Source organism: Mchenga conophoros, linkage group LG18 (genome assembly GCF_057382185.1).
Source record: "Mchenga conophoros isolate Kocher_MC1m ecotype Shallow Benthic linkage group LG18, M_conophoros_male_GT1.1, whole genome shotgun sequence".
NCBI lineage: Eukaryota > Metazoa > Chordata > Actinopteri > Cichliformes > Cichlidae > Mchenga > Mchenga conophoros.
In genome coordinates this window covers 22,634,820-22,778,998 of record NC_140543.1, presented here as the reverse complement: position 1 = coordinate 22,778,998, position 144,179 = coordinate 22,634,820, and the positions used below count along the sequence as shown (strand labels likewise).

Below are 144,179 nucleotides of genomic sequence, written 5' to 3'. Positions count from 1 at the left end.
AACACAGCGAGACTGACAACCATTCACACTGAGATTCACACCTATGAGCAATTTAGAATTACCAGTCAATGTGACCTCACTAACTGCATGTCTTTGGACTCTGTGGACTCAGAGAGAACCCACACAAACACAGGAAGCACATGTTAGCTCAACACAGACGGACAAAGTGCACAAATAAAAAAAAAGGCAAAAAACTATACAAGAGTTATTTCTACCATTCACAAATTGTCTCTATATAGAGTAAATACACCCACAGAGAATTTTTCATATTTGGAAAAGGTGTAGTGGGAGTGATAATACACACAAGTACATTTTTGCAGGTATCTATTGTATGTGTGGATTATACAGTCTGACTGCTGTCAGGATGAAAGACAACATTCTTTGTTTCCTTTTTTAAAATCAAAATATCTTGAAAACGTAAATTGGCATTCATGGTCCCCCGAGGATGTTCTATAAAAGTTTTTTTTTTTTTCTTTTTTGTGTGTCCCGTTTGGATCTTTAGCCATCAGAATTGTTGTCTTAAGGCCAAGAAAGATGCCAAGCGGATTTATTTTACCAAGTGGATCATCATGGCCTTGCCATATTGGTCCATTTGATTGACCTTTATTATAATTATGAATTTATTTTATTTTCAGTTGCTACAAACGGGACAGACATGACTGGGGGATAGGACAGGGAGAAAGAATGAAAGAAAGAGAGGGAGAGAAAGAAAACCAAAGGGGAGAAGGTTTATAAAAGGTTACACAGAACATAGTTCAGTACTTGTGATTTAATGCTCATTTAAAAAATGTTAAGATTTTGGCACGTTATTGTTAAGATGTTGAACATTTGCCTGTAAAAAAAACCTTTTGAGTTAAAATTCTGACACATCTAGCGAAGATGTGCCCTGAGAGCGTGTTTGGGGCTACTGTGGGCAGACACACGAGCCCCAGTACCAACGTGAAATATAGGTCACATCTGGGCTCTGCACTATGGGGCCCAGACAGGTCCCAGTGGGATATCCAACAGTGTGGGTTGCCCACACTAAGCAAAGAGAGGCCCACAATGGGGCATATTATAGGGAGCGTACCCACAACTGCCCTACTGGGGCCCCACCTAGACCCCACAGTGGAGAGCTAATGCCATGGTATATTAGCGATACCAACTGGTGTGGAGTGTGGACCAGAATGTATTTTAAAACAGAAAAGAAAACAACTATCAGCTGCTCATTTAAAAAAAACGGGGTCACCACAACAGGTATATCTGCATGGTTCATTTAGCAGAGTTTTACACCCGATGCCCTTTAGATGCAGCCCCCTGCAGATTTGTGCTTTCTCCCATGGGATTTATTGCTTATTAGGCAAGTATGTAAACTACTACACTATAGATCATCTCACTAAAAACCAACCAACCAACCAGCCCTCCACTCAAATCCTCTGCATAACATGTTAGTATGTTTAAGAAATTTGAATATTCTCTGATACCAGAATTTACTGATGTTTTGAATCAGCTGTCTTATCTCAGCCTCATAATTCTGACACTATTTCTCCACAGTTGTCACATTTCCCTGTCTTGTGTTTCCTAACATACAGACCCCACATGGGATATCCTATATAGGCCCTATATGTGTTTTCTATAGACAGCCTATAGTGGGCTACCCACAGAATTCCCTCTTGAGAGCAGAAAGGGCAAAAATACGAACATAGAGTTTGGGTTTGGACAGGGTTTGCACACAAAAAAACACAGAGCACCCCATAGGGCAAAACTGCTGTGAGCCCATTTTGATCCCATGTGGAATAGATGCAGGTTGCCCACACAGCCTCACAGCTACCCACTGTGGGCCTGCATGGGCATGGTTGCTGGGCAGACATTCAGCTCTACACACAGCTGTTCCAATACATAGCCCGCTGCACGACTATAAACTCTTCACTCAGTGTATCCAGTGTCTCCATGTGTGTGTTAGTGTACATCTTGCCCAGCTCTTTGGCATTGTGATGGATGCAGCCTGTCTCCGCACCCCCATGAGAGTCATCCTACGGGTCAGTGGCAGAGTCACAGTATGAATCACTGAGCTTACATCGTCAAGGCAGACAAGGTCCTTACTGCTTGACTCAAGGACAGACTTGGATTCCTTAACACACACACTCTCTATCAGACACATGGGCCCAGTGCTCTACGCATCATCTCATGAGCAGGTGATAAATACACACCTTGACTCTGACTCCCAGGCCACATACTGAAAGAACATTTTTATATGTTGTTGCTTTAGTTGCTTTCTTTTAGATTAGCAGCCTGTCCCTCAAAGTTTAAAAGCTCAGTCTTACATCTTATCCTGCACCTGGACAGTGGACCTGCACGGAAGTCACAACAGGAGTCCCTAAAGCTGCCATACAACCTGCAAATGATCATCTTCCAGATGTTATGGTAACAACAGGGGCAAATCCCACAGTTGTAGCCAGCGAGGAAGATAGAGTCACAGGCCAGCTGTCCAAGGAGAAAAAAAAGAAGAATGGAAGGAGAAACAGCCCAGAAGCTAAAAATAACTAAAATTTGATGGCTGACCTAATGAGCAGATGTTTTGGAGCAACATTCTTTCTCAGCCACTGCACAGGCAAGACACTGATGACCACAGCCAGATGTTTCAGACACCGGTTGTTTCACCTGCTTTATACAGTCAGGTTAGTCTGATTATAAACACCACACACTCTTCCCAGGGCTGGACTGGGACAAAAAAATCGGCCTAGAGACCGGCCCCCCAGGTATTATAGGAAAAGCCATTTTTAAGGAGCCATTGGAAACTCTACTAACTAACCTTATGAATAAAATAAAGTTCACTATCAGTAACATCACAGCACCCACCCAGCTGTATAGAAACTCCGTCATGCTAGCTAGTAGCAGTAGGAGTTATTGTAACTGACTGTAAAAAGTCAGCACAACGAAAATAAACTGCACCTAAACTTGGTTTATATCTGACCCAGATAGACTGCAGGTCATAACTTCTTACCTGAAGAGCAGTTCACCTGGCACTCGGACCGGCGGCCGCCTCGGGTCTCTCCTCCTCCTGCCTCCCCTTTCTCTCATCCACCTGCTGGCCTCCACCACTTGCTAATGTTACTGAATCTGTGGAAGCTCCGCGATGCCACCACCAAACAACTGAGTTATTTTTACACGTCTCCCAGCATCTGGCCAATCCACCACCTTTCATTGTTTATACCGTTACCAAAAAAAAAAATAAATAAATCATTGGCCCATAAAAACGAACAATCACCATCGGCCCACCGGTCAAATGCCCGTATGCCCAATGGCCAGTCCAGCTATGACTCTTCCCAAATAACTGCAGGGAAAATAACATCATTGTGGTTTGGTGTGCATTTGTATTTGTGTGGCAGTGTGCCTGACCGTAAATAGGTCATGCATGTTGACTGGTAGCCTTTACAAGCCTTTATATTTGGCCGGCAGAGCGTAGAGCTCCTCTCCCCAATATCCCTTCTTTAGTGTCCCTTCTTCCTCAGCTTTCTCGCTCTCCTTCACTCTCTCTCTCTCTCTCTCTCTCTCTCTCTCACACACACACACACACACACACACACACACACACACACACACACACACACACACACACACACACACATAATAAAGACCTCTCAAAAATAAAATCACACTTTAGCTTTCGTGATGGAGGTGCAGTCAAGCAGTCAGCATGTTATTAGAGAAAGCTTTTACATTTTATTCCTGCAAACAAACAGAGTCGCTAACTTGACAAGTTTTTATATATCAGAGGAAAGCTGACAGTTTGTACTTTCCATTGCTAAGTAGCTATAAGTCCAATATTAAATCTGTGCTTAGTCACTCCATTTTAAGCCCAAGTCAAGTGTGGAATAGAGTTTAGCAGGTCTTGTGGGGTTGCACCCAGTGCCAAAGAAGAAAGGAAAGTAAGGGGGCATTTTAATGAAGATGAGAGTCAGACAAATCTCTGTTTTGCCACATTATTGTGATCTACAGTGAATATTAACTAATGCAAGTCAATATAAGTAAGCCTAAAACGTCAAATTAAGTGTTTTTGTGCTGCTCGTCATCAAAGTTAGAGCTCCTGAAGGATCAACAACTCCCTGACTGCATTGCAGAAAGAGAAAAAACAAAAACAACACCCAAACTTAAATCCTAAATGACCACAAAGGAAAACTGAAATCAAAATATAATTAGGGCGGGTAAAGAAAAAAACAAAGAGGAAAAGCCAGAGGAAGAGGCTCACAGTACAGGATCCCCACAGTGATGAGAGGAACAAAGCTGCAGTGGGAATGCACACATATAAAATATGAAGCGGAAGAAAAGTAAAACAGAGGAAGTACACAGGAACACACACAATGTAGTAACTAGATCAACATCTTCAAAGTTTTCAGTCATTTGTCTGCAACATCCAGTGACGCAACACTGTGACCATAAACCAAAGCTCCCAAAGCGTCTGTAAAAACAGAACATTTTCCAAGCTGCACTTCACTGAGCTGCAGAATGCAACGTGAAGGACACTGCAGTTGTTTGAGTTTGCATAAAGAGATGATACTCATGATGGTGCTCTGTGCCACACTACCATATCATCGCCGTTCTTGAAGTACTCTGAGTCACAGAGTCTGCGAGTTTGGACTGATCGAGACTGACATGCAGTCTGCTTTGACCTTCAGCTGATTAGAGCCAAAGACAAAAACCTTTGACTCGACTGCAGCTGTAATGTTTAAATGGACTACACATTGCTATATATAAGATCTAGCTCATATTCAGCCTGAGATGCACTCACTTGCTCACTTTCAGGAATCTACTAGGCACAAGTTTGAATTACGGGCAGAAATAATGTTGCTACATCTGCATCTTGAATCAAGACTGTACAAGATATGGAAGACACAATGAAAACAAGAAAGGGGCTAAACAACTTCCCTCAATCATACCATCACAGGTTGTAGTCCTCAACCAAATATCACACACTGAAATGGCTCAAGGTAAAAAGTCTTTCCATGAATCTCTAAAACCAGATTCTCAATGACGTAGGAGCTCATCTGCTTCATGATCCTTCACAATTTACAGGTTATTGTAATGTGTGATGTGCAGCAAGCAGGTGAAAAGTTGACTGAACTTTACAAACTAATTCGAATTAAAGTCAAGGAGGTTCACAAACAGTCATAATTATGATAAATCTGACCAGCAAATATAAGCTTGACCTTGAGAAAAGAGACCCATTGAGACCCATTAGGTGATCATTCTGTGCAGGTTTCACAAAAATCAGACTGACACTGTGGGATGAGCAGCAATTCTTGTGAATTGTTGAGACGCCATTGCATAAGCTCATCGCTCTTCCAGCTAATGAAGGTGGCCAGTGTAAGGCTAGCTAGACCTGAGGTCCCAGTGCAATATGAATTTGGATATTCTTCTATGTAGGCAGTTATCAGAGAGGGCCTTGCCTATTTCACCAAGACACTATCAAACCACATTCTGCACACATTACAACATCATTGCTTCACTTTAAACCAGCGTGCGGTCCAGACCTGCCACCCACTAGAAACACATGACACCAAATGCAGCTCAGAGATATTTTTTTTCCAGTTTTTAACTACCAGGAATTATTCTCCTCAATTTTGAGGCCGTTACAGAGAGGTGGTCTGAAAAAAAAAGTGACGCAACACGGTGGTAAACATGGCCCTGTCTCATTTTTTAAAAACATTTTACTTTGATCACATTTAAAATTAGCATGCAATTTTCTACGGTTCTTTTTAAATGAATTTAGGGGTTTACATGATTTGCAAATGATTACATTCTGTTTACATTCCTATTTTACACTGCATCGAAATGCCCTGTTTTGAAAACCCCTCTGAAAACCCTTGTTCGCCCTGAGTCTCAGTGGTTGCACTAACCATCATGCTCATGCTGTTGAGCTGTGGATGCAAAGTAACATATCTGCACTGTCAGTCTAAATCCTATCATATACTCCTGACAATGCAGCACGGTGAGACGTGTACAGCACACCCCGCGTATCATCACCCTGTGCTGATGACTGTCTCCTCATACTGTGGATGATGTTTCATGAAATGAAAGATGCTTTCTGACTCACAGTATTCTACTGTATTGTTTCCCCTCTAACCAGGCGATCCCCAAAATACTTCACAGATCTCTGTGACTTCTCTCAGATTCCACCTGTTTCTTTCTTGACAAGCACTACAAAGCGAGACAGCAACTGATGCTGAGAGTTAGTTAGTTAGCAAAAAAAGTGTCATGAACTAAGAAAGCTGAACCTTTGCCTCAGTTGTTTAACTGCATCAAAGTCTGCCTCGATCACAGAGAAACAGAAAGCCAGCGCACTGCATCGAGAACAATGCCTGACAGCCACAGAGGAACAACAACAACAGAACAAACAAAGCTAAAACAAGCTGAGCTAAAACCCCACAAGACAAGAAATAAACAAATAAAAATATATGTGCTGTTTGTTTATTAAGAGGAGAATCTCTTCCAGCTCTCAAACAGCGTCTTCAAAAAAAAAAAATTACTTTCATCACGCCAGAAATAATCTAAATGTTGCAACAACTGTTTGTTAAAAAAAGACTACACACACTTATATGTGCACACACACACCAAATGCCAACACCATAAATGTCCCTGATTTTAGACAGGAGCTGTCTGTGTTGGTGTGTGGGCAGAAGGTAACGCTAAATGGATTAGAAGGGAATGAGCCCAAAAGGTCGTTTCATCTGTGTGAGTACGAGTGTGTGTCTGTGTATGCTTTCACTTTGAACTTGAGCAGCACTGAGACCTTAGTGAGGGGTGACGCACACAGCAGGGAGTCAGACTGGCAAATGCTGTGACAGTGATAGCTTTAGTGTGTATCAGTTTCACTCGCTGCAACAGGAGGTGCTTAAAGTGATTAGTCACATGCAGCTAATCCATAAAATATGCTGACATAATGTCAATTAGTCAGCAAATAGCCACAGAAGTACCTTGGTATGGTAGCTTGGCTTTCTTTCACCTGAATACTAAGTAAAATGGTTTAAAAAGAAAAAGTCATCACGACTGGAGGTGGGGTGTTTTCGGGTTTTAGGAGATGTCAGATTTGAAGTTATTTAATGTGAGCTTTTGGTACAGATCTGGTTTCAGCTACACATCCAGGTATTATATAAATATATCTTAAAGTTTTAATTTCTGCCAGATTTATGCTCTGCAACTGGCAGACAGGTACATCAGAAGCAATTCACTCATCATGTTTATTGTGGTTGGCTGTCAAATCTCACTGACTTTCAGTCTTTGGTCATCATGTTGCTGCCAATCGCTTCCAGTGCTGACACAGCTTTAGGCCCCTGAAGGTTTTAATCTATGTCAGACATTTCAATGAGGAGAGAGAATTAGAAGGAACTGAACATGATTTATTGATATACAGAATTCAGTTAAGGTATTTGCTGATTAGACTCCGATTGCCCATCACAGCCGAAGGGAATCCCAGCTGTGACAGGGATTAGTGCAGGACCCGTATGTCTAGACGCTGGTGGTGGAGATGAAGATGTAAGCTTCGATGGAACCTCAGTAACATGAGAGAGGTGGAAATGGGGAGTAGGTGGGATGCACAAAAGTGTCTGCCAGGGAGATTGACACATGCGCAGTGAGATTTAAAGCTTAGAGAGTGGAGGTTGATTGGCATGAAGAAGGTGGGCAGAAAGATGATTGGACTAGACTAGTGATGTCACAATGAGCTTGTTAGTATTGAAAAGTGGAAGTCATGCAAGCTTGGATCAGCCACCAAACACCTGGGAAGCAGACAGATGTATGGATAAAGCTCTTCTTTTTCAAACTTTTGCATACAATTTTCATTACAATTTCTACATTTCCTAGCAACCACAAACCAACAGGCTAAAATGACTCATTTGTAGAGTTTCTGCACATATAACATGTTAGAAAAGCATTGTATAGTTTTCATTAAACAACAAGAGCATGTAATTTATATCCACAAAAATGTAATTATGCATGATACACTGTAATGCCTAACCACCTAACACTAATGTCACAGACAAAATTTTACTGTAGTACTGGTATGGACTAGTTATTAGTAATTGCTGACAGTAGACCCAAGGCTAGCAGACTACCAACCAAATGACTGACTGATCGACTCAACAACCAAAATAACAGACCAATCACCTGGCCAACCAACCAACCTACTGAGCAGTAGAAAAACAAAACACCCAGCCTACTATTCACATGTTTTATTGATTTAATAGTAAATAACCATGACCTGAATATTAACATGAGCTCCAGTTCTCTTAGATCTGTATGCAAACAGTATGTATGTGATTTATTAATACACTGAGTGATTTTGTAAGTCTATTTCTATTCTGTTGATATCAGCAGACAGGAGAAATCATACACTGAAAACAGCTGAAATTAATCTGAATCACTCCTTAATATATGCATATGTTGTATGTGTACATTACTCAGTATTAAGAGAAAATTAATATTTCTCAATATTAACTTCTATTGATCTGATCCCAGAGAAACAACACTTCACATACAGATCAAACGAATGTGTTTTACTGTATTTTTGACTATAAGCGATCAAGAAATCTTCAAATGTTAAGTGGATACGTCTATTTCAGAGAGGACACCTTCTGATCTGAGTAAAGGACGAGAATCAGGAGGTAATTTTCTTATTGGTTTCACAGGTCTCTGCACATCTCGCTTATTTTTTTCCAGTCAAGTCAGTTTCTGAGGTGCAGTTGTTTTGCAGTTCTTGTTGCAACTTAACAAGTAATTACTGTATGTAAAGTGTCCCTGTGAACATGCATATTGTGAAAACCCACCTCTTTGATGTCTCATGATACTTTGTTCCCTTTGCTCCCACTCATTGCTGGCTTTGTTATTTTTCTTTTTGCTGTAGTAAGCGAACTGCTCAGTACAGATCAACCAGACTATGATAAACATCAATGAAGTGTGTGTGTGAGTGTGCGTGTGTGTGAGTGTGTGCGACAAAGAGAGAGTCTGGGCAGGTTTCAATCCCCTGAAGTGATTATATGTGAGCATCAGTTCTTTCTGCTGTAATTATTTACTGTGCATTGGCTGCAGACGAGACCTGAAACTCTGTAGGTACTTCATGATAAATCAACCCTCTGAAACAGATGACACTCCTTGTGTTGCAGCTGATCGAGTCTAGTCGGTCAGATTACAGTAATAACTGAAAATCGTAAAGAATGAAAATTGGTTGAAAGTATTCATAGCCGAAAGCAAGCGCTAAATATTTCTCAGCATCTCGGCTTTCGCAGCAGCCATTCTGTGAAATCCCTCATGCACCTAAAATAGATTAAACTGGAATCCTTCTTGCAAACACACACACACACACACATATATACACATATACACACACACACACATACACAGTGTTTCCATCTCATTTTCTTCCTCTGCCTTTGTTTCCTCTCTCGCTTTCTGTCTGTAATCTGAAAGCTGAAGACAGTCCTGTTTGACAACTGTGATAAATATACACACAGGGAGGCTGGGATTAAAGGGAAAAACAAAACACCGCAGCATCCTGTGAATCACTTCAGATGCTGTTTGTTCTCTGCTAAAGTAGAACAAACGTCTATGAATTCATCTGCAGACCTGTTGTGTCCCATCTGTTGCCTTTCATTAAATCTTGATGAATGAAATATTCCAGTTAAAAATCTTAACTGACATACATTGTGTAATTTGTTGAGGGGAAAAATAATAATTTAAGAGTCCTGGTGTCACAAATCAACATTTTGATAGCTTGTGTGTTCCCTTAAGAGCTGTATGTATAGTATGTGCAATAAGAAAAAGCACCCACCTAGTACCTAACTAAGTAAAAATCCACTTCAAGTGTGAGAATGTCAATAAAAGCAAACGGTTTAGACATTTGTAGGTCTGGATGATTCAGTTGTCTTACTAGGATCCCACTGAGGAAATACATCAATCTGGCAGGGTTTATAAGGCCATTTCCAGACAATTTGAAGTTCATCATTCTACAGTGAGAAAGCTTATTCAGATGTGGCTAACCATCAAGATAGTTTCAGATATTCCCAGGAGAGGATGTACAGTGGGGCAAAAAAGTATTTAGTCAGCCACCGATTGTGCAAGTTCCCCCACTTAAAATGATGACAGAGGTCAGTAATTTGCACCAGAGGTACACTTCAACTGTGAGAGACAGAATGTGAAAAGAAAATCCATGAATCCACATGGTAGGATTTGTAAAGAATTTATTTGTAAATCAGGGTGGAAAATAAGTATTTGGTCACCTCAAACAAGGAAAATCTCTGGCTCTCACAGACCTGTAACGTCTTCTGTAAGAAGCTTTTCTGTCCCCCACTCGTTACCTGTATGAATGGCACCTGTTTGAACTCATCATCTGTATAAAAGACACCTGTCCACAGCCTCAAACAGTCAGACTCCAAACTCCGCCATGGCCAAGACCAAAGAGCTTTCGAAGGACACCAGGAAAAGTATTGTAGACCTGCACCAGACTGGGAAGAGTGAATCTACAATAGGCAAGCAGCTTGGTGTGAAAAAATCAACTGTGGGAGCAATCATCAGAAAATGGAAGACATACAAGACCACTGATAATCTCCCTCGATCTGGGGCTCCACGCAAGATCTCATCCCGTGGGGTCAAAATGATCATGAGAACGGTGAGCAAAGATCCCAGAACCACACGGGGGGACCTGGTGAATGACCTGCAGAGAGCTGGGACCAAAGTAACAAAGGTCACCATCAGTAACACACTACAACGGCAGGGAATCAAATCCCGCAGTGCCAGACGTGTTCCGCTGCTGAAGCCAGTGCATGTCCAGGCTCGTCTGAAGTTTGCCAGAGAGCACATGGATGATACAGCAGAGGATTGGGAGAATGTCATGTGGTCAGATGAAACCAAAGTAGAACTTTTTGGTATAAACTCAACTCGTCGTGTTTGGAGGAAGAAGAATACTGAGTTGCATCCCAAGAACACCATACCTACTGTGAAGCATGGGGGTGGAAACATCATGCTATGGGGCTGTTTTTCTGCCAAGGGGACAGGACGACTGATCCGTGTTAAGGACAGAATGAATGGGGCCATGTATCGTGAAAGTTTGAGCCAAAACCTCCTTCCATCAGTGGGAACTTTGAAGATGAAACGAGGCTGGGTCTTCCAACATGACAATGATCCAAAACACACCGCCCGGGCAACAAAGGAGTGGCTCCGTAAGAAGCATTTGAAAGTCCTGGAGTGGCCTAGCCAGTCTCCAGACCTCAACCCCATAGAAAATCTGTGGCGGGAGTTGAAAGTCCGTGTTGCTCGGCGACAGCCCCAAAACATCACTGCTCTCGAGAAGATCTGCATGGAGGAATGGGCCAAAATACCAGCTACTGTGTGTGCAAACCTGGTAAAGACCTATAGTAAACGTTTGACCTCTGTTATTGCCAACAAAGGTTATGTTACAAAGTATTGAGTTGTATTTTTGTTATTGACCAAATACTTATTTTCCACCCTGATTTACGAATAAATTCTTTACAAATCCTACCATGTGGATTCATGGATTTTTTTTTCACATTCTGTCTCTCACAGTTGAAGTGTACCTCTGGTGCAAATTACTGACCTCTGTCATCATTTTAGGTGGGGGAACTTGCACAATCGGTGGCTGACTAAATACTTTTTTGCCCCACTGTACCAGCAAATTCACCCAACGGTCAGACCATACAATGTTCAGAGAAAGTGCTTAGCTTTATAAATTTGCAACAAAACTAACCACAAAACTTCTGGAACAATGTCCTTCAGACAGATCTGATCAAAGTGGAGATATCTGGCCAAAATACACGGACCCAGATTTTGGAGAAAAACATAGCCGCACATATCGTGTCAGCACAAACCTCTTAAACTAACTTTTAAGCACGGTGGTGTCAGGGTTATGATTTGGACTTGTTTTGTAAGAAATATAACATCCAACTGGAATAAACTGTAAACTAAGCAAAAGGACAGAACACACAGTTGGCGAATGAGGGAGATCGCAGCACTGGATGGAGGGAAGCACGGACAATAAATACATGAGAGGGAATCAGGGCAGAGAGGAAACACCTGGGGAACACAGCTGGAAACAATCTAACAGACGAGACCGGAAGACCCAAAACTGAACATGACACGCACCCGCAGGAGACTATCAAAGTAAAGCAGGAAGTACGGGGACACACACACTGAGACACAGACTGACAAAACCCAGTGAACAGAGTGAGACAGAGCGAGGAACAGTAGCGAGGCGCGAGAGACAGAGTGAGAGAGTGAGAGGTGAGAGAAAGAGTGAGAAAGCGAGAGGCGATGGGGCAAGGAACCCTAACAGACTGAAATGCTGTGGCGGGACCTTAAGAGACCTGTGAACAAATAAATGCTGCAAACCTCAATGAATTCTTGTTAATAAATGTAGGTCAAAATTCCTCCAGAATGATGTGAAAAACTGATGAAGCCATACATACACTGCGTAATATGTCGTGCGTTGTTGTTCATCTGAAGTCAATGTGTCTAAAGTCAAAACAAGAGAAAGAAAAGAAAAACAGGTTGGGGATGAAACCCTTTGTGCTCTACGTGAAAAACATTCATTCATAAGTTTTAATAACTTTTGTAATAATACAGTTATATTTTATGTGATGGCCTGGGGTCCTAGTTTGGCCTGCCTTCTGTTTCCTCCTTTCAGGTAATTATCTATGCCTCGTCATCACAGAGGAATGTCTTCATCTGTTTAAGGGTCTAAAAATGTTTTCCTCCCAAGGTGTCTCTCTTTCTATCTTGCTTTCTCTCTCTCCGCCAACCTGAACAGCTGGTGTCTTTCACGCATCCATCTTTGTTTTCATTTAATTGCGTTGCACTTATCCTTTGTTTGTGCCACATGTCCTATGGAAACACCCACAGATTTGTTTGTTTTTGGCTCAGCTTTGAGTTAAAGTTTTTATTTTGCTGTGGATCTCCCTGTTTTGCCCAGAATGAGCCGCATTTAACATCTATACGCTCGCTGTCAACAAATCCACCGAAGAATTGTAAGCAAACAAATTCTAGTATCACATATTTTTGGTACAGGCAAAACTTAAAACACGATATTCCTCAGTGGATCTGACCTTCATTGTTATTTAAAAACTAGAAAAATAATCCTGTGTGACATTTTCATTCATGTGATAATGTCATGCAAAGATAAGCAAATCCCACATCCCAGTCTACTGCTGGACCATTGTAATAATGTATATAAACTTTTAAAATTTGTTTAAAATATGTAGTCATAGGAAATCTGGAGATTAGAACACTTAGTTCTAATTTCACATTATTAGAACACTGGAATAGTGAAGCTAATTTAAAATGTAAGTGAATGATTATTAGCCATCAACTGGTTACTGGGACAGAAGAGGTTAAATGTTCTTCTGGTCTTCTGTCTCATCAAAAATGAAATGCTTTGAAAACAAAAAGCATTTCAGGCAGTGCTCACTTTTAGTGAACATGGATCTTTTTGTTTTGCTCAAAGGCATGGCACATTTAATTAGCTGTAGCTATTCTGATGATTCTCACACCCCGCGGTGTTTCGACCTGCTTTTTTCTGGCTCAAACCTGAGCACATGGCTACACATACTGAGAACGCAGACACATGAAAAACATACACAGCATGCTCTCTCTCTCTCTCTCTCTCTCTCTCTCTCTCACACACACACACACACACACACACACACACACACACACACACACACACACACACACACACACACAGGCAGACATATAGGTATAGTATGTGTGGTAACAACAGCGCAACAGAGGGCAATCTGGGTGTCTTATTAGATTGTCCTGCCACCATATGGTCTCTGCTAAGGTGTGCTCAAGTGTGCATCTGCTCAACCTGTTTAGATTTTTTTAGTTGACTCCCAGTCCACTGCGTGACATCAGCTCCTAATGATGCGATTTCATCTGTGGGTTCAGGGGTCATAAATCGTGTGTGCACTGGCCTTTTCCACTAAGTCGGCAGCAGTTGTAGGATGCCAGGGCTAAAAAGTGAGCAGACTGGCTTACACCCTAACAAAAGTCACCTGTACAAACTTACGTGCAGGCAACTTAAACTCTCTACTCACTTTACTGCCTATCACAAGATTGTGAGTCAAGTGTGAGGTTTTCCCTGCACACATATTTGCCTTTTATTCATCATCATTTAACAGTTACGACACTATGAGTGGTCTTGTCATTCAGTGTTGCCCTGATTACTCAGCAGGTTGGAGCCAATACTGACACACTCTCCATGCTGAAGGATGTGTGGAATCAACCTTTAATTTTCATATCAGATCTGAGAGACACTGCTGTGATATTGGACTGCACTCCTTATATGAACCATGGTTCTTCAGGAATAATGAAGAGCTCGCTCTGCCATATTCAGAGTGTTGACTTACAAGTCATTAAGTCTGGTACCTGCACTGCTGAAGGTACACAGAGCTGCACAGATTGTGTCTGTGCACACAGGAATAAGCCTGTGTTTACATGTTATGAGCGTACTGACGAGAAGCATTTAGCTTGGCAATTGTTTAACCTCGGGTGTAATTAACCATGAAGGGCAGAGATTATTACACTAACAGCAATGTTGCAAGTTTGGAAGAAAAAAACTGGGAGATGAAATTTTTTTAATCAAAGTTGACCTGTTTTATTGAAAAGAAAGCACACGCGAAATCATTTTGAGTGACACAATGACAAGTGACTGAACAGCCCTGAATTAGTCTCAGCCTTTAGGGATCTGTGGCCTTATTACTGGTGTGGATTGAAATGACTCATTAATTATCTCACACATGCTTCCCAAATACAAAAAAACACAAACTGGCCACTGCCATCAGCTTTATGTAGTGGCAGTATGGTATTTTCCCATTTGTGTTTTTCTTTTCCCATTCAGGGTACTTATGGGGCAGTATTTAGTAGGTCACTGGGATAAAACACACCGATAGACAAACTTCTCCTTGGCGCAAACAGGAGACTCTGTCATCGCATTTCTCATTACCAGGCCCTAGACGGGATATGAAGGGAGTTCATTTCTGGTGTAATTTCCCTTCTAAAGGCTAATGACTTTCCAGATAACAAGATGGTGCGGCAATCCCCAGTGCCGGTCATTGGGAAGTGAAATCACGTCTTCTTGTCAGCGCCAACCGTGCGGCTGCAGATTGTGATGATAACTAGGCGACTCGTGTGAAGGAAAACATTTCCCTGGAGACATCTCACCTGAGAGGCAACAGCCCATTTTTTCACCCTGTACAACTCAGTGTGTATGGGCGTGTGTTTTTCAGTGTGTGAGTGTGCTGTTACGTCCCTGTGGTATCAGAAGCAAGGAAATTAATTCAATTCTCCGGCTCGTTAAGATAGGTGAAAGCTGGACAGGGAATAAAAAAGCAAGATAGCCGACACTTCCTTGATATTCCACCGCAAATACGTAGGGTGCAGGACGAAGTGTGATGAAAACCAACTGATGAGGCGCGGGGGATTGAAATAGATAAGTGTAAAGCTGCATAATATAACCACAATATGAGTGAAGAATAGATTTGGGCATCAGGGGAAGAGATAATGGACATGGAGGACCGTAAAGAAGTGAGTGTGATGGATGGAAGAGGGGGAAAAAGGCAGACGGGAGGGAGGTAAGAGGGACACTCTGTCTCACTCTGTCACTAATGATGGAGGAAGGTCAAAGCTATTCCACAGTTGAGAGATTCTAATGATGCAAATTAGGCCTGACGCTCAGTCAAATGCCACAAGAGGGGCCCAGAAATCATGATGTTGCTGAATAACACACAGTGAAACTGTCTGAGGGTTGAAATTTAGCATTTTAAACATCCTAATTTATTTATTTATTTTAATCACAAGGCAGCAGTGGCAATTTAAAAGGCCACATCATCCCAAAGAACAAAACAGAGCCTGACTGACTGAGCCTGGTACAAATATATAACTGTCTGTGTGGCAAGTAAACAGCAAAGAAAAGGAACAAGTTGGAAGCAGAAAGAAGGGGGAGGGGAGCAGTGTAACAGCTTTTCCTCCAGCAGTCTTTGAAGAGCAGCACGGTGCTGGATTCGCATGGGGAGAATTTATGATGAATATGTACATAGCTTTGACCTGAATGCATAAACTGATCCCAAATGCACCTTCAGTTTCATTCAAGCTCTCTAAATTTCTTATTCTTTTTTAAGGAAAATGGTCATATTGCAAAATACAGGCAAAGAGGAAGACCGTGACATCATATAAATGTGTTGTTCCACATCAAGAAGGATGCTCATGCACAGCTGAAACGTGCAGAGTAGGTATGAGGATAAGCACGGCATATGTGTACATGGCAGGAATGTAGACAGCAGCGTAATTGCACTGCTTCATGGATAATGGTGACCCTGTTAGCCTGAAAGCTTATTGGCTGTCTATTTCTCTGATTCTGCCGGAACAACCAATAAGAGCCGCCGCCACCGTTTCAGATGTGGGGATGAAGGAAGAGAAAGAAGGGGGGGAGAGAGAAGGACGGTGAAATAGAGGTGAAGGTTAGGGGAAAAAACCACGGGTATGGATGGTGTGGGGAGGGGAGAGAAATGGAGAGTGACAAGGTTGGAGATGAGGGATAAAAGAAAGCAGGAAATGTGGAGGAGAGAGCCGAATCCTCTGTACTGAGGAAACAAAGGCGACAATCCCTAAGCAGTGATAAAGCCGCTCGGCTTGCGGTTGTACAACACCAACAGAGCATATGTGTATCTGTGTGTGTGTCTGTGTGTTGAACAGCTTTGTGTATGTGTAAAATGATGGTGCTTCACAGAACATTAGGTGATCATCACACTTTCCGGATCCTCTTCTCACCAGAGATCCCAGAGGAGGATATTTACTCCAAACACAGACACACATGTCCGTATACACACATATGTCTTTGAAGGCTTTGCAAACGCTTCAGAGACGGAAACAGATTATTGTGAGGAAGAAGAGAAGGAAGACGAGAAAGACCACAAGGGAGGAAGTTTCTGGAAAGGTCATAACCGCTGTTGAACAAATAAGAGCTGCGGGAGAAGTGAGGAAAAGGTGAAATGATGAAAACACACACACGTGCACACGCGCGATAAGAAACGGAGGATAAAGGAAGACGAGCCAGACGGGGGGGGGAGCGAGCTCTGGCCACTAAATAGGATGTCAGGTTTGCAGATAGGTCAGGGTTGGTTTGCTGATTGACACCCGACTATCTTGACAGCACTGTGACAGTTTCTATTTGCCAGTCCGTGTCTGCTCACACACACCTCAACAGCAAAAAACTATATTTTCATGTAATCGGAATCAAAATCATTTGGCCAGCTTCTCATAATGACATTGTTTGTTTCGCATACCATGATTTTAACATTAATATTCAAATTGGTAACATGTGAAGTTTGTATGCCGGGGATGCTTCCACTGATATTAAACCACAAGGTGACTTTGTAAGTCTGTATTTGCATTAAGGTTAAGATCTCCCATCTTAAGACTTAAATATTTTTACAACCTGGTTGTTAAAAAACCCTGCCTCTTGTCTCTATACCTAACTTCTTTTCTTCCTTTTAAATAATCTGGCTAATTTGTCTCTCATAAGTGAGAGAAATGTACGCAAAATCCCCACATTGCAGGAAAATTCCTTTAAAACACGGGTGATAACCGATCTTGACATTTATCCTCTGGTACATCCTTTTCTCTAGAAGACTTGGCCACCGCAGGAGGAATGTCAGTACCCCGCACTAAAAACTGATAAGAGAAACCCTTAACAGCTGATTAGTCAGATGATTTCTCTCCCAAAAAGCAGCTATCAAGTCAATGATGACAGACCCGCCTCCCTGAGAGAACAGTAGAGCTGTCAGGGTCCTTGAGCTCCTAAAAGAAGCTGTGGGACTCTGGCACCGAAGACACACAGAGATGATTGGAGTTCTCCCTAGGGAGCATCCAGTTAAAATTCAAGGACTCTCTCTTTATCCCTCATTTTTTTCCCTCTAATGCTCATCTCGCTCGCTCTCTCCCTCTTAGCGAGGTCATGGCTGAAAAGTTTCAATGATGCCCCAGGAGGCAGAGAATAATCATCCAAGTGTGCATCTGCGTCTATGTGTGTGTACTCAGCTGCATGATCGACCTTATGTGCGCACAACGCCAAGGGTCTGCATTTATGGCAGTGATGGCGTCATGTATGGATGTGTAGGAGGCAGATTGCTTGATGGCCTCTGTCACAGGGTTATCAAATCCATTGCCGGCAGCGGTCAGTGTAGCATTTGGACCTCGAAAAGGCCATCTGAATCAAAGTGAGGAGCATTTCATCCTCTCTCCTGTTATTTCCTTTTCATGAAGTATCATGAAAGTGAAACCGAGAGCTTGCGGGACTCATTTTAGGCCATTCGATAACTGTCATCTTAAACAGCAAACATTAAATTGGTGTCAAGCAGTGAGACGGCATGCGCTCTGTAATGAGATCAATGGATGCCTCTGAAAGGGAGGAAGCTGTTGACATAAGCTGTCAGCTACATGTTTTGCCATCAAAGCTGTTCAACAGAAATCTGCAAAAAAAAAAGAAAAGAAGAAGAAGCAAACAGCATTCATAATAATGTTTTCACACTTACTTAAGGGTAATGTTCAAACCTATCAATACACAAACATCATGTAAAAACAGACAAAAAAACACATCCAAACAACACAGCTGACTATATCCAGAGACAATCCTATCCTCTCTGCTTACCATGCAGTCCTTCCCAAGGACGCAGAAGACATAGAAGAATTGTCTCTATCTTCATGTAGAGCGAGTGAACTGGTGGGAGGAATAAGAGCGAGCAAGTGGGGAAGGAGAAGAAAGAGTGAGCGCTGCAGGAAAGGCGCTGACAGCTCGCCGTTCGAAAATAGCCTGAATAGCACTGCTTCAAAATAATTCCCTTTTTCTCCCTGATCCTAATTTCAACCACAGTGGCTGAATTATTCATTCTAGACCAATGACATGCAGCGAAGGGGACAAAGACTCATTGCTCTATTTTGATTCACATAATAAATTCATGACTAGATGTTTAAAAGAAAAAAGAAAAAGGCGAGGGTGGAAGGAGGAGTGGAGACAGTGGTGGTGGTGGTGGGGGGGGGCTGGGGGCGGCGGCTCGGGATATGCGGTGAGCGCGAAAAAGTGTGAAACAAAGATGAAACGGGAAGGGGCAGAGACAGGGGGAGAACAAGGCTCTCAAATGGGGAAAGGGTGCACAGGTTTGGGAGATAAATATTTCAAAAGGAGCTTTTGTGTAAAAACCCACACGAAAACATGAAGCCATAGCACACGCCACATCAACCAAGAATCAGCTGAGAGGGAGGCTGACACCTGGCGAGGAAAACTGAAAGGAGAGAGAATCAAATGCTAACTGAACACCACACTATGGGGATTAAAAAGCCCAGTCATGGTACATTCAAAGGGTGTTGTAGGTAAACTTAGCCATCACACCAAACTATTCACTGCACAGATTCTTGTCCTCTCAAATTAGAGACTCACCACCGCCGAAGGACTGACCGAGAATCGTGAGTGAGTGGATGAAGGAGAAACTCAGACAGGCTACTGCTTGGTCATGACTGAACAAGAGACCCACACCTTGGTCACATGACTGATATTTAGCTGACTACCTAAGGCCACATGTAAGTCCACACAGGAAGAACCAGGCTCTGTTTGACATTCCATCCTCTGGTTGCCTAGGTAACCCTAGTTACTAGCAGGTTGCATGTAAATCAACAGTATCCTTTGCTCTCATTGGTAGTTGCTGCAATCGCTTGCCTGGAAAAAAGTTGATCTGGGGTCCTGTGCACTTTGCGTCACCAGCAGCTATTTCGTTCGCACTTGCTTGCTTGAACTCGCCAAACGTCATTCACGCTCTGTGGTCTCTGGTCAACATACTGCTGCTAATTACTTCGGTTGTGGAGCAGCTTAATATTGTTTATGCTAACTACTTGTAGTTGGTGAATGGTTCCAAAGAACTATATTAAATGAGTGTGATTACATGAACAACATCCCCAAGTGAACTCATGTTTGTGATGGTCCAGCTGTTTTTCCCTGTAGTCTCTCTGTGTTATCTGGCAGGTTCCTGGTAGGTGGGGTTAATTAGTAGAACTGAGAGCGCCCGGCCAGCTTCCCTGGAGCATATAAGAGCCGGGTGTCTCAGCTTTCATCTTTCTCTTCATTCACCCAGCACCACTGTATTTGTTTGTTTGGCTTTAGCCTGTTTACCCTACACAACAACACACGCTTCATGTTTGATCACTCATCCAGCTGCTGACACACTTTTAACACTGACTAACACATTAAATATTGTTACGTTTTTTTTGTTTGTTTGGGGTTTTTTTTGCTTTGTTTGGTTAATAAACTGTTAAAAATTTGGTTCAAGTTGTGTCTCTCCCATTATTATTAGTCATGGCTGAGTCAGATCATAATGCTTATCAATATTAAAGGACTGGATGTTAGCTGAATAAGACAGCCTGTATTTTCTGAGGATAACACAGTGTAAGAGTGTTGCATTACAGGTTGTTTATAGCCACAATGTGTTACAAAGATTAAAGATTGGATTTGTTTTGTTTTTTTTACCATGAAGAAAAACTGTTGATATTTTTGTCAGTGTCCCAGAAAGAAACAAAAGCCTAGGATGTTGTTTTGATGCTGCGAGAAACTGGAGAAAAGCAGGAAAAACATTCAGCCTCTTAGCCCAGACGAACAAAAGAATCATTTTTTAATGTTCATGAATTCAAGTTTTTTTTCATCTTTTTTGTATCAGTGAGTACAAAGTTTTGAATTTAATATGAATGATATTAATTTCAGGAACATGTATTTTGTCCTGAGAAAAGCAAGGAGGCATCACCATGGCAACAAAACCTTAAAAGATGTGGTAACTGTCGCATTTTACCGCAAACCAATATCTTTTTCTAAACCAAGCAGTTTTTAATGGCTAAAAATAACCAAGAGAATTATTTACTTCAAAATGAGTTGAAAATCTGTGAGGTGACTCGAACTTGGCTCTCTGGTGTGAAATGATCCACTCCACCACCGACCCCTCCAACATCCAGATGTGAAATCTTTTGCCTTTTAAAAGTGGATGCGGACATGAATCTGTACATATGGGGTGGGCGGCTGTCATGTTCAGAGACCTGAACATAACTCCAAAACTTTCATTTTTTTTCAGCTATTCAGAAGTGAACTTGGTGGTGTTTTTATTGTCTTGCTGCATAAACCAAGTGTGCTTAAGCTTCAGGACACAAACCTGGACATGCTCCAGGATTTTCAGGTAGAGAGCAGAATTCATGTTTTCATCAGTTACAGCAAGTCGCTCTAAAGCAGCAAAGCAGCCCCAGAGCATCACATTACCACCACCATGTTTGACTGTTGGTGTGATGTTCTTTTTATGAAATGCTGTGTTTTACACCAGATGTAATCAGACTCAAACTTTAAAAAAATGTTCAGTTTTTGTTTCGTCAGTCCACAGAAAATTTTCCCAAAGTCTTGGGGATCATCAAGATATTTTTTGGCAAATGTGATATAAGCCTTTGTGGTCTTTTTGCTCAGCAGTGGGTATCGCCAAAAACTCTCCCGTGGATGCCATTTTTGCCCAGTCTCTTTCTTATTGTTGAATCATGAACTTTGACCTTAACTGAGGCAAATGAGGCCTGCAGTTCTTTGGATGTTGTTTTGAGTTCTTTTGTGACCTCCTGGATGAGTTGACAGTGCGCTCTTGGAGTCATTTTCACTCCTGGAAAGTTCACCACTGTTCCAAGTTTCTTCCTTTTGTGTATAAAGGCTCTGACTGTGGTTCCCTGGAATTCCTGGAGGCTTTTTTTCAAGACCAATGGATATTTCTTTTTTACATAATGAGAGGTAGGTTTTGTTAGCTTTTTCCCCCAAAATAAATTAAGTTATCATTTTAAAACAGTGTTTGTATTCATTCTTTGACTAATATTAAATTTGTTTAATCATGTGAAACATTTAAGTGTCAGAAATATGGGGTGGGGCGATGGGGGTGGGAAGGGGATAGATATCTCACAGCACTGTAAGTGTAGGTCAGTGTTAAAGTTATGTCCTGGCATCTTTAGTCATGATGAAGTCTTGATGAGGACAAATAGTAACAATAAGAGAAAACTGAGTACATGATAAAGAGGATTTTGGATGATTTTGCTATCCTGAACTGAAAACACTGCATAGTGTAACTTTTAACTTTTTTTTCTGAAGAGAGCACCTAGAAAAACTTTTGTCAATTTGGTAATTTACGAAAAAAAGATGATCTACAGAAGAAGAGCCAAATTGCCACAGGCTTGTGTCCTTTTTAAACAAACCTCAATTTAACAAGCAGTTGTTACAAAGTGAGTCAGGGGACACGTGGCGCTACAGAATCTGTCACGCAAGAGCTGATGAGGAGCTGCTCTTTATAAATGGGAATGTAAATGTGCACATTAATAATTCAGGCTGTCTTTGTTTTACCTTTTCAGGGAGACAGAGCGATCTCTGTGGTTGCAGCCTCTATTGTCTGTACTTTGCTTTCAAATAATAAAACAAAAATGCCCCAACTGCCTTGCTAAAAGGCAACACGCAATGGAGTGAATGATTTGAGGCAGTTTTGCTGTATAAACGAGAGGAGATGCCAACCAAATCACTTTGAAGAGGCAGCTAACCTTCAGGTCTACACGAACTTTAACAGATATTGAATACATTTGCACAGTGACTCAACTGTTGGCCCTTTCATTATACGTGACATGCATAAAAGACAACAACGACACGCATGTGCTGGCATGCCCAAGTGACTTTCACATGCCTCCAGTTCTGCAGGAAGGGTGACGACGAACATGCGACCCTGGACGAATGTGTGGGTCTCTGTGTATATATGTGTGTACGCCAATGGTGAACTGTCCTGAGGCATTTGCAAGCCTGTTTGTGTAGCAGTGAGGCAGAAGTAATGTCTGAATCTGTGTTCCCTCAGAGCGAAATGTATGTGCGCATGTGTGTGTGCAGAATAGGGGGTCAGCGCTGAAGGACAGCAGAGAAAATCCGTCCATCTACACTGAACAAGACTAATTACTCCCAAAGGAGTGAGAAAAAATAATTCAAGCCAGATACAGTTTACAGAAAACTGGATTTTTCTTCACTCTGTGCCTGAGGAAACACTCATGATACCACAGCTATGAAGTACTTTTTTCATGAAGCGATTAGAAAAACAAAACAAAAAAAAAGAGGATTTGTTGTGAAAACATTTCTTCTGATTCTGGTGTTTCTCATCAGTACTCAAGCATGGCCCAAGCTAGAAAAGTTGTACAACACTGTGCAAAAGTCTTGAGCCACCTCTCATTTCTTTATACATAGACTTTATTATACAGACTAACTCAAGTGATGAGCTAGTTTTGTGTTTACACAAAATTTAGGTAACTACCATTTCAACATTTTATCTTTAGCAGTTTGTTACTAGCAGCTTGTCACAAAACACATCATTTGTTCCCATGTATTTAGCTGAATCTATTAACAGATCAGACAACAAACTGATTCCCAAAGAGCTGTTGCACAAAACCTTGGCATATCGCGTCTTGGTGTGCATTGTGTCCTTAAGTTGACAAGTTGAAGACAAAAGAATAAATGGGTAGATAGACTAAAAAACTATCTACACCAGATGAACAGCATCTGAAAGTTATGTTCTTCAGAAATTGGCACAGGACCTGAGAGAGACATCGTATCCTTTAGCTGATTCATCTACTGTTCACTGAAATCTCATCAGAAGAAGAACCACAGTGAAATATTAGAAGCTGCACAAGAAACTGAAAATAAGTGGCAACTCCAGGTCTTATCGAGTAATGAACCCAAACTGGAAATGTATGGTTCAAATCGTTGTCATAGTTTTGTAGTTTATAAATCATGATTATATAAAGTTCTTACCCTTTTCAACAAGCCCACTCTGCCCCAGTTTGTACATGAAGATGAAGAAGGAGGACCCAAGTGCAGACATGAGCAGGCAGGCAGAAACAGTTTTAGTGGGTTATTAAAGTGCAAATTGAAGCTTACAGGTGGAAAACTGGGACAACAAGGAAGCAGACAACAAGAGTGAAACAACAAGAGCAAGCAGCCTTCCATGATGTGACAGAAAAACAAAGGCTAGATGGCAGGTATAAAACCACACAACACCTGGTGGGTGGATGTGGTGTGATCGACTGCAGGGGTGAAAAGAAAAACAAGGCAGATGCTTGAGCTATGATGTATAGTGTCGTACTTTGTCTGTTTCATCTGTACAATGTTTAGATTTCATAAGACCCATCATTTCAATCATCAAGTGAAAGCTAGTTCTCCCAGTGAAAGAAAAAATATTGTGTTCTGGTAATTGCAAGTTTTAGTTTGTCAGTTTTAGTTCTGCTTATTGATTGCTTAGTAAGTTAGCTTGACTTTAATCTAAAACACAGTCACACAAATGTAAATTGCCCTTAAAGGCGTTTCAACTTCTCCAAAACATTTTATTTTCCTCTCCAGCCGTTTCTCTCTCTGCCTTTTGTGGAGGAAATCACATTTTAATGTCTGTGGGGAGCAGTGAGCAGTGTTCACAAAATGATACTTGAATCATTAAAATCCAATTTGCAGGACTGGGGCACAGCACTCCATCACAGCTATCAGCCGAGCCGTCCTCTCAACGCCGCACCGTTTGTGTTGTGCCTGCACAAACTGAGGGATCAGAGAGGGAATCAATAGCAATACGGCATTCCTTAACAGAGTTCTTATGGATCAGAGAGACGTTCATCTACTGAGAATCACAGATGAAAGAGAGAAAGAGAGTGACAGAGAGAGAAAGAGGAAAATGAAGCGTACGAGTGAGACTCACTGACCTTATGTGTGTAAAGAGCGTGCACTGCAGACACACACACACCTACACACGCAAGCCCGTTCAGCTTTCTTAGTGAGGACCTTCATTGACATAATGGTTTCCCTAGCCCCTAACCCCTAACCCTAACCATTAAAAATGAATGCCTAACCCTTCCCCTAAACCCAACCATAACCTAATTGTAACCCTGACACTAAAACCACATTTTGAGCCTCAAAAAGGCCTTCAAAATTGTGAGGACCAGTGAGTGTGTCCTCACAAGTGACTGTTGGTTCTCACAAGTATAGTAGAATGCAGATTTTGGTCCTCACAAAGATAGCTAGACAGGAACACACACACACACACACACACACATACACACAGAAACATTTGAAGAGTGTTCATGGCTCGAAATCATGCTGTTAGAATTAATGAATAACGTCCCCCCTGCCAAAAGGTTGGGCCTACAGATGGCATTACATGGCAATGCACACACACACACACACACACACACACACACACACACACACACACACACACACACACACACACACACACACACACACACACACACACACACACACACACTGTGGAAGTGGAAGCCAATCACTTGCATCAGCAGTTTTGAGAATATTGTACATCAGTATGTTTAAATGTCAAACTAGGTCACTTCAGGGCATCACATGAATTCAAAAATTAATTATCACACAACTGCGTAATAACACTTTCACCTCCTTTATCTCGCACACATAGACGGAGTACAGAGAAGCAGAGAAGCAGAGAGTAGAACGTGGAGCCACAATATCCTGTGTGTTATCCTTAGTTCAGCTGCATTATTAAAAGATAAGATTATACAATTTAACCTGCATTCAACATTCAATTAACAAAAGGCAGGGATGGCTACGCTCTCACAAACACACACATATGCACGCATGAACGTTATCTCCTTGACCTGCATTAGCATCTGCGGTGAGCAAAGCCGCACACTTCATGACCTGCATCAACTTTTAATGAAGTCTGAGAAACACGATTCCTTTATTCATGCAGGTGAAGTAATGGGAGGACTGCTACAAACACACACACACACACGCACGCACGCACGCACGCACACACACACGCACACGCACACACACACACACACACACACACACACACACACACTGAGTTGTTGGAACCAGTTCCTTTTACAGCAACAGGTGGTGAGACTTAAAACAAGCTCAGCTTTTGTGTCAGCCTTTCTGATTCAGCTGAACACCCTAACTTAAAGGCCACACAGAGCTTTCAGAGCTTTTTACTGACATACTAATTTATTTGAGAACCAATGGTCTTCATGGTCTCTTTATGTGTTGGCTTCTCTACATTGCTCAAAAAAGTATATGTATGTTTTTTCTTTTAAGTTTGTCTTAGTTTTGTTCAAATGTTTTTATATAGCGCCAATTAACAGCAACAGTCGCCTCAAGGTACTCTATGTTGTAAGGTAAAGACACTACAATAATGCAGAAAAAACCCCATCGATAAGATGACCTGCTATGAGCAAGAACTTGGCGACAGTGGGGAGGAAAAACTCCCTTTTAACAGGAAGAAACCTCTGCCAGATCAGGATCAGAGAGGGGCAGCCACAGAGAGGGGCAGCCATCCGTCTTTCTCCTGAATCCAAGCTGTTTTTTGTTTGGTTGCTTTTCTCCAAACCACTCAGTAATGATTGCCAGTGTAAAATTCATGTGAAACATAAGCCACAGTGCTGATTTCTCATGAGAGATTAATGTTTTTCACTTCATCAAATAAACACTTTAATTTTAGATTTGGTACATTTGGTACACAAATCTGTGTAAACAGATATCTGCAGGCGGGGGAAAAGATTTCTCTTTTGGATACCAGAAGCTATCTGGTTTTCTCTTGAGGTCTGAGTAGTATTGATGAGTTAATGTGGGATGCTGGCTCATTATTTACAAAGGTGCAGGTCTTACCACTTGTTTTCTTTTAATGTGGCAACTCCTTTCATGGATGTTCTTAAACTGCTAGCTCTGTGCTGCTACTAACCCCGTCTGTACAGCTCTAATTGGCCAATTGGACAGTGGAAACAGCCGTTGATTGAGCACAACAGCAGGCTGATTTGAATAACAAAGACATTGTTGCTTAGTGATGAGTACCCAGACGTCTGGTTTTTGAGAGATGATAAAACTCTGGAGAAAATTTAGAATCAAAAGTCATGCAATGGTGTAAACAGGTGGAGGTGTGGAGATTGCCGTGAACTACTGGTTTGATGACATAAGTCTGGATGTGCTGGTGCAAAACAGTCTCTTCTCATTTTTATGTTCATTTTTATGTATTTCAAATGCCGGTTGAATACAAATAAAATGAAATTTGCAGATATTATAGAGAATCACAGTAAGCGTCAACACAGCGCTGCCTGTTCAAGGTCATTAACTGCTAGCTTTAATGTGACAACTCTAAGAGCCAAACTGTGTATTTTTCATAGTCAACACAAAGTCTCTGTATTTCCATGACTTCCTTTTTCTCTGTTTTGAATGAGAACTGTGATAGTAATAGCTGTTGGCAGAGTGTGACATTAAATGCAGTTATGCGATGCTGCCACAAAAGGCTGTTTGTCTTCAACAGTTATTTTTCTGCTCTGTGTGGATGAGCAAGAAACCTTATTAGGAGTGTTCAGAGTGAGGTGTCAAGGAAGACAAAAGCGCCACACACATGCAACAATGAAAGGTTTCTTTTAAAAGACAAGACAAGCACTTAATGTCGGCAAAATGAGACTCTTTCGTGGCTCTATCAAGCTGGTGTTAAACTCTTTAACATGAAAATGGGATGGACACACCTTTAAGGACTTTGTATCTCTCAGCAGGGGAGAGTTTTGTAATTAGAAAGGAGAGATTTAGTTACTTAATCATGGCTAAATTGAATTTGAGCGTTTAATTGTAAAGACATTGAGAATAACTCAAGGGATGGTTGTGTCAGACTGAATAATGAAGCAAAGCCAAATGCTAATTCATTATGAGAGCTAGGCAAGAGATAGCAGGTGACCTTAAAACTTTTCCTATCGGACCCAAGCAGCAGGGAGACAAAAGAGACAGAAACCATGTGCATAGTGAATGAACAGCAGAACCTGGAGCGCTCAGGGGTCACGTCTGAGAAAACGCAGCCGAGAAAGTAAATTAAAGAAGGAGAAATGGAAAGTGAAAGGGCAGCGTGAAGAAAACAGGGCAAAAGTGTGAGGAAGAATAATTCATCACGAAGGAAAAAGTGAAGGAAAGAGAAACAGCAAGTGAAAGAAGGAGGAGGCTGAGGCCGCAGAAGTGTTGTACTTTTCACCTGCATGTTATTTGGCCTGCAGCAGCCGCCTGCTTGTTCATTATTGACTGGAATCATGCCCTTTACTTTACGCTGTACATGGGAGGCTTCACCAGCGGCCAGCACCTTAAAGGCCTAATAACCTCACAGAACACACGCTGAATAATACTGGAAGTAAGACCATTAACTTCAGTTTCTGAGCGACCTCTAATGCAACATGAGCCTCCGTACTGCAATTCAAGACTTTAATAAGGACTGGTGTTTTATTGTGTGTGTGTGTTTGTGTGTGTAGCTGAGCATGGATGTGCGTGTGTGTGGGCAGACGTGGGCGGTGTGGATGTGACTGTCTGCCCTTGTCCGTGCAATCACCTCATTCGCGATCGAGCAATCTAATAAAAACAATCCGCCATGCTGGACCTCATTCTTAACCTCAAGGTTGACTATTGTCCTCTCTCTCTCTCTCTCTCTCTCTCTCTCTCTCTCACACACACACACACACACACACACACACAAACATGTATACACACAAAAGCGCGTGCAGACACTTGTGCACACACTGACATCAAAAGCTCTTTCAGCACGCCCACATACCCCCGGTCATCGTCTCAATCAAATCCTTTCATTGCACAAGAATCTTTCCTCTTTTCACGCGTCTCCTCCGGTGGACACATAATGCTCAAATTTTGCTCCCTGAAGCTTGATCCTTTCACATATATCTTATTCCTCCATGATTGGTATTGGTGAGAATACAACAGTGCTCACAAAATTGAGGGCTGATCTGCAAGAAGCTGAAAAAAATTCTGAAACAAAGAAAACTGTTGATTTTTACCAACCTGCACATCAAGATGTAAAAACAACTTTGGGGTATGAGCGCCTCATATAGTTAACACAATAAGTGCACTATCCTACAGATGATAACACATTCTTTTGGTAAATATTTGGTACTAAGGGGTAGAGTTGTCAATAATACATAAATAAATAATGTCATGGCTAGACGGTCCTCACTGATCGTCTTGCCAATTTGTTGTGGTGTTTGTGTGTACTGTGTCGTGTTCTCCTCTCCATCCTGGGCATGTGTTTTTCTGCTGGAACATGTACTTCCGGAAGCTGTGGCACGGAACGGCAGTTGACCGGAGGGGAGTGTCCTAAGCTAGAATCATCGCACCTGTGCAGAATTACCTTGCCAGCGCAGACCTATTTAACGGGGCGGTTGAGTCACAACCAACGCTGGAACGTTGAACTAAACCGGGTAGCGTAGTCATGATTAGCATACCCGGTTTGTGAAGGAGAGGACGTTTTCGTTATTGAGCGTGTGTTTTTTCTCATCTGCCTCCAGGGTTCAAGGATTGGAGGAGGAGCCGGCACCAGGAGTTGTTGTGGATTATTACTGCACTGTCACCGTGAGGAGAGGTCGCTGTATCACTGCACTGCCCTTTTTGGATTATAGACTCGAACTGTTAACTCACCTTTTCACTGTAAATAAATCCACTGTCATTCTGCAAGGAGTCTCGCACCTGAGTCCTTTAATCCAATTCACCATGACAGAACGTTCCAGCCAAGTGGACTCAGCGGACTCGGCACCTTGGCGGCGCGAGCTGTCGCTCCAGGCGGCGCTACTAGAACGCCATGAGAACATGTTACAACATTTCTCCAAGGAGCAATCAGCGCTAATCCAGGTTGTGACAGAGCTAAAAGGTATGTTGCTATCTCCACCTGGAGCTGCTGGGGGGCCTTTACCAGTGCCACCTCCGATCAACGTCGCTGCTGCTTGCCCACTGCCCCCCTCCCCTCCTCTGCCACGGCGTGAACATTTGTTGCCAGTCCCAGAAAAATTTTCCGGAGATTTGGACAAGAGTAGGGGATTTTTAATGCAGTGTGCCCTCACGTTTAGGCAGCAGCCTCAGGCTTACGCCACTGATTGTTCTAAAATCACCCTGATGGTGGAGCTGTTGACAGGTCGAGCCTTGCAGTGGGCACAAGCGGTCCTAAACTCCCAGCCTCAGATTTCCTACACTGATTTTTTGAGCAAATTTCGAAGTGTTTTTGATAAAGGAACTAACCCTGACAGTGCGGCACATAGGATGTTTGTTTTGAAACAGGGCCGGAGGAGTGTCGCTGACTTTTCGGTGGATTTCTGGATTCTTGCTGAGGAGACTGGTTGAGAGGAGACGGCGCTCCGGGGAGCTTTCTTGAACAGTCTGAACGAGGGACTGAAGCGTGAGTTGGCTTCCAAAGAATTGCCTAAAACCTTGAGTGCATTGATTAATTTATGTATTAAGTTGGACGATCACCTTCGGGAGTTCAGCAAGCGGACACCGGGAGGCGCTGGGTGGCGGACTGGATTACCGGCCCTGGAGTGGAAGGGGACGGACCCGCGGTCAGCGGAAGAGGAGGAGCAGCCGATGCAGTTAGGCGGAGCACGGTTGAGCTCCACAGATTGGAGGAAGAGACGCCAGACGGGTGAGTGTTTTGCATGTGGAAAGAAGGGACATTTTGCTGACGCATGCCCCTCTCGGGGAAACGACCAGGCCCGTCAGTAGCTGTGGGAGTACTGACGGGTGCGACCATGAACATTGCTCCCCATCTGAGTTGTTCTGCTAAGTTGGTTTTTCAATCTCACACTCACCAGTGCCGTGCATTAGTGGACTCTGGAGCTGAACAGAATTTTTTGGATGAATCGCTCGCTAGGCAGTTGGGCTTCCCCGCGGTTCCTCTCCGGGAGCCTCTTCAGGTTTCAGCTCTTAACGGCAGCCCGTTAGCGGCAATAACCCATCGCACTGTTGATCTGACTTTAGTTCTTTCTGGTAACCATGTTGAGAGAGTTTCCCTGTTTCTGTTTAAAGCCCCCGGCACCCCATTGGTCTTGGGGTTCCCATGGCTCAAACAGCACAATCCGCAGATCGACTGGGCTCAGGGACGCGTGACAGGCTGGAGCGAGTGGTGCCATGAACATTGTTTACGTGCAGCGGTGCCCAGTTTAGTGCCCCTAAATCCGGCGGCTCAGGTGAAGGCACCCGATCTCTCAGCCGTCCCTCCAGAGTACCACGACCTGGCTCAAGTATTCAGCAAAGACCTAGCAGTGTCTCTCCCGCCTCATCGCCCTTATGATTGCAGGATAGATCTGCACCCTGGCGCCCCATTACCCACCAGCCGGCTTTACAGCATCTCAAAGCCTGAACGTGAGACGATGGAGCGCTACATTACAGACTCTCTCGCTGCCGGCTTGATTCGCCCATCTACATCCCCTCTGGGGGCTGGATTCTTCTTTGTACAGAAGAAGGACAGGTCTCTCCGCCCCTGTATTGATTTTCGGGGCCTGAACAAGATCACCGTCAAGAACAGATATCCCCTCCCTCTTCTTGTCTCAGCGTTTGAACTACTCCAAGGGGCGACTATCTTCGCCAAACTCGATCTCCGTAATGCATACCACCTGGTTCGTGTTCGTGAGGGGGATGAATGGAAGACGGCGTTTAACACCCATTTGGGGCACTTCGAATATCTGGTCATGCCATTCGGACTCACCAACGCCCCTGCTGTCTTCCAAGCAATGGTTAATGATGTGCTGCGTGACTTTATTAATCATTTTGTGTTTGTCTATTTAGACGACATTCTCATCTTCTCTAAGACTCGAGCCGAACATGTGAAACAGGTGCGACTGGTGCTGCAGCGTCTGCTGGAAAATCGACTTTTCGTCAAGGGTGAGAAATGCCAGTTTCATGTTCAGTCTGTGCCGTTTTTGGGGTTTATTGTGGAGGAGGGGCGGCTACGAGCCGATCCTGCTAAGGTGAAGGCAGTGGTGGAGTGGCCCGAACCCAAGACGCGTCGAGAACTGCAAAGGTTTATTGGGTTCGCCAACTTTTACAGGAGGTTCATCAGGAACTTTAGCCAGGTGGTTTCTCCCCTCACACAACTCACTTCTCCCAAACTGCCCTTTCTATGGTCTAGTTCCACGCAGCAGGCATTTGCTCGTTTGAAACAACTGTTTTCCTCTGCTCCCATTTTGATCCAGGCTGACCTCACCCGACCATTTGTGGTGGAAGTGGACGCATCGGATTCGGGGGTGGGGGCCGTTCTCTCCCAGCGGGTGGGTGGCAAGCTGCATCCATGTGCCTACTTCTCTCGACGGCTGACCCAAGCGGAACAGAATTACGACGTGGACGATCGGGAGCTCCTCGCCATCAAGCTGGCCCTGGAGGAATGGAGGCACTGGTTGGAGGGAAGTGAACACCCCGTTGTGGTTTGGACGGACCATAAGAACTTGGCGTATATCCAGGCAGCTAAGCGTCTTAACGCACGTCAAGCCAGGTGGGCCCTGTTCTTTACACGTTTCAATATCACTATAACCTACAGACCAGGATCACGCAACACAAAACCCGATGCTCTCTCACGCCAATTTGCACCACACACGGATGACGGAGAGAAGCAGAGACCCATTCTGCCCGCCACTTGCATCGTGGGAGCTACGTTGCGGCCTGCCCTACCTGCGCTCGCAATAAGACCCCCAGTGCCCCCCAGGCCGGTCTCTTGCACCCTCTGCCAGTCCCCAAGCGCCCCTGGTCGCATGTTGCTTTGGATTTTGTCACTGGTCTACCGTCGTCATCAGGTAACACGACCATACTAACTGTTGTAGATCGTTTTTCCAAGGCGGCGCACTTTGTGGCGTTGCCCAAACTCCCGACTGCCTTAGAGACGGCTCGGCTCCTTACCGAGCATGTTTTTCGGTTACATGGGATTCCACAAGACATTGTTTCTGATCGGGGCCCCCAGTTTACTTCCCGGGTCTGGAGGGCGTTTTGTTCAGGACTAGGGGCCCGTGTGAGTTTGTCTTCAGGTTTTCATCCTCAGACGAACGGTCAGGCGGAGAGGGCGAATCAGGAGTTGGAAACCATGTTACGCTGTGTGGTTTCCTCGAACCAATCCACCTGGAGTGACCAGTTGGCTTGGATTGAGTACGCCCACAATTCCAGCACATCGGCAGCCACTGGCGTGTCTCCGTTTGAAGCGTCGCTGGGGTACCAGCCACCATTACTTGCCATCACTGAAGGTGAGCTGGCCGTTCCCTCTGTTCAGCATCATATGAGACGCTGCAGGTGGGCGTGGCGCGCCACCAAGGCGGCTCTGTTGAGGACGACGGCGCAGAATAAGAGGTTGGCCGATCGTCGCCGCACTCCGACCCCTGCCTATCGTGTTGGACAGCAGGTGTGGCTCTCTTCCAGGTATATTCCCTTACGAACTGAATCCAAAAAGTTGGCCCCGCGTTTTATTGGGCCCTTTTCGATCCAAGCTGTGTTGAATCCGGTGTCTGTTCGTTTGGCCCTTCCTCGCAACATGAGGATTCATAATGTGTTTCATGTTTCCCAGGTGAAACCGGTCCGGACCAGCCCTTTGTGCCCGCCTTCCAGGCCCCCGCCGCCCGCCCGGGTTGTTGCCGGCGCTCCTGCTTATGCCATCACGCGGATTATGGATGCCAGGCGTCGCGGTAGGGGCTTCCAGTTTTTGGTGGATTGGGAGGGGTATGGTCCGGAAGAGCGTGCTTGGGTGCCGCGGTCTGCGATTCTGGATGATGCTATGGTGAAGGAATTCCGCCGCCGGCACCCTGACAAATTTGGTCGGTCGCCGGGGGGCTCCCGTTAATGGGGGGGTACTGTCATGGCTAGACGGTCCTCACTGATCGTCTTGCCAATTTGTTGTGGTGTTTGTGTGTACTGTGTCGTGTTCTCCTCTCCATCCTGGGCATGTGTTTTTCTGCTGGAACATGTACTTCCGGAAGCTGTGGCACGGAACGGCAGTTGACCGGAGGGGAGTGTCCTAAGCTAGAATCATCGCACCTGTGCAGAATTACCTTGCCAGCGCAGACCTATTTAACGGGGCGGTTGAGTCACAACCAACGCTGGAACGTTGAACTAAACCGGGTAGCGTAGTCATGATTAGCATACCCGGTTTGTGAAGGAGAGGACGTTTTCGTTATTGAGCGTGTGTTTTCTCTCATCTGCCTCCAGGGTTCAAGGATTGGAGGAGGAGCCGGCACCAGGAGTTGTTGTGGATTATTACTGCACTGTCACCGTGAGGAGAGGTCGCTGTATCACTGCACTGCCCTTTTTGGATTATAGACTCGAACTGTTAACTCACCTTTTCACTGTAAATAAATCCACTGTCATTCTGCAAGGAGTCTCGCACCTGAGTCCTTTAATCCAATTCACCATGACAAATAAAAATCGATACTCAGATATTAATCAATGCTAAAATTAATACCGGAGTCACTCATTTACAACAAACAGTGTAAACAACTTCACACAAACAAGTAGACACAAAGCTCTTCCCCTCAATAACAGGTGAAATACTGGACATTCATAACACTGAAACACTATCAGAGGTCTGTAAAGGTCCCGTTTCAACAGCATGGAAGTGCACATGTCAATATTAGCCATCTAACTATTAGCAGTTAACCAATAGCCACACTAGCCACCTGTTATCCTTAACGTGGTAGCTAGTTGACTTTAGTTAAATAAAAGATAAATAATTACTGTAGGCTGAACAGATCACGGGTGGAATATTGAGCCGTGACAGAGCAGATTACGGACATGTGGAGAATGGGCACAGTCAGAAGTTTCTCACTGTGCAGACCAGCAAGAAAACCATAGATGAATGTGTGGAGAACTAATCCAAGCAAATAAAGAGAGAAATCTGGAGCACAGCAGCCGAATCAGACAACTTCAGTCTTGAAGAGCTGAGGAGAAAAGCTGTAGACTGAGGTGGAGCAGTGAGAACAGTGGGTGAGATAGACACTGCAGGGAAGATGTGAACAAGATGATAAACTTTTCTACTTTTGCAATAATTTTTCAAAATGTGTTTCGTATTTTTTTAAAGCCAGTTGTGAGGTCAGTTTTAAAATACAGGCAGCGTCTGGTTCAATTTTTCAAAATAAGACTTGCTTGCAATTACTTCTGTTCTTGCAGGATGGGGTCAAAATTTTCAAAAACTGTATCAAGCATTGAGTATTTTCCTGGATATTGGTATTGAGTTTGAAAGTCTAGTACCTTGACCACCCTGGAGGGAAAACAACTGTACAGATTCTTCAGTGTCAGAGAAACACAGTCATTCACTTACAGTCACACTTTCTAGCCATCTGACAAATTCATCTTTTTAGCTCCAGTTTTGGTCTCTACCATCTCCAGGAAATCTTTAGCCCAGTGCTAAAGGTCACGTTAGAGCTTGTTCATTGACAGGCAAAAAGAAAAAAAAAAAAGAAAAAAAAAGAGCTTGTTCATTGAAAGGAAAGTGTGCTGCTGATGTAAATGAGCTGAATGAGAAATTGGGGCCGGGTAGAGGAACCTGGTACTTTTTAGGGTATAAATCAAATTGCATCAGTACTACGACTAAAAATTCATACAAAATCAGCCAGTGTCAAATTGCGATAACAGAGGGAGTCAAAGAAGAAGAAAGCAAGTGAGACGATGTGTTGAAGAACAAAAAAACATATGAGGCCGTGGCGAGTTGAAAATCGACTCAGATGTGGTTACACTTTTACTTTGCAATGTTTGTAACGCAAAATGCTATTTGCTATTCAACGGACTGCATCTAAGCACACACACTCCCACAAATGCATCCGGGGTAGCTTGGAGTTCGATAAGATAGTTGAACATGAGACAAGGACACTTGAAGATGCAGATACAGGGATGGAACCACTGACATTCCAACTGGCTGGCAGACAACATACTCTACTTCCTGAGATAGTACGTAACCTAACATGTAACCGTAACCAATAATCATCTACTCCTATAGTAGTTTGCAAAGCATGTGACAGTGATGTTAACACACAGACACTGTCGACCAAGGCAGCTGGTGTAGAGTGTAAAATGTTAAAGATAAGCAAATCTTTCAATAGTGGAATGTTGACTTATTTTGTTTGACAACATTTCAAAATTGTAATAAAGGAGGAGCAGACAACAGCTAACCGAATCGACAAAAGGTACTTTTGGATGGCGGTACTTAAGTCCAGGTTCCGGTATTGGTTTAAATGTCAAAGGTACCCAGCCCACACATAATAATGCTGAGTTGTGTTAAGGTTCAAAATTGAGGAAGGAGAGTACAAACCACCCATGGTCCAGAAGGTCTTGGTCAAACAATGATTTTAATGACTACACACGTGTGGGAAGAACACTCTGTACGCCGACAGCAAGTGATCTCCAACTTAATCAAAGCATGAACAGATATTTTATAGCATCAGGGTTTGATTTACTGACGCCCCTTCATGCGTCACAGATACATTTTATACATAGATCAGATCAACACCACAATGGCTTTTAACCCAGAAGATCATCTTCTATTTTCATGGCTGGTACTTTCCGTTCTTGTCTTAAAGTGAATTGTTCCTCTTTCACCGAGACATGACTAATCTCTCCTCTAAATAAATCTAACTCATGTGTGTGTGTGTGTGTGTGTGTGTTGACCCCACATGCTCTTTCTCAATTCACCTGTTGCACTTCTGACCTTTCACCAGACCAGAGGCTCACTGAGACTATATGTATGTCTTCTACTAAATAAATGTTTTAACCAAGAACCTCTACTTAAAAGCTTAATATAAAATGATCTGATATATAAGTGTTTTGTAAGCATGTACTGCAATTCCTTCTATGGCTCCAAGTCACTTGCACAATAGATTGTCCGGACATCGCGCCGAACAAAGCTTCCGACCCCCAATTAATTGACCGAGCTCCAACTCTTTAATAAGCACAGATATGCATTGTGTATAAAATAGTCATAACTGCACCTGAAATACAAGGTCAACATAATAACTGTATGCATAACATCTTAAGGCCTTCTTAAAGCTATCTGTTACATTGTTAAAGCCTCGTCTTAGCCTGCTGCTCAAAATAACTTTCACTTCTGCAAAACTCTCCAAGCCTGTTTCCTGTCCTGTTACTTTTAGCCTTTCTGAAAGACACACACTGTTCAACCCCTGAATGCAATATAAACTCCAGATTATATTATTAATGCAATGGTAATGATGACAATTATTTAACAATAGCAGTAAAATAATTTCCCTGCTCCACAGTTGTAAGGCTTAAAATAGGCATTCATGTTCATTAAACATTGTGATCTCAGCTCTATCAGGTCTATGTTAGGTTTAGTTAAAAAGTCTCACATGTGTGGAGGAGTAACTTCTATTTTCTGAGAGTACAGGGTGTTTCAAAAAGAAGCAACCAATTTAAAAAGGCAATATATTTAAAAGTAATGAGCATAGAAGCTTGTGGTAAATTTTTAAATACAATATTAGTTTTTACATGTAAACCTTACAATGTTCTCAAGTGCTCAGTGTTTCCCCTTCCAGACAGACATATGTCCACACAACAGTCAAACTCGCAAAAGCACGTCTGCTCGGAAAAGTATGGTAATTGGCATAGATGTGGGCGAATAAGTCTTTTTCTTTAATGTGGATTTATCACAGACATTTCAGATAAGCTCGCTTCTACCACTAAATAAAGGTGTTTGGAAAGTCAGTTGTCTTCTTTACAAGCTCTGTGCCCACCTACTATAACATGGAATAATGGGAAAAAAAGTTAAAATAAAATACAACTTGTACAAAAAACGATTTTCTTTTGTAAAGATTTTGTTTCCAGCAATGATCTCATCCTCTTCATTCTTTTTCATCACCTTCTTCCCCACGGGTGGCTGAAAACTATCACGTTGCCAGCATGTCCACTCACTGGAAAAACACATCTGCAATAAGCACCTGTCAACACAGAGGCCAAACAGTTCCACCCACATTCTCCCACTTTCCTGTCACACTCTCGGCCCTTTCTGTCCTAAATATCCCTCTGACGAGCCTTTCACTACATCACTTTAATCTCCTCCTGTTTAATTTTATGTCGCGCTTGCCTTCTTCATCCTTCTATTCGTGACATTCTCTTTCTCTTATCTAACTTCTCATTGATTCAACAGTGTCTCATTTCCAGTCTTGGTCTTTTCACACACTACGCAGACTTGGCAGCAGAGAGGACAGCGATATTATGCTTCAGGTAGTTGGCAAGCGTCTGCACTTAAAGGGTCATACTGATGGTGGGAAGGTGGGAATAAGTGCATGTCTTTGTATACGTGTGTGAAGGCTGGCTCATTACCAGTGGCGATTATAGAAAGAGGGTAAAGCAACAGGAATAGAGGTAGCTGAAGAGTCCGTGAGTGCAGAAAAAACTCTCAGACACAAACAGCAAGTTTGCCTGTATGCTGGGAGCTATCTGCCTGCCAGCAGTGTCTGAGTGAGTTCTTTTTCCTGTTTAGTTTTCAGGAAGACAAGACCGAGCAGCGATAAAGTTAGAAACCCAAACAAGTTAATGAGGAGCAGGAAGTAATGAGCTGATTCCATGATTAGAGGCATAATTCATCTGTACACTGAACACCCCACTCCTCCCAGATTGAGCTTCATATTTATGTATCTGTTCCAGATCTATCTGAGTGGTATTAACATGAAGTGGCTTGTGTGCTCATGCTTCACTGCTGCTCCTTTGCTCATGGTTCAGGCAACCATTAAAAAATGGCCATGAAATGACCACCTATCCTTCACTTTCATTGTTGAGGAGACAGACAGAAAAACCAGCCAGCCATGATGTCCAGAGGGGAAGATTCAGGTAAAGGTAATTGCTTAGCAAGGGAATGAAACAGGAGATAGGATCAGGAGGAAAGGGAGAGAGGTGACAGTCTATAATTGGAAATGGAGAAAGGAGGAAGATGGTGGAAAAGGAATGAGACTGAGAACGAGGCGGGGGGTGTTAGATTCAAAGAAAAAGGGGGGGGGGGGGCTGATAGCTAAAGCACCTAAGACATACTTGCCATATGCCCCCTGCCACAACACACACACACACACACACACACACATTGCCATATGCCCCCTGCCACAACATGACATAACACATGACCACGCATGACACGTTACCACACATGGCATCCTGCAGTGTAGCATGGGTAAAGTAGAGCTATTCATGTCTCAGACCAGAGTGAACAAACAAGTCCTCACTTCAGCTGTTTTTCAGCCAGGTTATCATTTCAGATAAAAAAAACAGACTGCAGACTGTGAGCAGAGCGCATAACTCATGTAGGTAATGTAATGAGCGATGTTATAACTAGAAGAGTCGGGCGATGTGAAACATGACAGCATTCCATCAGTGAAGGTTTATTAACATTCATCACTTGGTCAGCTTGTGAAGCCTTTTTAAATACCTCTAGCTGAGTGCACAATTCAGATAGGCGATAGTAAGAAAGCATGATCACACACACACACACACACACACACACACACACACACACACACACACACACACACACACACATAACCTCTCTTGTTCACTCTCTTTTCTTTCCTGCAAGTATCTAAGGGCAAGTAGGGAGCCTTGTCAGGATGGGTAGTCGTCAACCCTTAAGCCCAGCAAACGTGTACTGTTGCATTTCAAGTGTGTCTGCGCTCTATTTGAAAAAATCACAGTGGCTGTTGAGGACAAGATGTAAATGCCCATGTGTGTGTGCGCGTGTGTTCTGCACAAGTTAACATACCCAGGGCTGAAGCGTGGTCCCTGATCCCTCCTCATCTGTCCAGCTGTGTGCGTATGTGAATCTGTTTTCCTGTTCTCGTTGGCCGCAAGTTTCTGACGCCGCTCCGCACGTGCGAGCCCTCCGAGCCTCAGGTCTCCCTCAGTCTGTCTCACTCTCAGACCTTGGCATCAGCAGCTGTACCAAACGTACCACTCATCCCCCTCTTCTCTCTCTCCTTCTCCCTCCCTCCCTCCCGCAGGCACGCTCGTGTGTACGCGCCTCCGTTCACTCCTTGTTGATTAACGTCCCAAAATAAGAAGGGGGGCTCACGCTGAGACTTTCCTCTCTTTCAGCCGGTCCTCATCAGCTGGTCAGGGTAGCCTTCATCTCCCTCCGGTATGGCTGTGGGATTATGAGGAAAAGAGAGGGAGGAATGGGGAAAGGAGCGCGCTGTTGCTGTTGCCTCTGCCTCCTTCAGTATGAACGCCTCTCTCTCGTTTAGCATGCTTTTCATCTCTCTCTCTCTCTCACCTCTCTCTCGCTGCTCTCTCGCTCTTTATCTCTCCCCAACCCCCTCCCTCCCTCACTTTTCTCAGTCACTCTCTATCTGCTACTGCTCAGGCTGTTAGGATTCACAATTCAGTGTGCTGCCGAGCGTATGGCTGAGGGAGCCTCTAAACAACAGGGCTGGATAAAGAATAAAAAGAATGACAGCAAAGATTAGAAGACAGAAAAACAGCAGATGTATTTGTAAGAATAGATAAGAGGATTAGTAGTGCTCCTACTACTACTGCTAGTACTGCAGTCATTTAGAAAACAGTAATATTAAAGGTAATTCTAAGACTTTTCTAATAATCCAGCAAACATGGGTTGTACATGTAAATCACAGTTAACCGAGCTCAATTTGCCAGTATTTTAATTTACTCCTTTACACGATTTGTAGTCGTTTCCTACATCATCTAGGTTGCTCTCTTTTTATCACTGATTGCACTGAATGATAACAGCCTTGCGAGGGTGCCAGCAGGTAGAGGAAAGTGCCGACTGACAATGTGCATGGGCTTGATAACAAATGATAAGGGCCATTCACTGCTGTGGCTACATCTGAATCAGATGGTGAGGTATATGTCATTTTGGGCTAGAGTTGCATTTGTGAAAAGTCCAACTCCAAATTCTTTGAGACCTAGCCTCAAGTACCCTCGGTGCAGAGGTCCAATCTCCTCTTCTTATTAGCATTGACCTAGGAACAACTGCAATTCATCATGCTAAACAGTGGGAATGTGAAAGGTGACCTTTAAATCTTAAAATAAAGGCATGAAGGTGTTGCATCCTGCTGCAGCAGCTCTATACCAAATAGCACCAAGCTGCTCCTGATTAAAGACAAATGGTGAGTATAATATACAAAAAGAGGATTTATGATGAAATGTCATTCTTCCAGTGAGTTTGTTCTTTTTAATCACCTCCCCCATTTTGCCTGGAGCATGCAGAGAGAGGGAGCGAATGAGAGAGGAGGAAAATAGACATTTTTATTGTTCGGTCCTGTTGCCTTGTCAGGGTAGATCAGATCACAGGGAACTGAGGTTGAAACACACACACACACACACACACACACACACACACACACACACACACACACAGAAACCCATTCTTCGAGCCTGACTGCCCCTGAGGTCAGTTAACAGCTCATCACAGGAAAGGAGAAGTCTGGCCTGCGACCCCGAGGCCAGGGGTTGGGCAAGTCATGATGCCTGGTGGAGGCCAAGTCCAGCAAACACCTACCACTCCCACCTCTCAGCCAATCTGACCTGCCTGCCCACACACATACATTAAAACATCAGATCACGTGTTCTTCCTTTGCTGAACCCCCAAAAACATTATAGATAATATGATAGATAACTAAAAAAAAAAACTTCTTTAACCAGAATGCCTTCTGGGTGAGGTGTTTTGGATATGTCTTACTGGGAGGACTCCCCGGGGTGGACCCAGGACACACTGGAGAGATTTTCCCTGCTGGCGGGCTTGAGATCACCTCAGTGTCCCCCAGGTGAGCTGGAGGAGGTAGCTGGGGACAGGGAGTTTTGGGCATTTCTGTCTAGACTGCATAGATGGATGGATTCTTTTCTTCCTTCCTTAGCAACACTTTCCTCAAGGAGCTATATACTGTAATGTAAAGACTCTCCAGTAATTCTAATACTTGCTGTAGTGTCAATTGATACTATTATGATATCTATGCAAGTGTATTGCATTTACTTGACAAGAAATGAGTCTTTTCTCTGAATTAACAAGATGTCTTAAAATTGTGAAAGAGTCTTCACTGACTTGAAAGCTTGAATTATTTAATGTTCCTCATTATTATAGGTCTCTGCATGTAAGAGGCCAGCTTGTCTGCAAACACTCATAAACTACTAGGCAAGTGGTGGAGAAACTGTGAGTTCAAAGCAATCCAGAAAGACGGAATGTCTGCCTTAAAAGTAAAAGTCTGCTTTTTTATATGTGTTGATAGCAGAAGTAAGGCTTCCTTCATTTCCGTCTTTTTTTTTTTGCACACTGCTTTCAAGTTTCGCTACAGCTCAGAGAATACATAATCAGTGTTTGCAGACAAGTTGACGTGTTTCAAGCAAAATATGTGCAACTGTAACCATCTGCTAGTGACCAAAGCAATCCCAAGCTTTTTGGTGTAGACTTTTCACCCAAGTCATAGTCACTGCTCATCAAAAAGTCTGGGAATACGACTTTTTTTTTGGGATTGCCAAATGATCATCAACAGATCTCTAAACCTGTTTGCATGAGGCCCAAGAAGACACAACATGTATGTAACAAAATTAAAATTTGAGAATAAAACCTAGCTATATTTCCTCTGCTATAGTGACTGTCGGCATAAAACTGCTCTCATCTGATGACGGAGAAACTAATTAAACTAAGTAAATATGCAGCACACGTCGAGCCGAGGTTGGTCGTCTGCCTGTCACAGACAGCCATAAGTTGTTTTCTTTTTTAAGGTTTAAGTTTCTCAGCTATGTAACTGTTTTGTTAAATAAAGAGGTTATTTCATTTTTATACACTTCTTAACAGATAAATAGAATGACATCTTGCGAAAATATCATTTGCTTGTATTTCAGCCAAATGTGTGTCACTTGGCCGAAACACCAGAGCAGGTTGTGTTTTTCTCCTGCTGTGTACTTTATGAACAATCTTCCAGTTTTGCAAATGGTTCAACATAAAACCAGAGAATAAACAAACAAATGTTTCTCTGTAATACATTTAATCACTGCCACTGTGTAACCCATGTCCTCTACAGACTCTAGGCTGCTACAGAGGTATTCTCATTTAGCCCTATTCTGGCGCATCAAGCTTGCAGAATAGTTTATCTTCAAGATGTGAGTGTAAAGCCAACACTATTGAGTATTAAGTATATGCCAACTGTTCCTCGGCTACATTCCCAAAGTGTTTGTAGCCTGTGCTCTGCTCCACATTACCACCATGGTGAAGATGGAGACTTTCAAACAGGAACTTCAGGTGTTTTGGATTTTGGAGTGTACCAAGCTGAATTCAAACAGAGGGGTAACCAGTACTGTTTTATATAAAGATATAATGAGTAGATTTAATGTTTGTGTTTCAGTGGGAAAAGTCTAGAAATGGTCATTTGAATGTCTTTATGTTGTTTTTGGATGAAAATGTCAACTACATGAGTTAACTGATACATTTCCATACATGGTTTGATCCTGGTGTAAGTGGGGTATATAGGACAGGGATAGATTCTCCTTAGAGAGTTCAGTGGAGCGCCTCATTATTAATTTGCTGGCTAGTTCCCCAGTAGCCACAAGCCTTGCCCTGGGTTTTGTTTTGGTCAGTTGCCAAGCTTACTTATGTTCTATTGAACAATTTGATACATTTTGTGTAGATTTTCTTTATTTTTTCCACATAAAACCATCCTGATCCGCTTTGTTTATCTGGTAAATACTGTAAAAATCGAGAGGAGATACTTCCTGTCTCCACATGCATTTATTCACTCCAACAAATTGTTCTAGCTAAGACTGATGGCTGCAGATTTACCACCTTTCATGAACACCACACTCTTCTTTAGAATAAAAAAATAAAAATTAAAAACTTAAAATTGTGGAATTTATTCCTTGGGTCTGCCTTAAACAGCGGTGGATACACTCATGTTGTTGTACAGTGATATGTGCACAATGTGCCGTCACAGTGGGTGCAGAGTGTTAGCATTAAGACTACAAATGCTGTGGGTGACACACTGAACCCAAGTGACAGTCTTCTTTCTCGAAAGCCCACATTTGGGAGGAATTTAAGTTGCACTGACATTTTGGACAGAATACGGTGGCATTTGAATTCTGAGTGCAGGTGGGACGTGGGTCAGACATCATTGTATCAGATGGCTTGGAACAAATATAAAAGGAATTATCGGGTGGAAACCAAACCTGCATAATGGAGCTAGGTGTGACTAAAAGCTACTGCAAGGAAGGTATAACTAGCCAAATACAGGTGAATGTATATAATAAATGGAGCTGTTTAGCATAATTTTTTTGATGTTCAAACCCAACAGGGTTTTTTATCTCGCTTGGAAATGATTCAGGCTAACAGCATGAATCACAGGCTTAGGCTTACTCCAAAATATGCAAATTAATTCCACAACAAGAGCAACTTCTTACAGAAAACAGAAGATTTGATTAAACATGAATATATATTAGCTGTCTCTTCTGTGTTTGTGTGTGTTCCAGTCTTTATAACCCCTGTAAGCAGCTGTGTCATGAAACTAATCACCGCCTTGTCCATTACTGTTGTGTTTGGCAACTTCTCTACATTTCAGTCTGTTCAAAAAGCTGACCATCAAAAGCCGGGGGAATTTTTATCCGTGACTGTGGTACACTGCCAAAAATACCACCAGCTGCTTGTATTACCTGAGCTATTTCCCATCAAGTAACTCTATACTGGGGATGTCAAAGTCTGAAAGCATGGCGACTTATGTGTTAAAAATGTACACATTTATTGCTCGGTAAGCAAAGGTCAAGTCCTTCTTTTTCTCCAAGTCCATTATAGTTCAATAACTTAATAGCTTAGGGTTACAACCACCTTTAGCATAAATAATTGGAAGTAATCGTTTTTCTGTAAGACTTTACCAGTAACTCACATTGGGGTTTTTTTGTTTTTGTTTTTTTCACTCTATTACTCTATTATTTATTAATATCTGCTTGGTCAAGAATGATATGCCAGTAACTGAAAGCAGAGGACTTTGACATGAACCACAGCCAGCAAACAACAGAAAAATCCAACTATCTTTGAAGAAACAGTGCTACCTAATCCATACATGAAACAAAACCAAGCAAAACAATGTGTTAAACCCAACTACGTAACTAAGCAACAAAAGGAGAAATGCTACAACACAAAAACATAGTTTGGCACTTCTGTTTCAGTGATCTGTACAAGGAGTGAGTTTTTTAGTTTGTTTGTTTTTAATCCTGTCCTGTCTGGCAGCTTTTGCAATTTGAATTTTGATCTGAATTCACTGCTGTGCCAAACACATTTTTCTTTTCCAAGATCAGTTCTATAATTTCTCTACAGGCTCCTCTTGTTCAGGCTTTATCTGTTTATTTCTTCAATTCTGTTTGTGTTATTTCAGTTATTACATCATAAGCGGTATACAGTCTGACAATGTTTAAGGTAGGACAGGCAGAAAAAAACAAACCCCCCTTACGTGGCAGGGTGTGTGAAACAGGGGCGTAGGAAAATTGGGGTGCAGATCAACCCCCTACTCTAAGGTCCAAGGATTGAACCACTGGCTATCTGATTCATAGTTAACAAGCTCTTCTTCATTGTGGATGACGTTTTGCCCACTCTTCTATACAACATTACATTACCACAGCTCTCTTAAGATCCCCCATAACATTTCAATCAGGTTAAAGTCTGGACTTTGACTGGTTCATGCTTTTGCAAGACCCAGTTTCAGCCAAACTTTAGCTGTTGAATGGACAGCCTCACATATGACTCTAGAATACTGTGGTATGCAGAGGAGTTCATGGTCGAGTCAGTGATTTCAAGGTGCTCAGATACTGTGGTTGCAAAACAAGCGCAAATCAAAACCTCGTCACTACTGTGCTTGACAGTTGGTATGAGGTGTTTACGCTGTTTGTGCCAAACGTGGTGCTGTGCATTATGGTCATTATGACCAAGCATCTCCATTTTGGTCTCATCTGTCTTGTAATTTGTTCAGATGCAAGCTGTGCTGGCATGTTTGTTTGTTTGTTTTTTTTAATAGAAAAAAGGCTTTCTCCTGGCAACATTTCTAAACAAGCCATACTTCTTCAGTCTTTTTCTAATTGTACTGTCATGTCACGGTAGCGTTTAACGTGCTAACTGAGGCGTGTAGAGCCTGAGATGTAGCTCTTAAGTTTTCACAGAGTCTCTGTGCACAAGACTCCATATGTCTACATTAAGAGGTACTTTATACTCTCTTCCAAATATAACTCTAGTGTGGTATGAACTAAACTAAGAGTCCACGCAAAACTCAGCTATGGCTAACACAAGCCTTCAGGACCCTGTTTTTCAGTGGGTTCTGTGTTTAGCAGAAAAAGATATAGGAAGGAGTGAATTTACTGTTAAGAAGACTTTATTTTAAATGTTAAGACATGCCACTGGTCAACAGCTTCATCTTGAACAACTCTATTTTTTTTAGCCTTTGCTGAAACTACATTGCCAGAACAACCTAAAGCAGAAAGTGCACAGCTGAAGGCTTGTTGCTTAATTGCAATTTCAATTATGTTTTCCGTAACAGTTTTGACATTTTTAAATAAAACAAAATCAGAAGAAATTAAAGTATTTCTTCAGTTTCATATTAATTCATTTTGTTGACGTATTCTCAAAGAAATGCAGATGTTTGAATGTGAGAACATTTTAAGCAGCGAAAAGCCATACATACAAGTGGGTGATACATTTAGCGCTAGTCCACACCTGTGTTTATCAGTGGTTGATCTAGAAAAGTCTCTTTTCTTTTTTTTCTCAGACAGAAACACTTTATTTGTGTCTGACAATAACAAACTGACTGCCCTGTGGCTCAGCCTGTGTCTGAGAGAGGGCAGCTTACTCTCTGCTCTGTACCTGAGCCAGCCACGCCATGGCAGGTAATAACTTTGCTTTGGGTGCAGCCGAAAACAAAATGGATTTACGAGAAAAGCGTAACTTTTTTTGTCCTCTGTTGTTCACCTTCTCCGTGTTGCCCGTCTCATTCTTGCATGTCTGCTGCTCTTATTTGGCTGAGAGAGAAAAAAAATCCATGATGGCCCATTCATTAGCAACAAAATTAGGGAAGAGAGGAATAGCGGGTAACTGTGATGCTGTCGGCAGTACAACACTGTTATCTGCTCTAGTGTGCGTGTGTGTATGTGTGTGTGTGTGGGTGCCACTGAGAGTCTTATCAGTGGAAACAGACCTGGACGTGAGCAGGGTTGCGAGCAGGAGGAAAAGGTGGATGGGGGGGGGGGGGGGGGGGGGGATTGGAGGAGGGGCAGGAGGAAGGCAACAGTGAAATTGAAGGGTAAGAAGATAAATAGGAGAGGGGAAACGGGAAGAGAGGGGACGATGGACAGTTGTATGAAATACATCAAACGGTTATGTGATGTGTTGTGAATGAGTACAGTGTGAAATATAAGTCTAAAGAGCAGGAGAGCAGGAGAAAAATCGGAAGAAAATGTGATGTGATATGAGTGGGTAGAAGGGGGGGAATGGGAGGAAGAAGGGAACAAATGTTGGTTGAGGGAGAAGATAACTAAAAAGTGATGAGGATGTCTGTTCAGGTGGGACAAGGCAGGCTTCAGAAATTATGTTTTTGATGGACTGATCTTCTACGCGGGTCCCTCGAGGGTCGCCACATGCCCTCATCTCTCACTTTAGCTCGTGTCCAGAATTTTGCCATGCGGCTTCAGATGGGCCTGAAGCGTTTTGTGCAGTGTGCTTTCACATCATGTATACAACAATGGCTGCTGCAGGAAATGACATTAAACTATATAGTTGATCTGTGTCACTTTATTTGAGTGTTAGAGTTTAAATTATGTGTGGTTCAAATCAAATTCTCATAATGGATTTAGTCTCTTTGGCACGAACAGGGCAACACATAAACTGATTGTTTTGGTCACTTGGCAGTAAAGTGTTGAAGCATTGATTTATTATTAATTTAATAAAGCTGTAATGGCACACTGACAAAGCCATTACACATCCAGCTGACACATGGCCATGTTCTCCACACCTGATGAATGTTCTCTCCCCATTTTTGGTCTCATACCAAGTCTGGCTCTTCAGCAGCTAACTGTGTTCATCTATGCTTTTTTTAATCAGTCACGGCTTGCGGTTTGGTGCTCTGCAAGACTGAAGAGAACAGCAAGTGATAAAAGTGACAACTCTTTGTCATTAAAAACGACACTAAATATTTGCAATGAATAAAAGCAAGTCAACCAGGATCATCCTGATAAAAGGAAGTGCCAGTTTGCTGTTGGAAGGCATTGTCTGCTTGTTTCACTGGGAGCTTTTTATCCTGAATAGTTGTACTCACTTCCTCCAGTACACAGCTGAATACAGTCCTGCACCCCTGAAAATTTTAATGACTCCCTGTAAGCTAGAAAGCAGCCTAAAACCTCAAACATGCCCCCCACCCCTTTGTGTGCTTTGAGCAGAAAGCACAAAGCTACATACGTTGCCCAGGTGCTCGGTCTGAAAGTACTATAACAATAATTTATGCCTCGCAGTGGACTCTAAACACCGTCATCTGCTCCTGTTATGGTTTCATCTCTCAAACCATAATATTTTCAGAACAAATTGGCTTTGTGAAACTGATTTCAGAGGCGCAACAATGTGCAAAACATCTTGAGCCAACCCTTATTTGTTTATTTTTTGCTATGTAATAGGAGCAGCAATTTATTGAAACTTGTGGAGACATAGATGGAAATACAGAATGTAAGGCAAAAAAGAGTTTGTCCAATTCTAGTGAGCTTGAAAAATCAATATTTTACCACTTTTATTCTTCATCCTCTGTTAGAACTCTCTTAGCAGCTTACTTGTAATTTATTTAAGTAGTCTTCAGGAATAGTTCTCCGGGTTTCTTGAAGGATATTCAAAGCTCTTCTTTGGATGTTGGATGTTTGCCATACTTCTTCAGGAAAGTTGATATGTGGGGTCTGGTATTTTCAGTCCACTTTTTGTGTAATTTGGCATACTTCAGCCTTTCCTCCCTGTTTCCTTCCTTAAGTATGGCTTCTTGACAGCCACCTTTCCACTGAAACCATTTGATGAATCTTCAGTGAAAAGTAGATGGATCAACTGATGGGCCAGATGCATCTCTCAGGTCACGTTTCTGGGTTTGTTTTGGAGGTTTTTGTTTTTCCTGTTTCTTAAGGACATGACTTTCAGATACTGGTTATCTGCTGGAGATACTTTTTTGGACCACCACTTCTTCTTTTGTCTTCCACGAGTCCAGTGTTGGCAATTTTTAAAGGACACACTGCAGACCATGCGAAGATATCCCAAGTTTAAGGGAATCACCTTGTTGGGTCAAGGTGAACCACTCGTGTCTTAGTGACAAGCTGCTAGCAACAAAGTGCCTAAAGATACAATTTAAAATCGTCTCTTTGCTAAGTTGTCTGTTATGTGTGGACATAATACTTTGAGTTTGGTGCCTTTTCTATGCTTGAATGATTCATAGGGCAGTGTTAAGCGGTTTAACAAGAAACAAACAAACAAAATGAAAATGGTAAGGTACAGGGATTAGGCTAAAAATCAGTAAAAAGGCAGCCAACCTCCAAAGGAAAAAGTTTGAAGGACCTCCAGGAGGCCTGGAGAACTATTGCTTAAGACCGCTTTACCAGAAAGTCTGACTGTTGGAAACAAAATATAAAGAAAAGAGAGGTGGATGAAGACTTTTGCACAGCACTATATAAATGATCAGATCTGCCTCAGAATGTATAATTATCAATAGTATATTGATGTCACAAGTTGCTGAGCAAATGTCTGCAAACATATGGACAGATACCAAAATGTTACCGTGTTAGTTAACATGTTCTGGATCAGCAGATTAAGTTTTAGGTGAAGTCTCATATAATTCCCCTAATTAATTTGTGTTAAGGCTTAACTTTATGCATGATTAACGGTGTAGGCACATTCAGTGCCAACTAGGCGGCTAGTTGTCTGCTAGGTGTCACCTCATGTTGTTCGACTCACTGAACAGGAACTCTCTGTCGTGCTCGATGACACACTTTGGAACATTTTTCAAATAATCAGCTGTATAGTTAAGTGCACCAAAAGTTTTTAGATAATGAACATCTATGATTTTATTTTTCATGGTAGCACTAATAAGCAGATGTCTGGGTACATAGAAAATCATCTTGTTAACCAAGCGAATTAAGTTCAACCCATTTTCTCCAAATATTGCCTTTTCTAGCTCCAAAGAAACAAGATGGAAATAAGATGGTCCACAAGGTAAAACTAAATGCTTCAAAATGTAGTAACATCGTCTGTCCATTTACCTCCATAGCAACCAACCAGGGGCCATGAACACTAAAAACTTAAAGAACATAATAAACGTAAATTTACAGAATGACACTCGCACAAATTGTGTGTTTCTCAGTGATAGCATCAGTGAGAGTAAAAGGCATCATCAGCAATTTGCTCCACAAACACTCAGCAGCTCTTGAGCACCCTGAAGGCTCCACAAATGCACATTGCCTCGCTCAGAAGAATCAGCAGGCAGTCAGAGCCAGTGTATGTGACTTCCAACAGAAAGTCAAAACAAGCGGCTCTGACATGAAAAGACAGGTGATGAGAGGGGAAATGAAAAGGAGTGTCAGGAAATGTAAAAAAAAAAAAAAGAAAGGGGGGGGGGGGTGACAAGAGAGCTTAGTGGGATGGAGATGCTGTGTACTTTAGAGGAGAGAGATGGAAAAGTAGAAAAAGATGATCTCTGGATGGGGAAGACAGTGTGTGTGTGTGGCTGGCTCTAGACAGCTGAAGATAGAGAAAATGGACATTGGGGTGTGTGTGTGTGTGTGTGTGTGTGTGTGTGTGTGTGTGTGTGTGGGCCAAAAAACAAGTTCCCATAGGGTGAAGACATATTTTAAGGTCAGGGTTAGGTAAGTAGTGGCTCTGGAAAAGGTTAAAGTAAGACTAGAGAAAATGAATGCAAGGCATTGTAATGTGTCCTGGATACCAGACTGTGTGTGTGCATGAGGTGGTGTGTGTTTGTGTTAAAATGAAAACAAATCTGCAAGGTGTAGAGACAAGGAATGTGTGCGAATTAAGAGATATGGAGATATGACAGGGGAGCGGCCCTGTGAAAATCAATGCAGCTATGACTGAGAGAGATAAAGTGGATTGAGGAGAAGTGGGGCAGGGGAGGAGAGAAAATGGTGACAATAAAGCTGGAAGAAGGGAAGACTTGAGAGAGGCAATGAGAGAGCGATAAGGAGAGAGAAAGAGACAGAGGGTGTGATGAGTATAGGAGAGAGGAAGATGATGTGAGAGGAGCTGTTGTTTGTCCTCGGGCTGCTCTCTTCGAGGAAGGACAAGAATGTGGGGGTGGTTAGCAACATTTACTGACATAAACTGAGAATGTGTGTGTGTGTGCGTGCGTCCGTGTGTGTGTGTGTGTGTGTGTGTGTGCTCATTTTTCACAGCAACCAGTCACCAATAACATTATATAAGAATGATCAAAACAGAAGAAACCATGGCAACTGTAATCCACTAGTAGCAGCCACTTGCTACACAGAAAGAACACAAAATCAGGTGTGGCAATGCAATTACAGACGATAAATATCACAAAAAAAATCATTCCCTCTTTAATATTCTGGGTCTGATGTTATTTTTACCATGAGAGGGGAGAGGCGCTTGCAGCCTAACAGGGAAGAGATGTTTTTGTTATCGTGCCACTGCAGACCGCAAGGCTCTTAGTCAGAAAATTTCTGACGGGAGCCCAGACAGTGACAGGCATAGCTTCTGGGAGATGAGCGTATTTCAGGCCTAAAACAGAGGCTTTGATGGACAGAAGATCAGGGCATCTGTGTCACTGATGACTCCGTCGCTTCCCAAAACTCAGGCACGAGCCTCCAATGACTGTCTGGATCCCCAGCTTAGGAGAGGATGAGGGGATAAATGAAGTAGCTCCAGAGAATGCCGTTTCACTAGCTACAGCTTAAAAGCTCATTTGCATCGGTTTCACCATCACACAGGCCTAAACTGGGTCTTGCATGGCCTAAATACCGGTTAGCCCACCTGTCTTTACTAATCAACCCACAGGCCTTCAAATTACTTATCAGAGTAACACAAAAACAGACCTACACAGCAAGTTTCCGTTTACTTTAAAGCCTCTGCCTCTGCCTTGTCTGTGGGCACCAGCCACATGACTACACACTGAAAGTAGAGTTTTACAAAAAAAAAATATTGTTGTGCAAATTCTAAACGTAGTTGTTTCATTTTTTTTTTTTATAATAATACACTTGGGTTGCTCATTAATCTTTTGGTCATTAAGCTCTAATTAATCTCTAATCTCTAAACATATCAAATATTTAAACTGAGAAATGACCATCTTACCATTTTAAAGAAAAAACAAGTTCTTTTTGTATTTGATGTCTTTTAAAAACAGCTGCTGGACTTTTGAGAGATGAATGTTGTCCCATTCTTGTCTACTGTTCTTCTTTGTCATATTTTTTGTTTCATGGCGTGCTAAATGTTTGCAGTTGGTGAAATGCCTGGGCTCCAGGCAGGCTGATTCAAAACTGAGTGAACTGAGTGCCGATAACAAGCCGAATGGTCCCTCTCCTCTCTAGTCTGGAGGATGTGGCGTCCATGTTTTCCAAAAACAATTTCAAATTTTAATTCGTCTGACCACAGAACATTTTTACATTTTGCCTCAGTCCATTTTTAATGAGCTTTGGCTCAGAGAAGATGGCAGAATTTCTGGATCATGGCACAGTGAACTGTGTTCACAGACAGGGATTTCTGGAAGTTTTCCTGAGCTCATGCTGAGATTTCTGCGACAGAATCATGTCAGTTTTTAATGCTGCGCTGTAGGCTTGAAGATCAGTCAAAGATTTTCAGTCTCGTCCCTTGCGCCTTGCAAGAATTCTCCAGGTTTTCTGAATCTTTTGATGATATTACGTACTGTAGATAATGAAATATTCACAACTTTCACTTAAGGAACTTTATTCTGAAATTGTTCCACAATTTTGTATATAGAATTTTTCTGCAGATTGATGAACCTCTACCCATCTAAACTCGGCATCTCTAAAATGCTCCAAGACCCAGTTATGTTAATTAATGTTAATTATTAATTGCCAGTTGCCAATTAATCTCATTAGCTGCAAAACATTCCTCCAGCTGTTTCTTTTTACTATTACTTACTTTTCCAGCCTTCTGCTCCCTGTCCCCTTTTTTTTAGATATGTTGACCAACCAAATTCAAAATGTGCTCATATTTTTTTTTCATGAAATAGTCAAATGTCTCAGTTTAAATATTTAAAATGTTTTCTATATTGAATGCTATGATTTGCAAATTATTGCATTCTGGTTTTGTTTACCTTTAAAATAGTGTTTTAGCATTTTCAGAATTGGGTTTTATTGGAAAAAGAGTAAACAAGCTTTCTTGTTTGAACATCTCTAAGAAGAATATGGCAACGCAGCTTAACTTTGCAGAGCTACATATGAACAACTCACAAAACTGCTGGAACAATGTTCTTTTGGACTGATGAGACCAAAGTGGAGATGTTTGGCCATGATGCACAGCACCACATTTCATGAAAACCAAACACAGCATATTTTACACAAAGATCTCTTACCAACCATTAAGCATGATGGTGGAGGGGAGGTGATAAGTTTGGGTTGTTTTGCAGCCACAGGACCTGTGCACCTTGCAGTCACTGAGCTGACCAAGATCATCCTAGAAAAAAACCAAAGAAATTTGCGAAGTAATTAAGATTAATTCTCTGGAGACATGTTTGAGAAAACAGCAGCTTTGTCTCTGAATTTTTAGTTGAGAGCAACTAAACCTTTAGACTTCTGCTCAGCACTGTGTGGGCACGCACAGATTGTGTTTTGTTTACTTCTTTATCACCTTCCTGTTGGTTTTATTGAACTTGCTAGGCATTGACAATATCAAAATAAATCCACAACAAAAACCTGATCAGCCAAAATTCAAAGTGCATGATCCCATCCCGGCTGCCCTAAGGAAATGCAGGTTTATGAACTTATTATCAAATTCAGAGAGTACACCTGCATTTTGCATCATAATATTCCTTTCTTTTTTTTACCTCAAAATACTCACATAGATGGGAATAAATTAAGAAGCACTGTGAGTTTCAACCTCAAAGAGAAAAGCTTAGCTGCTTCTTAATTTACTGTTAAGGCTGATGGTCAGGACTCCAGCAGGGAGCCAAGGGCCCTCTAAATGTAACAAGGAAACAGCAGCTTGAAAATGGAGTCAGCTAGTAGATCCACTGAGGTCTTTTATGCTATAATTAAAACTTTACAATCAAATCTAAAAATCTCTCGAGGCCACTGCAGAGAGCCGAGCAGCACTTTCCTCTGATATGTGTTTAGATTTCATCAGTAGGAGACATGGAGCGAGAGGAGAATGAATTAAGCGTCTGCGTCACCTTTCACATCTCAATTCTGCCACTTGAAATAGGTAATACATCATCACTTCCAAAAACGTTGGTGTGTATATAAGTGATTGAGTGTCAGCAGGTCAGCGGTGGGGCTGTGGGTGATTGCCTCACATCACCTGCTGATATAACATTATTATCAAAAACTGTGGCAGGAATGAACAGAAGGCAGAAGGCAAACTCCCCGTGAATCAGAAGTTTCCATTCAGAGCCATAAACAGGGCATCTGTCACAGTTGCTCATTCAGTATTCCATCACATAGTCGCTCCAGACCATATGGGTAATAGGAAAATTCTGGGTAGCTAGCCAAGCATTTTATTACAAAATGTCTTGTCCTAAATAATGATCCCAAGGATGTGCTACATCAGTTCTTGATGTTAAATATTTATTTTTGATTCAGGTGCAATTTGTCAGTGTTCTGAGTTTACCGTGAATGTATATAAACATTATACATTACATTACCTGGGACCTATCTCAACTTATCACAAATGTGCTGTAGCCTGACTGATGACAGCATGCTTTCATTTTAATAAAGCTATTTATTTCCAACCAGAGTTCCCTTAAGTTTTCACCAAGATCTTATACTGATGGTGGGAGAGTTACATCTTCTCTGGGACATCCCCAACACTTCCAGTGGGGTTAAGGTCTGGCCTCTGTGGTGGCCAATCCATGTGTGAAAGTGGCTGAACCCCTCTTTCACAGTCTGAGCCTGATGACTCCAGCCATTGTCAACTTGGAATTCAATTCAATTAAACTTTATTTAAATAGATCCAAATCACAAATCACCTCAAGACAGTTTATTGTCTATTGTAAGATAAAGAACCTATAAGAATGCTCAATCTGATATCCTCATGTTGGTATTGTTCCTACATCAACACAATTAATGTGGGATCAGGTTCAGCACTGCAAATGACAAGTCGCATTTTTATGATGTCATAATTTTGCGGGGAAAAAACCCTGCAGTTGTCTACTCAGGATCGGTTATGATATACTACAATTATAATATTTTCCCTTACCAGTTGGCCAACTACCAGTTTCTAAAGAAAAAAGGATTATTGTTTTTCCTTGATATTAGATCTTTGCCACTAACATAATTAAGCTAACGATTATGCATTGAGTCAAAGATTTACAACATCTACTTTTATATAAATAACTAACATCAAGACAATAAGAAAATTAGGACACGGCAAACTATTTGAGTCATCATATCATCATATATGTCCCTGGGCCAGATACACCTACAATAATAGAGAGAAGACCCCAACAATCAAATGACCCCTTATGAGCAAACACTTGACGACAATGGGAAGGAAATCTCCCTACAGGAGGAAACCTCCAGCAGAACCAGGCTCAGGGAGGAGCAGCCATCTGCTGTGACCCATTGGGGTTGAGGGGAGGGCGACAGGGAAAAAACACACTGTAAAGAAGCCTGCACTATCAAGGAATAGTAATGTAACAATAATAATAATATGAAAATTGGTTACATTTTGAACTTGGCTTATGAATATAATTCCTGAAAAAATAATGGTAAAAATGGAAAAAATAATGAAAATCATTTGTGTCTTTCCTGCAGTTTGCGTGTAGTGCTAATAAGCAGGTGTTAGTTTCCTAATATGTGTGTTTTCACTGCAAGGATGTTAGCATGTCAATGCTAGATACTGTATATCACAGTACAGCTTCATAAAGCTGCAGGCAAGGCTGAAGATGTCTTAATGAGAATTGATTCAAATAATTTATTTTATTTGTATCACTGGGTCACAGAGAAGAGCTTCTGATAGAGGTATCCATTATGTTGCTGCTTATTTGTATAAAGACAAATACACATAGGTTAATGAGCTGGTAACAATGTAGCGAGAGAAGAAGTTTATCAGTGCATTTAAACCAGCTCGGTGTCGTTACGCTCTAATTACTCGCTGGAGTTTTCTCATTTCGCAGTAGGTCTGACTGAGCTGTATGATACTGAGTGGATGCCCAGGTGCACATTACATCTATTGTGTCTAGTGCTGAATTGTATTTATGAATATCATCATACAGCCAAGACAATGGAGCAGTTGTTGAATAGTCACCCTCTCTCTTTTGTTATGAAACCTGTCCTCATATATCATATTGCCAACCTCTACGGTTAAAATGCTGTCACATTAAAAACAAAACTATTCACTTCTCCCCCCACACGTGAAACTTTTCTGCTTATAAAAAGATGCACATACGGCAAGGTAATTTATGCGCATATTCATCGTCATTACCTTCCCTTTTCTGTTCCCCAAGATGTCTCCAATAGATGGGAGCAGAGCCCGGAGATGAGTCCTTGCACACGCTGGCTAAAGATAAAATGAAAGAAAAATGAGTCAATTAATGGGAACCAACAAGAGTAATGTCTTTTGACATGTGGAATGAAGTGTGAGGATCACATATTGTCAGTGCAGATGCACAAACAGAAAAACACAATTACTATGACCGTGCATTTCTTGCAGTTTGTTGCATCCCATGCAGTTTGCGTGTGTGTGTGTGTGTGTGTGTGTGTGTGTGTGTGTGTGTGTGTGTGTGTGTGTGTGTGTGTGTGTGTGTGTGTGTGTGTGTGTGTGTGTGTGCGTATCCGATGATCTTTGAAAATAGCTTGTGACATGAGGAAGGCCAGAGGACACAATGCTGAATCATATTGGTTGCTCCTCATATTCGATTCTCTTGTTCTCCCCTTTTTTTTAGGTGAAAGGACACATCTCATGCCTGAGGCTTCTCTCACCTTCCTGTTATTTTGGGGTTTCATTTTCTCTCAGCATCGATCTGATTTGAGAGGATAATAGGGCATCAGAGAGCGAGACTTGTTCGTTTTCTTTAAGACTGCGAGTGTCAGAACATTATCTGCTTATTAAAGGGTGCTGTTGTTCATAAGCAGCCGGCTGGAGAGCCCTGCTGCTGTACCTAATTGGGACTGAGAGCGTGACGCCCTGATTAAAAACCCACTGAAAGCACTCTCACATGCACACACAAAACACACACACACGCTGTCCATGTCTGCATTAAAAACAAACCAAATGTCTCTTAGAGCCTGCATCATTTCTAAGCTTCATTCTCAGCCATACCAAAAAAAAGGCCTTTGTATTGGAGGTGCACAAAAATATACTGCGTTTATATTTAAGGTTTGCATTCTGTGGGTGGAAAGTTTTATATCCATTCTAATGAATTCATTTTCACCCTTCCATTTGATTTGTTTCCTAAAATCAAAACTAGTATTATACAGAATAATACACCCATGACTCACTAGCATCATGATAGAGAAGCAAGTTTTGAACTTTCTAGACTACTCATAGCTAAGTAAAAAGTAAAAAGACGGAATTGTCTCGTATTCAGAGAAAATATTAGGCGTTTCGTATTGAGCTGAAAATGAACACAGTTTGTCCCGGATTTCAGCTAGGATGGAAAAAGACACAAAGCTGGAGTTATTCTGTCTTTACGCTACACAGCTGTTTCTTCTTCTCTCATTCTCCCCCTCCCTCTCCTGTTTCTCCTTCAATCATGAAACTGATCAATGATCAGCTTTTCTCTCTTGTTTGTTTATCGCCCACTTTGCGCCAGAAAGAGGAAACCAGCGGATGTCACGCTAAACAACAGCAGCACGTTTAAGCTTGATCAGCTGTTCTTAGAATTTATTTAATATTAATTTCTAGTATCAGCTGATGTTTGCTGGAGCCACAGCTGTAAAGCTGCTGGTCATGATATTGGTTTGGTTATGTGATGAGAGGGAAACATGAAGATGAAACCAGGAGATGTCCTTACTGAATCATCAGAGCTGAACAGGTGATGGAGAAACAGGTTTACCTTTTAGGTGACATGAATGAGTTGAAGGGAAGTTCTGAACTGTTTCTGAGAGACAAATAACACCAGGATCCTTTTCTAAGTAGCTGACAGCTGGTAACTATGCAAGGGCGGGTCTAGCAAAGTTTTCCCAGGGGGGCCAGGTGGGGCATTAACAGGGAGAGGTGGGCACAAAGAAATACTTTCTCATTCTCATTTAAAATATCTAGCTTTTAATAAATAATCATCTGAGTCTTACAACCAAAGTTTTTATCTGATGTAAAATGTATAGAAATCATACCTATACCAACAAGACTGTACATCACTGTCACAACAGCGTTCATTTTCATTCAAAGGCTTTATGGCTTTTCCTATAATACCTGGTGGGCAGGTCTCTAGTCAAAATGCCAGTCCAGCCCTGAGACTACATCACTGATCATAACAGAAAATGACACTACAACCTCATTAGCACATGAGCTCTATTTGTATATGAACTGTGAAAAAAAAACTGCCACTGGGAATATTCTAAGAGTCTTGTGTAAAATATAAAGTAGCTTAAACCATCAAGGATCACGTGTACATGTACAGGTCTTTTTTTTGTTCCACTTTGATGATAATTTTGGTTTAGGTATTAAATATGGAATAGGAAAAAATGCTATTCCATTTGAAAAATGCTATTCCATTTGCACTTGTGCAAAATGTAAAAAGAGAAAGAAAAAAAAGAAAAGAAAAATAAGTGTGGTAAAGCTGGAAAAAGGAAAAGAAAAATTATTTTAATCCTCTCTGTCTGGAAGAGGATTGATGCACATGGACTTAAACAATGATGTAAAAGACATTTTAATTGTTTTCCAATTGAAAAACTCATAACACTAAGGAGAAAACAAACCAGCAGTATTTATGGTGCATCTCAAAGACAGATATTTAGATGTAATAACGTAATAAAAAGAGTTGTAATGCTTTAGGATATTAATATTCTGCATATTTGTTGCTTTTGTGTGAATGTGCATGAACTGGTAAATCTTTATAAGTGTATTTGTTTGATTAGCTTTGCAAAAAATATAATTAAAATATTTCTCTCACCACCCCTTTGGTGTGGTATATGTGTACTCCACCAGCTTGTGTCCTTTGCCAGAGGCCCAGGATGTTCTGAAATACGGTATATTCTTTGGACAGATAAAAACCAAAATGAACTTGTGCTAAAATTAAGGAAAGAGAAAAATACGGAAAAGCAGATAAATAGCTCATGATCTGAGACATGCCACATAATCTGTCAAACACGGTGGAGGTAATGTTTGTTTTTTGTTTTTTTTCTTTTTTCTTTTTTGCCTGTCCCGTTTGGCTCTTTTGCCATCAGAATTGTTGTCTAAAGGCAAAGAAAGATGCCCAACGGATTTACTTTACCAAATTGACCATCCCAGCCTTGCCGTAATGGTCCATTTGATTCACCTTTTATTGTTTATTTTATTTTCACTTACTGAATACGGGACAGACTTGACTGGGGGAAAGAAGGGGAGAAAGAAAGAGGGAAAGAGAAACAGCTGAGAAGAGGGACGGGGGAGAAGGGCAAAAGACAAAAACCAACAGAATGGGTAGAGAAAAAAAAAGAAGAAAAAAAAAAGCATATATCAATCACCTGGATCACCTGCTGAGAAAGCAAAAAGAAAACAAGCAGAAGACAACAAGAGTAATAGAATAAACAACATCACAATGATATATGGGAATATGACAGTAAATACTAATTGTTAAACATTATTGTGCAGCACATAAGATCAACAGAACACAGTGTGCTTTGAGGTAGGAGCCAAAAAGGGTGTAGTTTGTGGGTGTGATCACCCGTGTGTACACCTGTGAGCATGGACGCGCTTGTTTTTTCAAAAGGTTCCTTCATGTAATGATCTGCTAGAGGGTGTGGGGGGCCACAGCCCCGTCCTCCAGGGCATGAAGCAGGTATGGAGGAGATCAAAACTCCAGACATCCAGAGGCCCCCAGAACACAAGAGACCAAGGAAGACCAACAGAGGGGCAGCCGCGCCACTGTCCCAGAAAGAGCTGAGGAGAGTCCCAGATGAGGGCTCACTCAGCAGCCGCGGAGCAGAAGCCAGGGGGAGTTGCAGTGACGCGCCCGTGAGCTCCGCCGGCAGCCAGCCGTGCCTGAGTGACCGAGCCCCAGGCCGAGAGGCCGGGGGCACCCCACCTCCGAAGTGGCCCGAGCGAGCCCCAGGCTCCAGGCCCCGATAAGCGGCCGCCAAGGAGTGAGCCGGTGTGTACCTGGACGCCCATCCCCGGACACAAAGAACCACCAACGCACCGATGTCTGAGGGAGTCTGCCACTGGCAGGGGAAGTGGTGGTGGGTGGAGATAGGCCTCCAAACCTTGGAGGGCCTAAGATGTCCCCAGAGAGGTGGCGCCTGACACCCAACCTGACATATAGACACAGAAATACAGGCACACACATATACAAACATCCATTCCCACCCTCATGCTCTCATATGCACTTACTCCACACTCAACCAACGTGGAGACAGACATAAAGAGACGCTGTACACACGATCACACTCCCCAAGCATACTCTACAAACCGGGTCTAGGTACCCTTGCCCCTGGAGGGGGGAATTGCACCCAGACCCAGGTGGTGTTACCCTTTTCCCTGCGGTGGGGGGAGGCAGACCGCCCCGACTCCGCAGCAGCAGGGAGGCCCCACACTCCAGACCGCAGTCGGACGGCCAACTCCTCCTCCTAGCCCCCCCGCTCCAGCAGGTCGCAGAGAATGGGGGTGAGAGAAGACTCCAAACCTCCCTCCACCCGCTCATTGTAGTGTTGATGCATGTGTGTTCTAAGGTGCATTTAAAACCCAGGAGGGCTTGGAGCTACCTGCCAGAGAGCAGCAGGTAAGCGCATGGTCCCTCCTGCTAGCCCTCAATGTCTACGTGTATTTAACATTGAGAGGTGGGCAACGACGCCAGGGGTGAGGTGTACACCCTGATGGTACTTTGGATTCCGTGTATCGTGCCCACCCCCAAGATCCTATATGTATGTGTGATGAGAGTGTGAGTAATGTGAATGTCTAAGTTGTGGGATAAAATTGAGGCAGAGGCAGCCAGAAGGGGACGGGGGGGGGGGGGGGGGGGGGGGGGGGGTAGCCTCCTCTGCACCCTGGTGACATACCCCTACTCCAAGGTCCTGCATGTGTGGGTGGTTGTGGTGGAGCGGGAAGAGGGAGGCAGCTGGAGATGGGGAGGGAAGGAAGGGAGGGGCAAGTGAGGGGCACCCCCATACTCCGCGACCCACCAGGGAAAGGGGACCCAGGCCCATCCAGACCGGGGCCCCACAGAGCCCGGGACAGTCCACCCAACCCCACCACAAAGAAAACTGCACCCACCCCACCATCCACTCATCTTCCAGACTACATAAGACAATAAACACCCAGGCTGAGATCTTCCTCCACCTCTCCTGTGTCTCTCCCTCCTGCAGAGAGAGCCCCTGAGGAGAGGAGAGCTCCTGCAAGATGTGACAATCTTCCCCACCAGTTGAAGAGCCCCCCAGGTGGCTCGATGCACCGGCGGCACCCTGCTCCAGGGCTGGGCCCCCATGCACCCACCCGCCCACAACCCCGGCAACACACCAACCAGGACCCAAGCCCCCGAGGCCCGGCCCGGGCCCCAGCCCAGAGACGGAGCGCCCCGAGAACCTCACGCCCATCCCGGACCCACCCAGGGGCAGCCAGGCTACCAGGTCAGTAACCCACGTCCGTCAGCACAGACCCTCCCCTAGCCCCGCTGCACGCAGCCGCGGTGGAGGTAATGTTATGGCATGGGGAAATACAACTGCCAGCAAAACTGGGCCACTAGTACAGGGCTACAGTACAAATGAATATTTGTATGAATGGCCCAAACCACAAAAGCAACCCAAGATTTTCTCAAGACAAAGAAATAAGACATTCCTTAGTGGCCAAGTCAGCTACTTCGTGTCAACACAACAACTTCCCTACAGAACATGCTTTTCAAAACTGAAAGCAGAGAGATCCACAAACAAGCTGCAACTGAAGGTGGCTGACCTAGCAGAGCATATCAAAACAGGAAGTACAGAACAGATTCAGTGATGTCCATGGGTGAATACCAATGGCTGTAATTCCTAAAAAATGAATACAAAGTTTTTGTTAAACCTCTTGAATTTAAGCTGAAAGTCTGCACTTCAGGTAAATTTTTGATTGTTTGATGCAAAATTCACTGCAGTGGTGTACAGAGTCTCATTGTCCAACAAATAATAGACCTAATTCTATATAAATTTGGTAAGTAGAGAAAATAATATTTATCTGGGAACACTGTCTTGAGATGTAAGTGTGAAACTGATCAGCTAGACTATCAAACATTCCCACCCTTGCTCGTGAGGACCGGAAACACTAGTCTGCACATTAATACTTTAGTGGAGAACAATGTTGTTTAGCTGTGGGTTCTGTTACAGCTGTTACACAGCGACCTGACACCTCTCTCTCTTTGTGCGGATGTTGTAAAGAAGTAAGGGTGAACACAAGACAGACGATAGCACCACTATAGGCACTACTGTGTAGTATTTTGATCAATATAATAAGTAAACTGATCTAGGCAGTGCCAGAGTAAACTCAAATGGACCAATGTGTGACCACATACTGCACAGGTTCGTGGACATTAGCCTCCAAGGAAATAATACACTAGATACACTAATCAGACATGGTGTGTGTAATGTCTGGCTCAAAATTCCTCATATTTAAAATATTCTGTATCACATACAAATGTATGAATATGCACAATATTAAAGATTTTTATTCTGCTTGGTTGTGTTTTTTCTGTGATTCCTATTTTTAGACTGCCTTTTCTTTTGCCATTTACACTGGCTAATACATCCATCAGCAGTAAATTTCCTAGCAAATACTGCATACAATAAAAAATAAAGTAATGCAGAGAAACACGACATGCTTTAGCAGAAAATTTACACACGCACTCGCACCTATAACTACATGGGAGCCTTTAAGCAAAGGCTGTCATTAATCTTTTACCTCCATCACTCTACTACCTCTCCACCTCTTTCTCTATTTCAGCATCTCTCTCTCTGGCACCCCACTCTAACCTTTCATTCTTTGCCCTCCTCCCAGTTTTGTGCCTCTCAACCCTGTGGTCATAAGCAGTGAGTAGTTATGTATGCATAAAAAGGAAAAAGGCAACGAGAGAGATTTTTAATTAATTTTTCCTGTCTGTATCACCCTTTATCCACCTGCTCTGCAGTCCTAGCAGGCAGTGTAACCTGGAGTCAAGCCCAAACCTCCATGATGCTGGAATTGCAATTATTTCTTCAACACCCTTATCACAAAGCACAACATTCATCCACTGAGGTTTCTCCCTTTTAAAGGAGTTTTAAAATAAATGTAGGGCTGAAAGCACACACTTTTTTGTGTGTAGTGTCTCATCTTTGACTTAATTAATACAGTTCAGCAGAAATAAATACAATCCACATTATTAAAGCTAACAAAATTCTCCACATAGCTCTGGTACCAGGTTTATGAAAGCCTAAACATCTTTTAGCCTATTTATTCAACTACAAATCACTGTGTAGTTATTCTATTCTTTTTATAATTCGCCTGTGTAATAATAATAATAATGGATTGCATTTATATAGCGCTTTTCGAGACCCTCAAAGCGCTTTATAATTCCACTATTCATTCACTCTCACATTCAGACACTGGTGGAGGCAGCTACAGTTGTAGCCACAGCTGCCCTGTGCCGACTGACAGAAGCGAGGCTGCCATATCACGCCATCGGCCTCTCTGGCCATCACCAGTAGGCTGTAGGTGAAGTGTCTTGTCCAAGGACACAACGACCGAGACTGTCCGAGCAGGGACTCAAACCGGCAACCTTCCAATTACAAGACGAACTGCTCTTGAGCGATGATCGCCATGTACTATGTATTTATTTATAGAACGTATTTCACCAGTACAAGCAAACATGGATGTTGTGACATGCAGACAGGACTCAAGTGTAGCTCCAGTGATGGATTGGATAGCCTCTTTATTGAACTCCAAACCCCAAATCAAATCTTATATCCACACAAATTATTCCATATGCTGTACCTCACGATGATACATGTAATTTCATTGTTCAGCACCACTGACAGTGCTGTATATATACAAAAAGTAAAGCTCGACACTGGTTATTCTTCAACTCAAGATGTGTGTTTCTATGTAACCACAATCTTAATTTTGCCCTAATCTGATCAGTCATTTTCTCATCATTATTAGATTGTACTATTCAAGTATAGATAATGTGGTAATCAAGATGTCTGTGAAGGTTCTCAGTCATCCAGGTCATCGTAGTCTAAGGAGCTTGGAAAGAAAAGCGTCTGGACTTCTTTAAGTTGCTTGAAGACGTTTCACCTCTCATCCGAGAAGCTTCTTCAGTTCTAGGGTCAAATGGTGGAGAGTCCCAAACTCCTAAACACAAACTTAACAATGTGGTGTATGCTGTACAGAATGCCCAGACCTCTACATTGGAGAGACCAAAGAGCCACTTCACAAAAACATATGGCACAACATAGAAGAGCCACCTCCACGGGACAAGACTCGGCGGTCCATCTGCATCTAAAGGACAAAGGTCACTCTTTCGAGGATGCCAATGTTCACATTTTGGGCAGAGAGGACAGATGGTTTGAAAGAGGAGTAAAAAAAGCATTTATGTCCACTATGAGCGACCATCTTTGAACAGAGGCGGTGGTTTACGACAACAACTGTCTGCCATCTATAATCCAGTTTTGAGATCCCTTTCCAGACGCCTTAACGCCCACTTACATCCTGGGCCATCTGACATCAGGAAATCACATGATAGGGTGGGGCTAGGTTTCACAATGAGCTCACCCGAAACCCTTTCTGATTGTGACCTACACCCATTTTCACACCTTGGCTCATGTAATTAGGTAGAGGATCATTAGGGGCTCCATTGTCCCTCTTGGTGGGTTACTCCCAAGCTTAAATCTGGGACTCTCCACCATTTTACCCTCGAACTGAAGAAGCTTCTTGGATGAGAGGTGAAACGTCTTCAAGCAACTTAAAGAAGTCCAGACGCTTTTCTTTCCAAGCTCCTTAGACTGGTAATCAAGATGATTTCATAAATCTACAAATTTGGCAGTACAAATAATGCTGTTACAGTGTACTGACTTGATGTCCAACCATTTAATTACTACTAAGTTTTTAGATTTGTGAACGATGCTGTGACAAGGTGCCACTCACAGCATTCAGATCTGAGCTGACCCTCTTCTAAGCAGCTGCACTCACAATTCAATACTGGGTTCAGATCATTTAGGTGAAGAGTTACACTCACTTACCATTTTGTTAGGTCCAACATTCGAGTACTAGGTTGAACTCTGTCTTGCTTTCAAAGCTGCCTTAATTGTTCATGACAATTAGCCAATACTTCATGAGCCGATGTGAATTGAAGCCTTAGTTCCCCTTTCTTAGGTGTGGTCTTTTGCTGCTGCTGTAGCCCAACTGGTTCAAGGTTTGATACGTTGTGCATTCAGAGATGCTCTTCTGCATACATTGGTGTAGCAAGTGATTTCTTTGAGTTACTGTTCCCTTCCTGTTAGTTTAAAGTAGTCAACAATCCCAGTGGATCAGCAGATTGTGAAACACTCAGACCAACCAGTCTGGCACTAACAACCATGCCACATTCAAAGTTATTTAAAGTACTTTTCTTTCCCATTTTGATGGTCAGTTTGAACTTCAGCAGGTTATCTTGACCATGTCTGCATGCCTCAATGCACTGAGTTGCCATATAATTTGCTAATGAGATATTTGCATTAACAAACAGATTCAACACTTCAGCACTTGTACCTGTCAAAGTGTATATGCAGATATAAACTAAAAACCAGTACCTTCTTCCTCTACTCAGTCTCTCACTGTTTTGCTCTATGGCAGCCTGATAATGGGTAAGATCAGCCTTACTGAGAGGAATAATGTGTCAGGCTAGAATAATGTTATCTGATGATTTTGCAAAACCCTTGGTAACATTCTGTACCAGCATTTTTATTTATTGTGTCTGCATACAGAAACTCTGTTAATACTTAGAGTCAGGAAAGCACATTCAAGTTTTTGAAAAATTGCATTATGGCTAATGATATTGTAATAAAAACCCGTCCATAACCAGCTGTGATTCCTGCACTATAATCTTTAAGCCTTACCTCGAGATTTTGAAGAACAGTGTTGTAAAGTTAGTGGAAACTGTGGTATTTGGAAATGCAGGAGCGGTCGAGTATATTTTGTCACGGTTCTGGGTCAGTGTCGACCCAGCATTTTGAGTTTCTTATATTTTGGTCTATTTTTGCATTATGAATTATTTTCTGATGTTCTGGTGCTTTGTTTATTATTATCATTATAGATCTGTTTCAGTTATTCTTGGTGAGGTATCAGTTCTTAGGTTTTGGGTTCTCATGTGTATTGCAGTTTCTGTTCAGTGTCTAGTCTGTCTCTGTGTCGTGTCTGCATCTTTGTTTAGTGGTTTCTTGTTTCCTGTCTTAAAAGTCTGAAAGTCTTTGTCTTATGTTAGTGTGTGCAGCTTAGCTCCCCCGTCTCGTTAGCCCTGATCTCCCCCAGCTGTGTCTCCCTTCTGTTACCCATTCCCTGATTACCACCCTGTGTATATTAGCCCTGCGTTGTCCTCAACCCAGTGTTGCATCGTATCCTCAGATTATGCCTGTGTGTTTCTTTGGTTTCTGTATTCACGTCACTTCACGTTTGGTTTTCATGTCAGCAATAAAGCTGAGGTTCTGATTTACAATTCTGTGTTCGAGTCCTGCGCTTGGATCCTCCTCTCTGCCTGCCCGCACACAGAGCCCTGACATATTCAGTTTCATGTCCTCTACCTAATCCTTATCTAGTGTCTTCTTCTTTTGTCTGTTCATGTAATCCCTGGCTCACTTGAATCAATTGTCTGATGTATGGATCTTTCTTTTTTTCTGTATGTTTCAACACTACCATGGTGCAGACTGAATTTAGCACTGATCACATACATCCCCACTTGTCCTGTGTGATGAATCACTTGCACAGTACTGTATCAGCAATGTTCTCTCTAAAATAGGTAAAATACATGTCTCTTATTAAAACACTTCCACTTTTCTGCTGCTCTACTTCCTGTCCTTGTGACGCCTTTCTTATGATGTCTGATCTGCATGGAGGAGGAGATGATGGCACATTAATCATGACGAGTAACACTTACAACTTCCCCCGACACTTGCATACACACACACAAATTAAACTCATCCTCACATAGCCTAGAGCTCTTCTAGCCCTCTAAAAAGCAATGCAGTTCAATGCTGTTTAAGGACTGGAAGCAAGTCTCTGAGTTTACAAAAGGAAGACTAAAGCTTAGAGCAAGGTTAGAAGAGGTCAGGATGAGAGGCAAGTAGAGGATGAAGGAGAGAAACAGGAAAGATCCTCAAAGCAGGAAAATAAAAGGTGTGGACTGGAACATCAGAGGAGGAGATTAACCAGCCTGGTAGAAGGTCTAAATCAGAATATATAACGCATGAAATAGAGGGGGATTGACAAGTGAGTGGGCAGAAGTGAAGGGAAAATGGAGACTTTGGCAGAAATGCCATATGAAATTGGCTGCAGAATTAGAGTGCGTTTGGAGACTTGATGGTGGAGAGACCAGAAAATGAAAGGATTGTGCAAAGAGGATAAAGAAGAAGGAATGTAGGAGACTTTTAAAGGCTTTTGGTGGTTACCTTCGTTCACCTCGGGCTGAAAAATATATCTGTACCTATACAGCCAGGCAAACCAATACACCCACAGCCTCTCTTTCTCTCTCAGATTTACATAGTCACTCACACAAACTAATCTCAGCACCCCTTGACTCCAATATGTAGAAGGAGCCTATGCCACCACCCTTTCTCAGTCTTTGACTTTCTGTCCTCCCACTATAGCTGAAGTCAGTTCAAGCTCAAAACATAGACAAATTATTCCAGCACGTTGCACTCTGTCTGCCGCAGATACCCCTCCTGTAGAGCTCAGCTAATACATTGCACAGACTCTTACTGCTTGTCTTATAGTTTAAGAATGATTTTACATAAAGATTTTGCAGGAAAGACTAACTAATGATAAATGTGGTCTTCAGCCAAGTGAAGAGCCGTGTAAGCCTATAGACTGCATACTGTTGTATAAACAGACAGGTACTAACAGCTGGTTCCCTGTACATTTGACTGCACTGTTAACTCACTCATGATGTAATGTAGTATCATAGCTTCTGTCAGGATGAGGTCGTGGACGAAAGAAGGAGGACCCAAACGCTGGACTCACAGGTAGGTGAAGATTGGTGTTTTATTGTCAACAGAGTGAACAAACAGAACAGAAGTAGGAAACGGCTGGCCGGCTGGACGACTGACTGAATGGATGAATGAAAGACTGACTGACAACTGACCGGCTGACTTGACGGAACTGAACAGAGGACAACCTAACAGCGGCGAGAACAACATCACAATAACATCAATGACAAGACATTGGACTGGTTGAACTGAGGGACATAAATACACAGGCTGAGTGATGAGAGATTAGAACCTGGTGAGTACACAGCTGAACATAATGACCTAATGATAAACGGGAAGAGGACGGAACATAATGCACATGGACCAAGGCTAACACAATAAAACAGGAGGTGAAGCAGACAGAATATAAACAGTGAACATGAACTAAGAATACTGGGTCAAAGACCCAGAAACCCTGACAGCTTCTATTTACTTTAAAAGACTGCAGACAAGCAGGATACAGTCATAGTCTGTGTGATATGAACATGCATGTAGCTGCTAGATACATTCAGAAGTCTAAAGAGGCATTCAATTTCTGCTGAGACAGATGAATACAAATTATAATGAAACTAACTCAAATGACTGCATATCCTGACTTTTAGCCCCCCTAGAGGCCATGATCCAATATCATCTTAAAACTGATTGTTACAATATTACAGTGAAAGTGGTGGCATGCAATGTGCACATTTAAAGCTATTGCAGTTTCCATTTGTTTTATTACAACCAGAGGTTAAAAGTGTAGCAGAACAATCCAGAACAGGGTTCTGGTACCTTAAATCAATTAATTAAGCAATCAAATCCAAGCAGAGTCTTACATATAACCCTAGATGTCTATAAATTAAGTTATGTGCAATAATGAGAAATGACACAAGGAAAAAGTATTGAACATGCTTACTAAAAATGTATGAAATACATTATACAAAACCCTCTTTCAATTAATTATTTCAGTTGATTTTCAGTTGGATTCAGGTGAGATGATTGGCTGGGCCATTCCAGCAGCTTTAGTTTTTTCTCTGAAACCAGTTCAGAGTTTTCTTGGCTGTGTGTTTGGAATTGGTGTCTCTACCCTCATTTCATCTTCATCACTCTGGTAGATATTGGCAGATTTTTTTTTATCAAGAATGTCTCGGTACATTTTTCATTCGTCCTTTCTTTAGTTATATGAAGTGTGCCTGTGCCCTATGCCGAAAAACAGCCCCACACTATGATGTTCCTGAGTCCAAACTTTACTGTTGGTACGGTGTGTTTGATGTGATATGCAGTGCTTTTTGACCTCCAAACATGGTGTGTATTATAGCTTCCAAAGAGTTCACTTTTGGTCTCATCTGACCAGACTATATCCTCCCAGTATTTCACAGGCTTGTCTAAATGTTGTTCAGCAAACTTTAAATGTGTTTCAACATGCTTTGCCTTCAGCAATGGCTTTTTGAGCACGGATACAGGCCATGAGTGCAATACTTACTGCTTTCTTTGAAACAATTGTACCTGCTGATTCTAGGTCTTTCTGTAGCTCTCTGCAAGTGATCGCGATCAATGTTAGGTTACATAAAGAGCAGCAGAAATCCCTTTAAATGCACATTAGTCGCTCACTGAATTCCACCTTTATATACCAGCTTTATAGAGGGGAGTTTATAGTTCATGTAACAGCCTCTTATATCTTTTTGAATTCAGTTGGCTAAATCCATATAGAGCAGCAGGAACTCAGAGAAGCTGAAAAGTCCAGCTGATCACAGCCTGTACATAAAGAAAAATCCGCTCACCAATTATTCTGACTTATTTCCAGCACTGCTATATACCCAATCCTCCACCTGCCAAATCTCACTTTAATCCCTGATTACACTTGATAATGGGTGATTTTTTTAATACATAAAATAAGACATAAAAAATCCATAAAAGCAAAAATCATTGCATTTTACAATAATTGCAAAATGTCAACACCAACTAAGTGCTGAAAGGATTATAACAGGCCAACACAACTCTAACTTAACTCATTGGTCATTCTACCATCATCCTGGTATATCCATAGCTTGCAGTGTATTAAACATATAGTTGTTTTTCTTTTTTCTTGTTCTTTTTTTCATTTTTTTTTGTGTCCACCCTTGACTGACCTCAAGCTTGGCAATGAAAAAAAGCGTATGTTTAAATTGTCCACTCTTTCACTCACTTATGCGCTCTGTAGTGTTTGCTGCAAGCAATTTCACTAGGGAACGTGCAGGCGGCAGTTGATACATTTCACACGCTAAACAGACGTAAAGCTGCTACAGAATTACAGAACACACCCCATTTGAACCACATTTGAGGTCAAGGACAAATCAGTTAGTTTCTAACACAAGTCTGTGCACATTTAATTTTATTTAAAGCTTACTTTGGATCAAGTGTTTGGGGACTGCACCTGCAAGCATGCTTTTGTATACTAATCTTCAATATATAAATACAGTATTTATGCCTATTGCAAATATTTCATAAGCAGGCTACTTCACCTCTGATAGACTGGTGTCCTGTATATTGTGCTCCACCCGCTCACCTTATCTCTATGCCTATGACAATCGGGACGAGCGTGGATGGAAGAGCTACTTCACAATTCATAAGTATTTAATTATTTTATTTCTGCTTTCTACTACACATGAAACATGTTTCTGTGTTTTAAATGTAATACCTGTACTGATTTTCCAAAATTTTACCTCTAACGTGTGCCCTTTATTCAATAATGCTTAAAAAGATTAAAACTAAGACTGAATGTAATTTAAAACTAAAGTAAAACTAAACATTTTCAAATAATACGAAATAAGCTGAAGTCCACTCTGGAAACTAAACTGAAACTACATTATAAAAATAAAAACTAGTCATAAAAAGCAAAACTACTATAACTCTGCTGACTTTCCTTTACAAACGTGCAGGCTCAAAGTCCACGTTAAGCTACCCCTGATAATAACATCATTTATTCTTCACCCCGAGGCTTTAGAAAGCTACCCCAGAGCCACTGAAGACATTTTTTTTCGAGCTAACCATGACTTGTAAACTGCCTTTGACATGTAATATTGGTCTTTAATGTGAGTTACTGTCAAGGCACCTAATGGAACTATGACAATAAACATGTTTTGTGTTGAAGCATTAGCACAGGCATTTTTTATTATCTGTGAAATTCTCACTCTGTCGTGTGAACAACGCCATGTACTCACATATAAGTGTGCCATGCCAGGTTAGCATATCTGACAGAAACAAAAAAGGCGCGTGTGCAGACACACATATCAAAAACTACAAAAGACGGGCGCCTTTTTTTCTGTGTGTGTGTGTGTGTGTGTGTGTGTGTGTGTGTGTGTGTGTGTGTGTGTGTGTGTGTGTGTGTGTGTGTGTGTGTGTGTGTGTGTACAAATCTTCATAAGAGTGTTTGGAAGTAGCGATAGGTGCAGTGATGCATAGCTCATTCTTTCTCTGTGCAGGACATCTGATAATAAGCCAATCACTGCGGCTGATGGAGAAAGGTAAGTGATGAGAGCACTGTCTCACAGCGGCAAATGAGACTGAGAGGAATAGATGATGTGTGTTGCTGTAGACCAGGCTGCTTTCTGCCTGGCAAGACCACCTACCACCTGAGACCAGGGCCAAAGCAGCACAGCCAGTCACAGCTGAGACAGCCCTCATTGTCACAGAGAGCACATACGCAGTAAATGATTGCCTCAACACAGGTCTCGGCAAAGCATTGGCATGAAAATATGGACAGTTTGTGTTTGTTTCATAATTCATCATATCTGAAGAAAGATGTATAGTTCTGTCACAAGTGGAGGTAATTCTGGGCTCTGTTTCACACAGGCACTAATTATCTTATGATATATTTACAAATTAACAAGTGCTCTGTCAAGCCTCATGACATTTCATGCATACAGAAAAGAAAACACTGATAAATGAGGCTCAGGTTCGCATTAATTACTGCACTCTAACTGCACTGAGAAAAATAAATGGTAATCTTATTTTATTTTGGTACCTGCCGTGGGACTCCTACGCAGAGCTGAAATGGAAACAGTGCTGGACTACTATTACGAGGCATACATTGATCACCCGCTTATCGCCAGCTGCAGGTCCACACTGCAGAAATACACAAGCAAGCGCACGTCCCAATATACATATGGTACAGAGCCGTCACATATCCCCCCTCCTGTATTGGTCTCGCATTACTTTTTTACTGCAACTTGAAATGCCCAGTGCACATGAACAAAGAGAACCAGAGAAGTAAAAACATCATAAGATAGGTGTGAATAATTGCAACATTTTTGGCGTTACAAGGTCACCCTAAAGGCATAACAACACATGATCAGCTGTAAAGGCAATAAAACTTGGCATCACTAAAGCGTTGTTGGTGTGTGTGTGTGTGTGTGTGTGTGTGTGTGTGTGTGTGTGTGTGTGTGTGTGTGTGTGTGTGTGTGTGTGTTCATCTGAAACGCAAACTTGCAGGACAATACAAGCCTGAAGGAGACCAGGAGCACATTGCAGTTCACTAATCACATACTTACTGCCATCTTTCCCTCTGCAGTTCATCTATTTCCTGCTTTTTTCTTTCGGCTGCCTCATTTCACAGCCCTTAAGTATAAACCGAGACCAGTGATAGAGGAGCAAGACAGAGAAAAAGATCCTGTCAGGGTACAAAAAGTGTATGTATTCAGTATTCTTGCCATCCTGCAAGTCCTGGCTGTAAAACAACTAAATAACCAAAGAACTGGAAGTACTCAACAAGCTGTTTCAGTTGCATACATGATACTGACTTTCATGGGGTTTATGTAGAGGGAACAACATTATCGTGTCAGTGAAAGAGAAATCCTTTAATCCTTGCTTGTGTATGGATTCATATTCTTTCCAAGCGTGTCTTAAAGCAGCTCTCACCTGCTCATATGAACAAAATGTTTGCAGCTGCTCTGTGCTCAGATGTCCTCATTATACTGATTAGAAGAGATTTGGGATTTTGGTCTCATCATCTGCATCGGAGGCATACTAGAAACTTTTCTGTCAGAATCGACACGATGAGTGATTAAAGCAATAAGTATTTGAATTTAGTCGATGAGAACACAAGAACCAAATTAGAACAGATTTTAAAAAACACCCAAACATTTATTGGGCAGAAACCAAAATGATGTGGATATGCCAACGTTTGCTATCAAGTTCAAATACAAATCAACAGGCGAAGGAATGTCAGTAATGTGTCGTTGCTCGTTTCTGATGCCACGAATAAGCATAAGCAGCCAACATGTCAAACTAACAAACAAACTTTACCAATTTGGTGATCTATTTAAGCAGCAGAAGCTTTTTTTCCTCTGTCAGTGTCATGTCAGTGTCACTGCTGCTCTGTAATTAGAACAAGACTGAGCAAATATGGCTTGTTTGGAAATGTTGGCAGGAGAAAACCTGTTTTCTCAAAAAAGAACATGACAGCAAAAAAAAAAACCCCAAAAAACCCACAAGATCGCTGGAACAATTTCATTTGGACAGAATGAACCAAAGTGGAGATGTTGTACAACACTACATGTGGAGAAAACTAAACAAAGGATGTCAGCACAAACACCTCAAGCATGGTGTTGGAGGAGTGCTGATTTGTGCTTGTTTTGCAGGCACAGGCCCTGAGCACCTTTCAGTCACTGAGTCAACCACAAACTCCTCTTTATACCAAAGTATTCTTGAGTCAAATGTCCAACAATCTATCAGAACAATGATCCCAAGCACAGCAGGAAATCTACAACAGGGTGCCTCGAAAAGAAAAGAAAAGAAAAGAAAAGAAAAGAAAAGAAAAGAAAAGAAAAGAAAAGAAAAGAAAGTGTTGTAATGGCCCAGCAACAGTCCAGACCTGAACCTCACTCAAATGCTGGAATCCTCACAAAGCTGTGCATAAACAAATGAACTGAAGCAACACTGTAAAGACGACTGGGCCAAAATTCCTCCACAGCAAAATGAGAAGCCATACAAAAAACAATTAATTGAAGTTAATGCTGCCAAAGCTGGTTCTACAAGCAGTTGAATCATGAGCTGCACTTAGTTTTACACAGAACTACATAGACTACTAAATCTAATTATAATATATTAACAAGATATAATAAGAGAAATGTTACAGAAGAGATGAATGTTTTCCTCTTGCGATTTGTTGCCATTGTAGTCAGTGACCAAAGTTACTTTATATGTACAAAAATGAGGTGAGACTGAGAAACATTTTTTTTAATGATGAAAAGAAGAGGCATGATACTTCTCAATAACACAGTTAGTATATAAGTTCTTTTCTTTTTCTTTAACTAAGCAGTAGTCTTGATTTGGTGATGATGATTTATACCATTTGCGCTGTTTAAACACAGGAAACTCGGCTAAATGAATGTTAGAAGATACAATAATATCTAACACTGGATTTAACTGTTATCATTTTGTGACAAATCCTTTTTCCATCTCTGTTTTTCTGGTAGATTCATAGAAGAGTGTGGATGTCCTTGTACCCCTAGTGCTTTCAACCTTTTAGAGACCCTGTATCTCCTTTCATCCTTTCATCATGGGGACAATGTCTGACAGTCTAATAAATCATACATTGAATAAAATCCAAACATTAAAAGAACAAGTTTTTGCTTTGAACTTTTGGTCGCACTTTGAAACTAATGTACCTCATGTATGTCAAGTGCGAGTCAGAGAGAAGAAGTTTATGTTAGAGAGGGATGCAGAGGAGACAAAAAAAAATTGCATGGGTCTGTGTTAGCTTTTCTGCTTTGATCTCTCTTGCTATTATCTACTTTCGCCCGCGGTCAAGTGTGCAGCTGTCATTGCTCCCCATGAAACAAGGAGACAGACAGAAGGGGTGTTCCTGTTGAGTGAGGACTGTTATGAGTTCTCAAGTCTGTGCTGTCGCTGCGCACAACGGAGCTTATGTAAGCAGGAGAACGAACGAGGGAGGGAGGATGCGGAAGACAAAGAGCAAAGATGAAAAAGAACAGCAAGAGAGAAAAGTGTCAGAGAAAGAGAGGGAGAAGGAGAAAGATGAGGAGAGCTGTCATCATAACGAGTCTGACTCATTCCTACTGCTCTGGATATAGCAGTCGAGCTGAGAGGCATGTTGCTAATGTACGACAGCTCGAGAACAATTACATTCCTTCAAACCAGGATTAGGTTCATAATGTGGAAGAGAATGGGGCAGACTCCTCAAAACTAGGCTGTGAAAGGACTCAATTTCCATTGAAGCCACCTCCAAATTATGCCTGGTTGAGAGTCTTCAATATTAAATCAAGACATTCATTTAAAGGGTGGATACCATAAAGAAGTATTTCTGTCTCAAATATGCCTGAAAAAAGGAGTATTCAATGAGTTGTAGCACTGAGCTACACACTTAATGTTCAGGAGGTAAATACTGCATTTTTTAATGTAAACCTTTGGTGTTTTAATACTGAGGTGTTCACTGGGTCCATGCTGGACAGCTTTATGTGTGAATGCCTGATAGCACCCACATAAGTCAAATATATGATTTTCATTTTGTCATATTCACTGTGCCATTGTGTCTGCAGTTATCCCCAGAGGCAGTTAAGGGTCTGATTGGCATGTTCTCCCTCTGTAAGTGCCTCCAGAAAGGACTGGCTGTGAATGCTGCAGTCAAATAGCTGTAATTATCTGCAATCAGTTGACAACCGGGGGCCGACTAAAAGGCTGCTCACACACAAACATGGTGGAGGGAGAGACGTATCAAGGAGCATGGAGGGTAAAATATCTCAAAGGAAGAAGAGAAAAATGGTGGCCATGTTAGTTTTGGGGGGGGGAGAGAAAAAAAAAGATCAAATCATGAAGCAGCAGCAGATGTGTACACAAATCAGACAAGAAAAGCGCAACAGCAAAGAATCCTGTATCTAAAGCCTTATGTTGCCTAAACATCCTCATGCTTCTCCATTCAAAAATGTCCTTTTTCCACCCGAGACATTCTGGCTCTATACATTTTATTTATAAATTATTTATAAAGTGGCTTTATGAATCATATATAGAAGGTTTGTTTTGAAGTTAAAAACTCAGTATTGACAGGCAATATGTGATATGGCTGAACGCTTTCTGCTGCCAGTTGCAGTGTCGAGAATTGGCCTACTTTTCACATTTACTTGAACATACAGTACTGTGCAAAGACTTGAGTCACTCCTCATGTCTATATATTTAGCTAGGAAAATGGGAGAAAGGTGCAGTGATTGACTGAAACGTGTGGAAACATACATTGAAATAAAAAAAAAAAAGTAAAAGTGGAGTCTGTGCAAATCTGACAAGCTTGAAATCAAAATTTGGTGTGACAGCCTTTATTCTTCAACCCAGCCTGAACTCTCTTAGGCACAGTTTCTCATGATTTCTTTAAAAAGACTTCAAGAGTAGTTCTAGAGATCATTTCTGATGAGGCTTCAGTAAACAGTAGATGGATCGACTGAAGCGCCAGATTAATCTCTCAGCTCCTGTTGTCAGATTTTTGAAGGTTTTTTTTCCCCCGTTTCTTAGATCATGACTTACAGTTTCTGTGCTATCTATCTGTAAATTGTTTTTTAGACCTTTTAGACCTTCTTTTCTCTCATTTCTTAAGGAGACACTGCACACCAAGTTTTTGGCCTTTAGGAGTCACCTTGTTGGTGAAAAATAAGGATTTTTTCCCTGACAAATTGTATTATTCAACTAAAGAAATTGGAACAAATGATATGTTTTTGGAATGGGTTCTGCTAGTAACAATTGGTTGTTACTAGCATTGTTTTTTGTTTTCTGTTATGTGTAGACTCAACACTAATTCATCCCGTGAGTTAGGTACCTTTGTTATGCTTGACAGATTCATAGGTCAGTGTTAAGTGGCTTAAAAAAAGAAATAATTTCTCTGAAAATGCCACAAGGAGCGGATGGAAAATAAACGGAAAAGCACCCATTGTACAGAGAAGACCCTCAAAAATCCTGGATAAGTACTGCTGAAGGCCACTTAGAAAAATTTTACAAGAAACCCTCCTTTGAAGCAAAGTATAAAGAAATAAGTGGTGGCGCAAGCTCATTGTGCAGCACTGTGTTTTAGAGGATTGAAGAAGAGCAACAAGCCTGCCTTGTTTGCAAGATATTTTGTAACCCTCGCAAGCCTGCAAAATCCAAAATCTTAGAAGGTCTCGAAGATTACATCCCTAATAGCACAGACTGAGCACTGCCACTGATGACTAAGACGGGCAGAAAGAAACCTTGATTAGAAGAAGGATGACACGTGAGTAAGAGGGGGTTTATGATGTTGTCAGGCAGCACTCATTTCTCTTAACAGCTGTAACATAAGACTGACATATGAGTGGAGGATTAAGGCCACAGTTTTTAGGAATGTGTTTGTGAGGAACCTTGAGCTTGTCTTTCATATGAAATATACACATTTCTATTGTGTGCATAGAGTAGACATAAGGGTAGTGGAAATCAGACAGCATATTGCTTCTCTTTCAGCATGAGCCTCAAGCAGTCTTACCCATAAGTAAATTAACACCAATCAGTCCAAACCACACCTCCTGCCTCTTCCTTCATGTGCCTGTGATTGGTTTATTATTGCCACAAAACAAAAACTCCCTGCAGTCATTTGAAATCTCCAAGTGAAATCTCCTTTGGAACTTAGTGAGACCTTCGCAAATTCGTTCTAAAGTTAAAGTCATTGCCTGTATGCACAAAATTATAATTTGCCTATTCAGTTGTGAGAGATTTGGGATCTTGCAAGTTTTGTTGCGTTTTCTTCTGCCGATTTTAGCAACTGCAGAGCAGTAATAGTCAATCACACGCTTCCTCAGTGCATGAGGTTTCACATTACTCGTATCCCGTGGGCGCATGCAGCATTAGGGCTGTGACAGAAGCTGTGAAGCACTGGCCTGGAATCGCTGCTTTGGAGCATGCTCAAAGGCTAAACAGTCTCAAATGAATAGATGGTAATTAATACACAAAGCACCCGGGAGAGTGAAGTACAATCTCAGGGCAAATTAGTCCATCAATAAAATGGCCCACAGACACAATTTGAAACAGGGACTGGGGTGAGGGGTGGGGTCAGTATGATAGGCAGTGAAAAGCATCAAAGTTACATAAAAATAGACAATGAGGTCTGTAGAAAGGGGGAGGCATATTATAATCAAACATTAGTAATTAGATTTCTATCGTCTCTAAAGAAATCCAACAACTCTAACAAATTACTCTTCCATCTTCTTCACTTTTCTCTTCCCTCACAATCCATCGATCTCCGATAATGATGAAATATGGCTTTGAGATATTTGAAGAAAAGTGATCGCAAATAACCTGCACAAAATGAAAATTTCAACTGTGCTATTCTTCTTAAACCGCCCCAGTCAGAGTCATCATCTTGCATATTCCAGCGTTCCTGTGCGTCAAACTCCTTTTTCAGGCATCTCTCTCTGTGGATGTTACACCTCTGCTTCCATCTCCGAGGATGTGAAAATGATGGGCAGATTATCACATTGTCTGGACATCTGTGCATTTATCTGCCTGAGGGTGAGGTCTGAATTACAGAAAAATGCCCCCCCAAGGTGCAGAACTCACAGTCACGATCTGGGCAGCTCCTTGTTGTGGTCTCTGAAAGATCAAAGGCTGAGGAGGGCTGCATGAAGAGATACAGAGTGGCAGAGAGGCACACGAGTCCCACGGTGGCTCCAGGAGAACATGAAGGCTTTGGTTTGAGATTTAAAGTGAAAGGCAAGCAGCACCGAGACATGTGACTGAATCCTTGCTGATCCAGTGTCATTCATCTTCAAATGCTAGTTTTACACTGTCAGCACATCTGAGAAACATGATGTCTAACACACAGGCAGATATCTGCGCTGGAAGGCGGGCAGGTTGTCCTATGAGGCTGCCTGCTAAATGAGGGCTCCTCAGTCAGTGCTGTTGACTTACTCTGAGGCTGGTAACCGCTGGTACGGTATGGCTGTAACCATATAGACATTTAAGGAATTAGCAGCTATATATAAAACTGCAAATGGACACTTAAGTTAATGAGAGAATAATAAAGTGTAATTAGTAAAGAGATTGAGTTTAATAAGCGACATATTATGGATTCACTTTGTTCTGTACATATATTATTAAGTCTGTATGGAGAGCTGCATTGCTACATCAGCAACACTGCATCCACAGAGTGCCTTGTTAGTGCTTGTAAACTGAAAATGATTCAGCCTCACAGACAACACAAGGTCACCACTTATGCTCAGGTCTTTTTAAGCATGTGTATTTCAAACTTTCAACCTCCATATGTGAACAAACCCAATTAGGAGTGCTGAGACTGAGACAGAGGTTTCATTCAAAGAAGCACAAGCAGTTGAATAAAACAGTCTATAAGATTTCTGGTGGATCTATGCAGGATAAATCATGCTCTGCTTCTGTTAGGAAGCCCTACCCACTAATCAAACATTGTCTTAATTCTCCATCTCCAGGATCCAGCATCATATTGTCTCAACAAACTGTAAATCGTCCACATCCCTTAAATTTAAGACCAAATCAGGTCTTTTGCAAGTTTCTTAATCTCTCTTTTTATTCCACATCTCAGTGCTTGGTATTAAAATATTTGAATATTCTTCTTTCAAATTAGTGTTAATACTTTTATTAGTACAAGTATTGGCTGTAGAGTTTCCTTCCCACCGTCGCCAAGTGCTTACTCTTAGTTTGATTGTTGGGATTTTGTCTCTATTATCGTAGGATGTTTACTTACAATATAAAGCACTATGAGGTGACTGTTGTTGTGATTTGGGACGAGATGAATTGAATTGAATTGAATTGAATTGAATTGAATTGAATTGAGGATGACACCAGCCACTGAGCTCACGTGTCAACATAACCACATGACAGGAAATTAAAATCCATTTACTGATAAGGACTAAGACTGAAAGCCCTGGTAAAGTCTATCAAGTCCACCCTGAGTTGTTCAGTGAGGCTCTGTTCAGAGTGTTGTCATTCTTTTTTACTGAATAGACACGATGCCTAAAATCCCTTCAGCTGTTATTTTTCTCCTATAATACATTTTCATTGGGAATATTATGTTTAGAATGAATTTAAGCTATTAAAAAAGAAAGGAAAACCTACTCATTGAGCGCACTACAGCGTCAGGCTCACCTTCTGGACTCGCTACAGAATTGAAACACTCTGTATGCATGGTACATAAGGCAGTCAAGCAATCATTTTACAATCCTGTACTTCACTGACTGGCACTCAGTGTGTACTCACCTAAAACACTTTTGAAGGACATGGACAGCACTGTTGTATTTATAAACTCACAGACCACTTCATATGGCAGCGACTCAGTGTATCTAGGCAATAAGACATCATTATGACAACCTACTGAAGTTGAAATTGAGCATCTGAATGGGGAAGAAAGATGATTTAAGTGACGGTGAACATGGTTGTTTGTCCCAGACATGCTGATCTAAGTATTTCAGAAACTGCTGCTTTACTGGGATTTTTCTACACAACCATCTCCAGGGTTTACAGAGGATGGTCCAAAAAACTCCAAGGAGACTGGCCAGACTACTTGAAGTTGATAGGAAAGTAACATTAACTAATATAATTACCCATTACACCCAAGGTATCTAGAAGAGCATCTCCTAATACACTGAAACTTGAAGCAGATCTGATACAGCAGGAGACTTTGCCGGTGAATTATGACCTCAGTTTCCTGAGAGTGCAGTTCACTGATGTGGTCTTCTGCTGATGAGCAATTGAACATTGTTTAAATGCCACAACCTGCCTTAGTATCAGCTTCATGTATCCTCTTTTTTGCGTGGATGCCTCGACACTACAGGCACCCACCTGTTACACGAAGAGAACACCTACAGTGGTCCCCTGTAGAAACCTGGATTCCACTTCATAGCATGAGTCTGGGATTACATGAAGACTCAGAGACAGCCTACCTACACAGAAGAAATGTGGCGTGTTCTCCACGATGCTTGGAGCCATCTGTGTACCAAGCACCTTAAAAAGTGTGCAAATGTGCTGAGAACAACATTTTAAAAAGGTCACACTAATTCCTGATTTGAATACTTATTAGTTTACTTCACTTTGCATGAAGTTTATTGAAAAAAAAAATACACGGTCAGTGATATGACCAACACATTACTGTATATGGTTATGCACAGTAAAATAATATTCCAAAATATTCCATCTGGAAAAAAATAAATGGATAAAAATACATTTGGAGTAGAGGGAAAGTTTAGATATGCAGGGGGTTTTTCAGGAGTGTGTTTGTATTTTTAATAAGCCAAGCCTTTAGGGAGTTGAGACTCTAATATATCAAGTCTCTGAGCGGTCACGTATTCTGGTTTGTGACGTCTTGAGGCTGCAGCACCAGAAAAACTACTTTAATTGTAAGGTTTGCCATATCAGGTCTTTTTTTCCCCAGTGATTTCAAACTAAAGCGATGTAACAGTGTAATTAAAAGCAATTAAAATAATCAAAGACTGAAACAATATTCAAGGCGTCATAGCCTTTATGTTCCAGACAGACTACAACTAATGCTGCTTCACGCTTCTTCGTGCTACTCAGTGAGAGAGGGCACAGAGCAGCTCCCACTGCGTGCTGGACAGGCAGCTTGTTCTCTGAGCACAGTCCCCATTATGTAAGGACAAAAGGGGACAGAAAGCTTCACCCAGCTAAGATCTCTCTAGTGCCCGAATCTGGAACGTACATGTCCGTGAGCAATGTTTGCTCGTTTATATTGGATAAAATGTGTCCACAGGAGGGTTAGAGTTGCCCTTGAAACATTCTTTAAGGTTTTGTCCCAAACTTGCAAAGTTTCACTTTATTACCTTGACGTGTGCTCAATAAAGGATGAAAGGAGAACCCCAGATTACAGAGTGCTGAGAAAGAAAAAAATTTAAATCTCTACTTGGTGGAATTATTTTTATCCAGATCAAATGAGCTTTCAATCAGTGATAATAGAAAGAACTCTTCACACAGATGACGCACTCTAGCATGCGGTGAAGGAGCATCCTTGGGACTAATAAGTACCGACAAATCAGCGGGGTGAGAGTGTGCATTTGGTCAATTAAGGCCACAGACAAGCTCATTATAAGCAAGCATGCCGAGTGTTTTGAATTTAAAAAAAAAAGAATGCAATAAAAAGCTGAAAATCAGCTAAATGCTGGTCGGAGTTCTGCGGATTAGATCGACAAACAATTAACACATTTTTGGGGAATGAAGTATATGTGGAGGTCTGCTAGAGGCTGCTTGCATTACATTGGAAAACAAAGAGTATATCCCCGGTTTGTTTAGGTCAGTCTCTTCACTTCAAAGGCTACAGAGCAAACATCCAATTTTAATAACTGACAGCTAAAGCAGTGTGCGATTCAACTGGAATTGGGCACAGTACCAGCAAAGGTATGACTCATCAGCATCGCCACAAGTCTGTTTATCAACACTTCCTCTCCCCTCCCACATAAAGGTGGCCTGCAACCACCTAACCCTGATATAACCTAATCAGATTTACATCTGTTCGCGTGGCTTCTTGTTAGTGGCCTCCATGTCACATAGAAGGATGAGTTTGCCTCCAGGCTTCACATCACACACAGAATGACAATACCTACTTGTCTTATTAATTTAACAAGGGGAAAAAAGAGGAAATATGCTGCAAAGCATCTGCATGAATATAATCTGCTCAGACAAAATGGCCTAATGTGTCTGAAGTGCTGGCATCGCAGATGTAGCTTCATAAAAAGAAATTTGGCAGACCCTCTGTCTGTTTGACGGCTAATATGGCTGACAGACCACAGGCCTCATCTGCAGAGCAAAGTGCCACAGACTCTATCTCCCTAATAGCGCAGCAGCGCTCTCTGCTGGTGAGTAATAATACAAAATTCAAACCCCACTCACCTCTCTTTTGCAGCATTTTTGACCATTTGCTTAAAAATATCAAAATCACTGTTTGCAGCACGTTGCTGTTCAAAAACTTTGACATTTTTCCTCCTTGACTCCTTGGACACAAAGTGATATTTATCCAAAATGGGTCAGAGTTTTTCAGAACTGGTTATTTCCCCCCACCCTCATCACTCTGTGATCTAGTGGTTGCATAAAGCATGTTAATGTCAGCCCTCCCTCAGTCAGCGCCTGACACCTAATACCTTTTTGTTTTTTCATTCTCCGCCACCTGTTCTTGGCTATCAGACAGTTCAGAGTGAAACTCAGCTGCCATCTTTGTGGAGGAACAACAGCTCTGTGACAAAGGCTTCCCAGCACTGCCCAGGGGACCCCAAATGTTGAGGCAGGTAGGTATTCTTTCAATTGGGGTTTGACTTTACAGCTGAAACACAGAAAAGATTGATCAAGAATATAAGAGAAACATTAGGGCTTTAATTTTTTTGTGTATTTATATAGTGTGTATCCATTTGTCTGCTGGTACCATTGCTTTATCTATTTATAGGCCTGGAAGGGCATTACCTCAGTGTCTGTTGAGAAATGTCATGCAACACATAAGGCCCTTACTGTATTCATTTGTAAATGTTAAGGTCAGCAAACTGCTTTAATTTAATGCAAAAGTGGCAAAGTTGACCTTTTACTAGTATCGTTTTATGCAGTCAAAACTGAATCCCAATGAGACATCAGGATTTTTTTTTTTTATGGGGGAAGGAATAGTGATAAGAACAACTGTGATAAGAGTGCGATCCAATGAATTATCTCGCATTCAGAACTTAAGAAAAAGCAAGAACATCCCTTAAAAAAGCTGAACTGGCCTCTGCAGCTTTTGTGATCTTTTTGTGATTGTCTGCTAAAACATGAAAAATTTAAATGATTTGCTACTCCCATGTTCCTTCTCCTCCATCTCTCTCAGGGAAGAAATGGAAGAAAGCTATGAAACATTTGAAGAGGAGTTATGGCCACCAAGAGCAGATCCTCCTCCACAGAAACCTGTTAGGCAGATCCGCAAACCAGGTGGCGACACACACACACACGCACTGAATTGTTAATGACTATGCATAAATGATTTCTTCCATTGCAAATACAGGATATGCGTACAACTCTATAAATACTAGGGAACAGCAGCACAAGGAGCCACCGAAATCTGACTCCTGGTGGAAAGCAACACAGTGATAATGAGCCACAGCCATGCTGGATGGATCATTTCTCAGTGCAGTGGGGTGCACTGCGCTTATTTCCACAAAAATAACATCTTCTGAAACATAAATCTAAACAAAAAAAGGAAAGTATCATATTTTCATGTCATATGTTTATGAGGCCTCTACAGCAGGAGTTTCTGGAAACTTTTTTTTTTTTGGAGAAACATTTTTCAGACTCATTGTCACAGTTTATTGCACAGTTTAGCTGGTTTGGTCTTGACAGTGTAGAAGTCGAATTGTTCTCTGCGCGGCTAACAAGCTAGGCTATCAAATAGCACCAATGGCTGTAGAAAACAATAGCACCAACAGCTTCATGACAGTTTTGCTTCTCACACTCATATCTGACTTTGCGCTGGGCATAAAAATCTGGGCTTTTGTTCTTTTATTGGTTAATGATCAAGTGCATCAACCTCACCCTGAACTTTGTGCTAAGTGCATGTTGAGATGGGGAAACATAGCATTTAACATTCAGCTCAAAGCCAGCCGGAGCTCCCAGCATGCCTGCAGTCTTTTCAACCAGAACAGTATTTTTCACTGATGACTTGTAGTTTATCTACAGAGGAGTTAATAAAATTGAAAAACATGTGTTCAGCCAGCACAAGTATATGAATATATGTTAATAGATGTAAACAAACCAGTTCCAGATTGAGTGCATGGCTGTTTGGGGTTTTGTTTTTTTGTTAATGGTGTATGATATCACCCTTCATTAAATCTCCATCTGTCCCTTCCAGAAATGTACGCTACCAGAAAAATCAGGGAGGTAGGTTGGAAAACAACCAGCATTAACAATTTCTCACTCAGCTGCCAGCCCTCACAGCTCACAGACGTTTTTTATTAACCTTCACATTGTTCTTAAATAGGAAATGGCTCCAGCTCCACAGCAGCCAGCACCAGAACCCAAGACTATAACCAGAGAAGTCAGTTTCCCCAAACCAAGTGAGTCCCATCTTTCTCCCCTACCCTTGTCTCCCTGATCCGTGCATCCTGTTAACTTCTTTTTTCTTTCAGCATCCTTGCACAAAACCTTGTCCATTCAGAATCCGACTCAGATCGAAACCCCGTGGGAGAACGTCACCCTGAACCGCTGTTTGCTTGTGGCCATTACCATCCTGGTGCTCACCTCAGGTTTTCAGAGGCTCAATGGCAAGTAAACCAGTGAACTAAAGTGAAAACTCAGGTATGAAAATAGCACATCTACTGTGAGTGAGTGATCCTTTCTTGTAACCAAAACAGAAACCTTACGTGGTCACAAAGCAGTTGAAGAGGAAGAAACTGGACTGACCATGAGGCGATCAGGCTCACTGCGACACAGAAGACCACTGCCGGAGGTAAATTGGCGATTAAAAATGATCGCTGATCAACATAGGTGGCGTGAACATTTTGTTTGATTGTTCTCCCCCGGCAGCCTGAAACATCTCTGTGGGAAGTCGTGTTTTGGTGGCTGCCTGACTTTGATGACGAGGAAGAAGAGGACGATGATGATGGAGAGGTTAAAAGGGGAAAATCAAAGAGAGGAGCAACAGCACGAGGATTAAGAGCTCTGAGAAACAAACCACTTCCAGATAAGAAACTCATAAAGCAAAGAGATAAGAACTTAAAGGGCAGGAGAGCCACGAAAGCCAGAAATGAAGAAATCAAAGTAAAGAAAGGTAGAGACAAAAAAGGTGATCCTGAAGATGCAGGAGATGAGGAGGCTGTTGCTCAGGAAAATAAGAGGTCAGAGGCAAAGAAAAAGAGTCCAGAAGAATAATTTCACTCTAGTAGAAGCTATTTTCTCATCAGCTGGTATGATTTATTCATTATTAAAAGGTGGCAATTTTGTCAAAATCTGAGCCTTAAAGTGTGCTTGCAATTAAATCTTCTGACATGACTTTGTGCTGTGTTATAGATTTGGATGCTTTCTGGTGGTTTGGTGTATTAAATCCTTTATTTCAAACCGAGGCATCTTGTTAACAAATTTGTTTTTCTGGTTCTGAAAGGTGGCACTGAATAAATTATTCCCATCCATTCAAATGCAGTTAAAATGTCAACAGTGTGTTGCTAGAAGTGACTTCAAGTGTCAAGTGACTTCATTTGTCCAGTTTAGCTTGTTGTAGAGCCACTAAAGAGAGCCCAGTTAAATAAAACTGTCCTCTCAGTAAATTCAGGTTTTCACACTGATAAGCAAAGCTGAGATTCAGTATTTAAAGAACACTCAAGAAATCTTTTGGTGGAATATCTTTATAAAATCAAAGACTCTTATGACACAAACATTTTCTGTTTGTCCACAGCATTTAATTACAAAACCATAATCCTAAAATACGAACTTCCAATCACACCTCCATATCCAGAATGTGGATATTATTACAAAAGAGTGTGGTCATATTTATGATGCTGCAGTAAGAGACTGCCCTGCACATTTACATAAACCAAACAAAGACTGAAAACTCCAATAAACATGAACTTTAACCCTTTGCAGAAATAATAAAACTAAACATAACTGCAGTATCTACAAGGAGATGGACACTGTAAACAGGCAGGGCAGTGCGACTACACACCATTACAGAAATCAAGGTAAATCACTAAAAACAGATCACTGGCCAGAGATCAGTTATTAGCTAATGTAAGGCCCTCCGGAGGGGGTGGCCTCATTGGCATGGGGGGCATGGGCATCTGTGGGGGCATCTGAGGGGCTCCTGGGGCACCAGGCGGAAGAGGAGGGATGGACATTCCCCCTGGAGGGGGAGGGGGCAGAGAGTCGTTTGATGGGTGATCTCCACTCATAAGGGGAGGAGGACGCTTCACAGTGGCAGCAGGTGCTGGGCCGCTCGACTGGGTAACAGGTTTCTCCATTTTGAAGTGGAACTGTAGGAAAAACTGGATAGAACAACAAAAAAAGAACAATTAAAGACATGTTTCCACTATTAGAAACAATTTAGGAAAACTAATATACGAGTTCCACTAGTTCAAACTAGTGTATCACAGAAACTTTTTACAAGGATTTTTAAGATGAAGAGGTAAACATATAGAACAAATATTAAGGTCACTTTATTGACTCACTGTTCCCATCAACTGCTATTTGTGCATAACAGCTTGAAAAAATTTGAAATATAAACAAGTTCAAGCAACCGTTTTACCTTCATTCACCCACGGGCTGACATTCACCCACGTTTGTTTACTAATTAGATCAGGTTTGCATGTAAATGAGGTAAACAATGATTCAGAGCTCTCTCACTCTGCGGCACATTATTGACTTCTCATACGGAAAGACAGGGAAAATTCCCCAAGGTGCGCATCTTATCAGACAGCTAGAAGCTAAATCTACACCTCAGCTGTTCCGTTTTTGACACAGTGTGTCCACTTTGCTTCACCCCTCCCATTGGTTCTGGCTGCTGGACCCAATAACTCTACTGGCAGACACTCTGTAACATACATGGTACCTGTTTAGTTTCTTTGTTCCAGTGGGTCCAGAAGCGGTTTTCTGCTTTATCAATTTCTCTGCTGGGTACCTAAAACAGCAAACATCTTGTTATTACACGAGTGAAGGAAAAAATGACAAAGAAAAAAAAAACATAAGGGGAAGAGAAAAGTGCAGGTCTCACCTTGAAAGCAATGGTCTCATATGGTTCAGCAGCAAAAAGCAGGTACTGCCAGCGACGATCGGGAGGCTCAATGCGCTGTTCGTAAGCAGACATGAAGCGATGCCTGGGTCCAATTCCTTCAGCGATCTCTGGATAGTCAATCTGATGGGCCAAGAAAAGAAGGTCAGTAACACATGGCCTTTACTGTTGTGGTGTTGTGAAACTTTGCAGGTTAGAGCATGAGGTTATGATTTGTTCCTGTGACCCAGTTTCAGTGTAAAGCCCCTTTACACTCACCAGATTATCCAAAGAATAAGTGAGCATTTTGCTTTGGTTTGAAGCACACAAATAATAACTTATTTACGTGGCCTCAAAAGGATACTGGATTATGTGCATTCTTTCAAAATATACAAACCTGGAAAAGTAAAGATTGCTGTCCCATCTCTGGATCCCTCTGTTTGGTCACTGTGAATAATTTAAAAAAAAAAGAAAAAGAAAACGTTAATTTTTTTAACAATGCATTTTTTAAAGAAACTAGTATTATAAACCAAACTGTGACTACCATATAAAATGCCAGAGCTTGCCTACCTTTGTATCCTGGTCGACCAATTTTGACAAACTTCTTGACCTCAACTTTCACTTTGGCTGGAGCTGGTTGAGCAGGAGCTTCTTTTGCTTCTTTGGCTGCCCTCCGTGCTCTGAAAAATGTATGTAAAAGGTTTTCCTCAAAATTACATTTCTTTAAATTTAAATTTCTCCAGAAGTTTTAAATTGGGACTCATTTGTGTTAAACAGCCACTTTAATTAAATCAGAACATAAAGTTACAGCTATTGCACTTCTGTGTTGTAGCACAGATAATGTATGGACTTACAGATTGGTCTGGTGTTTCTTTCCTTGTGTGTGAGCTAAGTAGCTTCCCTGAAATACAGAGAGACATTTTTTAATTTTTCTTTTCAAATAAGACACCCCGATGACAAGAAATAAAAGCAAATTCAGTTAACAGAGAAATGTCTCATTATGCGTCTCTCACCTCATTGTTGTGAAGTGTCAGACAAAGTTTGCACTCGTATGATCCTAAATGGTTCTTCATAAAGTAGGGGTCTTTGTTGATATCAATGGTCTCCAAGGCCAACTGACGTAACCGTTCTCGCCTGTCACGGTTACTCTCAGAGGCAGATGCCACCCCTCCGCTCCCCGTCTTCCCTCCAGCTCGATGCTGGAAATCCATTTTTGTAAGGTTTTGGACTTAAACAGTCACACGAACGTTGACAGTTACTCCAAATAGATTCCCCCGATTACCTGGTGAAAAACAAAACAATAAGTACTAGGGCTGGGCCATATCATACCATTCATAATACCGGTATAATGTTAGGCAATGATAAGAAAATGAAATATCGCAAAAGAATATGGGTAAAACGCGCATGTGCAGTGCCTTTGTTTTCATACATACATGGCGGAAAAAGCATGGTGGTGACGGAGAATGAGAAGGGCGAAAGCGAATCATTGAATGAAACAGATGAACCAGAATTGGTTTGTAAAAATGGTGCAACTTCAGTGGTGTGGAACTGGTTTGGCTTTCATCCGTCAGATACACACCAAAGCACATTTTTTGGTAGAGAATGCAAGTGGGCCGTCGTTATTACCGTACCGATTTTATGCAGTACGCGGCGCTCAAAAATCTGTCAAAAAATGTTTTAGTACGACTTTACGAAGCCGCACCACTTGATGGATTGTCGGAGCAGGTACCGTAGTCAGGAGCCTCGCAGAGTAATATGTACTGTGCTTCAACATAATATTACCGCATTGTGTGTATAACCTCTTTTTTAAGTTTTATGGATATTATACATGGTTATGCTCAGGATATGTCGGCAAATTTCCACTGGTAATGCCTTTTGGTTAAACTGTCAGGAAGGAATTTGCATTTGCACTGTTAAATTTTTATATAAATTTAATGCACATAAAAAACAGCTGCTTGTTTAAGTGAAAATACATTGATTTTTTTTTGCACTGATAAAGTTGTGGAGTTCTAAAATATTTTGTCTCGCGTCAATTATATCGTCAGTTATATTGTTATCGCAAATTTTCAAATATATAACGTGATAAATGTTTTTGGCCATATTACACTGCCCTAACAAGTACTGCCAGTGAAGGTCCACATTAATAACCCTGCACTCCAGGGCTGTAGCACAACAACAGCATCATGTGTAGATTTGCATTATTACTTGTGTTTTAGCTAAGGCTCTAACCTGGACACATTTTTATTGCTCAAACCTATATGGGTCATATAACCTGTTTTAAAAGCAACTCGTCATTACAATCCCCTCTATACGAAGATTCCCAATGCTAACGTCCTTACAAAGAGTCAACATGAACACTGCGGAGTAAGGCCCAAACAGCGGTTTTTAGAGGACCAAGTTAAGTTATCGGTGGCAATTTACCAGCGAGCAAAAAAAGATTCTTCCCGTTATTAAAAAAGAAATCCATTCTTCTGAATGATCCCAACAACATCTAGCTAGCTGTAGCATTTTAGCATACAAAAGCCGCTAAATGCGCTAGCAATTTTAATGCTAAGCTAATGGTGCTACCAAATAAAAATGAAAAGCTTTTAACAAATACAGATGATTAAAGTGAATATTAAAAATGCAAAATGACCACATCCGTTAGCCACAAAATTAAACATTTTAGGAGACTACAAACAGATTGCTTTATCAAAACACTCACCAGTTTCACAACGACAGCGACACGCTCATCTGATTTGTTGCGCGCATGCGCTTCAGTAGATTCTTTTTCCCGGGTTTTGGTGGTTTGTAAAAATCCCTCTGGTGTGTTACTGCCACCTGCTGGGCTGGATCTCCAGCCAACACGACGGCTGGACCTATGAGGGGGGCCTTCGTGTTCTTAAATTTCTGATTGTTTCACAGCAGCAGACACAGGAGGTAAAAAATAATTAATTAAAAAAGATAAACTGCTCAGTGGTTCATTTAGAAATTCTGGCCTTTTTCCTATTTCATTTTCAGTAGAAACACAATTCTAAAACACAATTTTTAAAGTTTTGCATTTTTTTTAGTTTTTTTTCTTAATTTCTTAATTTTTTTTCATTGTACTTGACAGTTTTTTTTAGTTTCGATTTCATTTTCAGGTAAGCTGTAGTGCTAAGAGGCCTAAAAGTTCTGCAAGCCACCACTAGCCTGAAGCATTTAAGGCAGGATGGAACAATAATTTCATGTTCTTTACCCCAAATTCTGACACTATCATTCAAATGTGGCAGCACCAATAAATATGCTTATTTAATTTTATTTAATTTATTTAATTTTCATAAGCTTGTGTGAATTGTAGCCTCAGCTTCCCTTTCGTAACTGACACGAGTGGCACCAGATGTGGTCTTCTGCTGCTATATCCTATCAGCTTCAGTGTTCAATGTGTTGCCCATTCAGAGACACTCTTCTGCATATTTTGGTAGTAATCACTGGTTATTTGAGTTACCGTTGCCTTCCTGACAGTTTGAACCAGCTTGGCCATTCTCCGCTGACCTCTAGTATTAGAAAGACATTACAAATACATTTGTAATACCAGCAGAGAATCAGAATCAGAATACTTTAATAATCCTTAACGAAATTATATGGGTTTCAGTTGCTCCAAGACAATAACAGTAACAGACTAAAGTAATGAAATAATATAATACATTACAAAGTTTACAAATGTAAGAAATAGCACTAATATATACACATGTTCAATTGTAAATATCAAGAAGAAAGGGCACAGAGCAAAGGAGCCATTTTTGACCTGCAGAGGGCAGTAACGCGCCTGACGAAGAAGAGGAAGAAGACAACCTTAGCAGAGAGGAGTGTCATTACTACTAGAGGTGTGGGTGTGTGACATGAAGTCCAGAGCTGTTGTTTTCAGTTGACCCTCAGAAATGATCAAACGCAGTCCGACAGGTTTCGGGGACGTTAGATAACGAAGCAGCGACGTGGACTCAGCGGTGTATACAGTATAGTTTTTGCACCGTACTACCGTTAGCTAACTCCTGTGTTATGCTTTCGACTGGGGGTACGGGTCCTCTTTAGCATCCGTGTACCTGCGTGTGTCCGTCTGTTTGTCAAGCCTGTGAGTGTTTGTGTGTGTCCGCGATGCGTTTCAACGAGAAGGAGCTGGTGTTACTGAGCCGCCAGCCCTCGGAGAGAGCAGCTGAACTGGGGATGAGAGGTCCCAAGAAAGGAGACGGTAAGGACAATCATTCAGACGCACTTCCGTTTCGTGTATTTGGGCACAGCAGCTAATGTCAGCATCAGATATTAGACATATCTCTCTCTGTGTACTTCATGCGACAGCTGGGCTGCTTTGTGTTTGTTGTAGAGACGAGTTTGTCTGTCTAACTTCCCTTTTGTGGCCTTGCAGTTGTAAAGAAGAGGCTAGTGAAACTTGTCGTCAACTTCCTCTTTTATTTCCGGACTGATGAGGAAGAGGTCAGTATGCTTGTTGTCACAGCATTTTCTGTGATAAATTGAATACATTTTTTTTCAAAAGTGGGGTCAAAATTAACTGAGTGTTTATTTGGCAGCCAATTGGAGCTTTGCTGCTGGAGCAGTGTAGGGTGGAGAGGGAGGACAGCCAGACTTTCTCTATTGGTAAGCTTCAGCATCCTTTAGAGGTACAGTTAGGAGTGACTGTAAGTCTATAAGTGACCGATTTGTTTTTGGTAGTTCTGCCTCTGTACACAACCCCAGTGGTTTTTACATCAAACAATGAACATGCCTTTGAAGCGCAGACTCCCAGCTTTTATTCAAGGGCTATAACAACAATATCACATTACCTCTTTAGGAGTTACAACCATTTTTATAAACTGTAACCCTCTGTGCTGGTCTTTGTTGCAGCCACCTTTAGTTACTAGTTTTGGGTTGAGATCGGGTGACCAACTTCAGTTGAAGACGATCCCATTTCTTTGGTTTAAAAAACTCTTGAGTTGCTTTTGCTCATATTTCTATCAGCAGTCACAGAGTGCAACTCCCGCCGAAGAGCAAGGGCTGTGCTAAAACTGTTATATTTTATGATGTCTTTATTACAACATGCTGACATCAACCTGTTAATGGCATCATTGTGACATCATCGGGTGTCGTATTGAGAAAATTGAAAGTGTGTTGTACTGGTCTCTCCATGTGCTTTCATATGATATATTACTCAATATAATTTCTTTAAAATGGTTTTCAAGGTCAACTTTGACCTTGGGTGCTAGAAATGAAGATAAAGGTCAAATGCTTAGCCAACCTAGTTTTAATTTACCCCATGGTCTAGTTTCTTGTTGTGAAATTTGAAGACAATCCATTAAAAAAATTGTGGATGATATAAAGTTTACAGCTTTTTTTTCATATTCTGTGTGACTTTAACATTGACACAATTCTCACTAAAATGAAATCACCTCGAGCTGTATTGGTATCTACCATCACACCAAATGTGAAAATTATATCATGAAAACTGTGGACACTAAACTGCTAACAAGCAGACAGACAAATGGTACCGATTACATACTTCGTCGCTTTGGAGGGAAAATAAATATTAGTGATCCGGTTCCACTGGCAGCCATATAATGCCCATGTATGACAGATAATGTGTGATGCCTCCGATCATGAGCTGTGTCTTTCCTTCTCTGTACTTTTCTCCTTCCATCATCCTGGTACAAGTTCATCTTGGTTTGATCTGTCCAGACTCTGTTAGATGTTTTCTGAAAAAGTCTAATCTGGCCTTCCTTTTCTTGAATGTAACCAGTGGTTTGCACCTTGTTGTAAACTCTCAGCATTTCCATTCATGAAGGTGTCTCTTCATTCTAGACTTTGATGTTGTTGAGTTGGCCAGTGCATTTCTTCTTCCTTTTTAAGAATGCACCAGATTGCTCATTTGGCTGTTCCTACAGTTGTTGTTGTTGTCTCTCATTTAGGTTTATTTTGGTTATTCGGCCTCCTGCGCCTTCATCAACATCATCTGGAATCAACTCCATACTTTTTATCTTGTCATTGAACAAGGAAACAGGAAACACCTGGTCATGAAACTGGCAGTCAGGTGTTTGACTGTGTAAGAAATGGTTGTAATACCTAAACAATCAGTTCATTACTTTTGTTAACTACATTGAGTTAAAGCTAAAGTCTGCACTTCTGTAATATTGTAATAGTTTGATGCAGAATGAACCGTGGTGGTATATAGAAGCAAAACTACAAAACCATATTGACCTAACTGTATATTTCACTTTCTCACTGGTGCTCTGCTGTTTCTGCTTGTTTCCTTCATGTGTTTCTGATCTCTAATGGCCTCTGTTTGCTGTAGCATTTCTGGATGAAGCAGAGAGGAAATATGTGTTTGAATGTGATACTGAAGAGCAGTGTGCCGAGTGGATAGACTCCATTATCAAAGCAAGGTAGGACTGACTTTTCTTCTTTCTTTTTCCAGGAAGCACAGAAGCTTACAGACACTTACAGCCGTCAATAAGTGATTAATAAATGGAGAAAAACGTAACTTTTAAACCAAATGTATTTTTTTGACCGGGTATCAAATAATATCCCATAAAGGTCAGAACACACTCACTGCATACTCCAATAGTTACACCTGTTAAACTGATCTTTAAAGCAAATATTTAATCAGCCAATCACGTGATAGAAACTCATTGGAGTTAGCCAAGTAAACACAGTCATGATGATCTGCTGAAGTTCAAACTAAGCATGGTGCAGGTGGTGATGGTCAAGACAAAAAAAGTAAAACCCTTAACCCCCCACAGTGAGTAGTTTTGTTTTTTGTAATTGTTTAATTTGCTATATTACGTATTTAAAAACACAGAGCTGTACTGACTACATATGCTCATAAAGTCTAAAAGAAGAGCATTTTGTATGTGTTTTCTAACTTAATAACCAAATAATGAAAAGCTGTGTTCTGTACAGCTGAATATGCTTACACATCTATGCCATTTGAACAGTGTGGGTAGAACAAGTGACACCTCACATAGTAACAGAGTAACAGACTCACATGGGTGAAACTGTCACAAATGAATGATTTTGCTGTTTTCAGAGGCACAGTGTTAGAAATGTGAGTGTTAAACGGCTTCAGTCTGATCCATAACAGCTCTGACATATTGTTTTAAAGCTTACTGGGAATGCATAATACTCCCAAACAGCAGAGGATATCTGAGGAGGATCATAGCGCTCTAACTTCTCCTTTGGGCTTCAGTGAGTCTGCCGGAAAAATTGTCAGACCTGGCAGCTGTGGCGTCGGGCACATTTAATATTGTGCTTGATTAATGTATCTGCTAACTGCTAATTGAGTGGTAGCTCAGACAGACCTGCTGGGCTTCATGTGAGCAGACAGGCGGAGAGAAGATGGGAGACAGAGAGACCCGCAGAGTCCATTTCTCACAAATAATAATCATCATAATAACAGTAATACACTATATTTTTATAGTGTATTGTTATTTTAATATAACACAGTTTACAAAGTGCATTGACAGCCAGGGGTACACAGCCATTAAAGTCACATAAATACACACATATATATTCAAAAAAGACTAAAAATGTGAATAAAATGAATGAACTACTGGAGCAAGGATTGACTTAGAAGCAAGTCTATAAAAAGAAAGAGGAAGTGATTCTGTAAGCCTGCTGTCTTCAAGAAGGTCATTACAGGATCTAAGGCTGTGAGCAAGCTTATACGGGGTCAGTAGTTCTGCTATGAACCCAGACAAGGATGAGCTAATCAGTAAAATCCTAAAATCAGATTTAAACCATAGAGGAAGCAAGCAGAAAGAAGCCAGGATAGGGGTCATATGATGCTGTCTGCTAAAATCAGTAAGAAGCCTAGCAAAAGAGCACCCATTCATATTTTAGCTTGTTTACATAAACCAATAAGAGATTTTATTAGTGGACAAGAAGTAGACACAGATCAGCTGAACAGGTAAATGGTATGAAACAAAAACATTTGTTCTTTATTCCACTTTTAACTTTTATTTAACTTTTTTATTTAAGCATTTTTTATAGTAACAGTAATAATAATAATAGTAACTATATTAATAAGATGAGCTATAAAAATACTACAAAATCAGCTATGAAAAACTGTGTCTCTGCAAGACAGATGTATTGAAAATAAATAGTTGTCCATCTTGGTAGCGGAGTGTAAAATTCATTGTGCTTAGAGCTGACAGGAGGTCAGCCGAGGCCAGGCAGACTGCCGGGTTTGTAACGCACTGGTGGAAACCCTGAGCTTGCGTAACGTAGCTAGCATGGCCCAGCTACCTGTCAACGAGCAACAAACAATTAAAATGTTCCTCTACAGAACATTTTAAGTCGATCCTTGCTCCAGAGGAAGTTCCTGTGACTGTGTTTAATGTTACAAGCTGAGTTGCAGCTCTGATCTTTACTGTATTTGTCTAACATTATTTCTCCCTAAATGTCAAGTTCATTTGTTGTCTAATCTCTTGCAGTTACGAGTTCATGAGGAAGAATCTTATATTCTATCGAACAGAAATCCACAGGCTCACAGGGAAGGTGAGACCCCTCGCAGCAGCACGCCAGTGCGCTAAATGCCACACAGATGGTGCTTCTAATCAGCAGCGTTCATACTGTGGGATGGTTACAGTGCGGTTTGGAGTTCATATTATCATCATCAATAGCAGACAGACTGGTAGATTAATGAAGGGGGATGGTTTTGGTTTTGCTCGGCAATGCTGAGCTCTCTCGGCTGCTAAGATTCATGTAAACAACACTGTGGAATTTCATGATGACTCTCAAAGCGCACAACGAAACATGCCAGAGAAAGCTCAATTAGCAATGTGTCTCTCTAGAAACAATTTCCTAGTTACTCGGGATGAGACAGGCTGCAAAAGCTTTTCTCCTCGTGTTGTACATTTGATTGTGCATATAATTATTCATTGCAGTGTGAGCCGCAGCTGAAATCCCACTAACCTCTGGAGATCTCAAAAATCTCTAAGTAAAAGCCAGGCTTTCTGACCTCTAGGTTTGAGTGCTTTTCTATTTGTTTGGTTCTTTGAGTCTGATTTTGCTGAAGTAAACATTTCATATAAACTCTGCTTCTGCTTCAGTAACAGCTAATTTTCCCTGTACACTGTTTTACTCACTGCCTGCTTTCTCCACAGGACCCCTTGGAGCAGTATGGTATATCCGATGAAGCTCGTTTCCAGGTCAGCAACGGTCGGCCGCTTGTGGCTAGAGATACCTCCTCCCTGTAGACCAGCGTCCTGTGTTCACATTCTATGTTTTATTTTGATTAGTTCACTCTGCCATTCCAGCATCACTCCACACTGGTTTGAAAACCACAGCGTTATCGCCCACAATCTTGCTCCTTAGAGCTCTACTGCGCTGCATTTATTATATCTCGGGTTGCCTCAGACCTATGCAGGTGTCTTAGGTAATGTAAAGCCATCCTCAGTTTAGTCCTGCTGCGTCTTTGTCAGTCATTACAAGCAACGCAATGCTTTGGTTAAGTCAACACTATCATATTTGTGATTTCGGGGCATTCTCATTTGCCTTTTCTGTGTCATTTTTAGACTTCTGGCCCAGTTAATCAGTTCCCTGTATAAACATTTTATGTTTTCTACTGTTGATGCTATACATTCAGACAATGTGATTTCAAGAGCGACTTTCATTCAGGACTATTAGTAATGTGAGTAGAACTATGTTCAAAATATCTAATTTGAGGACATATTAACACGTAAACCATTGTTTTAATGGAGCCTTTTAAAAGAAGCTTACAGTTGATAGCGTGCCTGATTTAGAAAACCTTTGGCAGTATTCCTGCTCTGATTTGAACTGTTTTTGAGTCTTTTGAGCTGCTGAGTTGAGCCACATATTTTACTTAGTGTCTGTGAAAAAGGCAAAGCTGTCCAGATGTGTATTTATCATGTTATGCCTCATTGTTAGATTCCTTTAGTGTTTGAGACAATACTTTTGCACAGTTATTGGGTGTTGAGGGTTGTTTCTTTTATTACAACTATCGTACTTGATCAGCCTACTGTACCTTTTCTGTGGCACTTTGATTCAGATCCCTTTATGTAAGCTGTTGAACCATGTGTTTAAAAACCAGGCTCTTGGCATGATTCAGGAAATAAAAATAAACAAATCACGTGAATATTTGTGAAAACGAGAGCTGACATTTTGCTCTCAACTCAAGTTTCCTGTAAGACTTTTTTGCATCTTTCAAATTAGCGAAATCTTTGTTTTTCAAGAGTCTCTCTGTAATTGCATGTCATTGAATGTATCTTCATTTTAAATGTTTTGCACATAGAACTTTTGTTTTTAGTTAACAACATCTGCTTCACTGGCATCTCTTTTTTATACTAATAAAGCCATTTGAAAGAAATTTTAAATTCATCCAGTGTGTCATCTGTCAACCAAAAGTGAAAGCATTTGATAACACACATACACGCACACACGCGCACGCACACACAAAATGTAATGTGTGTCGGTGGCTACATCCAGCTCTTGTAAATAGTCTGTAGCTTAGGTTCTATAGGTTCTTAATACATTTTGGCCTGCCAGGGTGCAGCTGGAGCCCCTGTGCACACACTAAACTAAACAGACAGGCACACCTCCACTGCTACTACAAATACACAAAATGAAACAAAAAGGAAAGTTGATGCTGAAGGCAAATAATTTCAGCTAAGGCGAGAGACTGAGCTTTCGTATTTCCCTGGTGTAAAGAAGTGCCTGTGTATCAATTTTCCATAAGCCAATTTCTGTTATCAAACGACACAATTTCCTTTGTCATTTTGATGTTTGAATCCACACACCAGCAAAGGAGGAGTTGTGAACAGGGAGCTGAGGCTTCAAAAAGTCAATGAAGTGAGAAGAGGCATGCAACATCAGCACAGCAGACAGGTTGGTTTTTTTATTTTTGTTGTTGTTGTTTTTAGCAGAGTCTCAAAGCAAGTTTTCATTTTTATGTGATTTTCACTGGACTCTGCAAAACTTGTGCCAGTAATGTCCTTTGTGGGTACAAAACAACGCTAAATCATCAGCCCTCCACCACCATGCCTGACAGTTGTCAGGATATGGAAATATTTGAAATATTTTATTTTTAATTAAATAATAAATTACTTTAGTAATGTTTAAACAAATAAAATAATTAAAAATAAATTTGTAAATAAATTTACAAATGCATAATTATCACACAACTCATTATTTAGGCACAGAATTCTTTATTTTTGATGCGCGTGACTGTTCTTGTCCTTCACAGTCAGAGGTCTGCATGAATTTATTCTTTAGTAAGAGACCACAGAGGACACGCCTGAAAGAATGAAATCTAAAACTGTCCTTCAAGCATTACTATATTGAAATACTCATTCATAATTATAATCCTGATTGTACCATCCCTTAAATGGTGATATTGATTAGTCTGTCAACTTACACAGTCGGGATTATTAGACAGTCAAGAACTGCCAGAAAGTGATTTCTGATGTTTCTGTGTTTTGTTGTGTGTGTGTGTGTGTGTGTGTGTGTGTGTGTGTGTGTGTGTGTGTGTGTGTAATGGTTTATACTTGTAAACAGACAGTAGTCAACAGCATTTATGAAAGAGTTATGAATAAAAAAAGAGAATATGGTTTTTGCTGGTATCTTTATGACTGCATTATACATTGTAATTAATGCAGTCCTTTTTCAACCACTGAAAATATTTTTATACAACTGTGTTATATTTGTTTTAATTTCTGCTGCCCTCTTGGCCAGATCTCTCTTACAAAAAAGTATATTTTTAATGCCAATGGGACGTTTTATCTGGATAGATAAAGGTTATATAAGCTTCACTTTGCCAGTCTAAACTTTACAAATATATCATCTCTTTTGTTGTTAAGGTGAGTAAAAACCAGACAATGGAAAGATACTGGCTTTGTAGTACAGGCCTCTGGAAACACACACATTATATAAATAATTATTTATTGAGTATATTGAATTAAACCTTTTTGTTCACTAAATGGTGTTTGATGTTTTGTCATATTGTTTTTTTAACTATCGTGCAAATACATCACCGTTGAAAGTGGAAATAAAATAAATTTTAGTATCAACGCTGATGCTCAAACATGAATCCACAATGTAAGAAAGTAAAATGTATGTTTTTTAATCGCATTTTTGTTGCATTTGAGATTCTGTTCTCTGTGGCATGACCTGAACTGCTATTCATTTTGAAACCTGTGCTAAATCTTTGACTATAAACTGGTGAGACTATAATCTTGTTTAGCCTCGGTTGCCGGTTAAACCCAGAGGTCAGGTTTTACCGACAGCGTTCAGTCGAGTCGGACACGTTTCCTTAACAACGGAAAATGTGTGTTTCAAAAACAGCGACGTCACGCACTTCCCGTGATGCTTAGCGAGCCTAAATTGAATGCTCGGCAAAAGAAAACATTTGTATTCTGTGTGTGTCGATTTTACGGGTAAAAAGCACAAAACAACACATTTGAACTGAGTTAGAAAACACTACGAGAACCAAATTAACAGTGCATACGGGGGGAAGCGTTTACTGGGGGAAAGGTAGGTGCTAATACGATAAATTGTCTTACACAGCTGAGCTAGCGTTAGCATTAGCCTAGCTTTCTGTGCTGGGTCGTTGGATTATTTAGATTTTCTTTATTCGTATTTCAGCGATAATCACCAGAGATAGCAGTATTTCGCTTTGTGGGATATGCAAGTAAATGACTGCTGTTGGGTTGCGTTTCAAAGTTACAAGACTAAGGTTTTCATAAAGATAATTTAAGTGCTGTTAGCATGTCAGAGTCCACAGTCGCAGCTGATCATAGGTACTGGTATGTCATTTAATTACACGTCGGTGGTTGGTTGGTTGGTTAGTTAGTTAGTTAGTTGGAGATGGAATGAAACCAAAAAACTCTACATTTTAACTATTGATTGGTTTATCTTTGTAATTCTTCCGGAGGGTTTTAATGTAGCTTTATTGCCTCATTGATCAATACAAAGCAGTTCCTCTGGGGATTACTGCTCCATGTCGGTGACTCTTAGCATTGTCGTTTGATAAACGGTAAGTTCAAAGCGTTTTAAATCAGTTGAATAACGGGTTTATTTATCTAACAACAAATACACCGTGTATGCCGATGTTTGACAGGTAGCTTATACACGGTGCCATTTCCTATATAGAATAAACACATCGTCAATGAACGCATCTTGTGAATGAACTTTATTGTGGTCTTGTCCTGTTCTCAGGATCATGGATCAGGACTATGAGTGCAGGCTCCTCAGACAGATCAATATCCAAAATGAGAATGCAAGTCCCATTGTAAGTAAAAACAAGTTTTTTTTGTCTATTCTGTCTGATTCCTTGTATGTAAAGTAATGTTCATCCTCTGAACAAAAGCTAATTCTGCTGTCTAATTAAGACTAGTCAAATCTGCAAGTAATCTTGAATAAGGTCATTGTCTTAATTTTTAAATGATGATATCCCCTCCCAGGAGGGACATGAGGGCAGTGCTTTCCATGTATTATAAGGGAAAAATGGTTTCACATGGCAGTCTATTGACACTGTCACCACTGTTGAGTAAAAACAAGACCTTACTGGCCAAAAGACTGGCTTTTGTGAATGTTGCCTCCTGTTGTTATCACCTCAAAAAAACACACCATCTGCCATCTAAATTATGTTCCTGTTCCGTTATTGAGTTTTCAAATCCACTCCGAGGCCTGTTTGTTTGCCGTAGAGTTAAAAAAAAAAAAACCCACAATGCTGTCTTCTCTTTTCCCTTGTGCAGAAAGCTCTAGGAGCAGTGCGATCTCTGACACCCACCAGCTCCCCCCTGTCCTCTCCTAGCAAGCATGGTGATCGCTTCATTCCCTCCCGGGCTGGAGCCAACTGGAGTGTCAACTTCCATCGCATTAATGTGAGTCTGCCACAACAGCAAATACACCAAGCACTCTTCTGCCTGTCCTACCAAAAGAACAATGCTCTCAAGATTAAAGTGTTTGCTTTGTTTTTTCTAATACTTAAGTTTACAGAATTGGTTGAGAGTGATCATTTATTGATTATGATTATTTTAACACAGGAAATTGAAAAGTCGCACAATCAAAATAGGAAAACCAAAGATGGCACCACTGACAGCAACAAAGGTAATCCATTGCTTTTCTCTTGAATGATGACAAACTGTGTTTCCACCTGCACCTCTCTTGTCACAAGCATTTAAATTGTGAATGAGACAAAATCTGTTTTTGCATTTTCTTTGTGTTCAGTTTTCTTTACTTTAGCTTCTGTCTGAATGTTTGTGTAGTTGGAATTTAGTTTCACCCCTGTGTTTGTTCATTCAGACTTTAGTATTAGAGTGAAAGCTCTTAATGGTGCTGTAAATTTGCTCAAAATAAGGTTGGTTATATGTCACACTTAGGTGTGTGTTTTTGTTTTTTGTTTTTCAAGGCTATCGTAATGGATAAAAGATGATGAAAAAAAACTTTAGCCTATATTTTATCATGATATTTAGTTACTGAATAATTATCATGATAGTCATGTATTATGAGTTACTCGCTTTCCCATCCCCAAGTGAAATATGTTTTTCTGTGTTGTAGATGTGCTTTAGGTGTGAGTTTTATCCATTTTCAGTTCATTTCCACAGGTATCTCTTTCTGCTCCAGTCAAACTTGATAATTTGACCTTCTCTTGTTTACTAAGCCTGGGCAGGCTTATGGAGACTGCAGATAAGGGCTAAACAAAGCTTAGTGGAAAATTCTCCCTGATCTTCAGAGATGTGAGCGAGAGCTGAGAAACTGCAAAGGGAGCACAGGGTTTGAAGTTAATCATTTCGACAGCCTGGTTTGATTTCCCCTCTGTCTGTTCCTTTGTCTTCAGCGGACGGTCTGGCTTACTCAGCTCTGCTGAAAAATGAGCTACTAGGAGCAGGCATTGAGAAAGTCCAGGACCCCCAGTCAGAAGATCGTCGCTTGCAGCCATCTACGCCTGCCAAGAGGAGCCTTTTTAGTGTAAAAAAAAAAAAAATAATAATGTTTTTGTAACTGGCTAAGTGTTTTTTGTTTTACGGTGGGTTTTGTCTGCGTTAGAAATAATCTGTTTGATTGTTGTAGTATTCTGTAAGTACCAAGAGAGCTCTTCCCGACGAGGATGGAAACACAGTCTCTCCCTATTCACTATCACCCGTCAGTAGTAACAGGTAATTAAATTTTCCAGCTAAACGTGAAAGTGCCATTTCTTAATATGGGGAGAAAAATTGACTGTGTTGCTTACATGTTATTGGGCTTTACAGTCAGAAACTTCTTCGATCGCCACGAAAACCAACACGCAAGATTTCTAAAATACCTTTCAAAGTTCTGGATGCTCCAGAGCTTCAAGATGATTTCTACCTTAACCTAGTGGACTGGTCCTCTCTGAATGTGCTCAGTGTGGGACTGGGTACCTGTGTCTACTTGTGGAGTGCCTGTACCAGCCAGGTGTGTGTGACATGTTAGCTGAGAAAACCTGTGATAGTGTGTCATACTTAATGAAAAAGACATAATTGAACTACCTCCTGGTACATTCGTATTAATCTGTCTCCTTTGTCTGGCACTTTTCGAAACTTTAGGTGACTCGTCTTTGTGACCTTTCTGTAGAAGGAGACTCTGTGACGTCAGTGGGCTGGTCAGAGAGGGTGTGTTTTTCTTTCATTGATTCTTGTCTTTGCAAGCTCTCGTCCAGGACTTTAAACAATGCTGTAATAAAGCCTGCACAGCTGGCCTTTTTTTACAGTTTCTGAAAGCAGAAAAACTGCCAGAAACTGAGTGTTCAGAGCACTCTACAGCCTGAGGTTTGGGCTCATAGTTATTGTTTTTTAAAAATATGACTTTAATTATCGATTCTTTGGATATGTTTATGCAAGGTTGAGAATTCACCATCACAACGGTATATATGAAATATATGACAGAAAGTAAGGAAAAGCATTATTGGTTCACTTTGAAGGTCTGCCATGAAACAAGAGTATGTCTGGATATTTCAAAGAAATTCAAGCTTATTTATGATTTCAGGCTTTTAACCTGTGCTGTAACTAAGAAAAGGCTTGAGGGTATTTGCACTTGCTCCTGTTTTTGTGCCATTGTAAGATTAGACTCCTACTTGCCAGTGTCATCTTCAAAGTGTGCTGTCTGTTTTTAGGGTAACCTGGTAGCTGTAGGCACCCACAAAGGCTATGTACAAATCTGGGATGCAGCAGCAGGGAAGAAGCTCTCTGTGCTAGAAGGACACACAGCCAGAGTGGGTAAGTTGAAAGTCTATGGAAATGAAGGCAGAGACAGTCATTCAAGCTTCACTTATTTTCAAACAGTTGTTTAGCAACATCTCTCATTCATGATCGGTGAATCATCTCCCCTGGTCGTCATTCCCTGCTTCTAGGTGCTCTAGCATGGAATGCCGACCAGCTGTCGTCTGGGAGTCGTGATCGGGTGATCCTGCAGCGGGACATCAGGGCACCGCCTCTCCAGTCAGAACGTCGGCTCCAAGGACACAGACAGGAAGTCTGCGGGCTCAAGTGGAGCACAGACCACCAGCTTCTAGCCTCGGGTGGAAATGATAACAAGGTATGCAGAGAATCTCGCCCAATGCCTTTGTCTGTGCCACATTTTTATTGGGGTCCCTTTTTTATAAAAAACGCCAAAAATTTTCTGTCCTCTTGTTATTGCAACCTGCTGTCTGCAGTTACTCGTGTGGAACCACTCAAGTGTCCTCCCAGTGCAGCAGTACACGGAGCACTTAGCTGCAGTGAAGGCCATCGCCTGGTCTCCTCACCAACACGGCCTGTTGGCCTCTGGAGGAGGCACAGCCGATCGCTGCATCCGCTTTTGGAACACTCTGACTGGCCAGCCTCTGCAGTGCACAGACACCGGCTCTCAGGTCTGCAACCTGGCCTGGTCCAAGCACACTAATGAACTGGTGAGACACCCCATGTCTTTGACTGCACTCTGCTCCTGTGAAATAGAATACATGCATCTGCTCTTAAATACGGACATACACCAAGGTTAATTTTAGGGCTGTTGGTGAGGAGTTTTTTTGCTATTCAGTAGCATTCAACTCAGTTTTTATTTATTTTTCTCTTTTGTGCGTGTGTTTTTGGCTGGAAAATACGATGGAAGCAGTGATGTGGAATTGTTGATTTTTATCCGATGGTAGACAAACCTGCCAGCTAAATAAGTGGAAAAAACTGTTCCTCCTCTGCAGGTCAGCACGCACGGTTATTCCCAGAACCAGATCCTCGTGTGGAAGTATCCGTCTCTAACTCAAGTGGCCAAGCTTACGGGGCATTCCTATAGAGTACTTTACCTGGTCAGTATATTTTTTTCCTTTATAACTAAATTAAAGATAATCTTAACTTAAAATAAAACTGTAAAGCAGAAATAAATAGTCACAGAAAAAAAAGTGTAAGGAAATGATCCTATAAAACTAGACTCACTGACTGACCCTTTAAGAAGTGTCGCTGTTAGATATCCCAGGGTAAAAGGGTGACACTGACACAGAGCTTCTCAAAAATAAAAAAATGAGTCAAACTGACATTTTCTACCTCTTTCTGATGTTTTGTGTAAGTGCTGTTGTGAGTGATTTCTGTGCATCACTTTGGCTTTACACCAACAATTAATACATAGGAATGCACATGTAAACTTAAGAAGGATGTTAATTAATATTTTATGTGCTGAAAGCAAATATAGTGAACTTTAGATAGGAGTATAAAAATTATATTTTAATAAATAATTACACTTAAAGCAAACTAAAATGATAAAATCCTTCCTGTGCCCACTTCAGATTCCTGTAATTACATCAGAATCAGAATACTTTATTAATCCCAGAGCAAATGATGTAGCTGTTATAGTGGTGCATATTCAGTGTTTAATAATAACTTGCATGCAGGCTATGTCACCTGATGGGGAGGCCATCGTGACGGGGGCTGGAGATGAAACTCTGAGGTTCTGGAACGTCTTTAGCAAGATGAGATCCACCAAGGCATGTTTTCTTCCCATTTCTCACTTTCTCTGTGTTGGGCTTCCTTGAATGCAGTTTTCATCACCTGCGTGTTATTTTTGTAGTGGTCTCTGTCTAACGTCCACCTTCCTTCTTTCAGGAATCAGTCTCTGTGTTAAACCTCTTCACCAGGATCCGGTAGTCTGCACTGTACGGGGAATAAAAACAGGAAAGGAATTTGTCTTTGCATGTCTCCTGGTGTAAATGGGGCCTCTTTGAACACTCTCCTCAGTACTCTGCAGAGGTCCTCCTCGACTGGCCTTAGTTAAGTTGTAGCAGAAGATGAGATGAGAGGAGACACATAGACCGAGTATCGAGGGTAGAAGAGATGCACACAGTATTCCACTTCCTCCTGAATGATGGAGCCACTGCCGCCTCCAGTTTCGGGGCCTTTATCTCCCCGTGTCTGCAAACAGACGTTGTGCATACCTGCCAAATATTGAGTTTATCCTTGTGATCGTTTATTTATTTTCTGTTTTTGTTTAGTTTCTTTGTTGTTTGTATGTTTTTTTGCTCCTCCTCCTTTTTTTTTTTTTTTTTTTACATTTTTAACATATGTTATCGACGTATTTGCTGCAAAGGCTGGTTGACTTAATTTCATGTGCATAACTGCAGTTTTTTGGTCTGATCTGTGGAGCAAGTTTGATTTTGTTCAGGTTTGCAGAAAAAAATTCCAAGCTTGCGTTACCTTTTCCTGAGGGGCAATAATGTTTCGTGTACACTGATGAAAAGATTCATAATCTTGTGCCATTTTGCTAATAGTTAACAAGGATTCAGTGAAAGAGCCTGATCTCTCTTGTTTTTGTTTTTTAAGAAAAATGACATTTTTATTTTAGTTATTGAAAATAATAATCAAACATGGCAAGCATTACTTCATTATCTCCCCAAAACAATTTGTTTTTGGGAGATTATCTTTTCCTAATTGAAAAGCAAGCCAAGGAAAATTAAAAGGAAATAGCTTTGGCTTATCATTGTAGTTTACAGCAACCGCTAGCGCACAGTAAAAACATTTGTGATTAAACCAGATGGTGAAATGCTGCTGTGTAAAGAACTTCTGCTTTGTGCTATGTCTGTAACATATTCAAGCTTGGGGCGCTCATTTTTTTGCTACTTCAAACTTCTTCTGTGTCAGGCAGTCATGCTGTTGAACTTTGTTTTTTAATCTGGAGAAATATTTCATATCCTCTGCCACGTTTTCTTTGAATGTTTCAGTCACCTACCTTTGAACAAGCGCTATTTATTTGTCTTGTGAAAGTTTAGAGTACAGAGTGAAAAGGTTTGCTTAGCGAGGTTGTCTGAAGGGAGCTGACGGTCAACTCTAAATTTTAATGTCACTTAAAGACAACGCTGGCAACTTCAGTTATTGAAAGAATGTTTAAAAAAGAAAAAAATATTTCTGTACTGGAACATGAACAACAATTAAATTGCCATATCTTGTAACTTAGTGCTGTTTTATTGGACTGTAACTACTCCTCAAGTTGTTAGTAATACTTTACGTTCCTGCTTTGTGCTCCAACCAAACATTCATCTGTTTAAACTAAAGGGTGTCTTTAGTTTGCAGGTATTCTCAGTTATTACACGTTTGGTTACATTTGGAGAAGAATCCTTTATATGAATTTATTTATCATATAATTTTTAGAGAACAAAATATTTTGATTCTGGTTTCTAAACTGAGATGTGAACATTTTCAAACCGTTTTACAGTTAAAACAGATAAATTAAACCTTTTTAGTCCCACATGTGGGAAATTTTTTGGTCATGGCACAAAGTACAAGAGCAGTAAAAATAGAATAAAATACTTTCTTATATTGGGAAGATTGCACTTGGTACTATTGCACATCGGAGAGACGGAGTGAAATTTAAAATTGTGTATGGGATGTGTGTGTGTGTGGGGTCATCTGCAAAGACCATGTTGTAGAGTCCGACAGTAGCAGCAAGGAAATGCCTGCGAAATCTTTCCGTCCCACGTCGTGGGTGCCGCAGTCTGCCACTGAAGGAGCTTCTCAGTGCTATCAGAGTCTCCTGCATGGGGTGGGAGATGTTGTCCATCAGGGATGACAGCTTAGCCGCCGTTCTCCTGTCACTCACCACCTCCACTGGGTCCAGAGGGCATCCTAGAACAGAGTTGGCCCGTTGCTACTCCAGCAGACCACACCGTAAAAGATGGCTGAGGCCACCACAGAGTCATAGAAGGTCCGGGCCTTCACTCCAAAAGACCTCTGCAGCAGGTACAGCCTGCTCTGCCCTTTTCTGTAGAGAGCATCTGAATTGTGAGTCCAGTCCAGTTTATTGTTCAGATGAACACCAAGGTACCTGTAGCTGTCCACAGCCTCAATGTCCATACCTTGGATGTTTAGTGGTTGCAGTGGAGGATGTTTGTGCCTGTGGAAGTCTACCACCAGCTCCTTGGTTTTACTAGTGTTGATCTGGAGGTAGTTCTGCTGGCACCAGTCCACAAAGCCTTGGGCCAGCACTCTGTATTCCTTGTCGACCCCATCAGTGATGAGGCCAACTATTGCAGAGTCATCAGGGAACTTCTGCAGGAAGCACTGAGTGGAGTTGTGAGAGGAGTCTGCAGTGTAGATGGTGAAGAGGAATGGAGCCAGAACTGTTCCCTGTGGGGCCCCATACTGCAGACAACCCTGTCAGACCCCGAGTTGTCACATACTGTGGTCGATTGGTGAGGTATTCCAGTATCCATGTTTTGAGGTGATGGTCCACTCCTGTGTTCTCCAGCTTGTCCTTCAGAACTGAGGGAAGAATGGTCTTAAACGCACTGGAGAAATCAAAAAACATAATCCTCACAGTGCTTCCAGTGGTCTCCAGGTGAGAGATTAAATGATGTAGGAGGTGAATGACAGCATCATCCACTCCAGTGCCAGGCTGGTAGGCAAACTGAATTCGGTCCAGTGATGAGCTCATCAGGGGGCGAAGCTGAGCTAGGACCAGCCGCTCCAGGTTCTTCATCAGGTGGGATGTCAGAGCCTGTAGCTGTTGAGGTCCTCGGGACAGTTAAAACTTTAATAGAGCTATAGCAATATAATCTCAGTTTCCTGTTCTTAGATGAGAAGAGTGCCACCACTGTGGTCTTCTCCTGCTGACCAGAAATCCCAGCAGATTAGCAGTTTCTGAAATACTCACATTAACCTGTCTGGCACCAACAACCACGCCACAGTCACTTAAATCACCTGAAATGTTGTACCTAACAAAGTGTCTGTGGATTTTGTGTTTTGATTCAGTGTTTTTCTCTCTTATTTTGGGTTTTCACTTATTTTGTCACTTATCCAAACACCTCCCAACATATTTGTCTTGTAGTTATGTCAGAACTAAAAGTGAACACCAGAGGGAGCCATCCTATGAGCTGGTCCAAACTGAGTGATTCAGTGACGCTACCATACAGCAGAATCTACCTGAACAAAGCTACCTCAAAGGTAAGGATCAGATCTTACATTCAAAAGAGGAATAATTTGATATTAACAGCATTGGTTGTTTTTATAACAAGCTTCTGGAAAGGGTAAAAATCTGACCAGACAAACCCCACGGGGCATGTGGTTTCATTTTACCCTCAGTTTAAAACCATATTTGTTCAAACGGGAGCTTTTAACAGCCAGAAAACATCCCGCGGCCTCACCTGGTTTCCAGGAAGTGTGCAAATTTTCATCATATTACCAGCCCAGCCCACACAAGCATAGTTTTGACCCAGAGCATGAAAAATAATGAATGTTCACTGCCTCCCAAAGCTCCCACACCTCTGCTTGTGCCCTGTTGCTTATCCAAACTCCCTCTTACACATTCAAACAGCAAATGGATTTTATCAGTGTAAACAACAGCTGAAGGGTCCAAATGCATGAATAATGATGGCTGATGTTGAATAATTATGTTGCTCTGGTTTTATTTTAATTTGAAAAAACTGAAATGATCCACAGCTTTGTTGGAATTTGACTATTAATAAGTAGGGCTTAACAAACAAAGATAAAAAAAAAAAAAGAAAGAAAGAAAGAAAGAAAAATATCACTGCTAATTGAGTGGTTTCAAAAATTAAAGGTCTTTTTTGTGAAGTGGTTGCTTTTTTTCTGTGATGAAAATCAAGTAGTGTAGGCCTAAGTGACTCAGCTCTATCAACACCAAAGAGCCCAAGCCTCTCTCCCTTTCAGACTCCATTATAATGTCATCGAAATAACATGCATAGTTCATTATATCATCTGAATGGAAGACTTTCAGCACAGTCTTCCAGCTCATCTGTGGCTCTCGCTCACTGTGCAGATGTTAACATTAAGCCCTGAAAGCAGAGGGGAGAACAGAGGGAGATCGCTAATATGCATAATCCTACCTCCTGATGTTTCTATCAAGAGGCACCGAGCGCGTGGTTCGTTATACAACCAAAGCCTCACAAGACAGCGAACATGATATTCCCCTAGGTTCCTCCCTAAGCTTGACTCTTGAGTTTCATTGATAAGCAGTCTTTACAGGGATATCAAAGGAACAAAGCTCGTGTGATAGCTGCAGCCACCCAGGTTTCTTCTTTGGTCATTTTGTTAGAAGGAAAAGAGCACAGAGAGTCACTCATGTGACTCATGTCCCACTGACACTCGTCAGTCACCCCAGCAGAACTTTGGTATCCATAAAATGATGGTGGATAGGTAAGGATGGTTTTCTTCAGCCTGTAAAGTGTGACCAGCTGTCAGATGGTGAGCGTCAGATAAAATGCTATTATTTCAGTATCTCACGGGGGGGGGGAGAGCTTAATCGAGCAACCTAAAAACTTTGATGAAATGTTTTTCAGGGGACTCAGGAAACATCCTCGGACTGGCGTTCGAGATTTCTTTAATGGAAAATATTAATCAAATAATGAATGAGTGAAATTGTTTAAAATAAGCAAGTGCCAGTTTTAAGCATCTTTATTTCTTAACAGTTTAAATTAGGACAATAACAGCAAGAAAGTCCTGGATTTGAAACCTTTCTGTGTGGAGTTTACATGCTCCCCCACGTGTCTGTGATGGTTCTCTCTCCGTCCTCCCACAGTCCATAGACACGCGTGGCGTTACCATAACTGGTGATTCAAAAGTGACCATGGGTGAGATGGTGAGCATGAATGTGTTTGTCCTGCAATAGACCTTATGCTATGACAGCTGGGATAGGCTTCTGCTCTGCATCAGACCGGTGACCAGCGGAGGGAGTATGACAGCTGACAGTTGGGATAGGCTCTCGCCTCATGTGGTCTTAACTTGGATAAAGGAAGTAAAAGAAAAGATGGATTGATGATAAACTGCTCCTCAGTAAGTAAAGTTTCTTCCTTTTCCCTGCATGTCACTGTAAATATCACATTTTAGGCGGGGGTTTTGGCAAAACACTGACAAGATAATTTCCAGACATCACTGTGCTTTGGGAACCTGAAATGAGAATTTGTGCTCATTTTTGGTATTTTATAGTTCATGTGAAAGTAGAGCGAGAAACTTAACTTGTCAACGTGATTTGATAACATGCAAACTTATGAGCAGGGCTCAAGATTTTTTGCAGTTTTTAAATCATTCTGGTTGCACGATAATAGTTCTCCCTTTTCTCATAAAAAGGTAATAGTGTCTAATTACAGTCAAAGCTTCTTAATAGCCTACGCTGAGGTTTACTAACAGTTATTAATTATAAAATATAATTCACAGTGAGTATAATGGAATCTTTTACGCAGATCAAAATTATGGATGCTCCAATGTATTTATTTAATAGCTTCAGTGAGGAGCGTTGCAGTTTTTCTCTGGTCCAGATAAGGTGCGCGAGGAGGCATGAAGACAAACGGGACCATTGCTGCTTGATGCTGACTCAGAGAGCTGCTCGGTTTTGGAATCATTACAGCGGCAAAACCAAACAATATTACATCAAAACTTAAAAAAAGATTGCAAACTGAAATCACGTTCGACCCCTACAAGCCTATTCACTGACACTGAACTATTAAGTAGGTCAAAAACTGTGAGTAATTGGATAATTTGACTCTTATGCCATTTGCATTTACTGTTGCTCTAATGCAGAAATGACTGTCAAGCATTCTGCTGTGTCTCTAAGATGATAAACATGTTATGTTTAGGTGGGTTGGGTGTGTTTTACAGTATGGACTATGAGAGGTCTTCTGGGAACCTGTGTTTGATTTGGTTGTCCTCAAAGACGGATACAAGACTCCTTTTTTGTTTCATCCTGCTAACCTTGACATCTTCTTTTCTTTTAAGAAACTATTAGGATGCAAAGGTTGAAAAGAGCATTTCCCATAGACTACATCTTTTATTAAAAGTGTAGCTCAGGAGGTTAGCGCAGGTGATTGTAAGGTTGGTGGTTCGATCACTGGATTGTCTAGTCTGCATGCCAAATATCCTTCGGCAAGCTACTAACCCCACGTTGCTCTGTGATGCATCGATTGGAGTGTGAATGTTTGTGAATGTAAGATAGAAAACAAAGTGAAACGTGCCTGTGTGAATGGGTAACTGAGGCAAGTTGCATGAAGCGCTTTGAGTGTTCAGGTAGAGTAGAAAAGCACTGTATACGAACCTGTTCATTTACCATCTACATCACCAATTCTGTAATCTTAAAACTTTTATGCATATTGTTCTCTGCGGGCATTTCTCGTTTTTGCTAATTGTTTCACATCACAGGGTTTACTTACTTTATGTTTATTAATACATACCATATGCAAAATCCCATCAGCTATTGTATGAGAATTTCAGCATTACAGAAAAACAGAGTACATTGTGGCAACACCGTTATTTTACAGTATGCCTACCATAAAGCACAACAGCACTAAAACATGCCATGGGACTGTAGCTTAATCCTAATGTTTAGTTGTTATTATACTCCTTTACTTAGTGTTTCTATTCAAATCACAACTAGCAGCTCATTACTGTAAAATCTAACTGCATGTCCTCAAACATGTACCCCGATTCCAGTTTTGTTTCTTTCTTGAACTATGACAAGATTTCAGCTTTGTTATAATTCCCCATACTCCTCACAGCACATAATTACAGGAACTGTATCAACATTTTAACAACTAGCCTGAAGGTGAACGCTGCTCATGCCCCACTGCAAGCTGAACCTTAACACCGTTGTCAGCCACACAAACACTGGAAACCACATCACACATCCACAACAATCAAAGCCGAAACACCAGTGAGTTAAAACTGCCTAACGATCACAACACTCACACATTAAGATTTGAACATTTTCATTTCCATCAGTCTTTAAGCTTGTCAACGAAAGAAAAACACTATTATACAATGAAAAACATTAGCATTTGTACAGTTGTTGAAAAAGAAAATTGCACCTAATCCAGTTTCTTTATTAAAATTAAAAAAACAAAAAACAAATCTGGTCCTTAGCAGGTCTTAAAATTAAGTAAATGCAGGACATATTGTTTCTAATATGTTTCTAAGTTTCTAATTGGCAGTATAATTAGAAAAGGACATACAAAGTATGATTTGTTTGGATGGGTTGCCAGGAGAAAGCCTTTCCTCTCTCTAAAATGAACCTGGCAGCAGACTTAGGTTTGCAAAGTTGTATCCGAACAAAGTCTATTGGACAGATAATACCAAAATGGAAGTATGTGGTCATAATGGACCAGGTTTGGAGAAAACTAAACACAGCACAAACATCTCATGCCAAGTGCCAAGCACAGTGGTGGATTGCTGGTGATTCGGGTTTGTTTTATAGCCACAGGACCTCTGCACCTTACAGTCACTGAATTGAGCATAAACCCTTCCGCATACCAAAGTATTCTAGAGTCAAATCAAGGAATAGAGGTGCTGCAATGGACTGAAATGTGCACAAACTTTGATTAACTGAAGCAACATTGTATTAAAAAAAAGGTCCAATATGTCATACATAGCTGTTCATTTGAAGTTGTATTAAAAAAATGTTAGAACCTCATGAGGGCTACATTTTTTTCATCATACCCCAAAATGTAAAACTTTAGAATTGAAAGCTGTATTTTCTTTATTATATTCATAAAAAATGCCACTTAATTGGTCACAGTTTTCTGTATTTTCACATAAATTTCTCAAAATTTAAACCGGATTGAGCTTTGTTCCCCTAAGCACACCACTTGAGCTTCGAGGCATGTAATCTCCACAGCCCTCCCCACGACCACTAACTCACCTTTCCAAATTAAGTAAATGTTAATCTCGAGCTCACCGTTCAGATTTAATTTCATTACATCTGTGCTCTCCACCAAAGCCCGGCTCAGGTGAAGTTTATTGCACCGTTTGGGTTTTTAGAATTACGCGCTGACATCAGGCCACAAAATTGCACCGACTCACAGCAAATCAAGCAAAAGCGTTCCCTTAAATAAAAATAGTAGCAGCAATAATACTATTTTCCACCGACATACATCTCCACCCGCCATATGTTTTATTCATATGGTTCTCTAACCTTCACATAATGTAATTTGGCTGCTGGTTTAAGCCGCACCCTTAACAAGGTCTGAAAAAACAGAAAAGAAAAAAAAAATCACGTCAATTGGTCTCCACTCGCAGTCGTCACTCGTCATCGTCCCACCTCCCCCTTGTCTTCTCCAGGCAGCAGACGTATATAAACACACTGATCCATCTTCCTCGAGCTTACCCAGTAACATCACGATAACCATTACGTGGCGCTCAGATGGGAGGGCGCACAGGCTCCGATTGTGGCCGATTTCAATAGAAAAGCCAACAGTGAAAGAGGTGCAGCCTCGGCTACTCATCCAGAACACGCTGCACGAATGTTATGTCGGCATCACCTGTTGTTCCCGTCGATGAACGGTGAGTGGATTTCTTAAACCAATGCTTATTAGCTGGGTATTAATTAATGTGCTGTTTGCTATCGTTTATTTAAGCTGCCTGTCTTTTTTTTCTCTCTCTCTCCACCTTCAGTTGGAAGGATTGAAAAGCAAATGAGATGATGTGAAATCCTATAAGTCGTAGCTTACAAGGAAAACAAACAAAAGACAAAAAGAAAAAGAAAAAATAGCGACTGCGTTTAAGGGAAATTAAATGACAACCCCTTCCTCCTCTTCCTGCCTCGCCTGAGGGAAAATGTTTATCATGCCGTCATGTTGCCGTGATTTGAGAGGTGGGGGGAAGACAAGTGACCTTACTACACTTCAAAACTGGGATCGCTGGCGATTATATGAGTCAGATATCAGAGGTCTTTTGGCTTTATAACCTCCAGAGAGAAAACTTCGGTGCAGCAACAGGTGGCATGTTTTTCCCGGGCCGGAATCGAGGCGAGATGCTGAGGAAGAGATGGACGTGGGAAAAAAAGAAGAAGAAAAAAAGTAGGGCGTCATTCAGCACCGAGACACTGGACAGCTCCCACGTCGAGGGCTAATCGTTTCCATTTAGCTGCGATCTGGAAGGAAGAGCAGGTTTATTTGTGGCTTTTAGAGCTAATTTTAAACCGTGTCGGCACATTCGCTGAATATTAACGCAACCTGACGGCGTGCATTCAATTAAGTCGCTGTTTAGAAACTAAATACATGATTTTTTTTTTTTTTTAATGGTTTGAACGCCAGGGCAACAAAGAGCAACAGCAAATGAAGTGATTTAGTGCCATGAACATTATTGACAATCTCTTCCAGGGTCTCCTCTGGGTATAAATGGAGGGCTGTCTCCGCTCAGCACTCCTCTTTTCTCTAGTTTGCACTTAAGGAGCCCCCTTTCTCTCCTCCCGTGCTTCCTTCCTCTCACTAACTGTCCCCATCTTCCCATCCCCCTCCTCCACTGACTCCCAGTCTTGTTGCATAGCTACCAGCTCAAAAACATACTGGGGATGCAGGACAATCTGTATGTCTCTCTCTCTCGCTCCTATTCTTCCACCCCAAATATGACCTATTAGAAAGGGGGAAAACACGCACACATACACACAAATCACTGAGTTGATGCCCTGCGTTCACATTTCCATTGAACAGCGTTTATTCTAAGTGCTGTGCTCTTCTCCTCCCTCTCTCTCTGTGCCCCCCACCCACCCTTCTCCTGTCTCCCTCTTTTGAGAGGAGCTGAAAGGTTGGCATTACAACAACAAAGGAAGGATGGAATGTCAACAGGCTTCAGAGAGAAATGGGTTGGGGGGGAAACACAGAGATGGGAAATGCATGTTGTGTTTCTATCTCCGACATCTAAAGTTCGCAACCTACCAGCACGCCACTCGCCGGTGTCCTGCAACACCTGTGACACATGCATGTCCTGAAACCTTCTTCAGCTCTGAAGCCCGTGTCACTAATGGTGCCAAATCAATACCTCATGTTCAACAATTGTAGAGTGAAGGGGAAGTTTTTTAAGCATCTAAAGGCCCCCTCTGTTTCTTTTTCTTCTTTTACAGGCGGAAGCAGGGGATGTGGATGTGACCAAAAAAAAAAAAAAAAAGAGTCGAAGGTGCTGGTGGTGCTGAGTGGAAGACTAGTGATTTTGTTGTGACGCTGATCAAAGAACAACAAGTCCCAGTCTGCCTCTCAGCACAAGCAGTGAACTTCAGTTTCACGTCAATGTGAACCTGCTCTTCAGCTCAGGAGCCGTTCACGTTTCATTGTTGGCACTGTTGATGAAATTTCCTGTTTATTCAGCAGGCAACAATATGAAGCCTGCCCTTTAAACATCACGTAAAATGTTCTGATTCACGCTCCGTGTGAAGGAGTTTCGCTGCACAGTAATGTTAATTACCAGCAGAATTGCAATCAAAAGCATCATTTAAGCGAGTGAATCACACACTATAAAAGCCACGTAGGGAAATGCTGTAATAACAATGCTATAAAGCCCTTTGTACAAGAAACAAAATAAAAATTAAAAAAAATTGCCCAGTATTATTTTTCTACGTCTATTTTCGGGCTTGCTCATTCTTGTTGTGCTTTGTTCAAACTGTTTATTGATCATTAATCTGTACACATGGGAATAAATGGCACTTCTTTTATTTACACCGCAAAATAAAACCTGTTTTTTAAAAAAAGATCCTTGTATTTCTGTATTTTGTCACATCAGCACCACTGAACAGGTTGGCTCTCACTCTTTCTCTCACACACACTAAGATCAGAGGAGATCCCTGAGGAATCACTGTGTCCAATTAACTACAGTGTCTTCAGCTGAGACAGAGGAATGAATATAAGCCAATTAATCAACAAGGAGGCTCTAAATCCTTCTGTGAACAGGCTGTTACTTCCTGTAGTTTTTTTTAGTATGTATCAAAGTTGTGAGTGACCCACTGAATAAAATACGAGCTCCTACTTAGTGACCAGACAGTGAATCCACCAGAAGAGGTCGTTACAGTCGTGTAGCCTTGTGTGTGCTTTCTAATGCACTCCAGAGGGTAAAAGCGCCACAAAACCAATTCTAATAGTTATCACACATCAAATATTATAACAAGTGTCGGTAGGCTGACTTGTGAACGTACTCGCAGTTCTTTGGGCCCAGTAGGTCCAAAATAATTATAGAATAAGATTTTTCTTTTCTTTTTTTTGTCTGCCAGTATTTGGTCTGTATATGAGGTGGACTCTGATCCTTTTCTGAGCTTGGATTAATATCAGCAAACAGACCTGAGCAAATGTAAGATATCTACAGTCACTAAGAAAACTGAGAGGCGTGTTCACACAGCACGGAAGACACCAGACCTGCTCTGTGCTCCACTGCACTTTGGTCTTTTTGTCATATTCAGACACATGGGAGAATTGAACTAATGCAGAGGGGAGAAAATAAGAGACAGAGACATAATCAAGTCACACTAATCACAATAACCAGCACACATTATGTAAAATTCTAACATGAGAAGCTGCATACAGTTGCTGAATAAAAGCAGAGAGGGGCAAGAGCAGACAAATCTATACTAAATAAATTGTAAAAACAATTAAGACAAGACAGACATGAAAACGTAGAGACAGACTTATCTTTTTTTGTTGTTGTTGTTCTCTTTACCTGCACGGTTGACCTGAATAATCCCCATCTTTGCCATTTGTTGCTAACAAAGTGCTTATGACAGAAAGGTCAAGCCCACCTAAAATGAATTAAAACTCACTTTATTTGAATCAGATCAGTACAAAGTAAGGACTGCTTAAAATCCAAAGCTGACATGTAACCGTCATGCAGATTACATTCATCTTTGTCTCTGAAACTGAAATTAGTCACCATGTCACCATGCTTTGATAATCTTGACCACAGACAATGCCTTCCACCCTTTTCACTCATAAATGCTTGCAATGGTTTAATTAAAAATGCACCATGGCTGGTCTCCATCACTCTGCACCCTGTAGTCTCCAGATTGGCTGAATCCTGCTTTTTCATATATAAAATCAGGGTCTGGCTTGTGTTGCTAAGCAACACAAAAGAGTCAAGTGCATTTGTTTATTGGGCAATAAGAATGCAGACAAAGTTTCAAGGTTTTTGAGGAAGGTACTGCAATAATGATAAAAGGAAGAAAAAGAATAGATCGGAGGATTCTCTCACAACAGCCTTTCATATAATTCACTGAGTGTATGGATAGTGCTATGCAACCTCATGTAGCTCATTTCAGCCTCTTAATTTTAGGCCCATGATGAAAAAGAAAAATATTTATTAATCTAATGGAAGAGGCAGCTTTCAGCAGCAACTGTGGCTATTTTAAATGCTTTTTAGCTGTATTTCTGGTGTGATCGCTATTGTAGGTTACATGAGACAGAGAAATAAAAAAGTCTGATTCCTACTGATTAAAAAATAACAACAACATTTAAAGGTCTTTCTCGTTGATTGAGCCCATGAACCCCTCAAAAACATCTCACACCTACAGCACAGACAGAAACTGGCACAGCAGCGATACCACGACACTTCATGCTTTCTCATTCTCCTGAGTTAAGACTGAAAGCACTTAGTGCACACTGTAGCAGAGAAAAGTCAGAGTCACGATCTAAGATACTTGAGAGTAATCATTATGTCTAAACAGTAAAAACTGTTGCCAACAACTAAGGCAGATGGTTTCACGAGGAAAGAAAATGGTCAAAAATAGTGATGGATGTGTAAAAGGAAGTGCACAACAGGTGACAAATTGCATTAGACACATTCTCAAGAGCACAGACCTTGCGCAATGCATGTACTCCCTCCTCGTTGTTATTACTATCTGGGCACCAAGCCTGGCGTGATGGTATGCCAACTGTTCCCCGATGTCTGTGCTGGCACCCATCACCACAGAACTGGCACCTCGGAGAGACTCCGGGGGAGGAAGAGTGAGCTACATGTGTGGTCAAGAAGATCAGGGCCCGACGACTGATCAGCAGACACAGAACAATTGTGTCTGGCAATTAAATAAGTGCAAATATTTGTGCAGGGTCTTCTCTAATGCTCTTGTTGTTGGTGGTGATGAAAAATTTACAAGCATGATATACATTTAAGTAACGAAACACAAGCAGCAAAAGATGATTAACTGATAAGTTGTAAGTAATCTTCTAGTCATGTAGTCTTAACAATGTTTGCATTTAAAACATGCAGAAGGGACTGTGTGTGAATGTCTGCTGACAGTTATTCCCAGTATATTCACAGAAAATCAGAGGAAGCTTTAAAAGTCCAATTTATGGGGAAAAAACTAACATTTTTAAGATAAACACTAGGGATTATAATAACATTTAGCTGTAAGATAAATGAATATTTACATTCTATTCATCCTAAATGATCAGCTGTGTAGGTCAATAACTGTTCCCTGATTTCCTGACCTTTAAATAGAAGCTAATTAGGAATTTGGCTCAGGAGAACTAAACTTTATCCACAGATATTTGTTATTTCAGCCACGTGACTCAATGGATAAAGTACAGCTGATTCACCAGTGTGTAGTAGCTACTGAGTCTGTTTTTCCAATAAACAGGATGAGAGTGAACTGTGGGTTAAAGAGAGGCTTCTCCTTATGAATAAAGCTAAAATCTGGCTACCTGCAAAGTCAACCGCTCCATCTATAAGCTCTGGTGTCTCGGGTTATTTAACCAGAGTTTTCATCTCTAAAATCTCAAGTCTGACTTGTTTTATGAGTGAGTAGTGAGTGTTTTCTGTTTGGCTAAACTCATGCATCATGCTCCCTGGACATAAATATTAACAGCGCTCAAGATGAACGTGTTAATAGGAAACATCTGGAAAAGAAAATACAACCAGCTTTGTTGTACGTTCATAAAAATGTATTTTTTATTTACAGAACAAAACATATTTAGGGTCACAATGAACAGTATTTCATTCATTTTTGGCAACTAATGAAGACTTTCAGTCCAAAATACTAAACATTGTTGGTCGCCAATTTGAACTACATAAATAGTGCGTAGCACAAACACCGTCTCAAACAACTTGACATCAACATCAGTGTTTCTGATATATTTTAATGTAGAAAAACTGACAGTTTGAATGATCAAACGGAACAGAAATATCATACATGGATTTTTCACTTATTCTGTTTTTATATTCACGTGAGACACCAGTCTCATTAATGCTTATACAAGTCAACAGAAATCTGAGTTCACTGCGATGGGAAATCAGCACACATGGTTTTCTATATTCAACAAACTGAGGCCTACCAAGTGACACACATGAAACACAGCAGACACAGTTTTCTTTGTTGTTTTTTGTTTCCTTACCAGCAGCAGAGCCAGATATTCCAGATTCAAATAAATAACACAAGCAGAAAGAGAAAAGAAAAACATTAGTTTGATGTGTTGTATGAACTTTTGTTGAGTTTGGGAGTCGCACCATACAGCAACGCCTACGATTTCACCTGCTGGGCTACACAGCTGATCTCAGATCTGCTTTATTTACACGGAAGAGGACTTTAAGTGCCATATTTTAAGTTCAACTTAAAATTCAGAATCAAAACAAAGATGTGTTGTTATCATAGAATGACGCAGGCCCATATGGGACAAGATGAGAAAAAAAATGGCCTTTTCGGCATGTTGCCTCCCACTGGAGGAAAGCTGAAACCTTTAACACTTTAACAGGTAACGACTTGTTGGGGTAAAACTTGAGCCAACAGCTGAAGATGAAACCAGACAGTCAGTACTAGGTGGTCTTCACCAGGTCGTAGACGTGGATGTGAACATCGTCGTCATACTTTATGTAGTAGACGGTGGGCTTCGCCGGGACCTGGTAGATGACTAAACCCGTCCTCTTCAGACCGTTATCTGTGACGTACTCTACCTGCTTCCCGACGAGGCTCTCTGGCTCCTCACCTGGCTTCCTGTCCGCTGGCAGCAGGTGTTTGTTCTCTGGATGGCAAACAGAAAAACCACATGATGCCGTGCTGGACAGCATTTACTCAGCCACATACGTTTATTTGCAACAGGCTTCCAAGCCTGTTACCTGTCGTTTGAACATGACCTTTAACCCACCACCTGTGCTTGCCACAGTTCATTCATGAATAAATTCCTCTAAAGCAGCAGATCATACTCTCCTAACTAAGCAGAAATTCTGAACAAAATGTTCAGGAGGAGAAGAACGAGCCAGAGATGCTGGAGTGTTTTGCAATGCAGACTATGTAAATTTGTCCTGTTCTCTTCCTCCCACTTTTCCAGGAGGATCGGAAATATAAAACACTGACAGTTTTATGCACACTGACAGCGAAGCTCACATTACCATACCTGACTCCGGCAGGACGTGCAGGTCCCCGTCCTTATAGTCGTCCCACAGCTGGTACATGTAGAGCACCGGGTCCTTCTCGTAGGTGATGTAATACCAGTGGGTCATGATTGGGGCCCGGGACAACACCATGCCTCGCCACTCATTTTTCTCCCCGTCCTCCTTCTCGAACAGATGCTCCACTGCTCGACCCACCAGCTCCTCCGCCCCAGGAGGCACCTTGATCTTATTGTTCACTGTGGAAATGAGAAGACACTTCAATGAGTCCATCAATCCAAAACATTTACAGACCCAAGACGACAGGATAAATGAAAACACTAAAATCTATTTTATATGACATTATAATTCCCCCAATGCTTTATTCTGATGCTGCCAGCTTTACATTTTCAATTAGATAATAAAAGACTATTTCTTAGTAAAGGACGACAAAGATTGTCATCATGTTCAGCCGGGGTGTCAAAAATAAGGCCCCGGGTGCCCAAGATGCCAATCTGGTTCACTGGACGTATTTTTATACGTTTTACAGGTTTTCTTGCAGATAAAGACTCCCCGGTGGGCATTCATAATACACCAAAGTAATTTATTAATGGATAAACAATGAAAAGACAGAAAAAAATGTTCACACTAACAATTGGTGAAATTTCTGTTTTCTCTATGGTCAGATTTCTGTGAATTAACAGAAAGTTTCTGTTTTATATTTATAGGACAGTCTGGGTAATGAGCAACCAGAACTTTTACACAATTATTTCTTACAATTTAAGCCCAGAGTCATGCTCGCAGACTTCTTTCAGCAGCATTTCTTATTTCATGTATAAAAACTGAGATGTACTGCAGAAATTTTACTGTTTTTTTTCTTGTGTTAAAATATCTCAGGGGTTAAATGTGCAGTTATAACATATTAACATCTCACCATGTAAAATAAGGTATCCTGATATAAACCAATAAGCCACTGAAATTTAAATCATTTTATATGCTGGTAAATTATTATGCTGTTTAATACGGTCCTCAAGTAAAAAGAGAGAGGTGTATTTTGTGTAACCAGCAGTAGTTATGTTGCTATTAAATACACAAAGTTCGTCACCACACCTGAGGGTGTGCTATGAATAGAGATTAGCGAGTCATGTAGAGCCTAAAGCCAGAGTTTTCAACATTACAAAGGTGGCTCTTTTTTTTCTTTTTTACCTGACTAGATCACCAGGCTAATTAACGGCTCCTACGCAGAGCCTATGCACAGCTTTACAGACGGTCATCTGCATGCTGTGGCTATGTAATGTCACCAGAGGGCAGTGCCACTAAAACCCACGAGTGGGCTACTCTTGCTCGTGTTCAGGCAGCAAAGAAAAGCACTAAATTATAACACACACACACGGAGCCAGCCGAGTGTTTTTTTTTTTCAACCAATAAGCCTTCTACAGCTTCATAGCTATGCCCTGCTGGTTTTTTGGAAGGCTGCACACAAACAAGCCTGCATTTAGCAAGGCAAATATCGGTGCAAACAGACAAAAACGTGGCACCATAAAATGTTGAAAGCATACTCTTGGCAGGAGTGGATCATGTAGCTTTCTCCTGTCATAGCAGCACATGTTCTCAGCAACCTGTTACGTTAGAGGTGCACTGAATGATGTATCGTGTTTAAATTAATCAAGTTTAATGGCTCAAATGTGCATCCGCCACATCAGAAACAAAGAGCCTCAGTAAGTGTACGACTGGCAAAATAAATACATGGATTTTAACCATTAAAGGTTTTCTTCCAGTATTCCTCTCTACTCTTTCTTGCTATTTATTTTTAAGCATTCGATGATGCCTATTTCTCTGACTGAAGCAGAAGTGGAGTCAAATGATGCGTCAATCCACACCCTTAGTGAGAATGTGCAATAAACCTCAGAGGGGAAACAAAGTTCGTGTCTACCAGCGTGATGCGCATTATCCTCGACTGGGATTTTAGGTTTAATCGAGGCGGCTAATGCACAGCTATGGCAAATTTGCTTCACAGCGTATCCCCTCAGACCTAAATGAGATAAACACCAACACGAGATTCAACAGGGAATCATACAAAAACGTGACATGCAGCGTGATGCACTGCAGACATGACAAAGTTCATTTAAATTTCAATAATTGACTATAAAACATTTAAATTCAAGCAAAGTATCAGTGATTAGAGCTTCATCATGACACTCACCAACTTTCTCTGCCAGGACCTGCAGGTTGGATACCCGGCTGTCTTTGAAGAGCTCGATTCCGTAGACGCAATCAAAGCCGTCATATTTGACCATGTAGAGGGAGGTGTTCACAGACAGGCGCTCCAAAACTGTGCCCTTCCATTTGGTTACGTTGCCCTTCTCCCTCCAGGTGTGCTGAATCCTGCGGCCCAGTAGGTTGTCAGGGTCCGGACTCAGGGTCGACGCCGAGCTCTCACTCAGCTCTCCACTGCTGCGCTTCCTGTAAACAGGAATGGAGCAAGCGCCACGTTAGCATTCATACGTTAGTGCGGGTATGATGAACTTAAGCTGTTCCATCAGTATATTGTTTGCGTTACCTCTAATGACAGAGAGTTCAGTCAACCCAAACAATGAGAACTATCAAAATGTTACATTGTGGGGGTGGAGATTTTGGCGCTGACTATATGTGAAGTTCTGTCAGTTAATAAAGTTGTTGGAGTAAGACACTGAGACCTCTCCTGTCGTTGTTACATACCTCCACATTGGTGACCCCGACGTGATCCAATGTGGAGGTATGTAACAACGACAGGAGAGGTCTCAGTGTCTCACTCCAACAACTTTATTAACTGACAGAACTTCACATATAGTCAGCGCCAAAATCTCCACCCCCACACTTCCTTTCAACTTGTGTGTGAGTGGAGCCACCTGGTGGTCCGCCACAACATAAACAAATGAGTGTGAAACTATTTTAAATTTAATATTCAAAGCCATCACTTCAAAGTCGAGCTTCAAAGTAAAATCTGCCATGGGCTGTCGTCTTTTACACTACTGAATCTTTAAAGCCTTTAACTTCACAGATATTGTGTGAAAATAATGTAGAGGGTTGGCTGTTGTATCTATACCATAAACAGACAGCAAAAACATTTAAAAAAAAATTAAGTGGCCCATATGCTTTCTTATCAAGATTACAATATGCCAGGTTAATAATTAAAAGCTCCTGCTATGCTGATAAACAAGCTCAAATAACAATATTTATAATTAGCATCTAAGCACTCTGGATGGACTGGTTACAGACAACTGGTCACCACTGGCCATATTTTCCAGGTCAGTAAACGTTTAAGCTTATATTTAAGTGCTGACTGATGATCTGACCATATGTTACTACAGTGTCATTCAAAGGGAAGTATAAAGTGAAATCTGTGTGTGTGTGTGTGTGTGTGTGTACTGTGTCACATTGTAACAGCAGGGTCAAAGGTGTTAAATCTGACTTGCTTAATGAGCCTACCTGCCCCGTTTCTTTGACATGTTTCCATAAATTCACACAACCCTGTGAGAAACAAGACAAGTCATTTGATGAGTGTAACAGGACCTGATGAAATGTGATCATATAATCAGAATATTTCTGGCAAAGAGGAGCAAACTCAAGTTCCCCGGTAGGTTTACAGCCCTCACCTCAATCAACCACATCCATGCGAACAAGCATTACCGGATGTAAACAACATTACTGCGACAAGCCCGCTACTAACGCTAAGAATGCTAACACGACTACGGGTTACATATTTACAAAGCTAAGTTTTTATGGCTAATAAATGTGTAACTTCGCCGAGGCTAGCTGAATAAACGCCGCCGTTCGGAGTGCCGTCGGAAATGCCAAGCAACAGTGTGTCTAAAATTGGACCACGTAGGTGGTTAACGCCAGGAAATCCCCTCAGTCACCTTTCATTTTTTTAAACGAGAAACATTTGTAAGATTTTGGCTTCTGTATTTCTGCACGTAAGCTAGCTGAACAAAAGGAAATGCATCGCCATGTAAGCGCTGATTTCGCACCCTGTCTGCAGCTTCTGGATTACCGGAAAAAATAAGGGCTGAACATGAAAAAATAGCTTATATTACATCTGTGGTCGACTAGTTCACTAGGCGAGAGCCAGCAAAATAAGCTGTTTGCCCTACCTGATCAATAATTTCACGTGTTTGTCTTTGCAGAGCAGATTCCTCCACCTAAAGCAAGACACACGGAAACGAGACGGATTTGCTGACTACAACTACCAAGGAACGCATAGCGCGCAAAGGACTATGGGTTTCGTAGTAAACTGTAAATTTTTCCTTTTGATTTTATCCAACTTTACAAACATGCAAGCTTTCCATATTTTTTATGGAAGCCCCTTTCCGCCACTAAAAAAGTATCCATAACTCGAAATTTCGAGTCATATTTGTGGAAATTTCAACTTATTAACTCGAATTTTTTTTTTAAAGTAGCTCAAAATTTTGACGTTTTAAAGAAAAGAAACTCGAAATTTCGAGTTAGCACTTTTTTTTCTCAAACTTTATTAAAATTACAAAGTGAACAGCCAGTCATTCCAGTTCAGCCTGAACAGTAGACATACAAGGCAAATAAAAGTACAATATACAGTACAATGAAATAAGGACAAATAAATAAAGGGGGGGGGGGGGGGGGGAATGTGACAGACTTCATAATTTAGTACTTGAAAGTCGTGACAGCTCATTTGTTAAACATTTCAGAATGAATTTCAATCAATGATAAACCTTTTTTATTGGAAGTTAATTTAAGAGAGTTTAAATAATATTCAATTTCAATCAAAAACAAATTAAATGATAGGATTGAGTTTTGAAATTTACATTTATGTATATGGAATTTCCCTAATAAGATATAAAGAATGACAATGGCACATTTTTTTTCTTTAGTTTCAAAATAAGTGATAATGTTCTTCCCTTCAATTTTGATTTCGTATGTTGTCTTGCACAGTATATAATTTTCAAGCTCTCTCCAAAATGTAGCACTATATGAACAGCCATAAAACAAATGAGTAACACTTTCAAGTTCAGTTTTACAAAAGGTACATTTTCTATCAATGTCACAGAATCTTGAAATGTACATGTTGGATGGATATATGTTATGTAATAATTTCAAATGTAATTCTCTAACTTTGTTTGTAATACAAAATCTAAAAGGAACAAGCCACGCTTTATCCCAGTTGATATTATCAAAAATACAGTAGCATTCCAAAAAAACTTCCCTCTTGGAGTTATTTTCTTCGCATTATACAAACATTCTCTAATATGTTTATTGGTGCATTTCTTGCTTAAGAAATCAATACCATTTATATAAAGAGTGTTAACGGATGCATGTGGTGTGTTCTGTTTTTTGTAGCTTTTCATCAACTCAGTCAGTCCGCTGGGAACGGACTTTATTACAGAGCTAAAATCTTTAAATTTGATAGGGAATGTTTTTTCTGTAATAAAGTCATTGTAACTAAGTAGCTGGCCTTCAGAGTCAAATAAGTCTTTTAAATAGATTATATTTTTATCAATCCAATTCTGCTAATATAGTGATTTGTTCCTCTTAGTAATACATTCGTTATTCCAGATAATAGATCTATGTGGAGAAAAGTTATGTGAATAACATAATTTCCAAGCCAACAATGCCTGTTGATAAAATGCAGACATTTTAACTGGTAACTTTGATATACTGTAACTACAAGACAATAGGAACTGTAAACCTCCAACATTTCTAAAAATGTTATGTGGAATGAAATGCCATAATGATCCAGGAGATTTTAAGCATTCTTTTAGCCATTTCACCTTAAATGTATAGTTCAGGTCCATGAAGTCCAGAAGGTCAAAACCACCTTTATCTTTAGGTCCACAAAGCAATGATTTTTTTAGATGATGGTGCTTATTCTTCCATACAAAGTTAACAAATAAGTTATTAACATTTTTACATGTGGAATCATACACATTAAGGGAAAGGGCTGGATACACAAATCTGGAAACACCTTCAGCTTTAGTCAAAAGGATTCTACCAAAAATTGATAGGTCTCTTTGGAGCCATAAGTTCAGTATAGTTTTAGTTTTTTCCATCCTGGGAGAAAAGTTGAGTTGTTGATGCTCTGTGTCATTCTTACAGACATGAATACCAAGGTATCTAACACAGTTTTTGACAGGAATATTGTGTAAGGATTTGACATTTGATTGGTACAAACATAAAATTTCACATTTAGATTTATTTAGTTTTAATCCAGAGGCAATTGAGAAATCATTAATGAAATAGCATTTTCAATCTGATCTTTGTTTTTTAAGAATAAAACGGTGTCATCTGCTAGTTGAGTCACTCTGATTTCTTTACCAAAAATAGATAAACCTTTAATGACTGGGCTATTTAAAATGTGTAATGAAAGTAGTTCAGCCACAATCAAAAATAAAAAGGGTGAAATTGGGCAACCCTGGCGAACAGATCTCATGACTGGCAATCTTTTAGTAGTATTTGGATATAGTATAACACAACTGTCAATATTTTTATAAAACATTTCGATAGTTGACACAAAGTTTGGACCAAAACCAAAGGTTTTGAGTGCTTTAAATAAGAAATAATGTTCTACCGTATCGAAAGCTTTATTTTAAAGCTTTAATTTCGAGTTAGCACTGACAATCAGTAATCTACGTGAATTGCGTCATTTCCTTGTTACCCGGAAGCTGAAGTCCTCAGCTACAAGCGCTAAGCTACCAGTATTACAGCCAGTCATGAATGCACAAATTGCTGAGTATTTTCAGCTTGGTTTCACAAATAATGAAATCCTTGTATTATTAGCTGAATCACGTGGTGTTACCACCAGCAAAGGTACTCTCGAAAGCGCCAATTTGTTGCTATACATTGGTAGCTCGCCATCCGGTTTTGCGTGCGCGTTCCTCTGAGTCATATCCTTCCGGGTAACAGGAAAATTACGTCATTCACGTAGATTACTGATTGACAGAGCTAACTCGAAATTTTGAATTACTGTTCGAGTTAATAGGTCGAAATGTCGAGAAAATAAGTCGAAATCTGGAGTTATGGATACTTTTTTTTTTTTTTACTGAATCTGGTACTCTTTTCCACACGGCTTCCAGGATGTATGACCCAAAAAACTGAATTTAAGAACTGAAATTGAATGGTGCAAAGTGAAACTGAAAGCATTCAAGAGCTAAATTTAAAGAAGGATGGAATACAATTTCAAATTCAATTAATTCATTTTCAAAATAAAAAATTCAGTTTCAATTTAGTGACAATCATTTTCAAACCAATACATTGGATTTTAAATTAGGCTGATTCAAATTCAGTTTTAGAAGCTTTTATTTAAGTTGAGCAATTCAGATTTGAATTTAACTTATTCAAATTCAGTTTCTGATGGCACAAAGGCATAGTTTTACATTCCTGTTTTGAGACACACGTCTGAGTATATCGGGTATTTTAGTGGATAAAATAAATTATTATGTATAATAGATGTAATTTTTTCATTTTTAGTTTATATTTTACCATAACAGTATTTATTTGATATTTATTGCTTTAATAATTCAACTGTTGCAACTAATGGTTTGGTAATTGATCAAAAGATATTTGTAACATTTGAGAGAAATTTCAAGCCATGTCCAAGAATTTGAAACAATCTAAAACACGTTAACTTTTAACCAAAAGAGCTGCAGTTTTTATTTGTGAATGTAGTAAGTGCTACACGAAAGGCATGATTGGTCGTTTTTGTAGGTGAAGTGTTTAATTCCACCACAAGATGTCAGACTAAACATAAACTCTCTGCCACTGTGTCTGGGCTTTTAACAGACTTCAGCGATGGACTCGTTGCTCTGCAGAGAGAACGATAGAGTACCTCTCTCTCTCCCTCTCTCTCTCACTCGCTGTGTGTGTGTGTGTGTGTGTGAGAGAGAGAGAGAGAGAGAGAGAGAGAGAGAGTGTGTGTGCGTGCGTACATTTTCAGGGTGAAAGCTCTTGGTTTTATCTTGTGCCAAACCACCTGTATGCGCATGACTCATGTGGTCAGAAGGTGAATAAAAACAGTGCACAAACTAATGACCATTTATTATTCACAAAATGTAATACACGCTAAGGTTGTCATACTTATATTAAATTACAGAAAAACAAACGTAGCAGGGGAGAGCCAATCACATGGCAGATACAAAGGATTCAACAGCCATAATTGCCATAACTGTTATTGTGGACAGAAAATGAGTACATATGTGTAACATTGTTCTGTTTGTGTGTAGGTGGAGTACTCACCACTGCTTATTCTGGGATTATTTTAGCTTTCTTTTAAAGTATTGTTTGTCTCTATCTATTTAATAGTATTTCACACGGTTGTTCTGTTCTCTTTGTTTCTACAGTTCCTGTGAATGGCTGCCTCCGGTCAGCATGCTGGGAGTTCACTCGTTGTTTACGGTAAAATCTGCTTGTATGTATATTTAGTGTATGTCTAGTGGTGGTTGGCTGTCTCCCAGTAGCTGATGTATCGCTGTCTTCTTATCCTTCTTCGTTCTTATATCATTTCATTAAAATTCTTAATAATTAGCCAGATGTGGCACCTAACCAAATACGAACTGTTTTGGCATCTTAATTGAAGCCTCTGCATCCTTTTACTAAAACTTAAAAAAAAAAAAGAAGTTTTTTTGTAAACTTACAAAAGCAATTACATTAAAAAAGGGGGAGAGAGGAGGGTGTGTGTGTAAATGTCCTCCACCTCATCACCCACAACCAGCCACAGAAATAAAGCACCTTGAGGTGACTGCCTTTGTGATTTGGATCTTTGTAATGAAAACTGAACTTAGTTTTATTCTTTAGTTTGATCAAATTTCTCACGCAGGCTACCTGATGCTTTGCTTCAAATGTGGGTGACACTGCATTCAGTTGACTGCTATCAAAGTGTTTTTGTGGTTATATACCTGTTCTAGACCTTTAAAATCTCAAACAGAAAGAAATTTAAAATGCACACATCAACAATATAATTAACAGCACTAGCAACATTTCTTTATTTTTCCTGCATGACAAATGAAACCAAATTTAATCTGAATTGAACTGAATCTAACTTAGAGTGAGGTTTCCCCCCAACAGGACACAGAAGTAACCAACCAACTGGGAATGTTAAAAAAAAAAAAGAGGATTTGTAATGCTCACCTGTTACTGGCACTGTCAAAGCTTTACAGCATTGCCAGCATTAATGATCCTAATATTGGCAGGGTAACCTTAGTGCTTCTGCTTCTTAAAGAAATGGATAAACATATGTTTAACTTCATCTGCACTCCTTGGACTTGCACTATATGGACAAAAGCACCAGCCCACCTCCACATTACCCCTACAGGCCTGCTCTGCTGTGGAAACCCATGAAGCTCTTGGTGCACACTTTTTGTGCTGATGTTAATACTAGAGGAGGTTTGTAACTCTGCAGTAACCAAATCAGCAGAGCATTGGAGACTTCTCCGCACCCTGCTTCTCAGCACTCTCTAAATACGTGTTCTGCTGCTGCCTGGCTGAGTTGTTGTAGCTCCTAAACACTTAATAATGCCATTTACAGCTGATCATGGAGTAACTAGGAGGGAAGAAATTTTGCAAACTAAATTGTTGCAACATCCTGCATCTTATTACAGCAGCATGCACAAATTCAGTGAGAATGACCCCTTCTTTCACAAATGTTTGCAAAGGCAGACCGCATGGCTAGGTGCTTCATTTTATAAATCTGTGGGACTGGAAGCATCTGAATTTAAAGATTATGAGGTGTGGTCCAGTACTTTTGTCTATTCAGTCACCCACTCGGATGCAAACTCCACAGTGGCTTTTTAAAAACCATAAGCTCTCAACTGGATTTGCTGATTTGATGGAAGTCATTATCTATCCTCCATTAGCAGCTATTGTTGTGATCTGAGTGAGCTCCTTAATCTAATTATGAAATTCCTGTTCTAGATTAAAACACTCTGACCGCATATATTCCAGATCATTTCACCGCAGACGAGAACACTGTGCAGTCTGAGTCAGAAACGGTGAACCATAAAGCTGACAGCATTTGTGAGAAAGCCAGTGTTGTATAGACACAAAAGCTGTCCAGCATCCAAGGATGCCTCCTCTGGTCCTTGCTGTTGTCACAGCAACAGAAAATGCCCGCATGTTGGAGAAGTGGTCCGGCTTCTTTTTCAACAAGGCCTTCAGTTCATCAGTGCAACGCACACAGTTTTCTGGGCAAAATTAAGTTTGGAGTGAGTGTAAATTATTTCCAAAACCAGTTTCAGTATCTCTTCCACGTGATTTTGTTGATTTCTGCTGAAAGTTGTGTGATTACAAAGCTCCAAAATACGAATCCCCATGTTTACTTGTCTGACTGACTGACACGTTGTGCTCCTTGGAGGTTTCACCAGCGCTGCCATCACAGGAGGGGAGCCCACAGCGGCTCTCTCCCCTGGGACGCCATGAGAATACAGACTCCAAAAATAGAGGTATCCTCCTCTCCTTCCAACTTTTCAGCTCTTCTGTGTGCTCCTTTATCGGACTGAGGAGACACTCACAGATCAAGCACGCTCTCCTGAGCAGAAATTATCTGCATCCTGCTGAGAAATACTTTGGATGGTTTTTGTCAATTCTTGCAGGGAGATTGCATAGTGTAGTTACAAAGTCAGCTCAAGGTTAGTGTGTGTGTGCATTGATTAGATATCACTATTATTAGCACCATCTCTATGCAACCTGAGCTAAGGCAGAGCTAAAGGTATATCATGGCTGTGTCATGCATGTCTGAAATTAAACCTGTGTGTGTGTGTGTGTGTGTGTGTGTGTGTGTGTGTGTGTGTGTGTGTGTGTGTGTGTGTGTGTGTGTGTGTGTGTGTGTGTGTGTGTGTGCGTGTGAGAGAGAGAGAGAGAGAGAGAGCAGAGTATTGGGCTAAAAGAGACGTGCTGCTGATCAGCAGCTTTAATTAGATGGGCTCTCTTCCTATCTGGATCACAGTTCGCCTTTTTCTCTGAGGATAAAATTGCAAATATGCTTGGTACAACCCCGTGAGACATATCAAGACCAAACATGATGATACAGTGTCTCGAGTATTATGAACTGGATTTCAAAGGGTTTTGAGAGACTGTAAGGTCACAAGATACAGAACTACACATGGGTGTGTTTATACAGCAGGCTGCTGACTGTTCCTGTGCTTTCTTTCATGTTAAGATGAAAGCTAATTCCCCTTCAGAGAGACAGTTTCACAGGTCTGATAGAGTTTTCAAACAGCGTCTTTGGTCACATTTATCTAAGGAGAAATTTCATTCATATAGAACTGTGGAAAGAGGGTTTTTTTCAGCAGGTTCACTGCAGGCCACACCTGTCTTTAGCTTTGAGTGGCTCACTTTTAAACAAATAGTTTAGTAAATTCAAATATCAAAAGTCGAAGTTTGCACTTTTCTAGTGAGAGAAAAATTACCTTTTAAATCCATGTGTATAATTTCATCTGTTGATATAGGAGATGATCAAGAGCTGCGTCATCTTTTCTTTACTGCATTTCCTGTAATCCAGACAGAAACATGAAAAATGCCCCCCATTATAGATTTTTTAAAGAAATTATTCTCTGACTTTTATCACGGTGTCACCATTCATAAATACATCCAAACTCCAATATAAAAGAAAGGAGCACACATCTGCTTTTTCTCCAACAAACTTATTTAACTGTTGTTCAAGTCTGTGGGACCCATTTTCAATAAAATTGTGTAATTAATTATTTTTATTGGCCTTGGCTAACTTTGCCTGTCTTTTCCCACACTCCCACGTATTTCAGCTTCTGTCTCACAGAAACAATTCTATATTATTTCACACTCTCAAATTGCAGAGAAATATGGCTCTCAAAAATGATCAGACTGAATTATCCTGTTGCCAAAGAATGATTGTTGTGTTGTAACCATGTCCAACACAAATGGTGGTTACTCCTGTGAAGAACTTCTTATCCCCATCCAGAAAATTATCCGGATCAGAACAGAAATGTTCGTGGTGAACAGACTTCAGTTCAGTGGGGCGTGATGTGTCGTACAGGTTACTGTAAGATAAAAAAACAACAACACATCATCCCACAGTCTAAAGAAACTGTTGAGAAACAAAGTCATCAGTCTGGAAAGCGTTACAAAGCCATTTCTAAGTCATCGGGATTTCAGTGAACCACAGTCAGAGCTATCAGCCACAAATGAAGAAAACTTGGAACAGTGATGAACCTCCCCAACAGCGTCCGGCCTACCAAAGTTACTCCAACAGCGCATTGACGACACATACAGGAGGTCACAAAAGAACCCAGAGGAGAAAGCAAAGCATTCAGTTTGTGTTCCAAAGCTCAAGCACACTCAGGTTATACAGCAGAACAATGACCTGAAACACACAAACAAGTCTACCTCTGAATGCCTAAAACAACACACAAAAAAACAAACAAAAAAACCCAAATGAAGGGTTTGGAGTGGCCTAGTAAAAGTCTTGCCTGAAATCAGACTGATTGGCATGACGTCAAACAGGCCGTTCATTCTTGAAAACCCTCCAGTGTGGCTGAATCAAAACAATTCTGCAAAGAAGGGCGGGCCAAAATCCATCCGCAGTGATGTGATCACAATTTCAGTTCTTGGTGCCAAAGGTGGCACAACAAGTTATTATTTTTAAGAGGCAATTACTTTTCCTCATAGACCGAGGAAGGTTTGGATAACTTGTCCATAAATAAATAAAATCATCATTTGAAAACTGCATTTCATTTCTTTCCATTTAGATTTGCTCAGGTTAGCTCTGTCTAATATTAAAATTTGATGATCTGAAACATTCAAGTTTGACAAATATGCAAAAAAACTAAGATTGGCGGCCCACTCCACCTTGTCTTTCTTTTTGCCTGTTTGTGTGTCAGGTCACTGGAAGGCTGGTGTGGTGCACGTTCAATCAGTGACACAGGCAACACCTGGCTAATTTCATTAAAAAACACTTATTTTTAAACTAACTAACAAACAAACAAAAATATCTAAGCTACTTTAAGTAATATTTAATGTCATAAATAGTGAAAAAAGTTCCACAGAAATAATCACATAATTAACAGCGGTCACTACTATGAGGTAGTCATAGCATCTGCCAAACAAAACTCACCCATAACACTAAATGTTTCAGTGTAATTATATCCAGCCTGTGTGATAGAAAGTAAATCCTCTCATTAATTGGGTCTTAGGACTTTGCAGCCTTCTGCTGTCACAGCTAATTGACCCCAAGAATGAGGTGGAACACATCTGCCTTATTTTATCCACAGCTCTAATTAACACGACCACCGGAACCAGAAAGGAATGCATGAGTGTGTGTATACTGTACATCTGCGTGTGTGAGCATATGTGCGTGTGTGTGTGAGAGAGAGAGAGAGTGAGACATGAGATCTCATGACCCCAATCAAGCCAGCCTGATCATATTATGAAACAAAGCATTCATGTACAGTTTAAAAATACTGCATATGAAGACAGACTGTATCCCTGTACAAGTCACAGTGATTATTGATATTAGGTGCCTTTTGTCCTATTAATATCTGAGGAAACAGAGTGTATGTATAAGCTTTTCTGCTCACTTGCTAATTATTTTTCTGCTCACTCTCAGTTTCATCATCTGCTATGAAAGTGTCACAACTGATTCAGGTCAGGGGGAAAACTGAGGCCTGTCATGTGCAGCCATGTGGCCTGCCTAGACTGCTTCTACAAGCATTTGTAAAAGAACAGGTCAGTCTCAGGAGCTCAGTAAATTCCACAGTGGTACCATGATAGGATGCAACCTGTGCAACAAGTCCAGTCATGATATTTCCTCACTACTAAATATTCCACAGTCAACTGTTAGCGGTATTATAAGATAATGGAAGCGATTGGGAACAACAGCCACGAAGTGGTAGGCAACTTGAAATCTGAGGCGCATAGTGCACAAAAGTTGCCAACTTTCTGCAGTTAATCGTGTCAGACCTCCAAACTTAATGTGGCCTTCAGATTAGCTGAAGAACAGTGCGTAGAGAGCTTCAGTGAATGGGTTTCTATGGTCAAGTAGCTGCATCCAAGCCCTACATCACCAAGTGCAATGCAAAGCGTTTGGCACAGTGATGTAAAGCACAACGCAAATGGACTGCAGAGCAGTGAAGACAGCAGTTGCTCTCTTGAGTGACAAATCATGCTTCTCATCAGACAATCTGATGGTCAGGTCTGGGTTTGGCAGTTGCCAGGACAATAGTGCTTGTGTTACTGCATTGTGCCAAGTGTAAAGATTGGTGGAGAGGTGATTATGATGTGGGATTGTTTTTCAAAAGTTGAGCTCGGCCCCTTAGTCCCAGTGAAAGAAACTCTTATCACTTTAGCATATCAAGACATTTTGGACAATTTCATGCTCCCAACTTTGCGCAAACTGTTCGGGATGGCCTTTTCCTGTTCCAACATGACAGTGCACCAGTGCACAAAGCACGGTTCATAAAGACATGGATTAGTTTGGTGTGGAAAAACTTGAGTGTCCTGACCTCAACCAGACAGAATAATTTGGGATGAATTGGAGCAGAGACTGCAAGCCAGGCTTTCTGAGCCAACATCACTGTCTGACATCGAAAATGCACTTCAGGAAGAATGATCAGAAATTCCCATAAACACTCCTAAACCTTGTGGAAAGTCTTCTCAGACCAGTTAAAGTTGTTATAGCTGCAATGGGTGGCCTGACATCATACAGTATTAAACCCAGTGGATTAAGAGTAGGATGTCACTCAAGTTCATATGTGAAGGCAGACTAGCGAATACTTTTATCAAAGTAGCGTACCTCTCGACACACCAGAAACCTGCTTGTTTGTCTGTTTGTTGTGAGCCAGGTAGTCAGGTGTGGGGCTTATTTGTTTTTACTGAAAACAACTTCCTGTCACACAAAAAACAACAACAGCAACAAAACAACAAGATCAGTGTGAGAGAACCAAAATGTATAATATATGTTTAAAGTCATTAAAGTGAAGTAATGACATAAAAGGACTTTTGACAGAGTGCAAATTTTCAGTGCATTCAACACTATGAGTAACATCTTCATTTACATGTATTTATGCAATCTGTTTAAAATATCAATTAAAAAGAATGCAACAATTTGCAAATCTAATAAAGCCATATTTTAATCACAACAGAACACAGTGAACATATCAAATGTTAAAAGTGACAAAATGTACAATTTTAAGACAAAACAAGGTAATTTTGAATTTGATGGCAGCAATATTTCTCAAGAAAGTTGGGCCAGAGCAATGTTTACCACTGTGTCCATAAACATCTGGCAGCTGAGCAGACCAGCTGCTGGACTTTTGTCCTTTTATTGTCTAATAGGACTCAAGCTGCTTAACAGTCCTGGGTCCTCTTTGTTGTTTCTTTAGTGTTTTTGCTCTATCATGCTGGGTGGTCCATCTACTCTTTTGCTCAGATGACACAGCATTTGTGTTTTTCTAAAAATACATAGTTGTATTTTTTTTAGGAACAAATTTAGCTATTTTATATCATTTCAATAGCTGTCCACTTCCTATGAATGGGAAGGTTCCAGTGTCTTGCTCAAGGACGCTTTGACAAAAACTCTGTGTTAGTGGTGGTCAGTAGCTTTGGTGGAGATGCCACCTGACACTGTCTGCTTACTGGGCAGTTTGACATGTGGCAACCACCTCACACGAATGATCTGATCTGCACTTTATATCCCCTCACAGAGAAAATAAACAGCGCTGAATGTATTGATCAGACCACTTCACAGACGTACTATTGAGTCTGCAGTTTATTTTGATGAGTAACTGTTCTGTGTTACTCTCTGCAGTCTCTCCAGGAGGCTTTTGGACTCTTATGGACTCTCTGTCTGCCTGCCTACACTTTCTCTCCCTTGTTCTTCAATCCTTTAATCTCTGCATAAACCCACTTTGACTTCATAGCCCTGAGTCATACTGTATCACATCTGTCTCCTCTCCTCTCTTCCGCTCTCCTCTCCTCCTATCACTGTGACACAAACAACAGGGGGTGCTGGTCTGTCGATCGATTCCTGATGTTGCTTACCGATGCCATATAAGCTTAAATGATAGCCTATCTCTTGTCTGTGTACTTAGGGTTGTGTGTGTGTGTACAAATGTATTTTTTTCCCATTGATGAGGTAATGCATAGACAATAATGACACCAGAAAACACAGAAAACAACAAAGGAAAAAATGTTTTTCCAAGATTTCAATTAGCAGGAGCATTTATTTCAATAAGGAGAGATCATTTGGAAGAATTGAACATGATTAATTGCTACAGAATTCGATTAATAAGCTAGTTGGTGATTAGACTGCTATGATGAACCATTACAGCAGAAAATAGTCCCAGCAATGGTAGGAATTAGGACAGGGCCCCCTACCCCCTCCCACCAATCCTGGAGTCTAAGCGCTGGTGAAGATGAAGATGGAGGCTCGCATGGGGCTCTGAGAGATCAAGGTGAGGCGGAGATAGGGAGGTTGCACGAATGTCTGACTCTGAAAAGCAGAACAAAAGAGGAGCAGAGTGGGGGCTGATTGGCTCGAAGAAGGTATGCAAGAAAATGATTGGGTCGGAGTAATGATGTCGGCACTCAGTGTGACAGCGTGGGAAACAGGAAGTGATGTAAAAAAGGATGAGCGATTACAGATCTTCCTCGTTGCACTTACACATGAGCTGCATTCATATAATCAGCTGATCTCTTCTTAAGTAATTCAAAGTAGATTAAGTGTTTTTCTAAAGTATTAATTAATTAAAACAGCATTTTTATTTAATTTTATTTTTTACTATGAGCCTCATTCATCCAGTCACACGGCTACACCTACATCTACTCCTTTAAGCCCTTTCTAGCCGTCATGTACACCGGATGCACTGGGAGCAATTTGGAGTTCAGCATCTTGCCTCAGGACACTATGGCCAGAGAAGCTTGTGATTGAACCACCAACCTTCCAATTAGAAGATGACGCTTTCTTTTCTAAGCTATAGTCACTTTAACAGGTGGTTTGTACGAGGAGTGTTGCTGTAACCCAGCAGGAGCTGTTGCTCTGCAGCCATGGGTGGGCATATTTGCTGTAAAAATCTGTACTGTCTAAGGAGTGGAAAACTAGAAGCATATTTCACTCATTAACTATGCCCATAATGTGGAACCATGAATGTTTTCACCAGCTGCTGATACTGCCTCTATGCCAAATGTACTACTTCTCTTCTGCCACAACATGAAAAGACAATGGGTATGTTATTTGTCAGTATGTTATTTTGCACTAGAACCGATATTGTAGAGATGATACTGAAATGTGTTGCAGCTTCCCAAATAACTTAGGGTTATTTGGGAAGCTGCAACACATTTCCCTAGAAAAACACATCAACATGGACATAATATACAGGAAAATCAAAAGAATTGAGATTTATAGTAACATTTTTCAAAAACATAAACCTTGCTAATAGCTGTATATTTAATCACTGTATGTCACACATGCTGTGATTAGTAGCCTTTATGTTTTTGAAAATTTTTATCATAAATCCCAGTTCTTTTAATGTTTGTACAAAGTTTTGTTCCAATTGGTCACCCATTAAGGAGGAGAGTACTATAATGATTATACACTATGTTCTTCATAGTAAGACTGGTATCTTTCCAGTCTCAAATGGTATTTCTGTCTTCCTGTTAGTCATTTAGCAATCAGCCTAGTGTGGATAAAATGTCCAATTCAATTCAATTTTATTTATATAGCGCCAAATCACAACAAAAGTCGCCTCAAGGCTTTGTCCTTGTAACATCATTTGTTAATACTTTCTGTTCTATTGCTGAATTTTAGACCCATAGTTTCGAGGTTTTATTTTTTCTTTCCTTTTATATTCTGATTTTTATTGAATATTTGATTTTTATTTATTAATTTTGTTATATTTTGTAATCTTTTTTTACTGGTTGTTTCCTTTGTCTGGTATTTAGCTTAATTTCCTGTGTGGATTCTGTTCACCTGTGCCTCATTTCCACCCAGCTGTTTTTACTTTCTCTCTTTCCTTTTTATGGACTTTGTTTATTATTGAATTTTCATCAGCTAATAAATGGCTCATTTAGCTTTATGTGTTCTGCATTTCTCACTAATTACCATAAAGAAAAAAAAGAGTCACAGCAGCAGTCCTCCGCTACACACTCCACCTCTTAATGTCTTCTTTTATTTTGCACTGCACAGAGTTTGGTTATTTTTATAATTTGCTGTATAAATGCATGTTTAGAATGTGACAGAATGACAATGGGATATGGCAGACACCTGACAGACAACTGGTCCTAGCTTTATTCCCCAAACAGGATGCCAGGTATAAAAGCAAGAAATAAGCAGGATGAAGTTAAGAAAACATTGTATAGATTACCCAAAAAAGAATTACCCAAAAATTACCCAAAAAATATAACACAAAAAATACACAAAAAAATGAAAAAAGGGGAGGAGGGTGTTCTTGTTTGTGATGTGTGTTAGAGTGAATTGTTAGATGTTGTCATTTTTGTGCTTACCATACATTGTTTCAAACTGTGTGATCAAAGACATTCCTTTGGTTGTGACCCCCTCCCCAGCCTGTCAAATGGTGGGGGAGGCTGTAGTGTTTTATTATAGGCACATCCTACGTGAGAGTTCTGTTTTCTTGTTTAGTGAGGATGTTTTACTTCCTGCCATTTATGACCTCACCTGTGCTTGTGTATGGTGAGACCTTTAGAGGGGTTAAGCCATATACAGGGTGGGGGAGATGATCCTTTTGTGAGCACGAGGTCACACAAACGCACCCCCAAACACAAACACACACACACATTCTCGCACATGCATACACACACATACAGTGAGTGACACCATAGGGGGGTTTACAATGGGTGTTTGTGTAAACTGTGTCACAGGATAAAAGGCTGCAGGGGAAGCTCTTTCTTCGAAGTGGTCTGAGACCGAGGGCAGAAGGGCTGCTCTGAGATCCTTCCCGTGCTAGCATGTGAAAAACCGGTTAAAGCTGTTCATCTTGCTTCGTTAACGGGAATAAGTCTCTAAACCAGCGGGACCTGTGGAAGCGCAGACCCAACAATGTGGTTCTGTTGCCTTCATCAGTTGGTGACCTCCACCTCACACTGGAGTGGTTTCCAGCCCAGTGTGAAGCAGCGGGAATGAGAATCAGCACCTCCAAGTCAGCAGGAAAAGGGTGGAGTGACAATTTGAGTCAGAGACGAGTTACTGCCCCAAGTGGAGAAGTTCAAGTTCGGGGTCTTGTTCATGAGTGAGGGTAGAGTTGAACATGAGATTGACAGATGGATTGGGGCGGTGTTTGCAGTGATATGGATGCTATACTGATTTGTTGTGGTGAAGAGAGAGTTGAGCATAAAAGTGAAGCCACCTGACAGGGATTCTTCCTCAATGCCTCCTAGGTGAAGTATTCTAGCCATGTCCGACCTGGAGGAGGCCCTGGGGCAGACCTAAGAATCACTAAGGATTTATATTTCTTGGCTTGATGAGCTTGAGGCTGGGGTGAGAGAAGTCAGGGACTCTCTGGACAGACTGCTGCCCGTGACCCAATACCGGATAAGTGTCAGAAAATGGATGGATGGATAGGTGGTGATTATAAAACAATGAGATAACAAAAGAACAAAAGACTGAGAAAAAAATAGTTTTTAAGTTTTTAAAAAATGTGTTTTTAGATTTTGCCTGGCATCTCCTCAGGCAGGTCATTCAAGAGCTGAAGGGCCCTGATGGCAAAAATCGTGGGATTTAAGCCTTGGCTTTAGAGCAGACAGGAGGGCCCCAGCTGAGGATCTGAGCTGACAAACTGGCTCATCTGGGGTCAACAGTTCTGCCATGTAGCTTGAAGCTAGTCTGCAGCATGTTTTAAAAGTCCCTATTCTTAAAAGTGCGGGGAGCCTATGCAGAGAAGCCAGGATGTGGCTGATGTGATGAAGTCTGCTAATATAAGTAAGAAGCTGCTTTCAGGGGCATTTTGAACAAGCAGAAAACAAGACAGTAATTTTTCATTTATACCAGAAAAAAGAAATTTGTTGCAATAAAAAAGCTTTTTTCTTTTCTTTTTTTTTAAAGGCTTCCAGATCCGATTTTGAGAGCATTGGTTTAATGCAGCATCTTATTTGGAGGAAGAATGACTGATATGTGATTCAATGGCTATGGCCCTAGATTAAAAAGATCATGATCATACACAAACACCAAGCAGGGACACACACACACACATATATATATATATATATATATATATATATATATATATAAATAAATACCAAGGGCTCAGAGAAGAGCTCGAGAGGATGTGGAGGGTGAAGGTAACGGTGGTCCCCGTGGTAATCGGAGCACTAGGTGCGGTGACTCCCAAGCTAGGCGAGTGGCTCCAGCAGATCCCGGGAATAACATCGGAGATCTCTGTCCAGAAGAGCGCAGTCCTGGGAACAGCTAAGATACTGCACAGGACCCTCAAGCTCCCAGGCCTCTGGTAGAGGACCCGAGCTTGAAGGATAAACCGCCCGTAGGGGCGTGCTGGGTGTTTTTTACACAACACACCCAGCACGCCCCTGCGGGCGGTTTATCAATACAAAATTTGTAATTTATTTTATCAACTTTCCTTCTGACGATGCTGTCTGTGTTGAGCGCTCAGTGAATCTGCGTTCGACTACTCCGCCTAGGCTGCACTGTCGAGCGCAGATCCACCGAGCGTTCAACACAAACAGCAGAAGGAAGAGCGCAGGGCAAGCTAGCGAGACAGAAGTTAAGCTCTCCTGGCAACATGGCAAATTGAACCTCCCCCACCCTCATTCAGATCTGGCGTTTGGAATTATTTTGGTTTTCATGTGAGGTATGACCCTGAAGGTAAGCGCGTCATAGACTAAAGTAAAACAGTATGTTGGATGTGCCACGCAATGCTCAATTACATGGGTGGGAACTAGTGTGTTAGCGCAGTTAGCTCGTTAACGTGTTGGCCGTCTAGCCCCACGCAGGGGTAGCCGTTAACGGAGATTTGCCGTGTTGTGGCGTTAACGTCATTTCAACGAGATTAACGCTGACAGCACTAGTGGGAACACAACGAGTATGACTGCACATTTACGCCGACATCATCCTAGTGCAAAGACAAGTGGAAGCAGACAAAAACAACAAGCATGCTTGCTACAAACTTTACCCGAGTCATTTAGACAGCCGTTAGCACATGATTCTCCTTATGGGGACCTGATATGTTTAATATTGTGGCGAGCTCAGACAAGGAGGAGACGGAGGTATCGTTTGGTCTCGCTTCCCGTGAGCTAGCCAGGGAGCACAGCCGTTTATTGACATCTGCAGAAGAACACTGCCGCTAGCTAACTGCTCAGCGCGGCAACCGCACAGCAATAACAACAACAACAACAACACACAGGGCGCCCTCTGACCCCGGAAGGACACACCGTCGCAGCGAGAAGGCGTCACCCGTCACTATGGCAACATAAACAAAACATAACTGTACAAACAGAACCCCGAACAGCCCTGACCCGCTACATAGCCCCCCACCTAAGGGGTCAGTCGTCCCCGACGACCCCATTGCCCCACACAAAGTCCTGCAAATGTCCAGGTGCCTTCTTTTGGCGCACCGGCCGGTCACGACCGGCGGGGGGAAAGTCACTCGGGTCAGAACATGGGGTGCCACCATCATCCCACTTCTGACACCAATGTGGCGAGCTCAGACAACGAGGAGACGGAGGTGTCGTTTGGTCTTGCTTCCCGTGAGCTAGCCAGGGAGCACAGCCGTTTATTGACATCTGCAGAAAAACACTGCCGCTAGCTAACTGCTCAGCGCGGCAACAGCACAGCAACAACAACAACAACACACAGGGCGCCCTCTGACCCCGGAAGGACACACCGTCGCAGCGAGAGGGCGTCACCCGTCACTATGGCAACATAAACAAAACATAACTGTACAAACAGAACCCCGAACAGCCCTGACCCGCTACATAGCCCCCCACCTAAGGGGTCAGTCGTCCCCGACGACCCCATTGCCCCACACAAAGTCCTGCAAATGTCCAGGTGCCTTCTTTTGGCGCACCGGCCGGTCACGACCGGCGGGGGAAAAGTCACTCGGGTCAGAACATGGGGTGCCACCATCATCCCACTTCTGACACCAATGTGGCGAGCTCAGACAACGAGGAGACGGAGGTGTCGTTTGGTCTTGCTTCCCGTGAGCTAGCCAGGGAGCACAGCCGTTTATTGACATCTGCAGAAGAACACTGCCGCTAGCTAACTGCTCAGCGCGGCAACCGAACAACAACAACACACAGGGCGCCCTCTGACCTCGGAAGGACACACCGTCGCAGCGAGAGGGCGTCACCCGTCACTATGGCAACATAAACAAAACATAATTGTACAAACAGAACCCCGAACAGCCCTGATCCGCTACAATATGCTGCTGAGAATATAGCCCAGAAGAAGCGTATAGTATAACTTTTATTTTGGAAAGAGACATTTCTCTGTAATAAACTCTCTTTTCCAAAGATGAGTGATTCCTCAATCAGATACAGGTGTTACCGCGCCAGATCCGCGGCCCCGAACCGTAGTAAGGAAACCTCTGGCAGTTACTTGAAGGTTCCGTAACTGACTCGTAGCCGGCAACAGCTTACTATACAGGTCAACTCCGCTAGCAAAAAGATCGAAGGAGGCGTAGGAAACTGCTTCACCGAACTTTATTTCTTCTCT

At 41.3% G+C, this 144,179-nt stretch overlaps 6 protein-coding genes and 1 long non-coding RNA gene across 11 annotated transcripts in view; 4 read left to right on the top strand and 3 right to left on the bottom strand.

Moving 5' to 3' along the window:
• Positions 1-39,840, bottom strand: part of lingo3b (leucine rich repeat and Ig domain containing 3b) — a 52,011-nt gene extending 12,171 nt beyond the window's left edge. The window contains exon 1 of the mRNA XM_085253837.1: positions 39,636-39,840. The gene's annotated coding sequence lies outside the window, so the exon portion shown is untranslated. The remainder of the gene's footprint in view (positions 1-39,635) is intronic.
• Positions 39,841-83,501: 43,661 nt separating this feature from the next.
• On the top strand, positions 83,502-86,445 carry LOC146553758 (uncharacterized). The gene is made up of 7 exons (XM_085254096.1): positions 83,502-83,604; positions 84,168-84,268; positions 85,185-85,213; positions 85,314-85,389; positions 85,462-85,596; positions 85,687-85,781; positions 85,859-86,445. The coding sequence occupies exons 2-7, from the start codon at positions 84,175-84,177 to the stop codon at positions 86,201-86,203; spliced, it is 774 nt and encodes a 257-aa protein (XP_085110222.1). The 5' UTR covers positions 83,502-83,604; positions 84,168-84,174; the 3' UTR covers positions 86,204-86,445.
• A 210-nt stretch (positions 86,446-86,655) lies between these two features.
• sf3a2 (splicing factor 3a, subunit 2) lies at positions 86,656-90,863 on the bottom strand. Its single transcript, XM_085254095.1, has 8 exons — positions 90,736-90,863; positions 89,045-89,313; positions 88,886-88,932; positions 88,602-88,711; positions 88,429-88,478; positions 88,035-88,175; positions 87,873-87,941; positions 86,656-87,309 (listed from the first exon to the last, which is right to left on the bottom strand). The coding sequence occupies exons 2-8, from the start codon at positions 89,240-89,242 to the stop codon at positions 87,040-87,042; spliced, it is 885 nt and encodes a 294-aa protein (XP_085110221.1). The 5' UTR covers positions 89,243-89,313; positions 90,736-90,863; the 3' UTR covers positions 86,656-87,039.
• A 957-nt stretch (positions 90,864-91,820) lies between these two features.
• plekhj1 (pleckstrin homology domain containing, family J member 1) lies at positions 91,821-98,364 on the top strand. Its single transcript, XM_085254097.1, has 6 exons — positions 91,821-92,238; positions 92,413-92,480; positions 92,576-92,642; positions 94,330-94,420; positions 96,470-96,533; positions 97,142-98,364. The coding sequence occupies exons 1-6, from the start codon at positions 92,145-92,147 to the stop codon at positions 97,232-97,234; spliced, it is 477 nt and encodes a 158-aa protein (XP_085110223.1). The 5' UTR covers positions 91,821-92,144; the 3' UTR covers positions 97,235-98,364.
• A 1,970-nt stretch (positions 98,365-100,334) lies between these two features.
• Positions 100,335-107,788, top strand: LOC146553755 (fizzy-related protein homolog). Of its 3 annotated transcripts, none has more exons than XM_085254800.1 (14): positions 100,335-100,429; positions 101,211-101,283; positions 101,750-101,878; positions 102,041-102,104; positions 102,835-102,965; positions 103,068-103,153; positions 103,247-103,430; positions 103,562-103,627; positions 104,128-104,230; positions 104,365-104,549; positions 104,668-104,901; positions 105,187-105,291; positions 105,871-105,963; positions 106,082-107,788. In XM_085254800.1, the coding sequence occupies exons 1-14, from the start codon at positions 100,359-100,361 to the stop codon at positions 106,121-106,123; spliced, it is 1,566 nt and encodes a 521-aa protein (XP_085110926.1). In that variant the 5' UTR covers positions 100,335-100,358; the 3' UTR covers positions 106,124-107,788. The 3 variants fall into 3 exon arrangements, with proteins under 3 accessions (XP_085110926.1, XP_085110927.1, XP_085110928.1); XM_085254801.1 differs by having other exon boundaries at positions 100,350-100,526; XM_085254802.1 differs by lacking the exon at positions 100,335-100,429 and adding an exon at positions 100,653-101,028.
• A 6,793-nt stretch (positions 107,789-114,581) lies between these two features.
• Positions 114,582-116,930, top strand: LOC146553754 (uncharacterized). 2 transcript variants are annotated; one of them, XR_014889454.1, is made up of 2 exons: positions 114,582-114,751; positions 116,310-116,930. It is a non-coding gene; the product is annotated as an uncharacterized LOC146553754 (long non-coding RNA). The 2 variants fall into 2 exon arrangements; XR_014889455.1 differs by lacking the exon at positions 116,310-116,930 and adding an exon at positions 114,863-114,983.
• A 3,153-nt stretch (positions 116,931-120,083) lies between these two features.
• On the bottom strand, positions 120,084-125,764 carry LOC146553753 (spindlin-Z-like). 2 transcript variants are annotated; one of them, XM_085255038.1, is made up of 5 exons: positions 125,659-125,764; positions 124,994-125,035; positions 123,729-123,988; positions 121,552-121,785; positions 120,084-121,179 (listed from the first exon to the last, which is right to left on the bottom strand). In XM_085255038.1, exons 2-5 carry the CDS (start codon positions 125,011-125,013, stop codon positions 120,974-120,976), a joined length of 720 nt encoding a protein of 239 aa, XP_085111164.1. In that variant the 5' UTR covers positions 125,014-125,035; positions 125,659-125,764; the 3' UTR covers positions 120,084-120,973. The 2 variants fall into 2 exon arrangements, with proteins under 2 accessions (XP_085111164.1, XP_085111165.1); XM_085255039.1 differs by lacking the exon at positions 125,659-125,764 and adding an exon at positions 125,161-125,593.
• Positions 125,765-144,179: the final 18,415 nt, after the last annotated feature.

Excerpts from the sequence above, each read along its gene's own strand:
- LOC146553758 (XM_085254096.1), top strand. The coding sequence starts at position 84,175 with ATGGAAGAAAGCTATGAAACATTTGAAGAGGAGTTATGGCCACCAAGA. Across the intron at positions 85,214-85,313 it reads CTACCAGAAAAATCAGGGAG|GAAATGGCTCCAGCTCCACA; the intron begins GTAGGTTGGAAA and ends GTTCTTAAATAG. Across the intron at positions 85,782-85,858 it reads ACAGAAGACCACTGCCGGAG|CCTGAAACATCTCTGTGGGA; the intron begins GTAAATTGGCGA and ends CTCCCCCGGCAG.
- sf3a2 (XM_085254095.1), bottom strand. The coding sequence starts at position 89,242 with ATGGATTTCCAGCATCGAGCTGGAGGGAAGACGGGGAGCGGAGGGGTG. Across the intron at positions 88,479-88,601 it reads TGGTCGACCAGGATACAAAG|TGACCAAACAGAGGGATCCA; the intron begins GTAGGCAAGCTC and ends AATTATTCACAG. Across the intron at positions 87,942-88,034 it reads ATGAGACCATTGCTTTCAAG|GTACCCAGCAGAGAAATTGA; the intron begins GTGAGACCTGCA and ends TTGCTGTTTTAG.
- plekhj1 (XM_085254097.1), top strand. The coding sequence starts at position 92,145 with ATGCGTTTCAACGAGAAGGAGCTGGTGTTACTGAGCCGCCAGCCCTCG. Across the intron at positions 92,239-92,412 it reads AGGTCCCAAGAAAGGAGACG|TTGTAAAGAAGAGGCTAGTG; the intron begins GTAAGGACAATC and ends GTGGCCTTGCAG. Across the intron at positions 96,534-97,141 it reads TCCACAGGCTCACAGGGAAG|GACCCCTTGGAGCAGTATGG; the intron begins GTGAGACCCCTC and ends CTTTCTCCACAG.
- LOC146553755 (XM_085254800.1), top strand. The coding sequence starts at position 100,359 with ATGCTTAGCGAGCCTAAATTGAATGCTCGGCAAAAGAAAACATTTGTA. Across the intron at positions 100,430-101,210 it reads TGTGTGTGTCGATTTTACGG|GATCATGGATCAGGACTATG; the intron begins GTAAAAAGCACA and ends TCCTGTTCTCAG. Across the intron at positions 101,879-102,040 it reads TCAACTTCCATCGCATTAAT|GAAATTGAAAAGTCGCACAA; the intron begins GTGAGTCTGCCA and ends ATTTTAACACAG.
- LOC146553753 (XM_085255038.1), bottom strand. The coding sequence starts at position 125,013 with ATGTCAAAGAAACGGGGCAG. Across the intron at positions 123,989-124,993 it reads ATGTCAAAGAAACGGGGCAG|GAAGCGCAGCAGTGGAGAGC; the intron begins GTAGGCTCATTA and ends TCCTGTTTACAG. Across the intron at positions 121,180-121,551 it reads GCACGTCCTGCCGGAGTCAG|AGAACAAACACCTGCTGCCA; the intron begins GTATGGTAATGT and ends TTTGCCATCCAG.